This window comes from Syzygium oleosum, unplaced genomic scaffold (assembly GCF_021117445.2).
Source record: "Syzygium oleosum isolate NSW1041296 unplaced genomic scaffold, Sole_v2.1 Sole_v2.07, whole genome shotgun sequence".
Classification (NCBI taxonomy): Eukaryota; Viridiplantae; Streptophyta; class Magnoliopsida; order Myrtales; family Myrtaceae; genus Syzygium; species Syzygium oleosum.
This window is the reverse complement of record NW_026607491.1, coordinates 6,437,401-6,552,577: the sequence shown is the minus strand read 5'-3', so window position 1 is coordinate 6,552,577 and position 115,177 is coordinate 6,437,401. Positions and strand designations below refer to the sequence as shown.

General features: G+C 40.7%; 12 protein-coding genes and 2 non-coding genes across 24 annotated transcripts in view; 9 read left to right on the top strand and 5 right to left on the bottom strand.

Annotated features, from left to right (window-relative positions):
• Positions 1–4,140: 4,140 nt before the first annotated feature.
• LOC115677925 (chaperonin-like RbcX protein 2, chloroplastic) lies at positions 4,141–7,317 on the top strand. The gene is made up of 5 exons (XM_030601171.2): positions 4,141–5,064; positions 5,924–6,015; positions 6,457–6,514; positions 6,804–6,869; positions 6,955–7,317. The coding sequence occupies exons 1-5, from the start codon at positions 4,780–4,782 to the stop codon at positions 7,072–7,074; spliced, it is 621 nt and encodes a 206-aa protein (XP_030457031.1). The 5' UTR covers positions 4,141–4,779; the 3' UTR covers positions 7,075–7,317.
• Positions 7,318–8,571: 1,254 nt separating this feature from the next.
• On the bottom strand, positions 8,572–15,780 carry LOC115678060 (uncharacterized). 3 transcript variants are annotated; one of them, XM_056313203.1, is made up of 9 exons: positions 15,289–15,771; positions 13,341–14,060; positions 12,484–12,579; positions 12,322–12,405; positions 11,289–11,523; positions 11,037–11,197; positions 9,491–9,766; positions 9,303–9,397; positions 8,572–9,029 (listed from the first exon to the last, which is right to left on the bottom strand). In XM_056313203.1, exons 1-8 carry the CDS (start codon positions 15,640–15,642, stop codon positions 9,353–9,355), a joined length of 1,971 nt encoding a protein of 656 aa, XP_056169178.1. In that variant the 5' UTR covers positions 15,643–15,771; the 3' UTR covers positions 8,572–9,029; positions 9,303–9,352. The 3 variants fall into 3 exon arrangements, with proteins under 3 accessions (XP_056169178.1, XP_056169177.1, XP_056169179.1); XM_056313202.1 differs by having other exon boundaries at positions 8,572–8,925; XM_056313204.1 differs by lacking the exons at positions 8,572–9,029; positions 9,303–9,397 and having other exon boundaries at positions 9,686–9,766; positions 11,045–11,197; positions 15,289–15,780.
• Positions 15,781–16,887: 1,107 nt separating this feature from the next.
• LOC115676928 (protein DETOXIFICATION 42) lies at positions 16,888–22,006 on the bottom strand. 6 transcript variants are annotated; one of them, XM_056313551.1, is made up of 14 exons: positions 21,686–21,994; positions 21,237–21,357; positions 20,800–20,921; positions 20,173–20,382; positions 19,853–20,046; positions 19,605–19,740; positions 19,376–19,472; positions 19,179–19,279; positions 18,614–18,777; positions 18,424–18,495; positions 18,227–18,343; positions 18,023–18,118; positions 17,485–17,606; positions 16,888–17,330 (listed from the first exon to the last, which is right to left on the bottom strand). In XM_056313551.1, exons 2-14 carry the CDS (start codon positions 21,347–21,349, stop codon positions 17,288–17,290), a joined length of 1,587 nt encoding a protein of 528 aa, XP_056169526.1. In that variant the 5' UTR covers positions 21,350–21,357; positions 21,686–21,994; the 3' UTR covers positions 16,888–17,287. The 6 variants fall into 6 exon arrangements, 5 of the variants coding, with proteins under 5 accessions (XP_056169526.1, XP_056169525.1, XP_030455848.1 ...); XM_056313550.1 differs by having other exon boundaries at positions 19,853–20,382; positions 21,683–22,006; XM_030599988.2 differs by having other exon boundaries at positions 19,853–20,382; positions 21,237–21,351; positions 21,686–22,006.
• Positions 22,007–24,388: 2,382 nt separating this feature from the next.
• LOC115675631 (dicarboxylate transporter 1, chloroplastic) lies at positions 24,389–29,399 on the bottom strand. Its single transcript, XM_030598362.2, has 3 exons — positions 28,161–29,399; positions 26,025–26,246; positions 24,389–25,027 (listed from the first exon to the last, which is right to left on the bottom strand). Exons 1-3 carry the CDS (start codon positions 29,292–29,294, stop codon positions 24,665–24,667), a joined length of 1,719 nt encoding a protein of 572 aa, XP_030454222.2. The 5' UTR covers positions 29,295–29,399; the 3' UTR covers positions 24,389–24,664.
• A 2,068-nt stretch (positions 29,400–31,467) lies between these two features.
• On the top strand, positions 31,468–31,549 carry TRNAS-GCU (transfer RNA serine (anticodon GCU)). The gene has a single exon. It is a non-coding gene; the product is annotated as a tRNA-Ser (tRNA).
• A 1,465-nt stretch (positions 31,550–33,014) lies between these two features.
• LOC115675186 (uncharacterized) lies at positions 33,015–42,434 on the top strand. 2 transcript variants are annotated; one of them, XM_030597791.2, is made up of 12 exons: positions 33,015–33,420; positions 33,740–33,810; positions 34,726–34,809; positions 34,905–35,198; positions 36,792–36,931; positions 38,154–38,241; positions 38,650–38,832; positions 39,963–40,124; positions 40,837–41,030; positions 41,259–41,409; positions 41,696–41,855; positions 41,940–42,434. In XM_030597791.2, the coding sequence occupies exons 1-12, from the start codon at positions 33,084–33,086 to the stop codon at positions 42,005–42,007; spliced, it is 1,932 nt and encodes a 643-aa protein (XP_030453651.1). In that variant the 5' UTR covers positions 33,015–33,083; the 3' UTR covers positions 42,008–42,434. The 2 variants fall into 2 exon arrangements, with proteins under 2 accessions (XP_030453651.1, XP_056169421.1); XM_056313446.1 differs by having other exon boundaries at positions 34,714–34,809.
• Positions 42,435–43,363: 929 nt separating this feature from the next.
• On the bottom strand, positions 43,364–46,648 carry LOC115675206 (AP-1 complex subunit sigma-2). The gene is made up of 7 exons (XM_030597811.2): positions 46,508–46,648; positions 45,832–45,918; positions 44,409–44,500; positions 44,193–44,301; positions 44,044–44,079; positions 43,760–43,846; positions 43,364–43,692 (listed from the first exon to the last, which is right to left on the bottom strand). The coding sequence occupies exons 1-7, from the start codon at positions 46,508–46,510 to the stop codon at positions 43,621–43,623; spliced, it is 486 nt and encodes a 161-aa protein (XP_030453671.1). The 5' UTR covers positions 46,511–46,648; the 3' UTR covers positions 43,364–43,620.
• A 3,508-nt stretch (positions 46,649–50,156) lies between these two features.
• LOC115675196 (aldehyde dehydrogenase family 3 member F1-like) lies at positions 50,157–53,869 on the top strand. Of its 3 annotated transcripts, none has more exons than XM_030597801.2 (10): positions 50,157–50,542; positions 51,289–51,357; positions 51,538–51,634; positions 51,763–51,969; positions 52,074–52,198; positions 52,274–52,378; positions 52,485–52,657; positions 52,825–52,915; positions 53,057–53,206; positions 53,415–53,869. In XM_030597801.2, exons 1-10 carry the CDS (start codon positions 50,237–50,239, stop codon positions 53,673–53,675), a joined length of 1,584 nt encoding a protein of 527 aa, XP_030453661.1. In that variant the 5' UTR covers positions 50,157–50,236; the 3' UTR covers positions 53,676–53,869. The 3 variants fall into 3 exon arrangements, with proteins under 3 accessions (XP_030453661.1, XP_056168851.1, XP_056168850.1); XM_056312876.1 differs by having other exon boundaries at positions 50,509–50,564; XM_056312875.1 differs by lacking the exon at positions 50,157–50,542 and adding an exon at positions 50,548–50,603.
• Positions 53,870–60,981: 7,112 nt separating this feature from the next.
• LOC115675130 (origin of replication complex subunit 1B-like) lies at positions 60,982–69,899 on the top strand. Its single transcript, XM_030597744.2, has 16 exons — positions 60,982–61,949; positions 62,028–62,163; positions 63,429–63,581; positions 63,674–63,814; positions 63,901–64,052; positions 64,129–64,228; positions 64,320–64,442; positions 64,521–64,682; positions 64,842–64,899; positions 64,989–65,167; positions 65,336–65,444; positions 66,088–66,158; positions 66,694–66,789; positions 67,173–67,249; positions 68,156–68,239; positions 69,588–69,899. Exons 1-16 carry the CDS (start codon positions 61,051–61,053, stop codon positions 69,649–69,651), a joined length of 2,604 nt encoding a protein of 867 aa, XP_030453604.1. The 5' UTR covers positions 60,982–61,050; the 3' UTR covers positions 69,652–69,899.
• Positions 63,489–63,565, top strand: LOC115678589 (small nucleolar RNA snoR28). The gene has a single exon (XR_004005398.1). It is a non-coding gene; the product is annotated as a small nucleolar RNA snoR28 (small nucleolar RNA).
• A 597-nt stretch (positions 69,900–70,496) lies between the features above and the next one.
• Positions 70,497–75,038, bottom strand: LOC115675140 (polyadenylate-binding protein RBP47B'). Its single transcript, XM_030597753.2, has 8 exons — positions 74,837–75,038; positions 73,933–74,416; positions 73,434–73,510; positions 73,233–73,363; positions 72,939–73,035; positions 72,061–72,219; positions 71,169–71,257; positions 70,497–71,080 (listed from the first exon to the last, which is right to left on the bottom strand). Exons 1-8 carry the CDS (start codon positions 74,975–74,977, stop codon positions 70,993–70,995), a joined length of 1,266 nt encoding a protein of 421 aa, XP_030453613.1. The 5' UTR covers positions 74,978–75,038; the 3' UTR covers positions 70,497–70,992.
• A 1,396-nt stretch (positions 75,039–76,434) lies between these two features.
• LOC115675148 (1-acyl-sn-glycerol-3-phosphate acyltransferase 2) lies at positions 76,435–81,003 on the top strand. The gene is made up of 11 exons (XM_030597759.2): positions 76,435–76,766; positions 77,397–77,519; positions 77,940–77,979; positions 78,113–78,186; positions 78,942–79,001; positions 79,114–79,191; positions 79,276–79,434; positions 79,698–79,823; positions 80,050–80,142; positions 80,406–80,492; positions 80,595–81,003. The coding sequence occupies exons 1-11, from the start codon at positions 76,686–76,688 to the stop codon at positions 80,814–80,816; spliced, it is 1,143 nt and encodes a 380-aa protein (XP_030453619.1). The 5' UTR covers positions 76,435–76,685; the 3' UTR covers positions 80,817–81,003.
• Positions 81,004–95,491: 14,488 nt separating this feature from the next.
• LOC115678044 (xanthine dehydrogenase 1-like) lies at positions 95,492–107,844 on the top strand. The gene is made up of 12 exons (XM_056312929.1): positions 95,492–95,595; positions 99,983–101,494; positions 102,377–102,616; positions 102,817–103,131; positions 103,559–103,798; positions 104,100–104,384; positions 104,479–104,700; positions 104,981–105,142; positions 105,851–105,985; positions 106,637–106,873; positions 107,216–107,389; positions 107,545–107,844. The coding sequence occupies exons 1-12, from the start codon at positions 95,536–95,538 to the stop codon at positions 107,785–107,787; spliced, it is 3,825 nt and encodes a 1,274-aa protein (XP_056168904.1). The 5' UTR covers positions 95,492–95,535; the 3' UTR covers positions 107,788–107,844.
• Positions 107,845–111,582: 3,738 nt separating this feature from the next.
• The window catches only part of LOC115673847 (xanthine dehydrogenase 1-like), an 11,994-nt gene continuing 8,399 nt past the window's right edge, over positions 111,583–115,177 (top strand). The window contains exons 1-4 of the mRNA XM_030596099.2: positions 111,583–111,876; positions 112,543–112,642; positions 112,726–112,834; positions 113,712–115,177. The exon at positions 113,712–115,177 is cut by the window's right edge and continues 46 nt beyond it. Of these exons, the coding sequence (XP_030451959.1) occupies positions 111,738–111,876; positions 112,543–112,642; positions 112,726–112,834; positions 113,712–115,177 (1,814 nt within the window). The 5' untranslated portion in view covers positions 111,583–111,737. The remainder of the gene's footprint in view (positions 111,877–112,542; positions 112,643–112,725; positions 112,835–113,711) is intronic.

The following is a 115,177-nucleotide window of genomic DNA, read 5'->3' as shown; positions in this document are numbered from 1 at the left end:
AAGCTTTTGATCCGAGCTTGTGGTGGAGGAAGTGAAACTGAGAGGCGTGTGGTTTTGCGTTTCTTGGCCGTTCACTTGCACGACCTTCTCCTGATTGTGATGGGCTTTTCTCGGTTTTCTCATCGTGCTCCTCCTTTTCACTCTCCTCCTGCTGTTAGGCGCCATAGTGGAATGAGAGAAGCCAAACCCAACAGTGAAACTCTCTGGTGTGAATGGAAGAACAGTTTCCAACTAAAAACAGAAGAAAGAAGAAGACCCAGAAAGCGTTTATGGATTGATGAGAATATGTACTTCAAAGGGAAGGGAAGAAGTGGACGGATCTCAGAGAAACACAGAGAGAGAGAGGGTAGTAACTGCTTGTGCAACAAACCCTAATGGATTCTACGTACAGAGAAAAGATGCTGAGATTTGACTGAAGATGATGAGCAAAAGTGGGAACTTTCTCTGGGAGACAAACCAGAGACACAGGCACCCTTTTGAATGAAAAGAAATTCTAGCAGAGATTTAAGAAATCAACCCAACAGATAAAAGCATATTGATTGAATCTGTAAAAAATTGGATCTTCAATATGCTAGAGAGAGAGAGAGAGAGAGAGAGAGAGAGAGAGAGTTCAAATTCTGTGCTGTGCTCTCCAAATTATATTAGGAAGGAAGGATATATCTTGGGTAAGATAGGCGGCAATCTTACAAAAATTCTAGTAAACCAGTGAGTATTGACCTTTAGATTATGTGGGTTCTATATTATACTGATCTGATTTAAGAAATTTAGCATATGTATGAAGTGTTATCTTGCAGATTACGCCAAAATATCAAGTATCTTTTTTATTAAGATACACATTTCTTAAGATAGATTAATTCGATTTTCATAAATTATGTTTTCAGATGGGTTTCATTTATCTTTCAAATTTAGTAAGTAGAAATGCCATTGTGGGAATAAAATTCGATCTCATCTCTTTTCTTCCCCTTCCCTCCAATTTTTGAACCCTCTACCGCAACCGTACTGCCTCCAAAACTTACTATTGATGACCTCAACATTATTGCATATTAGAAAATGAAAAAAAAAAAGATAGCATGATAAACTTTCCTATGAAGAAAAAAATTGGTACTATTCCACGGGTGCTTATTTTAATTTAGGGTAACCAAGTCCTGTGTCCGGAGTCCCTGGTTCGTGGAGGTAAAGTGATTTCCCGCGCTTTACCGAGTCCTAATTGAATTATACTAATGACTCAAAGACAATGAACGAATTAACGAGAGAAACCAAGTTGTGATCGATTGGGTTCGGAAGAGTAAGTCGTGAACCGAAGCGTACGAGTCCCCTCGCGCAAAGGATTACTTGTGCTCGCCCAACAATACGTCAGCACTCTCGAGCAGGTTGCAACGTGCAGAAAATCAAGCCCCCAAACACCATTAGATGGAGGCAAATTTTGGGGTTTGGACCTCACAAAAATGATGCTTCGGATGGAATTTCATGACTTTCTGTGCACGATGCGCTTAGGTAGGATCACAATCTCTTAAAGGAGTGTCTGCTGAGTGCCAACGCAGGGACGTTTGACAGTTAAAAAAAAGAATTCATCCCTGTCTGTCAAGTGAATTTTTTTACTATGTTTCTGCTCCATTTCACCCCTCTCAGTTAATCGACACCATTGTCCATGTGGGAGACATCATGAAACCTATGCCGGGAGACGACAGAAGAGTTGGGAATTGCACTCTTTTTGTCATCATTGCTTAACCTGATCAATAACATTTTCTTATCTTTTCTTATTTACAATATGAGTCCCACATGGTCATCATCTATTTTTTTTCTTTAATTTTTTAAGAGTAAATGGCACGAATGATCCCTTCACTTTAGCCCAATAAAATTTTAAATTGAAATTTATTCGATTTGAATTCTAAATTTTAACCTAACGTGCAATGTCGTCCATGGATTATTAATATATTCAATGTGGGCCCTTGACCTTTTATACGTGTTCAATTTAATCCTTAGACTGTATAAAAAATGTTCAATATTGCCCATGAACTTGATTTAATGAAATGACTACAGTGAATATTTTCATACGGTTTATGAATTAAATTGAATATTGACTAAAAGTATAATTAAGATTTCATTGACAATATTGCACATTAAGTTAAAGTTCGGAGATCATGTTGAATAAATTTAAAGTCTAAGATCCACATTGTATATTTGGCCAAAATTTATAAGCCATTTGAGTGATTATTCAATTTTTAAGTTACCTACTTAATCTCTTCTGGAGCATCATGGCACTTGGTTCGAGAAAATCTAAATTGAGATAAGTCACCCAAGAACATGAATCTACGTGCCCAGAGCGTGTTGATTTCTGAAGCCACTGATACGAGGGACAAAGAAATACTGTTTGAATCCCACACGTGGGTCGCTTTGGGATCAATGGCAGATATCACTTTTGGAGTTTTTTGGATAAATTATGTTAACAAATGCTCGGACACATTTCTCAAGCACATTCGTATAGAAACATATCGATTTTCAAGATAATGATTATACGTAAGGCGAGGAAAATAATGCATTGAAAGTTGTTGGATTCCCTTAATTGCTTGTTAAACAAGTGCTCCCGAAGTACTGGTTAGCGAGATTCTTTTCCTTATTAACGTTATTAGGTGTTCGAATTTTTAAAGTTGAAGACAGATCTCATCAAGTTGTAACAATCACCAATCTCAAAGCAATTGAGTAATTGGGTCATTTACATGCTATGTTGGCTAATCACATAGATTTGCTGGTAGTAGAAGCATCGCACCCTCTTGATAGAAAGACTTGTAGGGTGGGCGAAACTTTTATACGACAGACGAAGCACCGCTCAATTCACCAAAAAAGATTCAAAATCAACAATTCGAACGCAATCAGCTTGTAACCGACACGTTTCGACTCGTAAAAGAATAATTTATCCTTGTATAAAACTCAATTTATCACAGAGGACAAACTAAATTTATAATGTTGTCTACATTCATTAATCAGTTGATGAGGACTTATGTGAGTATTATTCCAACAATTTCGCCGGTCAAGTTTCGGGAAATTGAAAAATAAGTTAATACCAGAGAGGAAGCCCAGAAGTTGTTGAGCCCAACGCATCAAGACTGGTCGTGAAATCAAATGTTTTCTTCGGAATCGATTGATACGAGATTGTTTGGTACTGATCTCCATCACTGAACAGTGAAGCTGCAACACAGTTTTCAGAGAGCCGAATGAGTTCTTCTCGACTGAAAACTTCAACAATAGAGATTGTCAAAGGGCAACAATTTTTGGAAAGAGATAAAGGTGCTAAAATGTTCCTTAGCCTTCTTTCTTCTTAAATTGTATGGATGTCTGTTCAACTTCGTCCTCCAATCAAAAACGTTAGTGACAAGATGTCATGTCACCGTCCAAGTTAGTCACCAAGAGGACGTGAAATTATGAAAAGAAGAGAAAAGTATAAAAAATCACGTACTCTCTCGTCCAAGATGTTTTGTTTTTGGTAAAATTATCATAAATGTATCGGTACAATGTTTTTCATGGTAATAACCCCAATTTCTTTCCTTATCAATTTTATGGTAATTATTCTTTACTTGTATATCAGGTAGTTAATAATATTATTACAAAGAAATTTAAAGTTTTAAACAAATTCAGGCTTTAGAAAATTGCACAAAAAACATTTCAGAAACGACATTGAATAATTGAAAAAAAAAATTTAAGGACCCGCCAGTCCATTATCTCTCTGAAAATTATACCCAATACATTGAAGAAATAACACCTAGCATGCTCCGGGGTTAGTGGCAATAAGACAATAACATTCAAGTGGGCAAACATCTTCTCTCCTTCAATTTCACAAAGTTGTCTTCAATCTTTCTCGTGCGTACGAAAACTCTCGATAAAGTTTTTCGACTTAATGACGTAACGACACACCATTGCGCTTCTCAACATGACACGACACCTTATCAGGGGCAGCACATCATATTTACTTCATCAAGTCAAAATGATTTCAAGCGGAGTATCACTCTTTTCAGTTTTAATTAAACCTAAGTTTCCAACGTGATTCATGTTGTCGGCATTCCATATGCTATTGATCAGATGAACTAGTGGCATCCCACATAGATAGGAGGACCCCCCCCAAAAGATCCTGCATGCGACACATTTTCATCCTAAAGTGCCAACAAATTGAACGTGATTAGTCTGAAGCCGGTGCCGCCGCCCATGTGGTTGGTAACTTGGTGTGAATCCGTATGCAAATTCATGCAAAAAAATATTTCAATCTCTCGAGCTGACTGGTTCGACTCCACACAGAGCGAGCCACCATTGGATTTGGAAAGAACCGTCCGATCCAAGAACAAACAGTCCGTGGAAGCATGAGGAAGCACCCCCTCGGTCCAGGTCGGACCCCCCCTTCTTCTTGCAGAGAGATCTGGACCTCATAATTTTGTCTGGTCGATGTTCGTGCACTCCAAAGCAAGAATAAAGAAAAAGAAAGAGAGAGATAGAGAGAGGGAGAAATAAGAAAAAAGGAGAAAACAAATGGGAAAGGAATGACGTGTGTTGTTCCAGGACAGCTTTCGAGTTACTCGTTCTTTTCATCCTCTCAAACTCCATTTGAATCTTTTAACTGCTCCTGTCGAATTTCCAGTCTTTTCCTTGCATACCCACTAGCAGATCCTCAAGATTCTGTTAGTGGGTATCTCTCGTTTTCTCCGGAAACTTCACGCATTTTTTTTGCGTTTTGCTGCTGCAAGAGAACCCAAAGAACCGAAAGTCTTGATTTTTTGTTTTGTTGACGTTGGCATGGCTTTGTCTGCGGTGGGTTCGTCGGTGGTTGAGTCCCACACGTCGCCATGCCTCTGCTTGGTGGATTCAAATTCGATGGCGAGGAAGCAGTTTTCTCGGGTGAGTTCGCTGGGGAGCTCGTTTCTTGATTCGTGGCATGATTGGCGAGTCGAGGCCAAAGCACTCTCGACAAGTGCTCTGACACGGAGTTCGAGGAAGCGACAGCACAAGGAAGGAGGAGGGCTTGTCGTCGTCAGCGAGCTGGGTGGTCAGTACGAAGACACTTTCGAGGATGTTAAAACCGTAAGCATTTCAGAGTTTCGTCTTTTCCATTTTTGAGATATCAGTGCGCTGCATGATGTGGCGAGAGTTTGGGACCACTTCCAGATGAGGCTTGTGATTTTAGTGAATTCTTTAAATCACGTTATCCATGGAGATTTCTGAACATTCAGAACATGTTTCTTGATTCCTTTCATGTTTGGTATTTGGTCCTCAATCATGTTTTTTGGGGGGAAACAGAGAAAATCAATCTATGTCTAGGTGAGAATTGTTAAATGCTGAAAATTTTCGCTTGTACTGTTTACTTTATAATGTCGCAAATTATGCCATCAGGCCTTCGACCTAGTGATGCAGGGTTTCAGTGCGTTAGGTATATGTCCGAAAATTGAATCCTAGGGAGAGCGAAAGGAACCGGTATCTACCATATCTTTTGGTTGTTTTGATTGTATCCAAATGTCTTGTCTGTGGATTTCATGTGTTAGAAAGATCATACCTTTTATTCGGCAGCTCTTCAAAATTATATTTGTGCAGCATTGAGGTATCCTGGGACTATGGAAATCCAACAATTTCCGCTTGGATTTATTGGCCGATTGGTTCCATTCTTGCTAGGGCAGCAAAATGCAATGTACATGCACTATCTTGGACTTTGTGCGTGTATTTTTCAAACTAAAACCGTCGGTGTCTATGTTCGAAGTGGGTCGATCGGAGTTTATGAAGAATAAACTTCTTTTGAATGTTCTTTTAGCGTGTCTATTTGGGTAATCGATATGCCCTGTTAAGTGAATATCCATAGTCCAAGAACCATAATAACTGCTGTTTACCAGTTTTGTGTGCCTTGGTTTTAAGAGGTGAGTTAGCTGGAATTTGTGTTTCCTATCTGCAGCAAATGCTCAACTATTTCACATATAAAGCTGTGAGGACGGTTCTTAACCAGCTCTACGAGATGAACCCGACACAGTATAGGTGGTTCTACAAGTAAGTTAGCTCTCCATCCTGTTTTTTTAATCTATCGGCATCAATACCTAACAATTAGATTGCTGTGTCCTAACGGAAGGATGACGATAACTCTCTTTTCGGTGAGATGTGATACAGTTAACATGAGCTTGCCTTAAGTGAGAATAAAAATCTGCAAATTCAACAAACTTGTTTGTACTTATCAGTTGCCAAAAAATGACAGGGAAGTCTTTGACAAACAGGACTAGGAGATACAGCAGCCAACTAATGCCCTATTCACCACAATCATGCTAGAGATACTAGATCTTGACACTACAAGCCGCTTGCTAAATGACATGGCACCATCTACTTTCCTCAGTTTCATCTAATGCTCTGAAGTTATGCTTATTGTTGACATTATTATTTTTCATTTGTGGCGTGTATTTCTTTTTTCTGATGTTGCTTTAACTTTCCAATGGCAAGTTTCGTCGCGGAAAACAAGCCTGGAGATGGAAAGCGTTTCATACGAAACCTCGGGAAGGTAGTCTTTGAATCTTAGAAAGTATATCGAATGATAAATGGATATCATACATGGAATTAACTTGCCTCATTTTGTTGCCAATGGCAATGGTTTGATGTGCATTATGCAATTGGCTGGGCCGAGTTGCAGAGAGAGAGAGAGAGAGAGAGAGAGTTAATGGCATCGTTGAATGACATGTATTATCTATAAAATTGAGAAGTTAATGTTCTTTCGGTTATCAAAAACTGTCAAATGCTTAAAACAATATGTGAAGTATGTATGACATAGGGCTTCTTTCTTCGATTTACAGGAGAGACGCGACCTTGCCGAAAGAGTGATGGTAACTCGTCTTCACCTATATGGAAAATGGATCAAGGTACCAAAGATTTGCCTCAGCTATTTCATAGGGATGCAATTAGGGTGGGATTAGTGCTCATGTTCATAGTTGATTGTGTGCGCAGAAATGTGACCATGCCAAAATATACCAAGAAATCTCCGACGAGAACTTGGAGTTGATGCGCGAACGGCTCATTGAGACCGTGATATGGCCTGCAGATGATACCAATACCGAGAAGATTTGATGATCGGTTGCTCTGTTCGGATCTAAATCCGCGACTGTTTGATCCCTGTTTCATCGCTACCTTTCCCGGTTCAGGTTTCTCCATGCCTCAAGACAAACGCGATTTCGTTCTCCATCTATTTATATCCAATTTGTTGCCTGCAAAGTTGTATATATTGGAACCAGCAACAATTTAGCTTAGTGAAGGAATGTGGCTTCTCTATTCCTTTTGCCGATATAATCCAATTTTTCTTTCCTGCGTTCATATAGACCAGTCGATATCGAGGCCTGCTCGAGTGTGTGAGTTACATTGATGCGCTCGGTCCCCTAAATTGTTAAAGGGGTCGATTGGTAGCTACCCGGACATTGCACTTCGACACTAGATTGGACCACGCAACTTTTTCGAGCAGTTAGCATTCGCCTTGGAAATCATTTGCATACTTCAGCTGCGACACGTATGTTGTCGAATCTAATCAGTTCACATAAGCCGATGGATAAGCTCGCAACCTTTATTGTTTTAGTAACCTCTCTCTTCTACTCTGAATCAACACCGGCGATTACTAACAAAGGGCCGCCGGCTAGTTTCGCGCTTTTTCGGTTAAGCTTAGGAGACTTCGTTTTCTCGAAGAACATTTAGACATCTCGACAGATCTCAGAAACTGAAGTTTCTATGTGTTCGCAAACTCATGCTACTATGGATGGGAAAATTACCAAAAAAGTCTTAAACCTTTTGCAATTGTGTCAATTCAGTCCATCCAGCCACTTTTGGCCGGCCGGCGCTGACGTGGACGCCGGCCGACTGACGTTGCAATATTTTAATAATTTTTTTTTAAAATTTTGGAATTTTTTTAAATTTTTTTCTCTTTCTTTTTTTTTCCCTATCTTCTTCCCCGGTCGCCGGTCTGGCAAGAGGTTGAGGCTGGCGAGTTCCACTTCGCCAGCACTGGCGAGGGCAACCTCCGGGCGAGGTCGAGCTCGCCCGGCAACGGCAAGGTCTAGCTAGATCTAGGCAACCTCACCGTCGCCGGGCAAGCTCGAGCCTCGCCATGGCCGGGCGAGGTCGAGCTCGCCCAACGACGACGAGGTCTCGCCAGATCTGGGCAAGGCCTCGCCCAGCGACAACGAGGCTCGCCCTCGCCGGCCCCAACCGCTCGCCGGTCGCCGACGACAGGAGAAGAAGATAGGGGGAAAAAAAAGAAAGAAATTTTAAAAAAAAAATTTCAAAAAATAATAAAAAATATTATTAAAATATTGTCATATCAGCCGGCCGGCGTCCACGTCAGCGTTGACCAGCCAAAAGTGACCGGATAGACTGAATTGACACAATTGCAAAAGATTTAGGATTTTTTTGGTAATTTTCCCACTGTGGAGCGATAGCTTAATTCACCTAAATCATAAAATGGTCAACATAACTTATTAAAGGAGGCAAATCAAGATAACGGGGTAAGGCCTTTCCTGGAATTTTACTTCAGGTTCCAGAAAAAAATAGAGAAAGGTCTCCGATCAATTCTCAAGTGACTGTTGCCAAAGAAAGTATCTCAAGTCATTGAGCTCTAGAAGGATCATTTCCAACTTGCCAATACAATAGCAGCCCGAAGACAATATCCAAGCACGGTTTGTTGCATCTCAAAATTTTTAAATTTACAGAAGTAATCCGCATATATATATATGTAATGCAGCACCTGCAAACACTCTAGGGACCAAATGATACACTCGACAGCGTCGGTTTACAACTGTGGTCAGTAAAAAATCGAGACTCAAAATACTAGATTTGGAACAGTGAACTTCCAAAGGCAACCCAGGTAATTGGCGGGGCACCATAAAAGCTCCCCGTGCTGCTTTGAAGAAAAACTATAATTGCAATCTGCTAAACCTGCAAAATGTTGAATGCTTGATCAACATGATGACAGGCAGAAGCATGATCAACTGTGTACCCTCTATAGCTTTAAGCGGACAACTAGTGATGGCTCTGTTAGACTTTTTTCAGAGAAATGCCGATTCAGACAATGATTTACAATTGTAATAGGGCAACAGCATCAAGCAAAAGCAAAACCGCACGATTTAGTTCAAAGAGACAATAAGGTGGTATCATTGGATTTAAATGCAAACAAAAATGGAGGACCACTCTTAGGCATGAATATTAAGTGATATTCCAGTTCGATTTACCAATGCTGGACTGGTAAAAAAACAGAAGGGAAACAAACAGAACATCTAAAGCAAGATCTAGATGAAAAAGTCATGGAAGAATACCTTTTTTCTCAGTAATTTACGGGCCAACAATGGAGAACTAGATCGTGCTGTCACCATAATTCATGCATTTGACTTAGTGTCGTTCTTACTCGAAGCTGCACCAAGTAAAAGACACAGGAATGGTCAGCAAACTACCGAAAGCAAGTGCCCATTTAATGCACATTAAGGTGATAGATCTTTTGTACGACCTTTACATCCAGGCAGGGATCATTGGCCATGCTTTTCAATTGCGAAACTATCCCAGCATTCCTTAATTTTAGAACCCGACCAGCGGCACCAGGACAGAATGTAGTGAGATTTAATAGGACCCAGACAGATGCTGTTCGTAACTGGTTCTCGTTGCTGTGCAAAAATCTCACGATAAATGGTTGTGTGTTCATTCCTCCGTGTTGAAACAGTTGCTCCATGACTGCATCCTTATGAACTTTGCTGCCACTTGCAACGTTGCTTAGTGCATACATTCCCTGTAAAAGAGGCATGTTGGGATTCAACCATATGCAGAAGTGGTGTCATTATAACTCCTCGTGGTCACTTGTACACCAAGAAATTCTCATACTGAATCTTCAATTTTGGTGAAACAAAAAAAACGTGGCATTGAGACAACCCGTATTAAAGAGCGGTTTCCAAAATGGAATGTAAAATCCACCAAGCTACTATTTTTCATATAGAAGACTAGTTATACAGGAAAGGAGCTCTCAGAAATAGAATTTAAATAAATGAACAAAGAAAAGAAAAGAACTAGAATGGTTTTCTCACTTAAAGACAGTTTTTAAGCAGATAAGGGTTTCTTTGATGAAAGAGAAATTAAATGCTAAGCTTAGGACAGCAACTACATACGTGGTTGCCAGACCAGTGCAACATAACACTGCTACAGACTGCAGTGCACAGCCCGACAACAATGAAGGGGCTCGTGCCATGCCAGGCATGTTGTTCCAACCTACCAAACACGGTGTCCTTGGATGCTGATAACAAAAGAACCAATAGAACACTCTACTTCCCAAGAGACAATGGAAATATTTCAGTCAATCTTAAAATTATGGTCTTTTGAAGAGTCCAGAATAAAAGTTTTTGAGCCAACCTATCAAATGCTAGTAACATTCACCTAGAAGGATAAAAATGCCCGAGACACACATATCAAACAATCTGAACTTGATTTCAGTATATCCACTTAAATCATCAATCCATCAAGTGTCGGGGTGTGGTTCATACTCTCCATCGACAGAAAGGGAGTCCTGCTCTTATCGGTAGTTTGGGCCCGTATTTTAATGGTAGTTTAGACTTGGGCCCATGAATGTCCACTGAGCATATATAATCTCTTTCTCTTGTAATTAAGAATTGTAATAGAGAGGTGGGAGGTGCTAATTATAGTGGAATCCTCTACTGGATGTAACTCTAGTTTAAGGGTGAACCAGGATAAAATCTTGTGTCTCGATTTTTCTTCCTTGCCTTTACTCTCTATTTCATTTCGTTGTGTTCGTACGACTAATCCTAACATCAAGTTAATTCTCTCGATTCAGTTTAATGTCTTGTTCTCATCTCATTCCACTTGATTTCAAGTCTAAGACAAAATCTATGTCAACTTGTCTGGAACTAGGGTCATTGGCCTCGACGTACTTCTCCACTGGTCACTTTAGGTGGTTGGTTCTGCAAGTAGCTTGATGATCACATTCTGTTTACACTTTTGAATCATTTGATACTAGAATATGAAGAATTATGCAAAAAAATAGTTCTGACCTGGATACCTATTTCAGCTTTTGCAGCATATTGCAGCTGCCTTCCCATAGCATCCAATATAATACCGTTTTCAGCAAATACATATTCAATAGACTGTAAACATCCATCAACAAGATTGCGAACAAGAGCCAGAGCTTGCTCCTGGACAGCCGATTCTGGATCTGCAGATAAGTGCAGGCAGGATTTGACTTGTGCCAATGATGTATTGTCATGCTAGAATTAGAATTTATTCAATCAGGTTCCAGGTATTACCACGGATAAGGCTTGCTAGTGAGGATGCTGTGAGTTCTGACAGAACTACTTCCTTATATTTGCTGTCAGCAAGGAATGTCAAGTTCTTCAAAGCCCATAAAGAGTGTGACCTCACTACTGGATCCATTGCCATTGACAACTCAACAAGCTGCTTAACTCCTCCACAATGTATAAAATTGGACTTATGTTTTGTGAAGTCAACCACAATATTGCTGATTGCACCAAGGGCTGCCCGCTGAAACCCAAAAGAGAAAGCGATATACACCAGCATACCAGAAACTTCGATGCAAAATGTAAGCACAACAAAGTTGCCATATTAAGAGCAAAAAGAAGAAGAAGAAGAAGAAGACGACGACATTCCATTGCATATTCCTTATTCAAGAGACACCAAATTGATTTGACATTGACAACGACAGTTGAAAAACGACAATGGAAAATATTAAACTGCTGCATGTTGGCTTAGAGGTCTTAGGGGAGTTGAGACAAGGCATTGTCCGAGGTCCAAAAACCATGCCACCAAATATCTTCAAGCCAAAATAATTAAAAAAAAAACCATTAGGAAACACAATCTGATAAGTCTTGCTGTTAGAATAAAAGTGAACGGTACGCTAGAATAATACATAAACTAGAGAAGGCAACTTTGACTTCCCACGCCTCTATGGTATACGACATCCCACCCTCCACCCAAATCAACTGTTAACTCCAGAAAATTACCATGAAGACCTTATACCACAAATTAATCAAGATGGCAAGAATATGAACTTCTAGGGCCAATTCTTTAAGCTGGCAATTTTAAGATCTAAAGAGATTCCAGATGTAAAAAGAGTCAATACTGCATTTCCTGTAACTAACTGCTGAATTTCTAATCGAGCAAAACTAAAAGCCAAACCCTTTCCTTGTAGTGTTATAACATGGTGTCGACTGCCGGTTCATGAACATGGAAGAGCATTTAAAGCTAATTGAAAGTGCACGTTAGCCCCAGTAAACAATCAGCAAGGTGACAAAAAATCTGGAAATGCTAGATAATTCATACCTGAGCAGAAATGGAAGGATCATGCAAAAGCTGCAGTAATGGAATTATAACTGTCTCGTTCATAAAATAACCTGCACTCAGATTCTGAAAGATGCTTATGAGCATATATTAACCATTACTAACTCAAGTATAAATTCAAAGTTTAGAACTCATAATGCAAACCTTGACTGACCGAGAGAGACTTCTCAAACAAATGCAAGCAGCAACTCGTACATTAGTGCAGTCATGTCTTAGCGCATCACTTACCAAGTTGAATGCCTGCACTATTGAGAAACAGTAAATCTTACAAACCAGTAATATACTAACATATCACACTAACCCTCAAAGTGAAAAGGTAACATCTAAACCTACTGATGTAGTGCAACAGATCTCATTTGGCCCCCAATCAATGCGCAAATAGTGTCGCATTGAACTCAATAATAAAGCATCTTTTAATAACAAATTAAATGGAGTTTGGTTGCTGCATCCACACTTATCAAACCTTTGGCAAATGCTTGCCATCCATTACATTAGGCACCATCATAGAGTAGAAACAACAAGATATACAAAGTACAAAAATAGTGCATGGGCATGTAATTATCACGTTATGCAAGACTACGCCCTGTACCCTGATTAATAATCAATAGTATGTCAAAATATGACCAGTATATTAAATTCTAAACTTAAATATCATAATGATGCCCTAGATCCTTTTACATGCATTACCCTATGGCAAATGTTTGCTCGCTACTGTGCATGCAAAAATTGGCCTAAACTGGATGTGCCCATTGAGTCCAGCCTTATGGATATCAAGTCTGAAGCCTTTCTTTGCCAGTGAATTTCCATGATGGATACAAGTTATGTCTTTGCATCAGATCAAATTATTCAAGGAGGACATACGACTAGTGTCTAGGAAAAAATCGATTCATCACTTAAATGGTCACACGAGCTACCCAAAATGCATGGAAAAAAGAAATCAAGATGTAACATCAACTAATCAACAGATGAGCAAGTCTGTGCACCAACACCAAATAATATACCTGCAAAGCCAGTAATTTTGACCGGCAGATCTCCAATTTTGAGCATATATTAGCCAATGCCAGCAATATTCCTTGGAGACGCTTTGGACATGACAGTCCATTTTGCAAATGGATGCAAAGTTTATTGATAGCATTAGCCTCGAGTGCTAGCTTCTGTAGATCTTCCTTTTCCTCAATCAAACTCGACAAGGCAAAAGAAGCTTCATCTCCAACTTGCCCAGGATCTTCCAGAAGCTCAAGTAAATGATGAATTAATTTAATTTCAAGCCCCATGTCTTCCACATAGCGAGAAGATGTCTTACTTACAGCAATCAAACATGCACAGGCAAGTAACCTTGTGCGTGGAGACTTATCAATAGTGAATTTATTTATGAGATTCAGTGCCCTTCCATTTTCAAATTCCACAATCTTAGAAGTGACTTCGTGGTTATTCTTGATTATTGCCGTCAAAGACTCCAAGCTAGGATCTCTTTGACTTACTGAACCTGCTATGAACTCTACAAGCTTCTGAACAACCCCGGCTTCATGAAGTGCCCTCTGTTCTGTACTTGTCTGACAGGAATGTGTGATGATACTGGCTCCAAGTCCAGTAACGTTTTCATTCTTGCTATTCAGCAGTGAAAGAAGAAATTCCAAATTATGATGGTCAAGGAAATCATATTTGGGAGCCAATCTTGACTGGTAAATCATTTTCAGTGATCTAGCACCAGAATCCACAACCTGGAGCACCATAGAACAGTCAGATACACACTAACCAAGAACATGATGTACTTCAGAACAACTGGATAAATATTTTGATTCATGGAGGAAAGAAGATCCAGGAACTGGTTATTATAAGTGTGCAAAAAGGATGAAAACTGGTCAAAAGTTTGAAAATACATATAAAGTTTGGAGGAGATCCTATAAGTTCTGATACCCCCAAAAAACAATTGACCTTTCAAAGCAATACAAGTAAACAGGATACTGGGGCAAAGGAAGGTAAAGGCCTGGTGGCAATATCTTATCCGACAATAGAACGCACCAGTGGTTTGTCCTATACTGTGTATCCAGAAATAGAAAATCTCGGCTTTGCACATTGTATGTAGAACTCTCACCCATTACAATTTCCGATTTTCTACACAAAAGTATGATTACTAAAGTAAATCATTTTAACTATGGCCATAACCCCAGTCAAACATGGAATATGAAGCCTCGGGGTAGAAATGTCTGGTACATGTGAAAGAATTTTTAAGTGTATTGCAAATGGGCATTTACCTGATCCCTGGCTAAAAGTTTTGCTAGAGAATCAGGTCAGATACCTAACACGCAGCTCTAACTAACTTATACCGGGCCATCTAACATCCAAACCGGTCGATGTATTACAGTATGCCCGAGAAACAAGTGAATATAGGCTAAGTGGTGGAAAGGACAAGGATTGTGACATCAAAATCAAGAGGTTGGTACCATACTTTCACCTCAAGAATGTGTAAGAACTGAGGCTTCTAAAGTCAGCAACGACCTCGATAAGAGAACGCTTAAAGTACAAGTGCACAATATTTCATTTAGAATCCAAAGTGACATATCATTGTCCAACAGGGTCACGTTTACCTTCTAGAAAATGAGCAATTTTCCACAAAGGATGATTTGTCAAATAAACATAGGACAAAATATTCACAAGAGACTCGAAACTATGCGAGAATATCAAGCGAGACGAGCATACATTATCGAATTCCATCGAATGAATCAACAGATTCACATAAAAAAAAAAAAGCAAACAAGAACTCAATTCCGGCAGACATCGTTAGTACGAATTACTTAAATCGAGCGATTTCCGCGTTAAATTAAGAAACAAACTCAAGTTTCGTCCTCCGTCCATCATCTCCTCAGCTACCAGACGCAAATGAAAATGAACACAACGAAGTTTCATTCCGGGAACTAGAATCACGAAGAAACCAAGATCCGCAGCTACCTTCTCATCCGGGCTGGAGAGGAGCCGGCGAAGCCGCGGCAGCGCGCCGGCGTCCACCACGGCCTGGACGCCCGCGTCGACGCCGCACGCGAAGCTGCCGAGGGCGGCGGCCGACTGGACGAGGAGGTCGCAGGCCTCGCCGGGGCCGGGGCCGTCGGAGGCGCCGGCGAGCGCGGCGGCGACGGCGGGGACGGCGCCGAGCTTGATGTAGGCGAGCTTCTTGGTGCGGTTGCCGATGATCTGGTTCTTGACCTCCCTCAGGGCCCGGAGGCGGACGTCCCGGTCGGAGGAGGCGAGGCGGGAGACGAGGTCCGCGGGGCGGCCGGACGAGGCGGACGGGGATGCGGAGGGCATTGCCAGCGCCGGCGAGATTTCATGCGATCGCAGCCGGGAGGGATTTGCGGGGAAATTCTGTGCCTGCTACAAATTTTGAAAGCAGAGAGAGAGAGAGAAACAGGAGAGAGAGAGAGAAGAGAGAGAGAAAGAGTTTTTTGGGCGTTGATGATTGATTTTGCTGTGGGGTGGTGGGGGGGGGGATACATGAGGGGCGAGCGAGATTGTATACATATATATATATATATATATTATGTGCGGAGGCCCACAGAAACGGCGGCGTTTTTTGGGTTTGGACCACGGCGAAGCGATGCGTCCACGGTAATTAAAAAAAAAAGGAAGGAATTCCGCGGCGCCGGACCACCGTATGAACAGAGGTACGCCGCCGCCCGCCCCCCGAGCGATTGATACCAGCAAAAGGAGTCGCCCGGAAAAAGGAAAGGGAGAAAAGTTCCACGAGATTACCAGTTTCGGTCCGCGCCTTGAATGAATCTGTAGATGGCTCGCGCAACGTGTTTCTGAGTTCCCGACTATTGGTATTTTGATCGGGACATGGCGGTGGCGGTGCGAAATAGTCGCGGCTCGATCCCAAATGATCCGTAACGGGACGTGAGGGCCGTCGGGAGGGTCGTCAGCACCGGTCCCTCTTCCCTGCCTCTTTTTTTTCTTTTTTCAGCCGATGAAATGACGGCACACACAGAGGTACTGCCCATCATTTCCGTTCCGCAGAGGTTCCGGCTTGTAGAACACCATTTCGCACTATTAAAAGGTCCAAGCTTTTTTTGGGTTGGACTTTCTAACCTGATATCATAGCTATTGTTATTTCTTTAGCGAATGTGCGGCCATCCCGCTAGTCAAATTCTGTACGCCACTCATAATTCGGCTTGCACGTAAGAGGAGTGTTAAAGTATCGTTCCAGGTCGCTTGACAACGGATCTTAAATGCTTTTTATATTCGTATAATCTATTTTCACCTAATAACTTCTAACGCGCACGAGGATCGACTTGGGCTCTCGGGTTGGTTTTTGACACCTAGGTACCGATGACTTGTTCTTGCTGCGGTTGGAACTCCTGGTTTGCAAGTGAAGTGAAACGGGGTCTTATCTTGACGTGGAAGACAGTCATGGGAGGGAGAAGCAACCGAAGCCACAGCATCGTCACACATGAGTAGTACCCCAACAGAGAAACCAAGACTTGCATCTTCAATCTCTCTAAAGATTTTTTTCTTCCTCCTTTGAAAGTTACGTACAGATTTGACAGAAGGTAGTTTGAGCAGAAGAATCATGGGCAAAACCTAATAGCCTTTGAAGCTGGAGCTATTTCACACCCAATGCAGAGATTGGACATGCTGTCATTTGGGTTCTTACCAAATCTCACACGCACATGATGCTCCCTCCAGAAATAAGGCTAATAACTAACAGCGCTGCGCACATAAATCTATACACATAACTTCGCTTTCAGATTATTGTTTTCGATAGGCTCTCCGTCTTCCTCACTAGCCAATGTGAGATGAAGCCGACCCTTTTCGTCTCTCTCCTTTCTATTTCTATTTAGTTGTACAGATAGGGACTGTCACAATGCGGCGACATGAATTTTCAGCGAAGCCACCAGTGGATTTCGGATCGATTTGTCCGCCGGACTTTCCTGAGTGTGTAATGCGTACTTGTTCAGCTCCAGAGAAAATTCCAGGGACCTTTCCCAGTCCCGATCCTGGAGAAGGCGAAGCACAACAAAAGCACCTTTAGAACATTGTCTAGTGAAATCATGCCTCCATTCCCCGACTTGGAAACAATCACATGTCGAGGACGACAACATCAGGACTCGAATAAAAAGAAGCATTCGGGGTTAGCTTCGGGTGATTTACCTCCAAAATCCGGCGAATGCCCGGAGGCTCATATAAATGGTTAGAGCAATCCAGATTCCAATGAACCCGTGACTGGACGAAAGTATAGACAAGCAGAGAATGCTGACTGCCGCGACCGCAACCTGAAAAACAGAAGGATTCAACACTTACAAAGTTCATCTTTGGTTTAGAAAGAGCAAGGATATTGGTTCATTTTAACAATTGAACAGGTAGCTTTTTCTGCAAACACACACTCTAGCGATCTGGTTCGGTTGGCTCACACAGATTGAATCTATTCAAGCATCAATTTCGCTTGTATTTCTAAAGGGTGTGAATATTCAACTGGACTGTTGTACTCCTATTTTTTTTCCAAAATGAATGCAATCTTCAAAATGATGAATGAAATTCAGCCACGAGTGTTCAAGAATGGTATGCTTCTACATCAATTCGGTTGCTTTGGCACTCGCAATTATTCATTGTGTAGAAAGTTAGAGACGATGTCTGGCAAAGTAAATGGATGGTGCTCCCTTCGATAATTAAGGGGAAAGAATAATCTCACCATGGAGTAGGCAGAGTATGCAAAATCAGACGCTCCAAAGTTGATGCCGTCGAAAACAAAGGCCAAGGCATTTATGGGTTGAGTAGCGGCAACAAACTGATGTTGATCAAAGACTATAATTTTATTAGCATCGGCGATAACTAACAGTATAAACAGCTTCAGCTTTATAAGATAGATTTCAAGTTCTTAAAACAAGCAACATACGGGTATTCCGATACTGATTACGTGGAGGACGCTAACATCCCTTGTAAATAATCTCGCTCCGAAATGCATTCCGACTCCGAGAAGGACCGCTAGCGCCAGTCCCAGAAGCAGTCCCAACTGCAGGATGAATCTGTAAGACTACTGCCGATGTGACAACCGTAATAGAATGCTCGATTGTTCTGGAAGAAATCGGGAACCTGCAGTACTCGGGACGCAGTTTCTGTGGCCTTGTTGTAATCCTTCTTTGCAAATGCACTTGCCAGGATTGCCTATGTTGTCACAAAAAAAAACTAGATTGATTATTGAATGCTTACATCGTTACACCAGAGAAGTTGAACAGTTAAGTGTGGCAGTAGCAGCTGCGGTCAAAAGAGGAAGAACTCTCACCTGTCCAGCGACAGCAAGCCCATCAGCGAGGAGCGACGTAGTCAACCACACTTGCAAGCAGACTTGAAATGCAGCCATCGATGTCGGCCCCAAGCGAGCCGCCATTGATGCGGCAAGAGTCACACAGAACGTCACGGCAACAACCCTCATTAATAGCAGAAAACCTGGTGCAACCACAATAGATGGAACGAAGTGAGGTCAATTGCTAAGCATTTTTCGTTCATAACCTGAAAATATCCTAACGGTTTCTGTTCATTGACTTGGCGAGCGAAGGACCCGCACGGTCAAGTTTTTAACAAAATTTACAAAGTGTTTCCTGCAATATGCTTCTACCAGATCGAGTAGTCCACTATATAATTTGAGGTACCAATTATCAGCCAAGATAGAACAGTTCTGAAGACCAGACTGTTCAGTGCCCAAGGCTAAACGGGCAACTGTCAACAGTACACACATAACATATGCACGTAACGACTAGTCAAGAAAATAGAGGCCACTAGCAGTTGAAATTTCAATAAATGACTAGTCTATGAGAGCAAAATTTGCTAAAGCACAATCAAGGGCTTACCATTCTTTAGAAAACGGCCAAACTGCAAATGTTTGATACTCGGAGGTAAGAGATGAATTTGCTGCATCAGTCTCCACAACAGAATAAGAGAAATCACGTACCTGCAAGGACATTGTGGGGATATTATATGATGAGAGTGGCTTAATCAGACTTTTAACAAAGTTCAGAAGAGTCTCGATAGTATCCACACAACTTACTGAGATATAACATGAGCAATAGCCGCACCGCTGACGCCCATATGGAAAACAAACATGAATACGGGGTCTAAGATTATGTTCGTTACATCTCCCACCACTGATACGATAAAAAAGGAAAAGGAAAAAAACAAGAATGAGCTCGTACTAATATTATTGGAACAAATGAAATTTAGTATGTTTGTTCATTCGAAAGCATGATACCATCAGAGGAAATTGAAGAGGGACCTACCAGTTGCATACAAAGGCGTTTTCGTATCTTTAAATCCGCGGAAGACCCCCTGCATGGCGAGTGAGAGGAGGACTGCTGGTGCACCAAGTGACCTCAATGTCAAGTACTGTTGTGCAGGAGTTAGCATCGGGGAATCCTGTTGAGGGGTGAAAAGAAACTGTCAAGCGGCAGTTTAGAGAGGCGGCGAAGAAATAAGCATTCAATATTAAGAGATGACGAAGATTTTATAAAGCTAGGACATTACTTACAGATCTCACTCCCATGAAATTCAGCAACGGTTTTGCTCCGGATATGAGAAAAATGGTTTGAAGAAGACCGAGAATGCTGCCAATTACCAACGCAGATGAAGCAGATGGGATGTGTCTTCTTCTGGGCATCTGTTTGAACTTCGATATGTCGAAGCTACTGATCTGTGTCGACCCGGACAGATGATCACCCGATTCTGTATATGATACCACCGTAGAATATAGATTGCAAAACAATTGTTCAGAATCTAACAGTTGCGAATGTATTTTTTTATCAGATTTCAAGTGTAAAAGTTGACAATTGGGGACAACTGATGCATTACCATTTTGGGGTATCAACTCCTTATTTTCGGCATTTTCCATAGAGCCTGCCTCCAAGTATTCGCTCTCCTGCACTTCGGAGCCAACACTTCCGATAGCCTCTTCCTCGGCAACAAAGGATGTGGTGACACTGACGAGTGGGAATATAGCGATCCGCGACACTTGATTGAACAGCGCAATCGATACACCCACAGCTGCTAGTTCCACAGGACCTGTAGAGACGAAGAAAAGTGAGCAGCACCAGATTTTACAGAATAGACCAATCTGTACAAACCCACATTTGAATTAAGAAACAATAGCACTTCAAGGATTAGGATATAAAATGGAAGGGTGTCATTTCATCTCTGCCTCTTGAAAATTCACTTCAACATTGTCTAAAACTTGTACGTATGTGCTTTCAAATATAAAGTTGGATTGTTCATCTAAGGTCATATCAGTTTACGCTCAATCAAGTTCAAAATGTGCCCCTTCAAAGTCAGACTAAAGAGAATTGAAGTATGAACAGTCTGCATTTGCCTAAAGAGACAGTAACAGATATGGAGAGCATATCTTACTGAACAAGATGCTGATTTACATAATATTAGAGTACCATATGCAAACTTAAAAAGCGCAGAGCAAGAAGGAAGTACCGATTTGACCGATGAAAGCTGTGTCAACAAGAGACGCAATAGGGTCGGCAGTCAAAGCAAGGGCAGCAGGCAATGCTATTTGAGCTATCTCTCGACCAAGTTCATCAAATTTCAAAATGCGTCTGCTCGAGTAGAAAAGGGAGATAGGCTTAGTCCGGCTCGTCATTGAGAAACCGGCACAAAGAGAGAGAGAATGGTTATGGTTTTTCGTGTGAAGCGAAACAAAAACAATCAAGAAATTGGGCACAAACATCATGGCCATTTTCCCCAACAATTGATAATTTGAAGGAACTCGTGAGAGGTAGGCTCATGCAAAGAACTAAAACAAGAACACTAAGAGAAGCAAAACATTTATTCATCAAAACAGTGCGCGGGTGAAACATTTTCTTCCAGGCAACGACAAAGAATTTAGAATCTGAATGACTTAAAACGATCACCTCGCATTACGAAAGAAAATGCATATTGGGATTCTCCTCTCTATTCCTGATGGAAAAGGATCATCTTCCTCAGAGGAGGTAGCTCCCAAGGAAGAACCCTCCAGAGGCTCCATTTCTGTAGCTGCAGAAGATCGCATGGTTCACATCAATCGTCCAAAGTTGAAGAAAATTAGGCTTCGAAAAAAGAGACAAATAAAGCAAACCCCATAATCGAAGGATCTGCCTTGAGCAGGAACATGTGCACGTGATGCCAAACCAAGAGGGTCCAACACAACCATAAAAAGAAGGATAAGCACATGATTACAGGAGCCACCAAAGTAATGCATGAGCTCAAACAATTAGTATCCTTCAACATCTCGACATTTCCGAGTTATGTATCAGCTTTACAATAACGCAATGCAAAGAAACACGCTTGAGAATCAAACGGATACAGCAAAGACACAAACCACCTCTGTCACTATCACAAGAAGTCCCAGGAAGGAAGTCTCTTGAATATTACTGCTTCGTATATGATCCCCTCTGAAACTCAACAACGAACCCAGCAACAAAAGAAAGAAAGATTGAATACAAATGAAGATGAAAGTATTTATCTGAGTTGCCTTTCAAGAAAGGCCGAGGAAGTTGGGCAGCACGCTTTTCAGTTGAAGCGAATTTTTTTATTCGAGGCACTGAAGCATCTGCGCGAATATAAAGCGAGATGTCTGATAACTAAGGAGGGAAAGACTCGTGTCAAGACTGTCCCTGTCCCTCACCTACGTAGCTTGCGGCAGGAAACCATACAGTGATCGACACGCGTTCACTGCGGAGGAAGCTGCAGCGGCGAATGCACCAACCTCCTTCATGGTGCATGAGCAGTCGGCAGCCGTGTTACGGGCCATACACGTGTGAGTGATTGGGTGGTGGGAACATTAAGTCCCAGGAAAAGAGCTTCCTTATGATTTGACCTGACCAGGTACGGCATGTTTCAAACCTCTCCCAGTAAAAAGAGCAAAAGGACAATGACAGATAACATGATTAAGGGCTTGGTTCGAACCGGCAAATTTCTATGGAGCAATAGGAGCTCAAATTTGGAGTATAATCTGAGTCCATAAACTGTTAAATTCAAGTACGACTCAACTCGTATACTCGTTGTTCAAAACTTGATTGAGTATTAATTTTCTTGCTTGAACTTGACTCGATGACCATCAGTTTATTGCAGAGCTTGAGTTTTATAAACTTGAATATTAATAATAAAAGCTTTTTACATGTATTTTATAATTATTAATAATAAAAGCTCGATTAGACTTGACTAGGCTCGAGAGCCTATCGAGTTAAGTATCGACAAACTCGTACTCAACTTGATAAGATACAAAATAGTTTAAATTCGAGCTCAACTCGAAATTAGACAATCAATCTCGAATAGTCATCAAATTGAGCTTGCATTGGTCACTCAATAATAACGGTAGTAGCTGCCCTATTAAGTCCCTACCGAAAATGGTGGGACAGGAGATGAGCATGCCTGGCGAAGAAGGTGGCTAAATACAATTGGTTACAGGGCTATGTTAGGCCTAAGGAAGGAATGGGTATAATAATTGAGCTAGAATTGGCTAACCAAAATTGAACATTAGCCCCATTTTTGGTAGACGGGTTGAGACCAGCCTATCTTCCCAGCGAACAATGTTTTTGTCGGGTCATGAACTTGATGCAATTGTGAGAGTAGCTTGACTCGATTTTACTCACAGATCGAGTCACGGCATCAATCCAATGTCCTATAGTAGATACTTATGCGATGCACGCAAATAGGAATAAGGATTAGTGCTCCCGCTGTATGATTAGCTAATTGTTCGGAGGATTGTTGTTGAACGAATATGCTTTCTGCCTTGCCTTTTCTTTTTTCGAAAGATAATGACCACAACAAAGATTCACAAAAAACCCGAACAAAGTGGTGGCTTAAAGCATCGAAGTGGTGGAAATCGATACCATGAACCATCGTGATCACTGACATGACCAAACGTTTATAAAGTTATCAATATGTTCATACGAAAGTCGATATCCTTACATACCAAAGTTTCATTGTGATAGAAGTTGCTGTACTCAACCCACCTTTTCTTGTTTGTTGGGTTGTACTCGTCTATCCTGCACTTTGATCTGCCCCAAAGAAGCATTGCATGGTCTATAAATCGTGTGGATCAATACCATCTCGACCATTAATTACGTCGGTCCTATCGTGGGGTCATATGATCAATGATTGAAATAGGTTTCATCAACATGATCTATAGACCATATAATATTTTGTCATGTCTTACATTTGTTAAAAAGAGAGAAAAAAAAGAAAGAAAATATAAAATGAAAAAAAAAATTCGAAACAGCTAGTATCCACATTAACAATATCCACCAAAAATTAGTCTGAATTGGCTCTAAGTCAAAAGATTAATGACTAAATTTGTACAGATACAATAAATTTAGGACTTTTCCAACACATTTCCCATTAAAATCATGATAAGAAAAGAGATACCAAACAACCCAAAAAATTACCCTACATCTTGTAATATTTCATCATCGCATCACATGTAAGAGCGTGCTGCTGCTCTATCTCGATGATAGCTGAGGCTATGATTGAAATGAGCGATCATGCCATCATGGGTCCATCCGCGCCTTTTTATTTCTTTCGCTTGTTATCTTGGGTCCATGTCAGATTCGTCAAGTGTGGCTGGCAGTAGCGCTCGAGTCCCCCTGTCCCACACGAGTCAATGCTCTGTCCATGGGAAGGGGTCCCAAATCGCACTCCCTAGTTTGTTTCTTTCTCAACTTTTTAGCCAAAAAGGAAGAGAAATTATTTTCAGGTAAGTCCAATTCATAACTCTTTGTCACTCCGGTTCATATTCTACCAAAAGTCGCCATCCGCTTCTCCATCAACACAAGGATCTAAAGAAATCTGTTGCCACTGCTTCTAACCGAGACTCAACCCTTTTCACTGGAACAAGGAGGCAAATTCATATCAGTCTACTCTCAAGTCTCAAATGAGGAGGTTCCGACACCTAAAAAACTTCACGAAATATAGAGATCCGATCAAGCGAGATATAAGAACTAGGCGGGAGAGAGAATTGTGTAAATCAATAGATAGTGAAATCAAAGAGAGACATCCAAGTATTATCATCTGGGCAGCTGTCATGTCCTGGGGAAAAAATATTCTCCTTTCAATATGTCAAAAATTCTCACTTACAAGCTCTAATCTCTGCCTTCAAGTAGACCTAACTCATGCACCATCCTCCCCACCAAAGGGTCTACCGAGACCATCGAAATATGGGAGTAATAATTTATGGAAAAAGGGAAGCAAAATCAACAAGCCTGTCTCCGAGGCAGCAAAGGAAAAATCGCAGCTTGAGGCGAAACAGAATCAGGAATCTCTAACCGTTTTTGAAGCAGAGGGCCTTCTCATTGTTATTTCCTCACCACAATCCAATGGCCTTCCACCAAATGCCTCCGACTCCGAGCCAAATGATAATGTTGATGACAGAAATAATGAATCCGTAGCCCCACCATTTGGCCAAGGGCACATAGTTAGCACCGTAAAAGACGGGCGCCGACCCAATGCCATAGTGGGTAAGGCCGCCCATGAGGTTAGAGAGGAAGGCTAGCACCATGGCTCCAAAGTAGGGTGGAGTGCCCAGAGCGCTTGCAACAGACAAGAAGGCGGTGAACATGGCACCAATGTGAGCGGCTCCACTGGCAAAGAAGTAATGCGAGTAGAAATAGAGAAGAACCAAGATGCCAAATGATGCCTGCCATGAAAGACCCAGCCCACCAACAAACTGCAAAAGCACAGCAACTCTTTATTAGCAAGCCCTACGCCACATATGCTTGAAAATATTATCATCTTGCATTCAGAATCAGAGGATAGGCTACATTTGTCAACACAGCCATTATGACTACAGGAAAATTACTAGCTCGTGCTGCCTTAAGCTGCTCAACTTGGGCCTTCTTGTCAGACCAATAAATTCGCTCCAAAGAAAAAGCTTAGAATTTATCACCAAGGGTATGATTAACAAGGATGAAGCCAACCAGAGAGAATCTAAACTTATTTCAATGCTCTGAGCATTATCTTGAATTATCCTTTCTGCTAAATTTTTCATTTTCTTTGACCAAGTGCATGTGCACCTCAATATGCCATTAAATGAAACATCTCAGATATATATCTAGGGTAAGCTCTCTCATAAGAAAGAAAAAGAGACACCGGATCGTATAACAACATATGCTTGTTAGGTTTTTTCTTGTCGAGTTGATACAACTATTAATATGTAGGCACCACTAGCCAAGAAGGTACCAACTCAAACAAAATGCTTGCAATGTCAATTCTAGGCAACATCCCTTACATAACTTGCAAGTCAGCGCTATAGCTAAGGTCACTAATAATGCACTATTCACCTCTCAAATAAAGTTAAAGTAGAAAAGGAACGGAAGGAATGATGATGCATGCAGATTATTACACAGCCAGACAAAATCACATGTAAACCCACTGTAGTATGTAAGCATCCCAACAGAAAACTATAAAGGATGAGACCAGAGGAGAATTCATATAGATTAGCAAATGCATATGCGCATTTGCACTCATGAACAGCCATGAATGAACTTCCAGAATAATTTGGGGTTGGTGGTGTACTACATTTGACTCTTTAATCTCTTCTTTTTTGCATTGATGATAGCACTATAAGAAGAGTGATATCCTAGAATTTTTAAAATGCATAACATAGATATATTGATGATAAATCAGGAAAATTACGATGCTCTGAAGGGAAAGTAAGAACCAACCTTAACTACTGTTTGGCTGAACCAAGAAATGAGGCCATATTTGTTGAGATACCCAGCCATAGCTATTAGGGCAGCAAACCATGTAAGGGTATCCCAGGCAACCGCTTCAGCTAAACACTCCTTCCAAGTGACAACACCTGTAATCAGGAGAACAGACAATCCAAGAATGGCAGCAGTGACTGCATCAACATTCAGCATCCCTCCAAAGATCCAAAGCCCAACCTATGACAAATAGACAAGTAGACAGGAAAGACAAATTATAAGAACAATCCACTATTGAAAGTAATGTCAGTCCCAAGAACTCATTCAATAACCATGCACATATGAGCAAATAAACAAGCAATCCGGACAAATAGAAACAAGTTTTAGAGCAAAGTGATATGTAGGCTCATCATCCAGAGAAGATTTAAAAAGAAAACTACAAGAACCGTCCATAAGAGTAGCAACTGTTATCTTCAAGTAGTGAATCTCCTAATGACTATATGTATGGGGAGACTTGACCAGCAAATTTCAGGTCAATGCCCCATTATGGCGTCAATCATCAACACAAACAGAAAAGATGACCCGTATGAGGCTTAAGGGCTATGAGTCTGCAATTCATTGGAACAACTTCTCTCAATCACATTACCAGTATGTCCACAAAGCGCATTGCAATACATGTCTAAGCAATAACAAACATGAAATACTAATGCACAGCGGAAAAATCAAAAGAGAGCCAGAGACAAGAGGGAAAACAAAAGCATCAAAGACTGAATAGTGATCCTAGTGCATTCTACAGCAGCAATCAACACAGTACATGATTTACTGAAAGTGCATGTCCAGAAAACTTGAATTATGGAAAAGGTATCCTAGAGTAGATTTGTTGCTAAAAGAATTTAAATGACCATTTGACATATGCTATTACAAGAAAGCTCAACATATCATTACATAGATATTCCTGATTGCATTATGATTGACAATCCAAAATACCATCAATATGCACACGTAGTAAATCTCCAGAGCAGGCAATGTTAAAAACCTCATATGTGCCACACAGAAAAATTGTGATTTTTCAAGCTTTAAAGCACACAAATGCGAAGCAACACGTAGGATGAGAAAAAAACATCATGTTTGAAGTGATAGCCAGAGTCTGCTGTAAGGCTTCGATCAACTGGCACCTCAGTTGTACAACCTAACAAACGGGCTCAAGCTATAATTAGAAAGATGGATAGTCGGGCCAATTACCTCTGAATCTCGTACTTTTCTTGTTAAAGAGAAAGAAAACAATTTCCCTTCTAGCAATACTAGGTGGAAGTGAAGATTTGAAAATCTGTGGCCAAAAGACAACTGAGAATTTGAACCTTCATGCATGAGGAAATCATCAATATTTGTGAAGCTTATGCATGCCATGACAATGGTAAATTGTAATTCCTCTGGAATATTACAATGATAAAAGAGTCCCTTCCCCGAGTTCATTCTAGTCTTTAACAGTGAACACCAGTGTTGACTGTGGATATCATGACCATCACAAAGAAAAACTCATAGTTTAGAGTCCTCCATCTTATCAAAAAAATGCAGTTGACAGAACCATACTAATTCTGCTTACCCAGAATTACCGTAATTCTCACGTCCAATACCAAATAGCATATTTTGAAGCTAATGCAAAACTTTTATAGTATTGGGTGATAAAGATACTCTGAATGCCGACAATCGCACTTTATGGAAGACTGCAAAATGCCATTTTCCATCTGTCCGATTTTAGCAAACAGATAGACTTATTGCACTTGACCTGATGAAAGTTCCTAAGAGTAATAGTCTGCAAATGATTAACCTTTACTATGGTGTGAGCATAAATAAGGATTTCACTGGTTGTGGAAAGCTGCAATACTAAAAATTAAAAAAATTGTTATCGATCTCCAGTAAAAGAGAACATCCACTGTCTGATCAATATGAAAAATAGTGATGCTAATTTCTTTTCTCGATTGTTATCAAATTCAAACAATTGGCTAGTATTAGTATTCGCAGAAAAAGGCAACCGTTCCCTAAAGCTAGCACATGAGAGCTCATCAGACTTTTGGTCACTTTAGCAATGATTAACTAATGAACTGAGTAGCTAAATATATAAATAAATACGTGGTAAAAGTCCCACAATCATACCGTCAGAAGAAGAGTCCCTGCCATGATCTTCTCATTTGTACTCATTGGCCCCATCTTCTCTAACCTCTCCTTCGCAAGTTTTGGCGCATCTGGACTGCTCTTCACCGTGGGTGGGTAAATCACGTATAGAAGCATAGGCACTACAATCAACGACACCAGACCAGGCACGATCGCGGCTTTCGCCCAGTCAGTCCACCCAATTGTCTGCTTAATGGTGTTGAACGTCAAGGTCGCGCTCAAGGGATTCGCCGCCATTGCCGTCAAGAACATCGCCGAGGAAATCACCGAAGTCTGGAAGCACGTCAACATCAACCACGACCCGAGCTTGTGCTCAGTCCCGTCCCCGACGTTCGAGCCACATGCGACGCAGAGCGATTTAACCAGAGGAAGGAATATCCCTCCCGCTCTGGCAGAGACCGAGGGAATGGCGGGCGCCAGGAGCGCTTCACTGAAGACTAAGCTGTAGCCTAATCCTAGAGAAGAGCTGCCGAAGAGCTTAACGAACTGGTACGCGATTCTGTTTCCCAGGCCGGTCTTGATGAATCCACGAGCGAAGAAGAAAGCGAGAGCGATCAGCCACGGGATTGGATCCCCGAAAGCGGAGAAGGCGGCAGAGAACGTCAGGGTCTTGGTGAGGACGGACGCGCCGAGCCCCATCAGCGCGACGGCCCCCAGCGGCAGCGGCTGGGTGATGATCCCGACGATCGTCGCCAGGAATATCGCGAGCAGCTGCCAGGCGTTCCTCGAGACGCCGGCCGGGACGGGGACGAACCAGAGGATGACCCCGGTGGCGATGGAGGCGAGGAGGGGCGCCATGGCCGCGCCCTGCCACGGCGTCGGCGGCGGCGGGGAGACGGCCGCCCCGGGGGCGGACGCGGACGCGGCCGCCCTGACGGCCAGGCGAGCTCCAGCTCCGGATTCGGGGGTCAAATTCAGGAGAGGGGAGAGGAGGCGGGTGGCGCCGGCACCGGCGCCGCAGGATTTGAGCCGGAACGCGCGGTTCTCGGCGGATCTGGAGAGGAGGGAGGAGCTCGACGGCGCGGCGGCGGCCGGCCTGAGGGGGCGCGATCTCAGCGACGGGCGGTGAGCGCCGAACCCGAGCGAGCAAGAGGATGTGAGAGCTATGGACGCCATTCCTCGCCGCAGAATCGCTGCGCACCGTTTTTGTGGCTCAGAGCATCGGAGAAGAAAAGGAAGCTGTTGAGAGGAGGAGTCTGGTGAGATGGGGGGGAGTTGAGTTGATGGGGTGAGATGGACGGACGGATCGCGGTCCTACGTTTCGGATCCGACGGCGAAGATGGTTTGACGAATATACCTTTTTCGAATTTTCCTTTTCCTTTTTGGCGTTGTGCCGGGGGTCGTGGCTTTGGGAATGCCGTCCGGTGGGCGTTGAAATGTCCGTAGCCGCAAACGGGATCAGAATTGGCGTTATTCGAGCTCCCGTGCGGGGGGTACAACGGTCTTTTGCCACGACGCGTGCGCCAAGTGACGATACTTCGGCTCTTTTGATTTTAAATTTCACAGTATTTTAAATTTTAACCGCATTTGCCCTTTGGAATAAATGAATCAATGAATTTTGCTTTCATTATTAATATACTCAACTTAAATAAAAGAATATTTTCGTAATATTTATTTGTTAACTCATTTTTCTAAACGATATTAACCGTAAAAGTTAAGAAAATGTTCTCGAATTATTTATCTTTTGTGTAAGAAATGGAGAGGAATAAGTCGATTTTATGCAAGAGTTTTTAAAAGAGAAAACGACACGTATAGTCTTTGAACTTTTGTCCAATATACAATGTACTCCTTCAACATTTAATTCGTTCAATGTCATTCATTAACTTTTGGTATATATTTGATTTAATTCGTGAACTATATGAAAATGTTCAATATAGTCATTCCATTAATCCAAGTTCAGGGACGACATTGAATATGTACCAAAAGTTCATGGATCACATTAAATAAATTAAAAGTTCATGGACCACATTGATCATTAGACTAAAATTCAAAGACTACATTGAACAAATTAAAAATTCATAAACTAAATTATATATTGCATCAAAGTTCAAAATTATTTGTGTTATTATCTCTTTTTAAAATAATGAGTCGAATTATGTTTTCTCCACTGGCCTAGGAAACTGCTAACGTACGCAGCGGGAAAAGGACGGACTGTCCACGTGGCGAGTTCGTAGTGGGGAGGGACGTGGAGCTCATGTTAGCCTTTTGAGCTGACGTAGGATAAAGAAAGACGAGGGAGGTCCAATCAGAGAGCGCCGACTTGTCGACGTGGCGCTCCCGTGAGTGCTGACGCAATCCCGAGCGAGTGTCAGAGCGCCGGGAGATTCAGGACCAGGACGGGAGATTCTCTGGGCTGGAGGCGAAATGACAGAAATGGGCATGGGGTTTGATATGAGTGCCACCGAAAGTTGAAATCTTGTTGGGCCGTCGCGGGCCCACGGAGAGAGAAACACTACGTGCTGAATTACAGCTCTTAGTGGGGATGATGATGCTGTGAGTGTCCGTTCGTGGAGTTGTAGGGTGACGTGTCTCGAAAGTCCCAACAACCTTCGTAAGAAGCTAAAAAGTTCACTAATTTTTTGTCACGAAATAGAAAGGGAATTGGGTTTCAATTGAGCGAAAGGGAAATGAGTTGGAATCAACTCATTTGCCGTCCATTGATTGGTTGAAAAGTAAGCAAGCGAATATTCCAACAAACCACCGACGGATGTGTAGGATGTGTATGCCGGATTGAGCCGACTCGATAAGATCGACTGAAGCCTAGCAATAAGATGGCACTTTTTGATATGATTCGATGATGATCGATATGTAATTTTAGAATTTACTTAATGCATTGGTTAAAGGTCATATTGTGTGAAAAAAGAACAATGTTTTGAAAAAGCTTTTGCTTAAACTTGGTCCCAAAGCCTGTTTCACCTTCAACTGACCCAGTTGGTTTGATTTTTGTGGGTAGAACCGGATGGCGTATGGGAACTAAAGCCTACCCATTAGTCGTTAAGAATTAAGCACGGCACTACGGATGAAATTGACTAGGATGGTTCTTACTTGTTCTCGGGTTGAATTAAGACCTAGTGCTTCTTGCACACTATCTTTACTTTGCTTTTCGATCACCGATTGCATTGCATTACTATGCCTTCTCGCTTGCAAAAACCATTACTTTCGATTTCGTAAAATCTGAACATATCATTCAGGTTTTGAGGAAATCGTGAAATTTATGTTCGAAACTCGTAGGACGCATTGAAAGGATTTTAATGCTACATAATTTGAAAAGATCCTAAATAACCGAAGTGTCGCTTTGGCCGAGTGGTTAAGGCGTGTGCCTGCTAAGTACATGGGGTTTCCCCGCGAGAGTTCGAATCTCTCAGGCGACGCTATACACCTTTTCCATTACCTTTTTGCCGCTGCTTCTTCTTTCTTCTTAATTCGAGATTTACCTTCTGACTCATCACTACTACACCATCGCTTCTTTCGATTTCTCTCCTCTTTGTCCATTTCCTTTCCAACCCCACCTCCAGAACCCGGTCTTGCGAATCCCTCGCTTCGTCGCAACCGGATGCTCCACCACCGCCCGTCTTTCTCACGACCGCTGCACCCTTCGCCCACGCCCTCATAAGGCCTGGTCTTGGTCCTGTCACGTCTCGGACGTCTTCGTGCATAACTCGCTCCTTCCATTTCTACCTCGTCCGGGGCGACGTGGCCCAGGCCCAGGCCCGGCGGGGGCCTTCGAGGTGATCTCTTGACCTGTCGCCGTTTCTTGGACTCCCGTGGACTCGGGCCTGGGCAAGTGCGGATTCGAGGAGGAAGCGGGCGTTATGTTCCGCATCGATGGGGCGATGTGAGGCTGGAATGCGAATGGCCTTGTCAGCATCGCGTCCCGCTTGCTAGCCGTGGTTTATAATCTATCTACGAATCACTCCCTAAATACCGTCTTCAAACATAGACCAATCACAAACGCATCAAAAAAAATTTCGGAAAAAACCCTTTTTTAGATGGGAATATCTAGCGGGAAAAAGGATTTGACAGATTTATTGTTTTTTTCCCTTTTTATCCTTCTAATAAGTCTATAAATGTGTGTTTGGACTTTTTTTTTTTTTAGTCTGTCCTACTCTAATTTTCAAACATCCCCACTCGATCCAATTTCTTTATCATTGGGCATGTAGCCCCGTGGATTAAATGTTTGTTTGGACTTTTGAAAAATCGAAAAACGTAACTTTTATAATTTTGTAAAAATGTAAAGCATCAGTTAAATTTTAAAAATTAAAGAAATAATTAGGGATAAGTGCATTGAAAGCTCGAAAACTTGTTACGAAAGTGCAATCGAGTCCTGAAACTTTAAAAAAAGTGCAACCAAGTTCTTTTATTGATTACACGTTTTGAAAATTTCAGAACTCAATTGCACTTTCGTGATAAGTATTATGACTTGATTGCACTTTTTGAAATTTTTAGGATTCGATTGCACTTTTGTAACAAATTTTAGGACGTGATTTCACTTTTTGAAAGTTTTATAACTCAATTGCACTTTCATAATAAGTTTTATGAGTTCCAGTGTATTTATTCCTTCGACCAAAAAAGAGAAAAGTGTATTTATCCCAAATAATTATATATAAATTCTTAGACAAATATTTTCATATTGTATAAATTTCAAATGCTTAATAATAAAAAAATAAATAGAAATAAAACATGTGCACAGCAAAATTTGATATAAAAAGGTAAAAATTCATTTTGAGAGTAAAATAGAAAAAAAAAGAGTGAAAAAAACCAAAAGTTTATCAGAAAAATAAAAAAAAAGCGACAAACAAAAAGAAAAAAGAAGAAAAAAAAGTGGATAAACCCCCCCGGTCTCATCATCTCGCCTCGCGAAGCAACGGCCAAAACCCCCGCCCCCGCGCGCTCGCTCGCTCAGCAATGTCAGCTCTGGAGCTCTTCGCCTTCAGCGCCTGCTCTCTCCTCCCCAAGACCTCCATCTCTCGGCCTCCCGCTCTCCCCCTTCCCGCTTCTCTGTCCTCGCGTCTCGCCGTCGCCGTCGCCAATCCACGCGGAAGCGCCCCGATTCGCTCCGCCCCGCCGCGCTCGCCCCCCCGCTGCGCCGGCGACGAGTTCTCCGGCGTCGAGATCGGAGGCGATGGGGACGAAGAGGACGGTGGCGGAGAGGCTGCTCCGGTCGATGTGGAGGCTCTCGAGCGAGAAGCCAGAGACGCGGTTGTGGAGTACTCGCGCTCGCTGTCGCGCGAGCTGAGAAGCGGTGCGTCTTTGCTTGCTTTTGGTTATGGTTATTTCCTTCGCTTTTTCTTTTTTTTTTTTGTTTTCTCGTTCGTTCTTCGTAGATATCTTCCGGCTCCGTGCGTGATGTCTTGAGGTGAGGCTCTAGTTTCCTTTTGAGTTTGTGCTGAGCTTGACAATTTCGAGATTTTGACTTGCTTAATGAGCGTGTCGAGTGGCATTGAGAAACAAGGTGAGGGTGTCTGGACGTACTCCGCAACTTGAGATGAAGTTATGTATTGTGCTTAACAAGTGCCTTGCGACGTCGCCTAATTTTGGAAAAAATTGTTTCTCAATAACAGAAGAGGAGGGGAATGAGCAAAAGGAAGCTACTGGAAAGCAGAAAAGGGGTAAACGGGCTATAAGAAATGTTGTAAGACTCTCTCTATCTCTCCCTCTCTGGGTAACCTACTATTTGATCGAACCTGATACTGAGCACATACGTTTGAACATTGGCGGGAGTTATTTGCTCTGGTATTTGATAAGTTGCTGCATCAGTATGAGCCATGACTTCATTTTTGTTTTTATTTTTTTGCAATATTTCAGCGAAGTTACTTATGCTAATTGTGGATGATGAAGCTGAAGTTCAGGAGATACCAACATTTGTCCATTGCAGGAAATAGATAAGAACATTTAGTGCAAACCGTTTCATTTGTGAACAAAGATTCTGTAGTTAAGAGTGATAAAACTTAAATGAGCAATGATGGACTTCCTAAGATTATCTTACAATATCGGTTTACTAAGTGATGCAGGAGATTGTGAGTGGCCCTTTAAACAAATAGGCTATATTGAAGAACCTGCGATAGCTTGACACGATACATGGTAAACCAATTTTGTAAACCAGTTTTAATAAGTCTAGCATTCTCCAACTTCAATTTATGCTGCAATTCCCCTTCTAATCCCTTTTGTGAATCATCTGGAATATGCTTTATCCCTTTATGAATGTGCCGATCGCATGACCTTGTGGTCGAATAAAGAAATATCATTTATGATGAGAAAATACTGGATACTGCTGATAGGCATTAAACTCTTTCTCGTGTGTGTTATTTTTAAGGGGAGGAAATGTTGTTCTTTGTAGGTAGAATAAAAATCGATTGTAATATGTCTGTGCTGTTTCCATTGTTTGAGGCTCGCAAGACATGTTCTCATATATCAATCAACCAGGTCCATATCATTAGGCTTGAGGTTGATTCTTATTCAGCTTTGCAGACATGTTTTAGTACGTGCATTTGTGAGTTTGCATGCAGTTGAAATTCTAAATTCTCTAATTTGCAAGTTCAAACTGCAGATCCCTGATCATCTTCTCCCGAGGGTGGCAATTGTTGGAAGGCCTAATGTGGGTAAATCAGCACTCTTCAATCGCCTTGTTGGGGTAAGCTGGGATTGCTTCAAGCTTTTGACTTTCTGATTACATTTCTTTATTTTTCGTGCTTTGACTAGTACAGTTGTCAATTATTTTTGTGACAGGGGAATAAGGCAATTGTGGTGGATGAACCTGGGGTCACTAGAGATCGCTTGTATGGAAGATCCTTTTGGGGAGACTTTGAATTTATGGTTGTGGATACTGGCGGAGTTCTGTCAATATCAAAATCACAGGCTGATGTTATGGAAGACTTAGCGATTACCACCACCATAGGCATGGATGGGATACCACTTGCCTCAAGGGAGGCTGCTGTTGCCAGGATGCCTACCATGATTGAGAAACAAGCTATTGCCGCTGTGGAGGAGTCAAGTGTCATCATATTCCTTGTTGATGGCCAGGTGCTGCTTGAGTTTTTCAGCTCCTTTAGATGCTATTAATTTCTTGTCTCCTTTCTTTACCAATTTGAGGGCACTTTTTGGAAGGTCCTTTTCTAATATAATCTACCATCTATCACTCTGATCTTTTCATCTTACAACTTAAAAAACCTATTTTTGTTCTCTTCATGCAAAATATCTTATGTGGATAGTTTATCTGGGGGGACTTTATTACCTGAGAGGGCCATCTAGAACAATTTTGATTAAGTTTGCTCTAGAAATTTGCAAAAGAGGTCTCAGGCACTACAAATTTGATAGCCTTCTTCCAGTCACCAAGTTGTCCTTCTCCCCAGTGGAAAACTAGCTAGTTCCTGTGTTCATGAATTTGTTATCATTTGATGAAGTTTGAACTGACCATAAGAATGGGATTCTATGTATGTTATGACTTTATTGGTCTCATCAAGGGCTGTGGTTTCTAGAATGAGAGCCAATACATGCGGCCAACAATGAATAAATAAAATTAGACTTAGTTCACTCCAATTTAATCAAAATTCAAATTCAAACCTGAACTACCAACGCAGGCTGATTTGTTCATAAAATTCGATTACCCAATCTGAATAGGATTGTAGTATCGTAAGAGAAGATAATCAAGGAAATTTTTCTTTATATATTGGACATATTCACTCGCTTTATTTTGAACTACTTATGGTATACTCTTTATTATGCTACTTTCTACTGTTTCTTCCTTTTGTTCATTCTCCAGTGAACTCTATTTAAAATATACTAACAGATTCCTTAATCTCATTATATATCATATAAAGAGTATACCATAAGTAATTCTAATAATATACTAACAGATTCCTTAATTTCATTATGTATCATAGAAATACATTCTCTAAGCAGTCAACTGACCTATTCTTAAATTTTTTGCCATATCCATAAATAGGGGAAAAGACAATATTTCTAAGATGATAGGCATTGTTTCGCTTCCACATCAAAGTGTAATATAGTGCTTCAAGTTTTTTTCTTTCGTTTTATTCCTATTGGTGTTCCAAACATACCCCAGATCTGTGATATCCTCATCTTCAGCAAATGACAACTAGAATTAAAAAGTTTGAAATTCAAGTTTGTTAATAAGTGCATGCAGCTCTGTTGGTGGTTGTGAATATTATGGCACCTTACTCGATCATCCAGTCCTTGGTCTGAAGCCAGACAAAGCAAATATATACACTCATCATCATAAAAACCAGATTAATTTTTTAATTGAGGTTATTAAGATGCTACGCGGTGAAAAACAGCAGTAAATGAAGAGTGAATTTAGCTTTTTGGCATTCCCATTAAGGAGATTACGGTGTAATAAGAATAGATGCAGAAGCGTCCTTTGATGTCCGATCAGTTGGCTTGTGATTTCTCAAGATCCGACTGATGACTTATATCATCAGCATGAGGTTCAATGTCCTAGCTCATAAACTCAATTTTTTTCGTCAAACTTAGTACATTTCTTCTCTACAAATAATTAGTGAGAGAATTCCTAATTTTTGATATTTTATCCTCCTTGTTCCACATGTGAGTTAAAAATGCTGTGGATGCGTTTCTGATATCTTAAAAGCTTAACAGGCAGGTCTAACAGCAGCCGATGTGGAGATAGCTGACTGGCTGAGAAAGAACTACTCTGATAAGTATATCATACTTGCTGTAAACAAGTGTGAATCACCTCGTAGAGGAATATTGCAGGCAACTGAATTTTGGTCATTGGGGTGAGTTTATGTTCTCTCAAACTAAAATTCTTGGCCTCCATGTAGCAAATATTTGTATTTAGGTGATACTTGCATGCTGGATTTTGCATTGTTGAGTAAAGGAAAATGTTATATTTTGGCCAAGCCTGTCTATCTCATCATCTTTCTCAATTTTCATTCACTGATGTCTCTTCCAGTTCCAGCACCATACAAACATCTTACCAGAATAAAGTGGTTACAGTACTGAGTTTGGTTACACAGAAAGGGATGTTCAGTTTCAGATTTTTTTCTATGTAGTAAACTCTTATTTTTCGTGTGGACGTTTTTGTCCGGGGGAAAAACTTTCTTGATGCCTCGTATGTCGACTTTATTTAAGAGGGGCGCGGGTTCCAGATCCGTTTGAGGCGTTAATCATTTATAGATCTATTGGATATTGACACGTGTTGGGAGGCTCATTCCTTCAACTAGTCCCATGTTGACTCACAATATATCAAGAAGATATACGTGCAGTTGTGTACAAACTCCTGAAGAGGGAAGGAGGGGGCGGAGGAGTATCATTTTTAGAGAAATTAAACTTTAATTGGAGACCACGAATCAAACTTAAAGCTGCTGAAAAGCTAATAATTGTAAGAACGCCAATGAAGTTGCACCAGAATCTCCGTTTACTGATAACCACTGAATTGCTAGCTGTAATGCTTGAAAAGCGTGCAAACGACACAAAGCTCTAGCAGATGCATCCCAGGCGGAGGCAACAACCAAGTGGTTGAGGAAACTAAACAAATGCCATTTGCAATAGACTGTTGTTGCTGTCAGTACAGTCTTCAGTTTGCAGCAAAGCTTCTTCATTTAAGTAGCTGGTGATTTGTCTGGAATTAAGTAAACGAATAGATGTCGGACGGATCACTGAGTACCAAAATACCTTTTGCTTAAGTTTGTATAATTATCTCTCTTTATCGTTATTATTGTCTCTTTATCCTGAAGTCGTACATCGAGTACGTGTTATAAGAAGTGTTTTCTTCTCGACTAAAACAACAAGATCAACGCGTTTCATTTAGGTTGGTGATTGGTAATACGAGTTATGCACTAGAGGATGCTCTAGATTTATTCCTGCCAAAACTGGAAGCTTGTCCGCCATCTTCCATTTGTCCGTCTCTGGGATGTTGAATCCTCTTATTGATATAATAGTAATGTGTCCTCTTTTTCTTTGGGCAGTTTGACAATGAACTTTTGTTTCCTCTCTCAGGTTGTCGCCACTTCCTATTTCTGCTATATCTGGGAGTGGAACAGGCGAGCTTCTTGATCTTATTTGCTCAGGACTGAAAAAGATCGAGGTTTGTATCCTATAGGCGGTCCATTCATACTGTTTTGTTCAATAAAGTATTGTGATCGGCATTTCAGATCTGTCAAACTTTGACAGTGAATTCCTTCCTTTCGAACAATCAATGGAGTTTTGCTGAGGCCAGATTTATTTCTTTTAAATCTCTATACTTTGTCAATGATTGAAAAATTAAGAGCGATACCTTAGGTCGTCATCAATATCTTACGCTTGGATGAGAGGAGTTTATGGAAAGCTATGCTCATGCTACTAAAGACTTTCAAAACTGTGTTGTTTCATATTCCTAATTGACTTATTAGTTCATCAGGTAATGAATGTCAGGAGATCTACAGAGACTAAAGATCTGTGCACTGAGATGTAATTTGTTCTGACATCATTTTGGAATTTACGTCTAAATAAATAGGGCCAGGAGAATTTTGAAGAAGGAGAAAGTTATGTTCCTGCAATTGCTATTGTCGGCCGTCCTAATGTGGGTAAAAGTAGCATTTTGAATGCACTGGTTGGAGAGGATAGAACAATTGTTAGCCCAATCAGTGGAACCACCCGCGATGCTATTGATACTGAATTTATGGGAGCAGATGGCCAGGTATGATCTCTGTATGTTACACATCTTTATGTCAAGCATTGTAATTGCTTGATAATTTTAGTCTGTTGCTAAGTAACTTTGTGCATCCTTATGGGCGATAAAATTGAATAAGTTGTTTCAGCAATCATCAAACGTTTAGTTCCTTGATCATTTGAATGGATGTCAGACAGAGCATTCATGGACTTATGCTATATATTTGGAAATGAGGGGAAAGGGGTGGAATGAAAGTTTGGGTGGAAAATGGGGAAAATTTAGAAATTTTTTTGAGGAGAAGAGGGGATGTTTCAAATTTTTGTATTTTCTATTCTAATTTATTTCTCCCCTCCTCGCAAACATATACGATGGGGAAGTTTACCTTGAGTAGAAGTCTGCTTTTGACTTATTAAGGTTTTTCTTTCCATCTAGAGTGTGAGTTTGTTTCTCGCTACTTCGCGTCTGCTCATTTTGAATGTCTGATTTTTCCCTGAGGATCACATTGAGATATTTCTACCCCCGAGTATGTCATTGTAAGAGTTTAGCTACTTCCATGACTTCACATGATCTCAAATTGTTCATTTTATTTTTGTCTACCTTTTCAAGATAACCAAGCAATTCATTGATTGAAATTCCAAGGGACTAATTCCTGCTACTACTACCACAATTTACTAGCAAAGCAACTTAATAATCTAATTACACAATGCTTATAATTACCATCACTAGCTCCGACTCAGACATCATTGAGGACATTATGAACCTTGTCACAGCTTTATACTGTGTTGATGAATAAACATGCCACATATTTTCTGTTTGTGCCTTTCATGGATGACTGCTATAGCTTAGGTCTCCGATTCAAGCCTCCATGAGATGATCAAGAGAGGCCTTCCTCTCAGATTATCTATAGATCACGTTAGTTCCACATGCCAGCTGCCAAAGCCCTTCCCAGAGCCGAACAAATCCCCAAATTCTTCTCCAAATTTAAGTTAAGAATGGAGAGTTATGGGAAAGAATATTTTACTCCTCCATTCATAACTCGAGCCAAAGTGTTGCTAAGCAATGGCAATGTTAATAAATACAGGGGTGAAATCATGAAACTCTCACTTTAGGGTAGCAATCGAGAATATTAGTTGATCAGTCAGCTCTATCATTTTCAGAAGTTCCGGCTTATTGATACAGCTGGAATCAGAAGAAGAGCAGCTGTTGCTTCATCAGGCAGTACAACAGAGGCATTATCAGTCAACCGAGCATTTCGCGCCATCCGACGTTCTGATGTAGTCGCTCTTGTCATTGAGGCAATGGCTTGCATCACTGAGCAGGTACTTACATGAAGATCTATATGAACTATTAACTCCATTAATTTCTTCTTCATGATCTGCAAATTTCTAGCTTGATATATGCAAGGAAATGTAGTGCAACAGATTCTTGGCTAATCAAAAGTCGCTAGTCTTTTCTAGCTTCTTTATGGAATCTAGAATCTTTATGATTTAAAATCTGTTCATTCTCTTCTCTTAATTTCATATATAACTTCATGGAATAAAGGAGCTGAAATCTTCTATAACGTGACTGTTGAGTGTGATGAGATTTCTTGATGAGGATAATTGTAAGAATTAGTTTGGTGGATGAGTTAATTGGTTCATTCAACTGTCCACCGGGCTAGCTGAGACATCCTCAGTCCAATCTTTATTGGACATGTCTGCATATGACTCTAAGGCTTTGCTTTGCCCAGAAAGCACTTCCTGGATACATAGCATGATGTGGACCAACATGGGCATGTCCTTACCAAATAATCTGCTAAACTTGACTTGCAATAGGTATAGGAAAGGTTGAGTTCTTAACATCAGTGTAGTTTCTAATGCAGTGAGCAGTTTTTGAAAAATTCTGTTGTGATTATGAATTGTTTGGCTGATTATTCTCAGTATTTAAATTGATTTAGGTTTGTTAATCTGCATAAATTTTTAGTTTTTGTTTTAACTGTAGGTTGAATTCATCAGAATGACCATTTTGTGGTTTTTTTGTCAACTATTGTAGGATTTCCGGATTGCTGAGAGGATAGAAAAGGAAGGAAAAGGTTGCCTTATCGTTGTGAATAAGTGGGATACGATACCCAATAAAAACCAGCAAAGTGCGACATACTATGAGCAAGATGTTAGGGAGAAGCTTCGCAGTCTTGATTGGGCACCGATTGTTTATTCAACTGCAATAGCTGGTAACAGCGTTGAAAAGTAGGTGCCGATCCCATGTTGTTTTGATCTAATCAGATGTTCTTTGTCTGTTTGCAACTTTATTGTAAATATGCAATATGAAGGTTTATTGCAGAATTAGAAAGTATCCCCATTTGGCAAAAGAAACAATCAGTAATAAAGAGAAATTTGGAGTTTATCCTGCTCAATTTTGGTGGCAAAAAATTAATCCTGCTCATTGAATGATATAAAACCAAATTTCTGTTGTAGGATCATTGTTGCTGCGGGCACAGTGGAAAAGGAGAGGTCAAGAAGGCTTAGCACTGCTATACTAAATCAAGTGGTGCAGGAGGCAGTGGCTTTTAAAGCACCTCCACAGACTCGTGGTGGAAAGAGAGGGCGGGTTTATTACTGCACTCAGGTTCGTTCTATGGTAGCGCAGCTGAATTATCTTGTGTTTATCATCTAGACAACCTTGATATATATTTTAGTGCCGTCAGCGTGTTTATTACTATAGCAACTAGCAATTTGTCATGCCTCGTCTAATGTTTTAGCTAATGGTCATCAAACTGATGCTGCTACTTTAGCAAATCATGAGGTACATAGTAATAAATGCTGAAGCTCATTAACAGAATTTTAGTCTCATCTTAGAACCAAGGTTGTTTCAGTTTTAATAAATTTTGATGGGATAAATTTTGTGTTGGCAGGCTGCTATCAGGCCACCCACATTTGTTTTCTTTGTAAATGATGCCAAACTTTTCTCTGAGACATATCGGAGGTATATGGAGAAGCAACTGCGATCAAACGCAGGGTTTTCAGGTACCCCTATTCGGCTTCTATGGCGCAGCAGAAAGAAAATGGAGAAAGGTTAGTACATTTAGAAGAATATTTGATGATCGTAGGAAAATTAAAGCATGAATTAATTTGGATGGGTGCTGATGGATTTTTCAGGGAGGGCTTCAACAAATGCACAGGGTGTCAGTGCCGCTCCAGATAGAAATTTGGCCGTTGCTACGTGAACAGATTCATCTTCAGAAGTACTTCCAAAGCTTAATCAACAGCTAGATGCATTGTTGAACCCGGAGAAGCTACATACTAAGTCACAGCTGTTGACGACATTGCTCATCCTTCCTCGCGGACAGATTCGTGCTTGTGGTTGTTCTCCTGACAGCAGTGAAGGTTGTGCCCAGGAAGGATTAGAACAAGGCAGCCATATACATGGGGCGTACGCATCGCATACTTGTCATGTACTTGTTTGCTTCGTACTCACTGCATGTGCCCGTCTAAGTGTTATTATGTGGTGGTGAAAAGTTGTGAATTGGTTCTTTGTGTTCTGGACCAATACTATTTATAAACACGAACGCTTTTACGAAGCACTTTTTTTTTTCGGTCGAATAGGAAGAAGCAATTGAAATGCTGCTTTTTGGAAACTTCTTCAGTTATTAATCTCCAATGTCATTTTATCGAGTTATCTGCTTTGGCAATAGATTTGTTCATTTTGGTTTTCCGAGCGGACGTGATCTTTTGATATTCGTTGAATATCTATTGCAGACGAGACACAAAAGTGTCACACAAAAGTGTTGTACTGGCAGCGAGGTCTCGTCTAGTTTAGGACACATTGTGTGAATTGACAACTTCCTCTTTTCAACAATCTGGATGATTGTTGGCCAAAAAGAGGTTGTTTCTTTTGGGCCAGAAATTTACTTCCCTTTTTTTCTGAAAGAAAATCGAATTGTTTGAGTGTTGTGTGGTTCAACAGGAAAAAGAAGGATGTCCATTTGATTTTGATTCCCACAGCTTTGCGTGGAGTCACTAGTCTCTAGCAGTCTTTGTAGCATTCTTCCATCAAAACTTTTTCTCTTTTCTCTGGTTTTGTGTTTCTTCGATAGATTTTTACTTCTTTTTCTTGACAAGTCAGACAATTTTTACTTCCTCACTCAGGGGAGCTGTCCGACGAAACTGAACCTCGACCAATAAATTGTAAATTCTGATAATTTCGAGAAAATTTGTCCCGATTTAGATTGCAGAGTCTTCCAGGACTGAAATGCCTACAATCAGAAATCTGTGACCTTGAATTGTAGTTCTCAGAGTCGACGAATTTTAAACTTAAAGATCAGCTGGGGAAATAGATGAAGTTAAGCTTTAAAGGAGTTGTTGTATTCAGGGTTCATTCGGAAGGAACAGAAAGTTTTGTTCATATGTCCGATGACACGACCTTAATTTTTTGCGTGCGTGATTAATCTCTCCCCCTTCCTTAATACCAATATGTTACTACCGCCTGTCAAAGACAATGAGCTAAATCATCGAGTTAAATCAGTAGTAATGCTACATACTCTTAAGGCAGGTTTACGAAATTAGTTTACGACACTATGGCAAGCTGCAAGTGAGCATTTCTTGCTTCATATTGAATACACAATAAGAGTCGCATCGTTTTGTAAACTAATTATGTGAAGAAGTCTCAACATATGTAACACACCACATGAAAATGAAATTTAACAACAATGAATGGTGACAAAATATGTGGAAACAAATGACAAATTTGCAATTGATGCTGGGGGACCTTTCCGAGCTTTCTCTCGGCCGCCAGATCAGTCGGAGATTCGGAAGTCGAGCGAGAGAGGGAGTGGTGCCCTCATTTGCTGGCCTGAGCAATTATGTTGCTGATGGAGTTAGCCTCCTCTTTGGCAGTCTCCACCAAAGCGTCCTGCGATTAAGAATAAGTCAGGGGTGGACAGAACCTCCAACTCCGAGTAAAAGGACAGGAAATGCACCTGTCCAGCGATAAGACGGGCAACAGTTTTCTTGCTCGACTCCTGAAGTTCACCAGCCAGCAGTAGCTCGTCCAGAATGTAATAAGCCTAGTAGTTTGAGGTTCAATGTCAGAATCACATTAACATCAGAGAGAAGGAAAGGTAGCTAAATTGGCTGTGGGGCAGTTATAGCATGCACTAAGAACATGTAAGGCCAGCGAGAGCAGAAACTATCCATCTTTTGCGTGGTTATGACAACAAAATGTGAAAAGAGGATCCCACCAAGGGAGATTTAGAGTCCGTACCTTGTGGAAGTTGAAGATCAAGTCCAGCTCGCACACCTATTAGGGAAACAGAAGGGGGCACCGGAAAAAAGTAAAAATCTGTCAAACCACCTTCAACTCATAAAAAACTCAGCATCTCGCTCTTCATTCTTCAAGATAAAAAAGCTTACGCTTCCAAAGTAGCGATCTAAAGTTTCCACATAGTGATGGATTATTTCAAGAACCTCCAGTTCATTGTCGTCTTGGTCGATGCACATACAGAAGTAAAGGCTGGCATACCTAACCAGATTAACAAACGATATAACAGTCTGCATATACTCAGTGCCAACTACTGAATTATAGAAGGTACAGACAGCTAAAAGACTTTGCAAAAACTGTAGGCATACCTTCTATAAACAACTTTTAATCCTCTCCACTCGACAAAGTTGCAAAGTTTGGGCCCTCTTGTAAGTACTTCACCACTAATCTCTCGAATAACCTAACAGCATGAGCATACAAGAAATAATAGTATTTTAGCATGGGAATACATTCCCAGCAGCATGATGGAGACAACAAATAACCAGATGAAGCAGGATTTGTTATGAACTAAGCACAGTTCAGAAGTTCAAGTAACATTTTGTAGGTCTATTGACGATTTGAATGCAAGAGAAATAGCCCATATTACATATCAACAAATTCTATCCCTACGAAGACTAACATTAGCAACTAGGAATCGTCACCTAATAGCAAATAAAAAGGCTAATGGAGGTGGCATTAATATAGCATGGTTCATGGTTCCGCTGGTAATCGATGGTGCAAGGTCATCTGGTGAAGGGAATATCTATGACTTTTCACTAGAGGGTGCTGTCCACCAATTATCCAATGAGGGAGACAAGCTTGGTGGTTTCCCTACTTATTTTTTATCGACAAGTCTAGAATCCCTACTGATAACTCTCAAATAACTAGATTATCACGAATGACCAATCTTAAAGGAAGCACTAGAAGAGAAAATAGAGTAAGATAGTGAAGCTACTCTCATTTTCAATTCTCGCACCAACAAGTATCAAGAGAGCAAGTTCACTCTGATGAACCTTAAAAGTTAACTTAATTTTGCATTTGAGGCCATAAACATAAAATTTCCACGTTCTTATGGTGTTTTTTTTTGCTCAGCCGCGGAAGTATCCCTTTAGACATGGTTGCTTAGCCTCCTTTTAAACGAAATCCTAGTCATGTTTCTATTAGATAACACCCTAAACCGAAAACAACAAACCAATTGCATGCTTAAATTTTATCAAGCTTTCTCAAAAACCCCTTTGACACAATGAAACTTGAACGGTATTACCTAAGATGCTTCTAAGAGGGAAAAAAACTGAAAAAAAATATTTCATGGGATAAGATTGCCAGTTTCATAGACTTTTTAGACTTTGCTAAAATGCGAGATTGATAAACTTATCATTGGTGCTACTATGAGTGTGCTTTCTTTCCATCTCTCCATAAATCAGCCAATTAAGAAAATTCATGCGCTCCTTCAAGAGAATAACTTTTACTATTTATATCCGTGATGCAACTGTTGTAAGTCTTGTTTGAGTCCATCACTTCATGTAAAAAGGAAAAGCAAACACATGAGGTGATGAGAGAATGCATGCCACATACTCAGAAGCTAGTACAAGCAAAGGATTTTACTGGAACACCACCCTTCCTCAGATTATATTTTCCACATACTTTTCTAAATGTAGCTCGAGTATTTCTTTTGAGGTCACGTTTTCAACTTGTCCATATTTAAGTAAACAACAGGGAACATGATCTACAGACTGTAAGAAATGAAATTACCTTAGTTCTCTCCTTCTGGGGATAAGGTGAATACCACTTTGTCAGCCTCACTTTACCCTGCCTACTTAGGAGAAGCACGAACTGAATCTGAAAATTGAGGACAAAGCAAAGTAATTATGCTCACAGCACAATGTGCAACGACAAATGCTTACACCTCCTAAAATCAGTCAACAACAAATCCATTCCACGCCAAAACAGACACCAATGGAGCAATGCCCTCAAAGATGCAATTTTTGAAGGTCCTACGCAAAATCGCGACTAACCCACGAAGACAGATGCTCCAATCTGTACCAGATCTAATGCAATTCAACAACGGATGAGAATAAGCTATCGGCTCTTGCTGGAGGATGACAAGATCTCATCAAAAGAATCAGCAGTTTCACAAAGACTACACAACAATCATCAGATCAACATTCGTCCCTTCTTCCACACTCGTTCGAGATATCACATTTCCGCGATCGCTCGGCTCAATCTCTTGCGACAGCTAACGAAGTTCAACTCAAAATTCGAGTCCATCAGCATCAGGAGCAGAATGCAGCTTCCGGGATGCGGGATTCAAGAAGCAGCTTTCCGCGAACAAAAGCAAGAAAGTCGCGGACCCAAGACGCCAGCAGCTCAGATTCGAGCTGCGGAACTGGCAAGTAGAATGCAGGGAAGAGGAAGGAAGCAAAGATACCATTTTTCAGCGCAGAGATGCCAGAGCGAGTTCGTTAGGTGACGCGTTCTTTGCTCATGTCCCGTTTAGAGAGAGAGAGAGAGAGAGAGAGAGAGAGAGGGGATGGAAAATTCTAATTGACGTCCTCAAACTAACGCGAACTTCTAATGAGTTAAGGTTATTAACTTGTTTGTTAGGGGCGCACACGGCAACTATTCTGTCTCTGAAAATTAATTCTGCTCAGAAATAATTTTTTTTTATTTCGTACCAGGAAACAATTTCTAAGCATTTAAAAGCGTTTGGTAACTACACAAAATTGTTTTTTATTAATAATTATTTTAATAATATTTTTGAATTTTTTAATATTTCTTTCTTTTTTTTCTTTATTTCCCTTCCCTTCCTTGGCCATGGCCAGTCGCCGGCGAGGGCGTCGCGACCCTCGCCGCCGGCCTTGCTGGTCGCAATGGCAAGGTCGGCCTCGCCATGGCTGGGCGAGGCCTCACCGTCCGCGAGACGCCCTCGCCGGCCTTGGCCTGTGGCCGGTGGCCGGTCGGGAAGAAGAAGAACAACAAACCAAGAAGGAAGAAGAAAACAAAGAAGAATCAAAAATGAAAAAATTGTTCTCAAAATTAAGAAGCTACTTTTTTTTGCTTCCTGATTCTGTTCCAAAACTAATTCTAGGAATAATTTTTTGCAAATTTGTTCCCTGGCACAAAAAATTTAACAAACGGATTTGTTCCTAAACTTATTCTGGGAACAAAGGAACAAAAATTTTCTCTATTTGGCAATTTGCCAAACGGGGCCCTAAGAACGAGAAAATGGTTGAAAGAAGCCCTAAATCTATCATACGATGTTTAATGCAATCCTAAATTTGTCAATTGTGTCAATTCAATCATCAACATTTTGATGATTTGCCAATTTAATTCTAAATTTTTTAATAATTTGCTAATTTAGTCGTTCCGGCTAATTTGGCCAGAAATCGATGACGTAGTAGTCTAGTCAATGCCAACTGTCTTACGTAACACGACCAGTACTAATGTAAATAGTTCTTGTAATTTTGTAATTCTTGTTTTTTTCTTCTTCTTTTTTTCCAACTTTGGGCCTGCGAGGTCGCCAACCGACCCTCACCCTCGCCTAGAGGGTTCAGGGGTGAGGGTCCAACGCCATTGCTTGTGGTCAACGAGGGCCGTGATGCCCCCGCCCATACTAGGTGAGGGTCACTAGACTAAAGTTGGAAAAAAACGAAAGTAAAAAAATTGAAAAGAAGAAAAGGAAGGGAAAAGGAAAAATAAAACAAAACAAAACAAAAAAGAAAAATTCAGAAAAATTATAAAATTTGTCAATGTTAGTGCCCGCCGTATTACATAGGACAGTTGGCACTAGCTAGACCGCCACGTCAGCTATTTCCGGCCAATTTTGACTGGAAAGATTAAATTGGCAAATCGTCAAAAGGTTTAAGGCTAAATTGACAAATTATCAAAAAGTTTAGGACTAGACTAACGCAATTGAAAGATTTAGTGTTGAGTTGGCTATTGTAGAGTAGACTTGAGACTTTTAGGCAATATTATTTGAGTTCACTTACTAGTATTTACCGTTTCAAAATTATTAACTCTTTCAATAATTTATCAATATTTACTTGTTAAAGTTATCAATGTGTTGCTTTGTAGCAACTTTTCATGTATTAAGTTACCAAATAGCGAGTTACAAAAATTGTTTTGAAGATACCAACCGTTTTTCAATAATTTACCAACATTTGTCTGCGGAGCTTACCAATGTGTTAAAATTACTAACGAAACTACCAACTTTTGAGGTCACTTATCCACGCTCATTTGATTGCTTGAAATTACCAACCGCTCCAAAAATTTACTACATTTATTTGCAAAACTTAAGTTACTAACACTAATTATAAAGGGATAATTGTATAAAAAGTCATAAACTTATTAATTTTAGTCATCAGCCTTTTGATCGTGCCAATTGAATCCTAAACCTTTTCAAGTTTTGCCAATTGAGTCCATCCGGTCAATTTTGGCTTGAAATTTCTGATGTGGACGCTGGCTGTTCTACGTGGCACGATCGGCGCTAAAGTAAATAATTTTTAGTAATGTTTTCGAATTTTTATTAATTTTTTCCTTTCTTGTCTTTGTTTTTTTTTCCCTCGCCCAGTCCAAGCAAGGGCCGCGAGGCCCTCGCCTGTGGCCAGCGAGGGTGCCACGGCCCCATCCTCTTCTTCTTCTTCTCCGAGCGATCGCAAGCGATGAACTGCGACTTCAGCGAGAGAAAGCTTTTGAGAAACATGCTGGTTCGCAAGTTTGATCCCATTATGGGCCTGGCCCAATGGGCTTCAAGTTCAGCCTAGCTTCTACACGGTATGTTTGGATCCGCAATGCCTTTATTTTGCACGTCTTTGCAAAGATTTCGCCGGATCATTTCTTCCCTAATGATGAGAAAGCTCGTCCAAAATACAATTATAGAGAACCTCCCGCCCATGAAATACCCGACTAACCCGTGAATGAGGTGACCTGCGAGCGAGCCTAATAGTGGCTCGCGCCGCGACACCGATCAGGTTGACATACCTAATTTTTCATGCAATAAAAGAGTTACCCACTTTGAGGATGCACATAAGCATATACCGTAAAAAACGAAACTCGAAAAAGAAGTAAAGTAAAAACAAGTTCTCGAATAGACCCTGAAAACTGAAATGGAAAAACAGGATAGGTTCCAGACGAACATGATAGGTTCCAGGTTTAAAAAATCGGGAATGAGTTTTAGGTTCCAGGTCCAATCACCCCTATCGACACGCATCTATCGACACGCATTAAGTACACCACGTGGTCTGAAAAAATTTGATAATTCATTATTCATGACGCGGGCCTCATAATAAATGAATCCGTAGTCTGAGTTGAAAAACAAACGACGAGCAATAACAGCCATTTAATCCCAATGGACACCTAAATTACGGTTTTGGGTCCGCAACATTCCAAAATGAACGGCGGCTCTTGTCCAATCCGTTCCACCGTGTCCCCATCCACACCTCATCAGACATTTGAGTTGTTGGTATGTTACATCTGTAGAGTGAAGAGGTTGTCTAGGACCCTTTAAGGTAAACTAAAATCAGATGGAGTTCCTCGTTCAATGTTAGTACAACAGTTCCTGTTCAAAACAATAGTTGAAAAACAGTAGGGTTTTGGATCGGTATATCCATGTCAAGATTCCTCGTGTGTAAAAAGAACCTACCCCGATTGATCCGATCGCCACGCGCACTGGTCCCGCTCGTTTAAACATTTTAACGTAGTATTGCCAAACTGCTTCGTTAACCTTTCGTAGAGTCAAAAGCTTGAGCACGACCAAATGATGCTCAATAACCTTTTTACTTGGTACAAATTCACTTGTTCTTCACAGCGCAGCTCACTTTCACGTGTACTTTTTATCTCTGCCAATACAAGACGGACCAAACGCTATGAATGCCAGGGCCACGCCAGTGCAGCTCTCACCGGTGGCCGTCCTTTTCATGAATTTACTTGACCACCTTCGGTGCCGTTTCCTCTCATTTCTTCGCCTACACGTACAAATGCACGTGAAGCGCGAAGATGGCGCTAGATCATTTACTCTGAAAATGAAAACCTGAATCGACACGGCGTTGGACGTTCCTTTCAATTGTCAGAGGACTTCTCTGAAGACCTTTATGAAACCAGGCTTTCTTTCTTTTCTTTTCTTGTCTTTTCTGTTCCCTTTTGGATTAGAGAATTGAAGATGGTAGGTTGGAAGCAAGTACTTCTATATATGAACATACCCTCCAAGAGGTCAAAGAGAACACAAACGTGTCTCAGTCAGTTCTTTGAGAGAGACATGGAATTGGAAAATGAGGTCGTGGAAGAGATGGAGAGAGAGCTTGAGGAGATGAGGGAGTGTTACAGGAGTGGGAGGACAAGAGAAGCCTCTTGGAGGAAGTCACAGCTCAACGGATTGCTTCAACTCCTCAGGGAAAGAGAGGAGGAGATCTTTAGAGCGCTCCATCAAGACTTGGGCAAGCATCCCGTTGAGGCCTATAGGGATGAGGTGAACTTGGATTCAATTGGTGGCACTTCCTTCTTAATGAGGATTTCATTTATGCACTGAGGTGACTTAAACCTGAATTGACCTGCATGATTACGATCGTCTTTTTTTGTACGTCACTGGGTGTATTCGGTGCTAGTTAGCCAGTTGAGTGGGACGGTCTCCTTGTCCCACACATATAAGATAATCACCGAAGCATACCGGTCCGTCCTTTGAAGTGACGGCACTGAGAGAGCATGCAAATGCAGTAGCTAATTTGAACCCAAGATTTGAGCGAAGACGCCGAACACGTTAGCGTTTGAGCAATGTAAAAGTTTGGGATAAGTTTAGTGGTAATCACATATTGGTCACTTAATATGGAAAGGTGTGACAAAGTGGATACCTAATGTAGCCTAAACTGAAATATTCTCAACTTTATAAATCAAGAAAAATTACCGAATGAGAAACAGGAAGGCAACAGTGACAGGTTTTTTAGTGTATCATCTGTAATTCTGTATCATCCCGGTATATGGAACATCACTTGGAAAAGGGAACTTAGCGGGCCTAATGTAATATCACTGCATCTAACAGCTCGAGTTTTTTGGTGGAGATTATGTATGTCGTTTGCAAACAATTGTTTACACCCCCTCGACGTTCTGTTTTAAAGATTTCTCTTCATGGCTTTGCATTTGTATAGTTCCTCCTTAAAGGCATCGTTATGTTCACCGACATTTTGAGGAAAGACCATTCATTTATGGTTACATCTGCAGATAGGAAGCTTGATAAAGTCTGTGAACTATGCATTGGACGGTTTATTACGATGGATGTCAGGCAATAAGGTGAGTGTTAATACTCACGGGACGAAACATGTTGCTAGTTTTATATGGTGATAAATGACAGTCTCGATCACGAGGTTCCTCTCGAATTACATCGACAATATCAAACCAATATGCCTAATATTATACTGCAGATCATACAAAATGATAACATTGTCTTATGATTTTGTATATGATTGATAGGCTAAACTGCCGAGAATCGCATTACTCTCGACTGCGGAGATTGTTCCTGAGCCTCTTGGTCTAGTCCTAATAATCTCATCCTGGAACTTTCCAATTGGTGAGGATAGTAGTTTCCGGAAGGTTAACTTTACAAAGGCTGATAGATTTTCGGATGGGGCTGATACGTCTTGGTTATTAATTAGTCTCTGTTCCTGATAATATTTGGCCATGTGCTTACGCTTATAGGACTATCCTTGGAACCGCTGATAGGAGCGCTAGCTGCGGGCAATGCCGTGGTTTTGAAACCTTCAGAGTTGGCTCCGGAATGCTCTTCTCTTCTAGCCAATGCTATTCCTCGTTATTTAGACTACAAAGCTGTGAAGGTCATTCAAGGCGGTCCTGGCACCGGTGAACGACTTTTGCATTGGAAATGGGACAAAATATTCTTCACAGGTTCAAAACTCCATTATTTGAAAAATCTCTCCTCCAATATTCATGTTTCACTGAAAGCCGTCCAACGATTGGTTTGGCATTTTTTCGGTTTCTGAAATTCATAGGGAGTGCCCGAATAGGACGAAGAGTCTTAGCGGCAGCAGCGGAGCATCTGACGCCCGTAACTCTGGAGCTTGGTGGAAAATGCCCTGCTGTGATAGACACTCTCTCCAGCTCTTTCGACAGAAAGGTAATTTTGCTTTTCTCGATTCCACAGTGACCATGCAAGTTATCTCTCAGTTCCTTTTGTCCTACTAATTACCAGGTGGCTGTGCAACGAGTTCTTGGGGCAAAATTTACATTCTCGGCAGGACAAGTATGCATTGGAGTGGACTATGTCCTAGTGGAGAAGAAATTCAGTTCCACTTTGGTATGACGCTGATGATGATCTGTTATTTCCTTCTTGGGTGTTCGATGTTTTATTTGCTTGTCGATACTGATGTTATGTTCCTCCAATTCTTTCCTGTTCTATTCAGGTCGAATTGATGAAGGTCGAGATGAAGAAGATGTTAGGAGAAAACCCGAGGGAGTCGCGTACTGTTTCGAGAATCGTGAATAAGCATCATTTCTTAAGATTGCAGAGCCTTTTACTTGATCCTTTGGTCAAATCTTCTATTGTCCACGGGGGATTGATGGATGAAGAGAACCTGTAAGCCGTGCTCTTTCATGTCGCCTTTTCTGCTCCATCTCTAACTCACTCTCAGTTAGGCTTTGTATGAAGAAATTGTGTGATGAATGATGCTATTAAGTACAGGGATAAATTTGTCTACAGATGATCAATTTCAAGAGCAGTGATATTTTTAAGAACGTATGCAGGTTCATTGAGCCGACGATCTTGATGGATCCTCCACTTCAAGCAGCAATCATGAAGGATGAAATTTTTGGCCCGTTACTTCCCATTGTAACTGTAAGATGCGTAAACCCGAAAACTACATTCATTAATTTGTTATATGCCATTTCTTCAAAAATCTAGTGGTCGTCGAACAATCGATGGCCAGCTGAATACCGATGCGGGTGCAATCTGGTATGACCGTACTTGTTTTGACAGCTAAACAAGATAGAAGACAGCATCGAGTTCATAAACTCGAGGCCTAAGCCATTAGCCATCTATGTCTTCACCAAAGATGAGTCGCTGGGGAGGAGCATGGTATCGAAGACATCGTCTGGGAGTGTCGTATTCAATGATACAATCATTCAGGTATACCTCCAATCCTATAATAAATCTTCAAATAGCTAAACTATTGATGCACTTTTATCAGTCTTTGAAGAGCAAATCGAGCATTTTAGTGTGAATATGCTCTACTATCTTTTGCTGGGGCTTGTAGATGTCTACGTTAATGTTTTCTCAGTAAGGTCTTCGAAGTGTTAACGAAAAGACTTTCTTGTTCGATTTGCGTATATGTCAGTATCTAGCTGATGCTCTCCCGTTCGGCGGGATTGGCGAGAGCGGGATGGGCAAATATCACGGGAAGTTCTCCTTCGACACCTTCAGCCACAATAAAGCAGTGCTGAGAAGAAGCTTCCTCGTCGACTTCTGGTTCAGATTCCCGCCTTGGAATGATGACAAGCTGCAGCTCTTCCGGTCGTCGTATTGCTACGACTACCTCGGGATCGTTTTGACCGTGCTGGGCCTGAAGAGGACGAACGGAGTCTCGAAACGCGACTAGACATCTATCTGCGCATGCCCGCCCACCATGTCCTTTGTGTTGTATTTATGGTGGGTTAATGGATCAACGGATGTGAGCAAAACGAGATACGTCTCTTCCGTTCACGTATCTCATTAAATTCATATATCTCTCGAGTTCATGTATTTCTTGGATTCGTGTATCTACTTAATTCACGTATCTATTTAATTCATGTATCTCCTGAATTCTTGTACCTGTTTAATTTTTAGTTCATGTATCGTTTCTGTTCATGAATTCTAAAACTCTATAAATAGAGTTGAAATTCTTCATTCCAAGAAATGTTCAAAAAACATCTACATCTCCTCTCTTCAATTTTCTTTAAGTGTGCTAGTTTCAAGAAGTGTTCGAGAGAGTCATGTTTGCATAGTGCTAATTCAAACAGGTTCGAGGTATTGTATCTTAGGAGGCATAGTTCGTGAAGCTGCTTAGCACCGTTGGCAGGAACTAATCGCCTTAAGGAGATTCGGTTAGCCATACCTCACATTCTGGTTATATTTTGTTATCACTTTCTCGGATTTTTTTTTTCCGATTACAACAAACAGTGTTACGTATTCTTCTTCCCTCAATATGTAAATTCTTCTTCTCATTGTTCATCTAATTTTTCAACAATCTTAAGGCGATTATTTCTTACTGTTTGTTGATTTTATCAAAAAATCGAGATAGCTGATAACAATCAAGTACCCAATGATGTCCGGAATATTTTTGGAGACGTTTCTATGGTCATTTCAACTGGTGAGGTTCAGACCTCGTGGCCTGGTATTGTGGCAGCAAATGCTGCAAGTCTTTGGGTTGAAACCATCTATGGTGGTACGGGTGCAAGTCGTTTGACTGATATACCCGGGACTGTTTTTCTAAACAGTGCAGGCCAAATGGCTTATGGTTTAATTTATGGAGGAATGGTTCAACAGGCTTTGCCTAGTTTGATGGTACCATCTCCAGTAACACCGAATGAGAAGCCGGAGAAATTCACCGGTGTGGGCTTTAAGCAGTGATAACAGGAAGATAATGAGAAACTGACTACTGTGGTGGTATCTGAGGTATCTTTGGTATCAAACAATACTGATTGTTGGTTGGACACATGTGTCACAAATCACATTTGTGTGAATACACACATGTTCTTGTCTTACGAGAAAGCTGATGAAGATGAGATGATTTATATGGCTAATACTACATCAGCAAAAGTTGCCGGGAGAGAAAAAGTGATCCTGAAGTTCACCTCCGGCAAGGAGATCATCCTGCAAAATGTGCTTCATGTACCAGAAATTTGAAAGAATCTCATTTCTGGCCCCATACTTGTCAAGAAGGGTTTCAAAATTGTATTTGAATCTGACAAGTTTGTACTTTCCAAAGGAGGGATGTATGTGGGGAAATAGTACTTGTATAATGACATGTTCAGAGCCAATATGGCTGTCATTGATGTAAACTCTAAATTCTTGTACCCAAAGACTATTAATAAAGAAAAGTCTTCAGTTTACACTGTTGCGTCTCCTTATCTATGGCATGGTAGATTAGGGCATGTAAACTATGGTATAATGAAGAAATTAGCAAACTTGGGGCTAATTCCAAGGTTTGAGTTGGATGCCCGCTACAAATGTGAGACTTATGTTAAGATTAAGTTTGCTAAGAAATCTTTCAAATTGATTAAAAGAACGAGTGAACCTCTACAACTAATCCATAGTGATCTATGTGATTTAAAGTTTGTAGAAAGTAGAGGTGGAAAGAAGTACTTCATCACTTTTATAGGTGACTGTACTTGATTTTGCTATGTTTATTTATTAACTAGCAAAGATTGGGCTATGAGCATGTTTATTAAGTATAAAAATGAGGTTGAGAACCAACTTGATAGACTAATTAAAGTGCTTAGGTTTGACAGATGAGGAGAATACAATTCTTTCAATTTAAAAAAGTTGTGTGCTAGTTTGGGGATAATTCTCCAAACAACTGCACCTTATATTCCGCAGCAAAATGGAGTTGCTGAATGGAAGAATAGAAGGAGATGGCTAACGCCATGCTCTTAAGTTCGGCTTTACCTCAAAACTTGTAAGGGGAGGTAGTTTAACTATGAACTACATTTTAAATAAAGTGCCCCACAAGAAGACATATAAAACTCCATATGAATTATGGAATGGAAGGTTACTATCTCACAATTTTTTTGAAAGTGTGGGGGTGCCTAGCCAAGATGGCAATTCCTCCTCCTAAACAAACTCGGTTAGGACCTAACATGGTGGATTGCATATTTATCGGTTATGCTCAAAATAGCAGCGCATACAGATTTTTGGTTCATAAATCTGAAAATGTGGAAATCTATGCCAATACTATCCTAGAATCAAGGGATGCTGAATCCTTTGAGGATGTATATCCTGTGAAAAGAAATCAGGGTGAACCTTCTCAGAAGAGAATTAAAAATCTAGAATCTGAGAATGAGGAAGTTGAGGTTGAAGAAGCCGAACTTCGAAGAAGTAAGAGGTCGCAGATTGAAAAATCTTTTAGACCTGATTTTCTTACATACATGTTAGAAGGTGAGCCTCAAACATTTCAAGAGGTAATGTCAACTCCGGATGTTCCTTATTGGAAAGAAGCTGTTGACAATAAAATTGATTCTATCCTAAGTAATCACACTTGGGAATTGATTGATCTTTTATAAGAAAATAAATCAATTGGATGTAAATGGATCTTCAAAAAGAAGCGTAAAGCTGTTAGCTCCATAGATAAATATAAAGCAAGGCTTGTTGTCAAAGGGTTTAGACAAAGATAGGGTCTAGACTACTTTGATACTTATTCACCTGTAACGAGAATAACATGTGTTAGGATGTTGATTGCTATAGCTTTACTATACAATTTGCAGGTACATCAAATGGATGTGAAAACTGCATTCTTGAATGGCGATATCAACAAGGAGATTTATATGGAACAACCCAAAGGATTCAAGGTCAAAGGACAAGAACACTATGTGTGTAAACTTATCAAATCATTGTATGGACTTAAACAAGCTCCTAAACAATGACATGAGAAGTTTGACCGTGTGATGATAAAAAATGGATATAGAATCAATGAGTGTGACAAATGTGTATACACTAAATCCACATCCGTTGGATGTGTGCTTATTTGTCTATATGTCGATGACTTGTTGATATTTAGAGATAACGCTGAGGTTATTCAAATCACCAAGAATGTTCTCAAGAATAACTTTGAGATGAAAGACTTAGGTGTTGCGGATGTTATACTCGACATCAAAATTCTAAGGAATTCTGATAGTCTATGTTTAACACAATCTCATTACATTGAAAAGGTAATTGAGAGGTTTAAAGGGTTCGATATTAAAGATACGAATAATCATTTTCTTCCATACCTAACTTTAAGAAAGAATACTAGAAACAGTATCAGGTAGCTGGAGTACTCTTAAGTGATCGGCAGCATCATATACATCATAAACTGCATTAAACCCGATATTGTGCACTAAGTAGGAAAACTGAGCTGATAGACAAGTAATCTTGGTCATGAGCATTGGAATGCTCTTTTGAGAGTATTTGTTTATTTGCAAAGAACTAAAGACTATGTTCTGCAATATGGCAAATATCCAGCTGTTTTGGAAGGTTACTGTGATGCCAATTGGATTTCGAATTTCGATGAATCGAAATTGACTAGCGGATATAGGTTCACGCTAGGCGGTGCCGCAATATCATGGAAATCCTCAAAGCAAACTCTAATAGTGCGCTCCACAATGGAATCGGAGTTTGTTGCTTTGGATAAAACCGCTGAAGAAGCAGATTGACTTCGATAGTTTCTAGAGGATGTTCCGTTGTGGTCAAAACCTGTGCCTCTGATATGCATTCACTGTGACAATCAAGCAGTGATTGCAAGGGGGCACAAAATTTGATATACAACGGTAAGTCTAGACACATTCGTCGTAGACATAACACCGTAAGATAGTTGCTCTCGAATGGAATAATTTCTTTGAACTTTGTGAAGTCAAAGGAAAATATTGCGGATTCTCTGACAAAAGGTTTGTCGAGAGAGCAGGTAAACCGCGCATCAAGGGGAATGGGGTTAAAAGCCTTAACTCAATAAAGAGGTTCTAGGATGGAAACCTAATCTAGCGATTGGAGATCTCATGGACTAATTTTAATAGGACAATGCAAATTTTGAAAATTCTAGTGTGCGCACTATCTCCCAATCCTATGATGCAATGATGCTTCCTATAGTGTTTAATGATTCCTATAGCTAGGATTCAGCATCCTAGTAAGGTATGGCAGGATACCTTTAATAGGAATGCACCTATATGCGTGGAGCTGGCCGCCTTTATGAAAATCTTTAAAGGCTAGATTTTTTAAAGCACTCATGAATCATGAGAGGTTTAGGGCCAAAAGAATGAACTCAACTGAGAACCAATCTTGATTCAGAAATACTCTGTGTGAGGTCTATTGTCTGGGCTTACACCAACAACTGGCGGTTCAAGGTCTAGTCCACCGACTAGTTAAATATGTTCGATAGGCTTTCACTAAAAAAAGTTCAAAGCGGAAGTTACCTATCTTGATGTAGTGTATTTCCACATGCACACTTAGAATTCCTTGAGTCAAAATGTTTGTTGATCCATTAATGTGGGATATTGTTGTATTTATGGTGGGTTAATGGATCAACGAACGTGAGCAAAACGAGATACGTCTCTTCCGTTCACGTATCTCATTAATTCATATATCTCTTGAGTTCATATATTTCTTGGATTCGTGTATCTACTTAATTCACGTATCTATTTAGTTCATGTATTTTATGGATTCTTGTATCTATTTAATTTTTAGTTCAGGTATCGTACGTGAATTCTAAAACTCTATAAATAGAGTTGAAATTCTTCATTCCAAGAAATGTTCAAAAAACACCTATATCTCCTCTCTTCGATTTTCTCTAAGTGTGCTGGTTTCAAGAAATGTTTAAGAGAGTCCTGTTTGCATAGTGCTAATTCAAACGGGTTCGAGGTGTTGTATCTTAGGAGGCATAGTTCGTGAAGCTGCTTAGCACCATTGGCAGGAACTACTCACCTTAAGGAAATTCGGTTAGCCGTATCTCACCTCCTGGTTATATTTTGTTATCACTTTCTTGGATTTTTTTTTTCTGATTATAACAAAAAGTGTTACGTATTCTTCTTCCCCCAATACGTAAATTCTTCTGCTCCTGGTTCATCTAATTTTCCAACACTTTGAAGTATCCTTGCTAATCTAAAGAAGATAATTCCATACATGGCATCAGCTGGCTACGTGCAAAAGGTTCTGATGTCCGCCACTCGGTATCTTTCTCTGAATATGTATAGCGTGACCTTCTTCCACTCAAGTATTGCGAAGAGATTGCTTTATACATGTGCGAGGAAGAGGGTGCTTTGTCATAGATTTGAGCTTTCTTTAGAAGACCATTTCACATCCCAAACTCGTGCCGCTTCAAGATCACGAACAAGTCCCTCGAGTTCCGAGTGCATGCACTATTTCGCTTTGCGAAAGCCCAAGTTTATCGAGCTTAGCGATGCGTTAAACGCCTCTGATCTGGTTCGATGTTGGAACTGTGGGTAGAGATATGGAGAAGTCTCCATGTCATTCCTTGCGCTCGGAGTTCGATCTGACCCGCGCCTAGTAAATTTCAGTCGGAAGCAAAGACATTCATTTGAACTCAGAGCTAGGAATTCTTCTCATGAAAATCAGTAACGAGTGATATCTCCTTAGACCCTTCAAACGGTAAGTTGGGTCGAAAATGGTTTGACCCAAATTGATCAATAACTGCACAATATAAATCTAGTTACCCATACTCACCTCGACTCATATTGCTAAAACGCTTTCATATTTAACCCAATCTAGGAAAATTCATATCCAAATTTAGACGAGAGCACAGACTGAGCGAGCGAGAGAGAAAGCGAAAGAAGAGTCATAAAGGTGGATTGAGTCTAAATAAGTTGCGAATCTATTTAATACCATTAGTATTTTGGACTCTACCATTCTAAAACCATTTATAACCTATTTACTGAATATAATAACTCGTATAACGATTCATCCCATCAAATATGGGCTAAAAAACAGGTCTATAACTCACTTTGACAGGTCTATATCTCGTACGGCGACATAACAAAAAAAGTGAAGGCGAAAAGAAACGAAACTTGGAACTAGGCTTCCCCGATAGATTCAAACTCGAGAGTCAGGGGGAGTGGGGAGGCAATTCAGTCTGAATGTTGTTCACTAAAGGAGCAGGGAAGGGTTAATAAGATCAGATTAAGTACAAAATCCGATCCATAGTACGGCAATTGCCGGAACTCGTGGATCGAATCGGGTTTCGGCCTAAAAAATATTGCCTCGTCGATCAAATTGTGATTGAATAGCCGGTCATACCCTTGGTTAGTCTCCAAGCAAGTCCTATGTCGGGAACACAAGCAAATGGCGTTTAAGGAATGGAGGAGATCGGAATTTTGCTAATAGTAGAACTAGGATGGAACGTGGATCATCGTTTCGTATTTAAATAAATAAAACCCAATAAAAAAATGACGATATAGAATTAATCGCATAAATAAGTTTTATTGCCCGCTCGTAAAGCGCAAAATTGTGCCCCTCATCAATTAATTTTTTTTGTCGGTAAATCGGAAATTTTAATTTCGAAATTTCCTAATAGTAGCAGCATGATAACGTGAGAAATTTCCAAATAAGAACATGAACGGCCCTCATTTTCTCAAATAAGAGCCCGGAGTAGACATTGTTTTAAATAATTGCATGATTTTTTCAAATAAGAGTCTGAAGTGAATTTTGTTTCAGATAAGAGTCTGAAGTGGCTATGTCAGTTTCAAAGAAGGACTTGACTTTTCGAATGGTCAAGAGCATTTTCATCCTTTTTTATTTTATTTTATGAAATTTTCCCTTTTTTCTTTTTCTAGTTTGTTCTTTGCCGGTGGCCAGCTTTGCCTTGGGCGATGCCACCCTCAAAAGCCATAGGCGAGGCCAGCGAGACTCTCGCCTAGGCAAGGGCCGCCCTCGCCGACCTCGCCTGGGATTTCGAGCGTTGTCTCGCCCAGGGTGAGGGTCGCCTTGCTAGCCCTTTTCGAGCATCGCCGGTGGCCATCGGCAAAGAACAAACTAGAAAAAGAAAAAGAAAAAATAAAAGAGGAAAAAAGAAAAGAAAGGGAGAAAAAGAAAGAAAAAAGGAAAACAATTAAGAAAGTGGTCACGATGCGCGCAACGGTCGAGTGACGTTTCAAAGGTCCTCGCTTTTGCGAGGGAACTTTTCCCGCCATCTCTCCCTCTCTCTCTCTCTCTCTCTAGCGTCATCTCTCTCTCTCTCTCTCTCTCTATCAGACGCTCAAAACCCTAAATCCTCTTGGCGCTCCTGCAAATCCATGGCGGAAACCCCAAAGAGGATCCACACGCCTCGGAAGCAGAAGCAATCGACCTCGAACCTCCACCCCGAGCCCTCGGCCTCGCCGATCTCCTTCGCGCCCCGTACCCCGCGGTCCGCCGCCGCCACCCCCCTCCGCCGATCCGCGCGGCTGACGCCCCTCTCCCCGGACGATGGAGGAGGTCGCGATGCGGGGACGCCCTCGAAGTCTGCCGGCTCCACCGGCGGACCGGCCCCGGGTTCGGGTAAAAGGACCGGGAACGTGAGGAATGCTGGGCTGGCAACGCCCTCCAAGGAGGAAACTCGTGAAGAGGCGGAGAAGGCGGTCCGGTTCGATAGGTCGGGCAGGAAGTCGAGGCAGAGAGTCGAGAATGAAGGGAATGGGGTCTCATTTGCTCCGGTATCGCCGGGTCAATCTGAGATTAAGAAGAGGAGAACGAGCGGGAGTGACTCCAGAATGGTTGCCAGAGCTAGGACTTCGAGTGCCTCGGACGGCAAGAAGAAGAAGAAGGGTGACGCGGTGCCGAAGAAGAGGGTGTACTATAAGAAAGTGGTGTATGATGGAGGTGAGTTCGAGGTGGGGGACGACGTCTATGTGAAGAGGAGAGACGACACGAGCTGTGACGATGAAGACCCTGAGATCGAGGAGTGTAGGATTTGTTTCAAAGCAGGGAGGTCTGTCATGATTGAGTGCGACATTTGTTTAGGCGGATTTCACTTGAAATGTTTGGCCCCGCCGCTGAAGGAGGTTCCTGAAGGGGATTGGAATTGTGGCTTCTGTGAGGCGCGGAAACTGGGCAAGGAAGTTGAGTTGCCAAAGCCGCCCGAGGGGAAGAAAATGGCGAGAACCGCAAGGGAAAAGCTTCTTTCTAGTGATTTATGGGCTGCTCACATCGAAAGGTATGGTCATTCCGCTAATTTGAATACTATGGTAGCTTTCATGTTCTCTGAGTAGTTATGAAGTCCGCTGATGTATAGCTTATGGAAAGAAGTGGATGGAACTTACTGGTGTCGGGTGAGATGGTACATAATTCCCGAGGAGACTGCTGCTGGGAGGCAGCCTCACAACCTCAGGAGGGAGATATATCGAACGAATGATTTTGCAGATATCGAGGTACGGTGTTACACTGCACTAGCTTAATTTTCTCTTTCAATTGATTTGCATGTGTTAGAAACAATGAGCATAAGGGCATTTACTTTGCCGAGTGGTAGTAATTGAGAAGTTAGCGAGATTAGCTGTTACATTAGCCTTTTCAAATTTCCCCAAGCTATTTGTCTGCTTAAAATTCACAGCCAGCACATTTCTCCAGTTATGTGGCACTTACACAAGCTTGTGGAGAATCTTTGTCTGAACTGTTTCATTGGACAGTTTATCGGGAGTCTTTTTATTTACTTTTGCCAACCAAGACAGGACTCCACACGATCGACCATTACTTTGAGTGAAAATTATTGTAAAAGCTTCAACTGTTCTTAGTTGTGGCATTGTCTATATAGCAAAGCACCTGTTGATTCAACAAAAGAAGCAAAACCTAAAACTCCTGGCTATGAGCATACACAAGCATAGTAAATCTGGTACGTCTTAATTTGGGAAGACTACACTGATGCCCGTATCCATCAGCATAGATTCTTGTATAGAAAGCTCTGTACGGTGATGACAATGTTGATTATTTAGTATCTAACAAGGCAAGGGGGGAGTATCTCTTAATGAAAAAAATGGCGACCATCCTTCAGGTTGATCTGTTGTATGGAAATAAAAAGAAAAACGTTGATGCATTACTATATCTATCTTCTGGCTAATGCTGCAATCTGGCTAATGCTGCAAGAAGATGTTAAGGATAAAGTAATCCATTGCTTGAATGGGCAAAGGAGTGAGAAAATTAAGTGAGTTGCAAAAGTATCATGTAGAGACACAAGAGAGATGCGACTTCTTTAGTATCCTAATGTACTTATTTTGGAGCCAAAAGAGAAGTTTCATGACACAAGAGGTAAGAGGAGAGAATAGAATTGTCCCCATATTAGATTTGAATGAGGATTATGGTCCTATCGCATATTTCAGTGTCTAGAGAGGAGACACTCTGATTAGTGCCCTACTTGAGAATATTTGCAAAAGAGCAGTGGGTAATCATGTCCGGAAAAGAATCCGTGATCTTAGTATGTCAAATTTTGGTGCTTGATCTTTGCCACTTTAGTCTAAACTGACCAGGAGTTGGCTATAAGTTGTTTGGATTGGTTGATACAGTGATTGAATATTAACTAGTTATTACATATCGCTTGATGCTCATACGTGTTTCCTCAACTGTGGATGTGATTGGTCAAAGAATCACATACTTCTTGTTGTCAAAGATTCTCATCTTCCACTCTCCACTGCATGGCTTGTAGATGGAATCCATTCTCAGGCAGTGCTTTGTCAAGAACCCTAAGGAATATGCCAAAGCCAATGACCAGGGTGATGATGTTTATCTTTGTGAATATGAATATGACATCCATTGGCACAGTTTCAAGCGTCTTGCTGAGTTTGACAAGGAAGAAGAGGTTCGCAACTGAACATATGAGCTGCAGTGTTTGGCTTTTGTTCTTCAAACTTGAGCAGGAAAGAAATTTGAGTTCACAAATTTGTTGCACAGGATGGTGTGGAAGATGATAGTGATGAAGATTGGATTTCTCGCAATGAAGCAGACTCTGAAACTGATGAAGACATGGATTATGAAGCAGAGCGTGTGAAAAACCTGCAATTGAGATCTTCAATGGCTCATGAATGTGCTGCCGTACGAATGAAACCGTGTATTTCATTTTCTGTTCTTTTCCTTTTAAATGGCTTTTCTTCAAATCGGTCCTTGATTATTTTATACAGAACTCACGTAGGGGTCAGTTCTTTGGACTGCAAAAGATAGGGACAAAGATAATTCCAGAGCATGTCAGATGCCACAAGACAACTGATCTGGAAAGAGCCAAGGCAATGCTTTTATTGGCAACACTTCCTAAAAGCTTACCTTGCCGAAATAAGTAAGCATGACTACTTGTCTAAATGTTTTTATCATCTGGCTAGGTGTATGCTCCATGAGGCATTTTTTTATTGTAGAGAAGTGGAGGAAATAACGGCTTTTATAAAGGGGGCAATATGTGAAGACCAATGTCTCGGGCGTTGCTTATACATACATGGTGTTCCTGGAACCGGCAAGGTATACTTCATCACTGAATCAGATATAAAATGTTATCTCAGTTCCTTGGTAGCTGAATATCACTTGATACCTTATTAACTTTAAGCTTTAGACAATGACGGTACTTGCAGTATTGAGAAACATGAGGTCCGAAGTCGATGCTGGAAGGATCAGACCATATTGTTTTGTGGATATTAATGGCCTTAAGTTGGCGTCACCGGAGAACATCTACAAGGTAATTAAGATAATAGACTTGAACATTTGGTATTTATACTTCTTTTGTGCCCTTTGATGCGATGAAACATTCTTATAGGTGATTTATGAAGCATTGACTGGACATAGAGTTAGCTGGAAGAAGGCTCTCCGGCTGCTTAATGAACGATTTTCAGATGGAAAGAATAATGGCAGAGATGATGACCGACCTTGTATCCTACTCATTGATGAACTTGACCTTCTTTTAACCAGAAATCAATCGGTACTAGCTTTTTCTGCTATCCCAATTACGTAACAATGGCATTCCATCTGGCACAGCACCCAAAGCACATGCTTTCCCTTTTTCTTTCTCCTTTATTTTTTCAGTTTTGTTAAACTTCTTTATTAGGTCATCAATGTTGTCGGCCTTCCATTGTTGCAGGTTCTCTACAACATTCTTGATTGGCCTACAAAGGCACATTCCAAGTTGATTGTAATAGGTATGACTTGTCCTTTTCCAGGGGGGTTGTAAGGACTATTGAGGAGAGGAAGACACTAATGTATTATTCCTCTTTCTGTTAAAATTTAGGCATAGCAAATACAATGGATCTGCCAGAGAAGTTGCTCCCGCGTATCTCTAGTCGCATGGGTATTCAGAGACTTTGCTTTGGTCCTTACAATTATCAGCAGCTTCAGGAAATCATTTTAACGCGACTCAGAGGAATTGATGCATTCGAAAAGCAAGCCATAGAATTTGCTTCTCGAAAGGTCTCATCCTTGATTCTTTTGTTTTTTACTATATCGTGATATGGGCTTCGACGTTTACCTACCCAATTAAATTTTTTGAGGCCATTGGCATATTGCTTTTGAAGGTTTTCCTTACTATTCTCTCACGCTACCTTCAGTTTGACTTTAGATGATTTACATCTTTAACAGGTAGCAGCCATTTCAGGGGATGCACGGCGTGCACTAGAGATATGCAGACGTGCAGCAGAAATTGCTGATTTCCGTATAAAGAAAGCTTTCAAAACTGCTCCTGCAGCAGGTAATCTTTTTTCTTCTGACTGCATAACCTCAACGTAGAACTTCCAGTGAACAGTATACTTCTGGGTTCCCGATCCATAAATGTGTCCCTTACAAACATCTAGGTGTATACATGCTCAGAGGAGTTGGAGAGCAATCGTGGGAAGGTACGGACAGTTGAAGAAGATCTACTATCATTTATTATGAATCTGACTTGACCAAGAAGCTTTCCGCCAAACTAGATATCTTTAGTGTCATCCCAAGTCACTCGATATGAGGAAGGGTGTGTGTATATGATTCACGGCTTTGTTTATGTTTGATCAAAACAAAAAGGAATATAACCAGGGGCTGACGGGGTTATGCTATACATCAATGATGAGCAAATTCAATAGATGATTTCTCTGCATCACCATCACAAGCCCAGAGATAGGTTACATAATTCTAGAAGGTCATTGTTAAGCAGGACTTTGGGAGTGACAAAAAATCTGTTTGATTGTTTTGGTGGGCGATGTCATGGCTCTCTACACTTTTTCAACTGGCCTGTGGTCCTGAAGGCTCACTCTATTTGATATACACATATGTTTGTTTGTATTTGTAAATGTACAACTGTTAGCATAAACCTACACTTGCAAATAACCAAATGATGTAAGTTCTCCATTTTACAGGGAAAGCTCTTGTTGGGATGTCAGAGGTTGAAGCAGCCATCAAGGAAATGTTTCAGGCACCTCACATCCAGGTGAGTTGAAGCACATTTGTGACTTGTCATCAGTTACTGCTCACTGATACTATCGTGTTCTTTCAGCAACATATAACACCACATGCTTTGTATTCACGAATTTATTGGGACGTGTAGTGTGTTATAGATAGTAGGCAGGCACATTATATGAAAAAAGTGTATAGCACCCAAGATAGGGGAAGACTCACAAGCTATGTGAAGAGGAATGTCAATACTTAGAAGGATGGGGGTTAGCTTATGTTTCAGGTTGATGCAAAAGTTGTGGCCTCAGGAAAATAGGCTAAGGTTTTGCTGAAGAAAGAGCTATTTTATAGCTACAGTTATGCGGTATAGTGAAAAGATTTGACTGCATTGTTTATATCTTCTAGATGGTGCTTAGGTGTGATTCATTCTCGTAGGAAACTACTTTACTCGATAAAAGTGGATTTTTTTATTTATTGACATTTAACTTTGGCAGGATTTGCAGGAGGCTGCAATATGTTAAAACTTTTTTAAGACGCTTCTGATGTAGATTTTACTCATTTGACTTTACCAGGTCATAAAAAGTTCCTCCAAACTTGGAAAGATCTTCCTGACAGCCATGGTACATGAGCTATACAAAACAGGCCTGGGAGAAACCACTTTTGAGAAGGTCATCATTTAAGCTTTTCTTGTATGCTGCGTCACATAATGAGATTACTGAGAAATTGCCAGTAAAATTCTTGGACCATCTATAGGAGCTTGTACTGATTGACATATTCTGTCTAAGAAAAATGACCTATTGAAATTATGAAATGTGAAAACTACATGTAAAACCAAGGCAAAATAATAAAAGGAAAGAAATGGACCTTGTCATCTTGATGACTAATAGCATAGCTAAATGTTCAGAAGAGTTTTCACATTGGGAATTCCGATGTGTATTTGTAGGACATTATTATCAGGTTATTATCCCATGGTTATCCTTGATACCTTGCGCTAGTGTATTGTTCTATTTCTTCCTTTAGGCATTTAATGCTGCACTTCTCCATAATGCAGTTGGCAATGACCGTCTCATGTCTCTGTGCAAGCAATGGAGAAGCTTTTCCTGGATGGGACACACTCTTAAGAGTGGGGTAAGGTCTCCACCATTTTCTTCTCTTGTTATATAATGAACAGGGAAACCGTCGATGAAGCTTTACCATAGGACAATATATATTTATTTATTTATCGGCATATGCTTGGGGCTTAAAGGATCGGAAAAGTTTTCGAGCCAGTTCAGACCTATTTAAGGCTTGCAATTTCTGTGTCTGTCAATAACACGATGCTGCCTTGTGATTTGCATATGATTTTAGCGGCATTTATGTGAAGTATTTGCTATAAGCTTCTAGTTAAGGGATTTGTGTTATGGAAAATGGAGTTAATGAGATGGATACTTGTGTAACGGCATCTTTCATTAAGTGTGGACTACATTGCTTAGTTATTCCAGAAGTGCAGCCTAATATGCTTTTTTTCTTCTTTGGAAACTTAGCTTAATCATACATACTAGGACCACAATGTAAAATTCTTTTGGCATTGAGCTTGTTTTTCTGTCAATTTGCTAATACACTGAAAAAGAAAAAAAAGCTAATGGAATTGTATAAATGGTTGCAGCTGACAATTTGTGTTATTCTGTCATAATTATACTTAGTAATTCGTGTTAGCATTAACTATTATAGAATGTATTTTATAAGCCAAATAATTGACTGATAACAAGACGTGTTACTTTGTATCAATACATGGGATTAAGTATATCACATCTTGTCATACTTGAGTTTTCCTCGTGTTTAGTGTTTTGCCTCATATCTTGTAAATTTGCCGTGATCAATACTGTGAACTCTGAAATGGTTACCTATGTGCAAAGGGATATAATAGGCCACTTAATTAGGGCATGACAATGGATAAGGAAAGATGAACTGAGATTCTGCAATGACATTAAATTTATTTCCAAGTTAAAGGGACAGCTCAGCTTTGACATTCCTGTCATATTTTCTCCGTGGCAGCTGTATGTTGGGTGAATGCCGTATCATCTTATGTGAACCTGGTTCTAAGCACAGGCTACAGAAGTTGCAGCTCAATTTTCCAAGGTCAGTTCTCACTTATTGAATAGCAGTCAGCTATCTATAACCTTCATAAAGCATTCAATCTATGACATCCCTGTTCCTTGATATTTCCCTCTGACGATATGGATTGGTCCATGAACGTTTTATCTTTGATCTTAGCCCATACATGCTTGGACATGGTTTAGAATGAAATAATTGTTGTTTTATTCCACAAAAAAAGATTGTAACGACAACAATATTTCAACTTTAGGCTCTGTTTCACGGAAAATGAATGATTTGGAAAACATTTTCCTAAAAATAATCACTTGTATGGCTTGAAATAATTAGTTAATGAAAAATGTTTTCATTATGGACAACAATGTCTCAATATTTTCACAAACGCTAATTTTTTTTTCGTTCATTCATTTTATAAGCGATTCACCCGATTATTTTTAGTTAATGTTTTTCAAATCATTTTTTTTTCGTGAAACAAATGCACCATTAGATCCATCTAAATTCTATCTCGAAATTGTCTAAAAAAATCATTAACTTTCACTTTAGTCCAAGATCTATCTTTGTTAACTCTCTGTTCAAAAATCGCTATTGGTTTGTTCAGAATTATCAACATCAGGAGGTTGTTGTTTTCAAGGATGCCGATGAAGATGCAGGTTATGATAATGAACCTCTAAGTGGTCTTGATGTTGATAATTTTGAATTATCAATGGCAATTTTTAGATGGTGGGTTAACGGGATAAAGTTGGGACTAGTTTGAAAGTTGGTGATTTTTTTAGATAAAAAGAAGTTCAGAGTAGAAATGGACCTAAAGTTGAGTGTTGTTTAGGGAATTAGGCCTAGATTGTTTTCCAAACTTTTGACGGGAAAGTTGACCGTATAAGCAATAGAGTGATCCTCGTGAGAAACTTTTCATGGATCCGCCTTTTTCCAACCATAGACCTTCTACTGGTACAGGCTACACATGGTTTAGTCCAAGCCTCACTTCTAGTGTGAACTACAAAAGGTGTTCATTTGTATTACCAAACAAATCAGTCTGGGCAGTTAGTTTCGTACAAATGAAAATGGTTGAAGCTTTGAGACTCGACCCACCACCGTCCACTACACCAACAATGCGTGAAGCCATTTTATTGTCCACTAACATAGATGCCGTTTAGGTGGGTTGTTTTCCTATTGTATTCTACTGCGATAACAGGAAATGTGTAGATATACCGTTTGATCATGAGGATTCATCTCACTTCAGAGCCAGTATTGCTTTCGCAAGCATGTGATTGTTATCCATAATGCAGTTATTTAGATTTTATCACCCATCATAAGATGTCGACATAGAATTAAGAACTTTCACCAGTGATATAATACAGCCTGTATTGTATTGTGGCAGCGATGATGTGACATTTGCACTCAAAGACAGTGGCGAGCTACCTTGGTTAGCGAAGTATCTGTGATTCAAGAAAATTTTGGATTTTAATTCTTCTCCTGTATTTTTTCTTATTTAGATAACATTTTTCATCATCATCGTGAGAGATACATTTTGAAGTCTTGATTAATTAACATTTTGAGGGACCAAAATCAATTTGGTGGGATGATCAGGATTTGATGTTCTTGTTCTTGTTGTTTGAGGACAAACACATGCTATCGGTTCTTGTCAGATTTAGTTGAACTTTGGAAAGAGTTGCTCTTGAACTTCCTCTGATTGAATCCCTGCTTCAGATTTGATCATATTATATATCATTTTCTCATTAAGAAATAGCAGATCCTACAAGTACTCTGTGTGGTGCTTCTGCCCATAAGGTATAACAGTGTTAAGTGACAGCGCAATTGCAGGGACACAGCTAGGTTAACCAGTGTTGTCCCATTTGAGAACCACAATGACATCTTTATGGTGTTCTGGGGACCTCACCTTAACCAAAAGATAGTGTCCTTCTGTGCAGGATGTTGCAACCCTGGCAGACCCAAACTCTCAAGTACGTACAGAGGCACAAACTAGGCCTTAGGGCACCTTAAGAATATCTTTCCATTGGTCACCAATTCTCTTTTTATCCCTCTGTTTTGTTCCACAAGCGATATATTGACAAGAACATCTTACCATGGGTATTAGCTCGTCAAGCAAGCGGCCTAGTCTCACCACGAATTTCCGTCTAGATGCAATCACATTAACAAGATTCATGAAACCCATCATCACGAGCTGAGAAAGTCGCCTGTCTTTGAAACTAATTCAGAGTGAGCAATAGTGAAGCTCTGGTACTACTATACAGATGACCACAATCTCAAAAAAGAAAGACAAAGCATGGTTAACGTAGATGCTTAATTCAATTAGAGTAAGGATGCGCCTAGTTATGTCATACACAACCTCAGGCAGCTCCATTTCGTTTTCTTTTCTTACTTCCCCTAATGAAGTCTCTTAAACTCAGATTGAGAGACGGGGCCAGCAAAAATGGATTCGTTGAAGGTGATATTTCTTTTCCTTTTTTTCCATGACACAGGGTATCCGTCCAATGTCATCTCTCTCTCTCTCATACAATTTTATCTCTCCGATATTATAGAAGGTTTTCTTGAAAAAATTGAGTCCCAATGAAGCTTCTGGCTAGAAAAAAAAAAGTCCCAATGAAGCTAAGAGGTTCCATAATTGAGTCCTCCGATCATCCAGTTCCCCCAGTAGGACTGCCCAGATACAGCATATCACTGAAAGATCTTCCACAGCAGCAGACTTCTCATCATGAAGCCTAAGCATTACTTCTATCTTGAGCAGCTACCAAATGTGTAGGCAAGGAACCACTCTGAACTGCCTATGCTTGAGACAAGTATGAGTTTCTGTACCAAAGTGGCCTGCCCAAGATGGCACTCCCATGAACAGAAAGGTAAGAAGCATTTAACCTACATCGCCAAAGAGAGAGCTGTTATGAATGCAGAAATTAGTTCCTCCTAGCTAGTGCCATGTCTTGAAAAAAAGAAAGAGACTTACTTATCAACATCGGGAGGAGCCAGGGGATCAGTTGGCTCTACAGTAGGAACGGCACCTGTCATACCAGCCATTTCTTGAACACCTTCAACCTAAACTTCAATAACAGAATGCTAGTCACTAAAACTATAATTCACGAAACTCCAGGGAAAAGGAAGTGATATGCAATTTGATATTACGAGTAACTTTGAATATCTTCTCCCAACTATCAAAAGGAAAGGAAAGTTAGAGCATAATCATTCTCGCTGGGAAATCAGATCCCGTTGTAACCAGAAATATGAACTCAGATGATCAAGTGTCTTGTTGAACCAGAATGTTAAACATAAGCCTCTCAACTTGTTTCAGAATCAAAGTCCGAAGAGAAAAGCAGCAAAAGAAGGAGCAAACTTTCAAAGGTGCCACAGAACTTTCACTTCATGAACTTCAATCCCCTCAGGATCTGGACAGTCGTGGTAAAAATCTACCTAGCTCAAATGCGTAGGAGAACAAGTCCTAACCTCCTCCATATTCGAAAAAAGATAAGGGGTTGAATGCAAACTTCATTTTCCAGATATATTACAAATAGAACTAGACCATTTAAATCTTTGCAGAAACAAAATAACCCTCCTCCCCTGTTGCAAGTAGCCTCCATCCTTTAAATCACTGGAAATAGACTCCCAACCTTTCAAATGCTTTGCAACGATTATGAGAAAGTTTGCAAAAGATTTAAAAGAAGAGGGATATCTACTATCAAAACCCCAAGGTTTGGCTTGAAAAAAATACAAGATAGGCTTAAATTTAGTTAGAATTATCTTCAAAGAACCAGCAATACTTACGATGCTAGATCCTATATCATTAAAAAGATTTGAAGACAGGAGTATACAAAGTACGAAGCAGAACAGCGCGAATGTCTTGCCTGTTGAGGGTATTGCATGTAACCAGCATAAGCACCATATGCATACAAAGATGGATCATGGGAAGCACCATAAGAATACGCATCATAGCCTTGTGCATAGCCATAATAAGCATTCCATTGACTTGGATCTACTTGCTGGCCCCAGCTACCAGGCACGTCCTACAAGTTGATACCACATACTGTCAAATGCTAAGATGTAATGTATACAGATGAGAAAAGGAAGTGTACAAAACTATACAACTGTAGTAACACCAAATGACAAAGTAAACTTGCCAAGTACTATTACCCAAGGATAAGCAAGGAAATGCAACAGAGAAGAGCATGACATTTAGATTCCATTAGATGCCCCAGAAGTTAAATTCTCTACAAAGGTTCTTCAAGAATTTCAAGTCTTATGGCAGATACAAATGAAGGTTAAGACTGGAAAAATAGACAGCTAATAAGCCATTTTTCTACTTCAGTGATCGTGATTTGTGAACTAATTCTACACGTTCTCCAGTGAAAGGGTTAATTAAGGAAATGCAGTCCTTGAAGGTCGGATGTCTTTCCAGAATTAGCAACACCCCAAATAAGCTCCTTAATCACTATTCAAAAAGAGTACAAAAGTGCAGGACGGTGGCCTTTTGAATACCAATAGTGGGATATAATTTAACCATCATCATTTTCGTTCCCATCATTTTCCAACACCATATTAACAAATCCATGTCTTTGTTAGAAAAGAAAAAAAAGAAAAGCAAATCCATGTTTTTCGCAGTGGTCACTTTCTCCAGGTTCAAATTTTAGATGCTCTCAAGAGAAGAATTGCGTAACAGGTCTAGAGGGGGGCAACTACTATTAAAGCAAGATTTAATATAGGGATTATATGCATGATTCCAAACCTGTTTAGCAGTTGGGCTTCGCCCCCAAGAAATGCGAACAACTTGTTGACCAATTGTAGCTCCCTGCATCCTTTGAATGGCTTCTTCAGCAGATGCCCTATGCAACATAATTATGACAAAAATAAAGAGCAGAAACATGTGCCATCGTGTCTAGCGAAACAAAAAGATTTGGAGTGTAAATGCAAAACGAGTAGAGAAATTGATCCATGTCATGCAATAGTGAAGTTCAACTACTACTAAAAAGGGATGGTATGAGAAGATTCACAACAAGCGACAGCAATAACATATAGTAACCTTGCTCGAAATTCTACAAATCCACATCCCTTCCCAGCAGGAATTTTGACATTTAGAATCTCCCCAAGCTGTAAAAAGATTTGCCTCAGCTCCTCTTCTGAAACATTTGGATCCAAATTCCCCACAAAAATCTGCATAGTAGAACTAATTAGAAGGTTCTAAAAAATGAACTGCATGTAAAGGTGAGCATTTTCCACTTACCGTGGTGTTATTTACATCATTATCCACTGGTAGCACCGGTACTGGTGGAGCAGTGTATGCTGCAACTGGGTAAACCGCTGCGAAATGTTTCATAAGCAAACTTTATATCAGTAAACATATTGCAGCATTATGCATGTTTAGAGAGCTATTTATTATTTATATTATCAAAGTCCAACATACACGGAAAGACAGATCAAAAACAATTCAGCCTTTGATTGAGTACATTCATAGAAAATATCTATGCCATAAGGAAAGCTACTACATATGACAAATTTCTCATCACAAATTAAGCCTAATTTCTATGTCCTTAGGCGCTGGACCATAACAAACTACAATCCAATACTCGAGAATATACAAGAAAACCAGTGAGAAAGACTAAAGAAGCCTGTGGGGGAAGTTGATATGATAAGAGAGAGCGAATGAAGCACTGCAGGGGAAAAAATCACGGCCACCAAAAGATGATGCAGTTGCCTAAAGTAAATGTCCAATACAAAAATACCTTTCACAGCAGCATACTGCTGAGGCATTCCAGTCGTCTTCTTCGGTGTTGCCGCGCTAATACGCATCGGCCTAGTTGAACAGTAGACGCCGTTCATTTCTGACATGGCACGGTCCCTTTCTGTTTCATTCGCAAATTTAACGAATCCATAACCCTTTGAGCGCCCAGTGCTCGGATCAGTAACCACCTTCGCTCCTTTAACAGATGGATAATGAGCTCGGAAAGTTTCTTGCAACAGGTAGTCCGTGACATCGGGTGCCAAATCACCCACGAAAATAGAATGCTCAGGTCCAGCATCGGCGCGTCTCTCCCCCATACCGAATGATGCCCAATTCAACCTAAACGTTTGCTCTGTCCCGGGCATTTGGGTCCCATTATACGTCTGCAGAATCCTCTCAGCAGCCGCGTGAGACATGAACTCCACGAACCCGTAGCCCTCCGGCTGCCCCGTAAGCTTATTCCTTATGATCTTCACCGACACAACCTGCATAAATTAGGGTGCACATCACGGCTCCCGACACCTAAACAGCACAGGATTTTCTTTGCCAACATCCTAATTTCCTTTATCTTCTGCTAAACATTCCAAGACTTTGCTAAACAGAAGCAAATTCGACCCGCGGCATTTGCCCGGCAGCGAGCGAAAAAGGCGAAGCGGCACGGAGCGCCACGTGAACTCACGGGGAACTCGAAAGACTCAACACTCGACACCCCAACGTTCAAGAAGACAAGAGTTAAAACCTAAACCGCAACAAGATCAACTAATGACTCCATACCCACGTCCACGCCCGGACTGAAGCGTCCACCAAACCAAACGAACCCTATGGAAGATATATCAACCGCTGAATAATACAGGTAGAGAGAGAGAGAGAGAGAGGGGGGGAGAGATAGAGAGAGAGAGAGCGACCTCGCCGGTGTGAGCGAAGCAGCCGTAGAGATAAGACTCGTCGACCCAGTACTGCAGGTCGCCGATCCAGAGAGTCTTCACTTCCTCGGCGGACGCCGGCTGGTGCGGCTGCTGAACTTGGTACGCCGGTGCTGCTGCCATTTTCTCCGTTGGCTTTCAGCTTCAGCTTCCGGAAGGGAGACGCCTCTCCTCTTTTAGATGTCGCGCTTCTCTTTTTATTGGTTTCTCCTAATTTTTCTATTTTTCTGATTTTCTTCAATAAATATATATATTCTTATTTTTCCATGTTCGTAAATTCGTAAAAAATGTTCGTGTTAGACAAATTCCCACCGGAACAAAAAGTTGCTTGACCTGTCAGTAACTCGCCTCAGACGGTTTAAAATCGAATTGATATCGGTAAAAAGCCCAAACTGTTACGACTTTTATACTATTTAAATACAAAGTTTATAATTGAAGAAAAATTATTCAAAAAGACTTAAATTTATTGTACGGCGATCAATTCATCTTAAATTTTTCAATTTTATCAATTTAGTCCTAAAACTTTTAACGATTTTCCAATGTAGTCTTTCCGACAATTTTGGTGAGAAACTGTTGACGTGACGATTTAGTTAGGGCTGGTCGTCTATGTGGTATGACCACGCGTGCACTTGCCAGCCACCTCTCGCCCGAGGAGGGCGACCCTCGCCTGTGACCGGTGAGTGTGGTCGTTGCTGGCCCTCGCCTGTGGTTGGTCATTGGCCATCACCGAGACTAGCCACAGGCGAAAGCAAAAGAAAAGGAAAAACAAGAGAAATTTCAAAAAAAAATTAAAAATAAACTTGCGAAGCTCATCATTTTCAGCTCTAACCGTGTCATATCGTACGACTGGCGTCCACGTCAGTAATTTATGATCGGATGAATTATATTGTAAAATCATTAAAATGTTTAGCTCTAAATTGGTCAGAAAGTTTATGACCGAATTTGCCGCGTTTAAGACTTTTTGGAATCATCCCATCATTCTCTTTCATCTTTTTTGGAAAGCACTACATATAAATCAATAAGAAGGGTTGTTCCACACATGGATATCAACACTCAACTGTTGTATATACATACACATCCTATATATTTGAATAAATCTTTGTGTTTAGTCTGTGATTATAGGTTGTACTGTTTCCCCCTCTTAATACTCGTGATTTTCAATCAGTGGTGTCTTGCTTAATTCTATCTATGATTGAATTTCGGGTTCCTTTCCTTCTCTTCTGGATGAAAACTAGATAAAACTTTCAACTGCTGTTTTACAGCCGAACCCAAATTAATGTCCTTTCATTTAGCCCCATGAAGAACTTTAATCTAACTAAACGTGAAGTGATCGATGTAAAATGTTCACGTGATGGATCCCACGGGCACTGCCCTGTTTCCACGTGATCCAGTTCAGCCACCTTTCGGCCTAAGGCTTTCTTTCTTTTGGCTGCGTCTGTGTTGTGTTCTCTGTGCTCATGGTCTTCCTGTTCACGTTGACGACAACCCAAGTTGGTAAATTTAGAGAGAGAGAGAGAGAGAGAGAGAGAGAGAGAGAGAGAGAGAGAGGGGAAAATGGTTGGCTTTGGACAAAAGAAATGGTTTTGTTAAGAGGGTACGAAGCATTTGTAATCCGATTTTAACGCTTGATGCACATGCATGGTTGGAGTACATCAAGCGTTTGAATCGGATTACAAATACTCCGACCCTCTTACCATTATCATTTCCTTTCTCCAAGCCAACCATTTCCCTCTCTCTCTCTCTCTCTCTCTCTCTCTCTCTCTATATCAAAGCTTATTGTCTCAGAGTCAGAGGGTACGTGTGTGAGCAATTGAAGAGGTGGTCGTGAGCTATGGCGGTCCCGGCAGCAGTCACCGTCGTTCCCATCGGCATGCTCTTCATTCTCTCCGGCCTTGTCCTCAATCTTGTTCAGGTACTCATCAGTTGAATCTTCATTTTGACGTTCTTGAGAGTTTTCATTCAATGCTTGATTGGTTACTGTTCGATTGGCTCCTTTTAAAGCTATAAATGATCAATGTGGTCGCGGATCTCACATTGTTCAGAAGGTTTTCATTTTTGGTACAAAAAAATGAGTGAGATCAGATCAGATTTTTGGAATGGAGGTAATGGCTGAAGATGGGAATTTAAAATAGCTTCATATGTTGCTCTTATAAATTGGAATGAGATGCCACACCTCTATATATCCAAATCCGATGCTTTCGGGTCATTTGCCTAGATCTTAATCTGCAAGATTTAGGCTTTTACTGCTGAGTTATTCGCGAGACATTTCGGATCAGTTCGGTTGATTTCTTCCTAGACTTTGCAATGACATCGGAATGGAGAAACGTCGAATTGGGGAAAAGAGGGGATGAACAGAAACAGAGTTTCTGCTTGATTCTGCTTAACGATAAACGTGACCTCTCTACCATGATTCTTCAATGTTTTTTTCAAGGCTTAGAGTAAATTCCTCGAGTTCTCTTTGAAAAAAATATAATTTGATCGTTGCTTAATCTCATTGTACATATCTAACCTCAGTTTTTCGCTGGCTTTCATGTGCTTGCAGGCATTCTTCTATGTCCTCATTCGTCCGCTGTCTAAGAGTACGTATCGAAAGATCAACAAAGTAGTCGCGGAATTGCTCTCGCTGGAACTCATTTGGCTTTTTGATTGGTGGGCTGGTGTTAAGGTAGTTTAACTAGCCTGTTTGTATTTTCACATTCTTTCTCGTCATTGCATCTGTGCCCTGTCACTCCTCCTCTGCCTATTCGAGTCCACTGTAGCTAAAAATTCTAAGTATCTTTCGGCATCACATTCTCGGATTTTGGTTGCAATTGCAAATGCTTGGAGCAGTAATATTCAAATTCTCATCAAATCCTTTCTGAGGCAATTTCTTTTGTGTATCATTTTCTGGTAGAATTCTGTTAACACTTTGGTAATTGATTTCGGATATTTCGGCTTATTAGTACAATCGCGGTCCTGCCCTCTGGCACTCCAAAAGGATAGCATTCCTTAAGAGATTAAAACATGCACATGCACGTGCGTAGAACCTTCATATTCTCATCCTGTGTCCAGTTTCGTGTCCTAAGTAGCTTCCGTGCCCATGCAGGTAGAGCTCTACATGGATTCTCAGGCTTACGAAATGATGGGTAAGTCAATACATTCATTATCCTATGAAAGTTAAGTATTCTATTTTCTGCTCCGATAGCCCTGATATTCACATGGCTTTGAATTTCCCTAATATGAAATGTTGAAATTGGCTTGACTTGATGAAATTCCCAGGTAAAGAACACGCACTTCTCATTTGCAATCATAGAAGCGACATTGATTGGCTTGTTGGGTGGGTCATAGCTCAGGTGCTCATCAATCTGAATTGTTCCTTCCAGTGACTTAGTTTACATCATTCTGTATTTGTATCATCAACGCCACATTCTTCTTTCTTCTGTCTTCGAATTTTCTTTCATTACCTATACTCCAAACTGATAGTGGTATTTATGTAGATCGTCTTTTTTTATTTTCCGTAAGTTAGGCTCAAATACTTCAAAATATGAATTTCATCAGACTCCTGCCATCTCAATGTTAAAAGCAAAAGAAGTGAGTTATTGAAAAGGTGATTGGAACTGTTCCGCTTCAGAACTCATCCTTTGTGTCTTTTACTATCATTAACCAGTGATTTAAGGTTGAACTTTTGTGAAATTACAGACAGGTTACTTGACTAAATGCTTGAATCTGTATTGCACATAAACTTTCATTGTGCATTCATGGCCTCTGCCGTTTTAAAGCTGTCTTTTTTTCCCTTTCCATCTACTCGGGCATCATCCTTCTCTCTTGTTCGAACAGAAGGGCCATTGGATTTGCTGTGAAAGCTCTTCTCACTTCGGGGGTCACTCCCTGAACAGAGTGATGAAGAGAGATCCAAAATTCCACTCTATAATTAGATCTCTTCAATCATACCCACCATTCCTGGGGTTCTGTTGGTCCTATGGACCGTGAACAGATTCACCTAGTCTGCAGCGTCATCCACCGCCTCACATTTGTTGGGTTTCTTAGTTTCATTAATTACAAAAAAAAAATGTAAAAAATCTCTTCATTAATCCTCTTGTTCTTGCAGCGTGCAGGTTGTCTTGGCAGTGCACTTGCTATCATGAAGAAAGAGGCTAAATTTCTCCCTGTCAGCTTCTTTCCTGATAGTTTATTAGACTATATAGTGTCATTATACTCAGCTAAGTCTCTTTCTCCAATTACACTGATCAAAGAATAGCTTTCTTGCTGAACACATGCAGGTCATAGGTTGGTCGATGTGGTTTTCGGACTATGTATTTTTGGACAGAAGCTGGGCCAAAGATGAGAACACGCTAAAGGTGACTTATTTGCACGTCTCAAATATATTTGGTTTTGCCTGCATGCTAGATTTATATCGGGTCTGACTGAATTTTGCGCTCCAGTCAGGTTTCGAAAGGCTCCATGATTTCCCGATGCCATTCTGGTTGGCCCTTTTCGTGGAGGGAACTCGTTTCACGCAGGCAAAGCTCCAAGCAGCTCAAGAGTATGCCGCCTCTAGAGGGTTGCCTCTTCCTAGGAACGTCTTGATTCCTCGAACTAAGGTTACTCACTTTGACATTTTCAAACGAGCAGTGACTATGTCGCTTTGCTTGGGTCTTAAGCTACTTTGCGAATTGACTAAGGAGTTTTAATCTGGGTGACTTTCTATCTGTGAAGGTTGTAGGAACTGGTTTACTGCTAGATCGAGAATCATTCAGTAGGCAATGACAGTCGATTTTTGTCCTCTGGAGCTTGGCTAGGGCAGAGTACTGATTCTTTTTCTAACCCAGAATATTAATTAGAATAATGTTGCTTGTTGATTCAGGGCTTTGTTTCAGCTGTGACTCACATGCGCTCGTTTGTCCCCGCCATTTATGATTGCACGGTGGCTGTTCCAAGTAATCAGAAACCACCTACGTTGCTCAGACTTATTAGAGGACATCCGGCTATTGTAAGCTAACAAAACCATTGATAATAATAACTCAAAAGAGCAGCTTGAATTCACAGCTATCTGCCATTTTAGTCACTCAGCTTGAATTCACATCTATCTTTCGTGACTTTACATGCCACGTCTGCCGTTACCATATTTCGTTCATTTATTCCCTAGTGCTTGGTTTTCCTCTTTTACCTCTTTCTTTCAGAGGAAGGTTTCGGATCTAATTCATTTCTTTTAACAGGTGAAACTGCAAATCAAGAGACATTCGATGCAAGAATTGCCGGAAACACCTGACGGCATTGCGCAGTGGTGCAAAGACGTGTTTGTGACTAAGGTATCGTGTATCTGCACCAACTGGAATTTTGCTTTAATGAGAACTTTTTAAGAGTTGTGATTCAAAGCACCATTTCACTTATCATTCGGCCAAAATTTTTGATACACATGCAGCATCTGCATTTGCTTGAAATGAGTCCCCTTTAAAATTCCCAAATTGTGACATAGCATTTGCGACTCAACTCACGACGACTGAAAATCCAAATTATGATCCTATTCATGTGTGTACCCACATATCTAATCCCTCTTTCTTTTATCAACAAGGATGCTTTCCTGGAGAAATACCATGCCAAAGACCTGTTTGGTACCGAACAACGTCAAGATGTCGGGCGTCCTATAAAGTCTCTATTGGTAAGTGTGACCCCATGATTTTTCCCTACTAGTCCTTTCATTGCTCCTCACCTGTCACCTCTTCCTTCCCGCCCATTAATCACCTCTAAATACTGGCGACAGGTGGTCATTTTTTGGTCATGCCTACTGGTCTATGGAGTCGTTGAATTCTTCCTGTGGTCCTCATTGCTCACCTCGTGGGAAGGCATCGTGATCGTAGTAGCAGCTTTGGTGCTTGTAACTCTTGCAATGCAAATCCTCATTCAGTCTTCAGAGTCTAACCGCTCGACTCCCGTTGAGGCCCTTCAGCAAGATCCTGCAGGGGAGAGACTTCTCCAGAAATGAGCAGTGATCTATACGCCCAGACTTATAATCTTTTAAAAACATCACCTACGAAATTTTATAATCACGATCATGAAAATTCGTGCACATGTTATTGTAATTCGTATTTTGGGAACCTTTTCCTCGTTTATGGCTCTGCTTGTGTATCATACTTCGACATTGTTTTTCAACGCGATGTTGATTGATTTAATACTGGTAAAACTCGCACTAGCGTTCTAGAAAGAAATCACACTCAGCAATCACAAAAAGGATTTGGCGACTACTTTAGAATCTCAACTGGGAATAACTCCTCGGTATCTGATCTAAGTCAGTTATTCGGCTAACATCAGAGTCTTTCGACTCATTGATGACTGCCTAATTCCAGTGTGAGGTGGTTGCAGATTCTAGAATTCCTAGATCATGCTTCGTGAAGAGCAGAGTCTGCACACTGGCCTGATTTTGAGAAAAAGGTACAGCTAGTGAGCCGAAAAGTTAGGTCAGCAACATTAACTTGCCAAAACACGGATCATATTATTAACAGACTCGGAGTGTGCTAGTCATTAGTATTCTTCTATCTGCATCTGTTCCTAGCCAAGCAGTAACTACTCTACCATCATCATATTGAACCAAAAATCCTACCAAATTTGTTGGGATATCAAAAGCTTGAGTGGACAACAAGGAATGCTTCAAAAGTACAAGCCAGGATGCCGGTCGTGGGCCGGTCGTGGGCGAGTTGGGTCAGGGTCGGGTTAGCACTGCATTACCTAAATATTTGGATGCTTGGTCATCTGTCATCTGCTATGTTCTGATTGTTCTGATGAGAGAATGAAGTGGTTTTAGAGACAATTCACATAGACATGCATGTTGAGGCTTGAGCATGTGTTCTGGGGAACATTTCTAGAGTTTAGTTGCAGGATGCTTGAGCATGCGTTCGGTTTTGCGCTTGACTCATAGCACCATTTAACCAAATCCTACTTTTATTGATCTCTATTTACATTAAAATTACTTAGTTAATGTTGTCAGTATGATCATTTACTAACATTCTTTCTCTGCAACCTATACTAATGTCGATGGGTAAAATTTGTCCTAGGCCTCAGCAATTAGGCAACGAAAAGGCTCTTGAAACCAATGCCAGTGCCCACTAGTTTGAATGTGGTATAAGGTACATAAGCTAGCTTTGAGACAAGGTACTACGGGTCTAGAGCGGAATCAAGATATAGAACAACATCTCTTCGACGCAAACAAATAAGTCAATGAAGAAGATGCTACTGGAGAAGAAAAGGAAGAATAAGCAGCATAGGATGCTTTCGAGAACTAGCTAGGTTCCTCGGACATAGTGGGAATGCTATCTAAGATTATCCCTGGATCTAAATTTAGACTGTTAGTCACATTAGCTCCTTTAAGACTCCAAGCTCCTTAGGAAGCAAGCACAGGGAACTGAAGATGACGTGCTCATACTCCAAATAACTATACTGGTTGCAACATTTTGCTTAATGCAACCCAATCTTTGGTTTAATGGCATTATTTGCTTGGGGGGGGGGGGGTGTTTGAGGGACATTCAGCATCATTCTCTCAGCACGACGTGACTGCCCACTCCATCAATCAAAAGAACACGATTAAATTTAACATAATAATTAGTGTTAGATGATTGATTAGTGAACAGTCACGTGATACTTCAAGAGCACTCTAATATGTATATCCCGTGGGTTCATCCAAAAAGTCTATTACGAGTATGACCAACTTTGGAAACGAATACTTGCCAAAAGCCGAAAAGTATAAAAGCCGGAAAAAAAAGAATCCCAGCTCTTGAAAAATAGTTACGATTCAGTCAATACGCCTAAAAGTCGCAGAATAACTCCAATTAGCGTACAGATATTAGCCCCAGTGAGAATTGACTTAAGATCGATCTAATTTGATAGACAAACAGACCCGATGTTCCATCCTAAAATTGGATTACTATTTCTAGTCGTAATCTTCCTTTGCTACTTCACTAGATCTGAAATGATGATCGTATCATCAATTTCCATGTGGTTCAATACACTACTATGGTAGGTTAAGGCTAAAAACAGTATGGGCTCTGGAGTTTGGTTCTTGCTTCAACGAAACTGCCAGCCCCAGTTACGGTAAACCCTAGGAAAACTCGTCTCAGTTTCGCAGGTGATTAATGTGAAATGCTTCTAAAATCTGGTTTTGCTAATGCTGTCATGACAGCAAAGGGTTAGCGGCCCTAGAAATCTATGCCCGAAGCTTGAAATCAATCGTTCCCCTCACACATGGTTTTGTTAGTAACACGACCTCCCTTTTTGTCCCTGCAACTCAAACATCAAACCTCTAAAGATCTGTGAAATCACCCTCCACATTTGCTTCTCACTTGCAACATTGTTATTGTGTTGTGGCGATGGGGTTGAGAGCGATAGCGGTTTCGATACCCTTTGGCGTCGTCTTCATCTTCTCGGGCCTTCTCATCAAATCTCATACAAGTAAATTTGCTTTCTCTTGGTCAATCTTGTGTTCATCTTGTTTGACTTTATCATTGGATAAAAAAACCATGCAATGTTAGAAATTTCATATGATGGTGAATATGCTCGATGCTGATGTTTTTCCTGGCTCATTCATAATCTCGTAAAAGTCGTTACTACCTTTCTTGGTCAATCTTGGGTTAATCTATTCTTGCTTAAGTTAGCTTATGAGTGAGTTTTCTGTCTGATCACAATTAGTTTGACTTTTGAGTCAAACTAGCACTAAGTTTATTCTCTCCCTCTTTTTATATGTGTGAACAAAAGGGAAAGTACATTTCCATTTAAGTGGTTATTTGGTGACTTCTAGATTCAGCAAAAGCACTAGAGGAAGTATCTAAGGATTGTCAAAATTCCAATTTCAATAAGTATAATTTGAGAGATCAATGAGTACCACAATCTCAATGATGTTGCTTAATAAAATTACTTTTCAGGCGACATGTTTTGTGACAGTTTGGCCAGTGTCTAAGAGAACATTCAGAAAGATAAATGGGGCAGTATCGGAATTGCTGTGGTTGCAGCTTGTTTGCTTATGGAGTGTTGGGCAGGCCCTAAGGTACTTTAGTGCATTTAAACATTACCCAAATTAATTTTTATGTCAACATCTAGTGCACAATTTTTTTTCCAGTAAAATGACATTTTCTCATCCCACAATGTTTGGTATCCTTCTAACATAAAGTTTTTTTGAGACTTTCAATATGTCGTACATCAAAATGCTTCTTTTGACAATTTCCACTTTTGACTGTTACGTTGAACTTCATCTTGATTTGAACCAATATGATAAGTTTTAGAACTTGATTACACTTTTTACAATTTTCAGGACTCAATTGCACTTTCTTGATAAGTTTTAGGACTTTCAATGCATTTATCCCTATTTATATAAAGTCACTTAGGTTATATTAGGTGTCTTAAACTTTAGTCTTCTATTTATTAAAAAGAAGACACAAAAATAATTAATCTTCTGCATGGTCAAATGATAGGTTTAATTCATAACTGATCCTATTTCATGTCATTAGAATTGCATATAGGTTGCACTAAATCTTAGTTATAACATACCGTATATGTCACTTAGATCTTATTCTAGTTTATCAATGCATGTGCTGAGAACTCATGTAGTCATGTCATTTAAATTAATTCGCGTCTATTTTAAATAAAAAGAAACTCAAAAAGAATTTATTATCATTGCATTTATAAATCATGTCTAGGTTAGGCATATACAGAACATCATAATTTGATCTATAGTTAACGTTCTGCAGAACACCTGATGTGTGAGATGATAATAAAGCTATGCTTTTGAGTTGCTTAGAGATTTTTCTATCTTCTTATGTAATTTATTTATTGTTTTGATTATTGAGTTAATTTTTACCTGCGCACCTGCATGATCACCCATTGTATGTTAGTGGCTTAGGATTAAAATCAACCAAGACTGCTTGCAAAACATTTTGGAAATAAAGAGAAAAGGTACCGGTGGGACGTTAGATCTATCCAGCGTAACCAAGCCCCCATATCCATGAATTCTCTAGTTCACAGAAGTAAAATATTCTCCGGCATTTTACTTGAGTTTCCTAATCAACCTGTAATAGATTGGTGGTGACTCCTAAATGAATTAAATTGCATGTTTAAATGATTAATTTGAAACCTCAAAGTTGAGTTGGTATGGGTTGGGAGAACTCGTGTTAAGTGTTTGACTTAATAATCCATTAGCTTTCTTTTGGTGGTTAATCTCTGTGAAGGTTGCAACAATTGCGTATATCGTTTGAAATAATTAATCAATGAAAGATGAAAAACGTTTTATTATCAACAACAATTTATGTCTATAATATTTTCGTGGATAATAAAAATATTTTCCGTTCATTCGTTTATGTAAGTGATACAAGTAATTATTTTTAGAAAAATGTTGTGCAGATCATTTATTTTTCACAAAACAAACATACCATAAAGTATTGTCAGGTTTTTAATGTTCATTCTTAATCTGTTGACAAGTCAAGTAACAACGTACACACCGAATAACCTCAAGTTTCATACCACTCCACCGGTAATGCTTACGAAGATTCTGGTACATTTTAGTTTTCTCTAGATGAATCAAATGAACACTCCGATGACAAAAACATAGGTGGGCTGGGCTCGCCATCAAGCCACCTATTTATTCTTTTATTTTTAAAATTTCAGCTAAAAGACATAAATAAAAATATAAAATAATTTGAGAGCTTCTTGTTATTTTATTTTTCTATCCATCATTCAAAATTTAGGCTTATTTCTATCCTATTAGTGTGTATATATTTTAAATGTCAAATAAAATTATTAATACAATGAGTTGTTTTTTAATAAATGGGAGAGTTGAGCCAGGCGGGGCCGGGAATTTTTGTCAAGGCTCGCCTAGCGGGCTTAAGAAATCCAGCCAAGGGCGTCCTTCACCTGTTGATCATGTCTAATGGTATTAAACTTAACGAAAGGACTGCATTGGACATATTTTTGAAAGTTCAGAGATTAAATTGAACAAAAAAACAAACTTTGGGGACCCACATTAAAACATTGAAGAAAAATTCAGAGACCACCCAAGTTTATTACAATATACCTCGCACAAATGACTAAGTTACTCTATATTGGCCTTATAAGGTCTTATTGATCATGGGGCCACCTCAAGCTCATTGATTTATGTGACTCTGATAATTATTTTGTGTGTATGAAATCGAATGAATATGGCACCCTATAAAGATTAAATGGGTGCTCTAGATATCGTCTAGAAAATCACCACATTTATGAGAAACCTCTAGTGCAGTAATAATCAATCGAACAGTAAAATAGGCAGAGCAAAAAAATAGATCAAACACTAGATTTATATGGTTCGGTCAGTGTGACTTCCACGGGGAGAGGAGCAAAGTATTCCACTATATATCAAGTAATACAATAGATATTACAATAACACTCGAGTCACTCAAACACTCTTAGTATTTCACAGCCCCTAATCACACCCAATAAATCATACAGTGTTTAGGCCCACAGTTCCTACGAAATAATATCTCTATCTCATGAAACAATTCACAAATCTTAATACAAGAATTCATGGCTTCAAATACCTGAGATGTAATTTACAAGCAAAAGTTCCTCTTTGATACTCTTCACAAAGAACATCAATTTCGTATATATAGGCAAGAATTGGATCCAAAATAGAAATTTTCATTTTTTAAGGAAACCTTTCTAAATAGGACACCTATTCAAAATCAAAAACCTACTTGAATTAGGAAAGTTTCATCTTCATGCTCAAACTCGAGATCAATTTTCAACAATCTCTACATTTGAGTCAAGTCACAATCACTTCGCGCGTCACTGAAACTTGAGCACTACTACTCTCCCATAGCCCTGGGCTCAACCACCATATACACTTCTCAAGTCCAAGCCTCGCTTGAACTTTGCAAAAATCATGGACCTCGTTAGAATACCAGCTTCACTTGTACCTTTAACTACTCCATAAGGATTTTCCGACACAACTTCCTTAACCACAGAGAATGCAAAACCATTGTTGTGTCCATCCGTATCTGTTAAGAGATTGAACAAGCACTTTGTCAAATTCAGTAGTTATAGTAACCGTTGGCTCTATAGACTTCACCTCGCTATAAGAAGCGCCATCTATGCCAATTATCGCCCTAATACTCGCTATCTTAGGAGTTTCTTATTGCAACTCCATCTTGAGCTGAACACCGTCCCACCTCTACCCAAAGTACTAAAGACTCGTCAAATGTAACTTCATTGCTAAAAACAGATGAATTTAATTCCGGGCACCACAATTGATAACCCTGTTTACCTTGTGCATAGCCTAGGATCATGCACTTTCTTGCCTTCCTATTGAGCTTACCATCCCTCACTCAAATATAACACAAGTAATCAAATATTCTTAGAATAAAATAATCGGCAACGTCACTTGACCACACTTCTTCAGGAGTGCAACATCCAATTACAGTTGATGGGATCTATTCACTAGATAGCTCGCTGTACTAAGCGCATTTGCTAGGATTCTCTTAGTCATAACAACATTAGAGAACATTTTATGATTCATCTCTAATAATTTTTTGCTCATCAACTCCGTAACCTGTTGTGGTTCACTAGTACTAATGTGGTGTTTCACTATGCCTTCCTTCATACATCATTCATTTAATAGCTCCGAACAAAACTCCATACTACCGCCAGTCCACGCATGTTTGATCATCTTACCAGTCTCCTATTTTATCAAAACTCTCAAATGCCTGATCCTAACAACAACATCAAATATGTACATCAGCAAAAACACCCAAGTATTCCTCAAGTAATCCACAACTGTTAGCATTAATCTAGCATTTTTTCTGAAGGAAATCATAACAGTCTTAAAAAATGCAAGTGAATTAACTGTGCGATATCCATAATTTCTCTGACAGCCGTATTGAACGGCCATTGATCTAAGCTGCATCACATGCATATACCCTAAACGCAAATGCCACAATTCATACTCTCGAACAAATACTTACGACGTCTCCGTGGCAAAATCCGTTATGGTCTCACCTTGAAGTTTCAGCAGGGTTGAATCCATGGCCCTTAAGGAAATTAGATTTATTCTCAACTCTATAAACATACCTCACTTCAGCCAATGTCCTCACGATACCATCAGACATTTTGATTCTAATATCACTGTTGGGTTTATTATTTATTATAATGTTAACAAGTTGGTTTATTTCTGTAATTGTGCTAGGCTAAGGTTAAGCCTATATATATACTTCTTGTGTTTTCTTTGTAACTTAACAAAAATAGAAGAGAGAAAAAGTCAACTTTTTCCACATGGTATCAGAGCATTGGCTCTCTTTTCTCTCTTTCTCTTCGTCTCCTCCAGCTCGTGCCCTACCCGTGCGAGCTCTCCTTCTCGCCTCCAGTTGGTGCGACTAAGCTGCTCCAACTGGTGCGACCTGTTCCAGCTCACTTGGCGGGAGAAGTGAGCCCGGTTGAAGTTTCGGGTCGCCCTCATTTCTCGCCTCCAGCTTGTGCAATTGAGCCGCCTCCCTCTCCTATTCGCCGCGTGCTCAAGGCCAATCGTGGTCCTCAACTTCGTGTGGAACCTGGTCTTCGCGGTGGTCGTGCTCCTGTTCGCCTTCAAGGAGAGGTCGTCCACTCCTCTAAGGCTGTGGCTCTGCGGATGATTAGTCAAAGATCACGTGGGTTCTGGCGTTGAAGGGATTTTCAAAGCTAACTGTGAAGCAGTTCTTCATGTGCGCTGAGTACCGGCGGAGGGACGGGGACGATGAGCTCGTGGGTGTGAGCGGACTGTCGCGGCTGCCGAGTCGCAGCAGGTGAGGCCTCGTTTCGTGTCTTCTGAGACGTTACATTGGTGTATTGCCCATGTTGTTGCTGTTCCGAGCTGAAAATTGAAGCTTTATGGGTTGTAAGGACTCGTTTAATTGTTATTGTGGTGTCATTTTGAATCGATCAGTGAGTTTTTTATGAGATGATCAATCTATGTTGGTGATAGTAGTAGTTGGCTAAGGGACGTGTGATCACTAGACATTGGTTCTTTATTTGGAAGTGATGTTGAAGACAGATTTTTGTTGGGGGTTTCCGATTAGTCAAATTTGTGGATATGTCTACGGATCCAGCAAACTCTCCGTCTAATGTTTCAGGGGTGATCCCTCATAATGCTACTTCTAGTTCAGGGTCTTTTGGTACCTATCAGAGTGGTACAAATGGTATGACAGGCTTACACACTACCTTGGTTAAGTTGGATGGTACCAATTATCCTACTTGGTCAATGGCTCTTTCTACTTTTATTTATGCTAATCGTCAGTCTAGATGGCTTGAAGAGGAACTACCTGCAGATCTAGCTAGTCAAGAAGAATGGAAGGTCACTGATGCTGCATTGCATACTCTTTTATGGGGGAGTATGGCTGAATCTGTCCGTCATCTTTTCATGGATTGTACGACAGGTCGTGAGGTATGGACAAAATGTGCTCTACTCTATTCTGGACAGAATAATATAAGTCGAGTTTGTGATATGTGGGAAGCTTTATTTGAAGCTAAAATTGGTGATGCCGGGTTGGGAGAGTATTATGCTCGTTTTTCATCTTTGTATCAACGTCTCAAATCCTACCTTCCACCGGCTACCACAGTTACTCAAATGCAACAACGAGAAGCAAATATGGTGATAGTCCTCTTCCTCCGAGGTCTTGGTCCAGGTCACAATGCCCTTCGGCAACAGATTACTTCTTTGGACTCTCTACCTTCCATAGAAGAAGTGTACTCTCGAGCTGCTCGTTATACTTCGAGTCCCCAAACTTTAGTTATATCACACAGTAGTGCTATGGTGGCTCGTGGTGGTCAAGGAGCTCATGGTCGTGGTGTTCAGGGCCGAGGTGCCCCTTGTGGTGGTGGTAGTGGCGGTTCTAAAGGAGCTAGTGGGGGTCGTTTTTGTACTCATTGTCGCCTTGGTCACCCCTCAGCAGACGTACTCCGACTTTTTCCTTTTATGTCTAGTTCTAGTCTTCAGTTTGATTGTGAAACATGTCAGATGGGGAAACATCATCGTTTGTCTTTTCCCCCTCGTGTTTTGAGTCGTGCGTCTCAGCCATTCGAGCTAGTCCACTCCGATGTTTGGGGTCCTAGTCGGGAGTCTTCTTTTGGTTTCCGCTATTTTGTAACCTTTATTGATGATTGTACTCGTACAACTTGGTTATATTTAATCAAAGATCGTACCGAAGTGTTTTCTTCTTTTCGCTATTTTTATAATGAAGTTCGTACTCAATATGGCTATCATGTTAAGTGCTTGGGCACTGACAATGCTCGTGAATATTTTTCTTCTTCTACCTTTATTCCATTTCTCGCGTCGCATGGTATTTTACATCAGAGTTCTTGTGCTCACACTCCACAACAAAATGGGGTTGCTGAACGAAAGAATCGTCATTTGTTGGATGTTGCTCGTTGTCTACTTCTCCATAACCATATGCCTAAGTCATTTTGGAGCTCTGCTCTTCTTACAGCATGTCATCTTATTAATTGTCTTCCGTCCTCTGTGTTGAAGGGAGCTATCCCTTATGCTCTTCGTCATCCCGATCGTCCTTTGTGGTCTGTTCATCCTCGTATTTTTGGGTGTGTCTGTTTCGTTCATTCTTTGTCTCCTGGATCGGATAAATTATCACCTCGTGCTGAAAAATGTATATTTGTCGGTTACTCCCGTACTCAAAAGGGATATGTCTGTTATAGTCCTACTCGCCGTCGGGAGTATGTTTCTGTTGATGTAACTTTCTTTGAGGATCAAGCATATTTTGGCAATGTTTCTCCTCAGGCGCCATTAACGATGGATCTTCTGCCACCTTCTGGACCTTATCAATCGTTGCCGTGTACTCCGACTGCTTCTCAGCCGAAACCACCGCTTGTTCCTTCTACTAATGCTCCGCCAGGATTACCTAGATCAACTCCACTTCAAGTCTACAGACGTGGTCCTCGCCCTATTTGGGATCGTGCCTCTCCACCAGCAAACGTCCCACCACCACCTCTGGCACCGGCTTCTGATCCTCTTCCACCAACTCCTGCCGATTCTCCTATTGCTCATCGTACTCGGTCTCGGTATCCTCTTTCTCATTATGTATCTTATCATAATTTAACCTCTCAGATGTCTCTCTTTGTGTCATCTCTTGCATCTGTATCTGTGCCCAGTAGTGTGCAGGGGGCTTTGGCCCATCCAGGTTGGGCTAGTGCTATGGAGGAGGAGTTGGCTGCATTGCATCATAATAAGACTTGGGAGTTGGTCTCTTTGCCTCCTGACAAACAATTGGTGGGTTGTCGTTGGGTCTTTGTCGTCAAACACCGTCCCGATGGTTCAATTGAGCGTTTGAAGGCGCGTATTGTTGCGAAGGGTTATACTCAAACTTATGGTATCCACTATGATGAGACCTTTTCTCCGGTGGCCAAAATTTCTTCCGTCCGTATCATTATTTCTTTGGCTGCCCGGTTTAAGTGGACTCTTTATCAGCTTGATGTCAAAAATGCATTCCTTCATGGTGATCTTCACGAGGAGGTTTATATGGAGCAACCACCCGGGTTCGTTGCTCAGGGGAGAAGGTGTGCCGGCTGCGAAAAGCCATGTATGGACTTAAGCAATCTCCTCGTGCTTGGTTTGGCCGCTTTAGTGATGCGGTTATTACTTTTGGCATGCATCAGTGCAGTGTGGATCACTCCGTGTTTAGTATGTCATCTTCAAAGGGGTGTGTTATTCTTCTTGTTTACGTTGATGATATTATTGTTACTGGGAATGACGTAGAAGGTATACAGTGCCTTAAGCAGTTTCTACAGAGAGTTTAATACTAAAGACTTGAGTCGTCTTCGATATTTTCTTGGCATAGAGGTTGGCTATACTAATGACAATATCGCTCTCTCTCAGCAAAAGTATACTCTTGACATTCTTAAGGAGGTGGGCTTGCATGACGCTAGGCCTAGTGACACACCTATGGACCCCGGGGTGAGGCTTGATAATGAACACGGAGAGCTTCTTCATGATCCCGAAAAGTATCGTCGGTTAGTAGGCAAGTTAAATTATCTCACCATTACTCGTCCAGATATTTCCTTTGCTGTTAGTGTGATGAGTCAATTCATGAGTTCTCCCCGTACTACTCACTGGCAAGCCATTCTACACATTGTTCGCTATTTGAAGGGAGCTCCAGGTCAAGGACTTGTGTTCCATAATCGGGGTCATCTTCATATAGCTGGTTATTCTGACCCTAAATCTTTGGAGGCGACAGCATACTCTGATGCAGACTGGGCCGGTTGCCCTATGGATCGTCGGTCTACTTCTGGATACTGTGTCTTTGTTGGTGGCAATCTTGTGTCATGGAAACGTAAGAAACAATCTGTTGTTTCTCGATCTAGTGCAGAGGCCGAGTATCGTGCTATGGCTAATGTTACAAGTGAACTTCAATGGGTTCGTATGTTGTTGACTGAGATTGGACTACCTATGACTGGATCATCTACTCTTCATTGTGATAATCAATCTGCTGTTCACATTGCTAGCAATCCAGTGTTTCATGAACGAACAAAGCATATAGAGATTGATTGTCACTTTGTTCGGGAAAAGGTGAATTGTGGTGATATACGGTTGGTGCACACACGATCTGAGGAACAACTAGCCGACATTTTCACCAAACCTCTTCGACGTGGACGAGTTTCATACATTTGCCATAAGTTAGGCCTTTTTGATATGTACTCCCCAACTTGAGGGGGAGTGTTGGGTTTATTATTTATTATAATGTTAACAAGTTGGGTTATTTCTGTAATTGTGCTAGGCTTAAGGTTAAGCCTATATATATGCTTCTTGTGTTTTCTTTGTAACTTAACAAAAATAGAAGAGAGAGAAAGCCAACTTTTTCCACAATCACCAATACCCATAACATTGCACTCAGCGTTGTTCCCCAGCACTTTACTATTATCTATGCACTAATAAGTAGTAAACCAATTCCTATTTGGTGTACCGTGAAAGAAACAATTGAAATCAATAATCCATCTGTCAAACGACGAATCCTCAGTAACTTACAAGACATAATCAACACTCTACGAATTACTATTAACTACAGTAGCACCATCATCAAAAAACTCAACTATAATTCCCTTATCCTTCTCGTTTTTCAATTTAAGGCAATCCCTTCTAAGATGTCCCTTCTTGTCACAATTCTAACAGACTGCATCACTAATCCTAAACTGACTATGTTTGATTAGGTTTATACTACTTCTGCTAACACAAGTACAAGCTCTTCTTCTACTTTCACCTACTAAAGCAACATATATAGATTCACCAAATTCTCTTATACGGATATCCTCACTCGAATCAAATCTTGAACCCCATCAAATATTAAGCTTGTTGATGAATAGAAATTACTTACAACAGTAATTGTAGTATTCTAACTATCAGGCAATTATGATAATAGAATCAAAGCATGTACCTCATCTTCGAAATCAATCTCAACTGAACTCAATTGACTTACAACTACATTGAATTCATTGATATGACCAGCAACCGACGCACCTTTGCCCATCTATAAGATAGACATCGCATCAAGTAGACTTTTTGTAATCACAGAGGGCTTTTCGTACATGTCCGACAGTCTTCATCAAACCCCTAGTAATTTTCTCTTTTACGATGTTAAAGGCGACATTATGAGCTAACGTCAACTGAATAACACCTACCACTTATCTATCTAGCAATTCCTTTTCAGCTTGCTTCATCAACTCTGGTTTCTTTCCAGATTGGGGCAAATGCAAATTCGTATAATACAGATAACCCTTAATCTATATTTTCTAGAAATCAAAATCCTTCCCATCGTTCGTTTCGACTCAGCCAAACCTAGGTTTCATACCAATTATTGCGGAAACAAGCGATCGAACAATACAATAGGCAGAACAAGAAATAGATCAAACACCGGATTTGCATGATTCAATCGATGTGACGTGGTTTGATCGATATGACCTACGTCCATAGGGAGAGTAGCAAAAAAGTCCACTATAGATCAAGCGATACAACGAACATTACAGCCACACTCGAGCCACTCAAACACTTTCAGTGTTTCCTAACCTCTAATTACACACAATAACTCACACGGTGTTTAGCCCCACAATTCCTTATGAAGTGAAATAATATCTCAATCTCATGAAGGAATTCACAAAATCTTAATACAAAATTTTCATGACCTCAAACACTTGGGACGTAATTCACAAGCAAAAGCTCATCTTTGATGCTCTTCACAAAAAATATATATATCTTAAATATAACAAGAATTTGATCTAAAAAAGGAAACTTCTTTTTTTTAAAACCCTCTTCAACTAGGAAATCTATTCAAAATAGGAAACTTACTTGAATTAGGAAACTTTTCTCACCATGCTTGGACATAATTCAAAAACCTCTTGTAAAATACTCTTTATGACACGAAATCATAATTAGGAAATCTATTCAAAATAGGAAATTTACTTGAATTAGGAAAGTTCCTTTACCATGCTTAGACATATTTTCATAAACTCTTGTAAAATACCTCTTTAGGACACGAAATCATAATTATGTACAAAAAAAAGGGAAAGTGATTTAGTGATACTTATAATTTATCATTTCCTTTTATGGCAACATATAATAGTCCTTGGATTCTAGAGTTCCATTTTCAAAGTCATCAATCATCGTGGGTCTCCATTAAAATTATACCCAACCATTCGTCGCTCTGTCCAAGTCATTATTTTCGATCGGAGCGGAGCAATCGCGAGCTTCAGCGACGAGTGCTTAAGTTATGGGATCGTTGAAGAGCGAGGACGAATTGGAGCAGATTGAAGAGGAGGCCTCGAAGGAGGCGATTCTGTACGTGAATGGATCGCGGAAGGTTTTGCCGGATGGACTGGCTCACGTGACGCTCCTCGAGTATCTTCGACGTACGGTTAACGTCGGCCTCTTATATCGACGTCTCGTGTCTTCACATGAACTGATTGATGAAAGCTGAAAAATATACTGCTTTGCGGCAAGATCAGAGTGACAGTGACGATTGATATATGTGCTGCATGCAGACTTAAATCTGACGAGCGGACTGCTCTTCTATAATATGAATTCTATGTGAGCATGTCGGTTGGTGGATGAACATTTATGAACTTAGTTTGTGCTGAGAAATACATTGAAATTATAAGCTCGATTTCGTAGATGAAGTAACAGCTACGTGAAATATATCATTTGCAGATTGTCTCTTCATATAGATGTAAGAAATGCAGTGGGGACTGTTGGAATTGAGTGCTGGCCATTTTGAAAGAATCTAGAGGCTTCTGTGCTTTGACCGCTTGTTTATGAAATACTTATAGCAAAATATGTGCAGAAAATCGGCATCAAAGGCGGTTGCTTTATTCTCTAGTACTATTTGGGCTGTCACTGTGGTGTTGTTTACATTGTCCATTGCTTCTGAACTTTTGTTTAAAGTCGATTTTATTGAGATTTTTCCTTGTTATTATAGACATAGGTCTGACAGGGACGAAGCTCGGCTGTGGTGAAGGTGGTTGCGGGGCATGCACGGTGATGGTGTCTCATTACAATCATAGCATGAAGAAATGTAGGTGTGTGGCTCTCTCACCCTATCTCTCTCTCTCTCTCTCTGATGAGTTTAGAGTTCTGTCCGTACTCAAAATTACTGAGTCATTCGTCTACTTCTTACAGCCATTATGCCATCAATGCGTGCTTGGCTCCGTTATATGCTGTCGAGGGAATGCATGTGATCACAGTGGAGGGAATTGGAAATCGAGTGCATGGCCTGCACCCAGTTCAAGTAATTTATCCATCATTTTATTCTTTGTTTCGCACCAAGCATGCCGTTTTTCCTCTTTGCGCTATTGGTGTCTTGGTTGGTCTCATATGAAAGGAGATTCTATCCTAATATAGTCCTTTTCTGCTAGTATATGTCATTATTTTGGGGATCCACCGAGGATGAATAGACTAGTTTTGCTGCTCTCCTTATGATGAACTGTCCTTAAAAGTTATGAGAGGTCCAAATGCATTTCCAGGTGCTTCTCAATCTGTGGAATCTATTTTAAGGATCGGATATATCTTCTGAAGTGAGGGTTTGTCTCTGTGAGTCAACATAAAACCATTCATTGATAATTTCTTCAAAAAAATTACAGGAGAACTGATACAACATTTGTTGGCACTACTGTCGTCTTAAGTTACCAATCACTCAGTGGTGTTATGGCTAGATATGCAACCTAGAGGAGGGGTGAAACTAAGGCTCCGTTCGTTTGGTGGAAAATATTCTCCTTTTGGAAAATATTTTCCCAGAAGTCATTTTCCTGGAAAATGTTTTCCCGGAACATAATTTTCCGGTGTTCGGCGACCAATATGAAAAAGTTTCGGAAAATATTTTTCGCCGGCAACCGGCGGTGGCGGCCAGCGACCGACGGCGGCCAACGTCCGCATCCGGCGTCCGGCGGCGCGTCCGGCGGCGGCCCGGCGGCCGCAGCGGCGTCCGCGCGCGGCGTCCGGCGGCGGCCGGCGACCGCGGCGGCGCGCCTGGCGGCGGCCGGCGGCGGCGCCCGGCGGCGGCGGGCGCGACGGCGGCGGCGTCCGGCGCGGCGTCCGGCGGCGGCCGGCGACCGCGGCGGCGTCCGGCGGCGGCCGGCTACCGGGCGGCGGCCGGCGTCCGGCGGCGGCCGGCGACGGCGGCGGCCGGCGGCCGCGGCGGCCGGGCGACTGGCGGCGGCCGGGCGGTCCTGGCGGCGCGCCGGGCGACCGGCGGCGGCCGGCGTCTCGGCGGGCGCCGGCGAGCGGCGGCGGCCGGCGGCGGGCCGGGCGACAGGGCGGCGGCGTCCGGCGGCGGCCGGCGACCGGCGGCGGCGTCCGGGCGGCGGGCTGGCGACGGACGACCAACGTCCGGCGGCGGCGCGGCTGCGACCGGAACGGCGGCGGCCGGCGGCGACCTTAGTGAAGAAGAAGAAGAAGGGCCCGTTTGGCAACGTACCAAACAGTGAAAATTTCTGTTCTTTTGTTCCCAGAAATAGTTTGGGAACAGAAATGCGTTTGGTAAACTTTTTGTTCCCGGGCACATGTTTTCAAAAATTTGTGCCGAGGAACACTTTTGGAAGAGAAACAAGAAGTAAAAAAAAGTTGCTTCTTGTTTCTCGGCACAATTTTGAGAATCGATTTTTTTTCTTCTTTTTCTTTTTTTTCTTTTCTTATTTTTGTGTTGTTCTTCCCTGGGCTGGGCTGGCCGCTGGCAACCGGCCACAGTCCAGGGCCGGCGAGGGCGTCACGGCCCTCGCCGGCCGCCGGCGGAGGCGAGGGTCGCCCTCGCCGGTGAGGGCCGTGACGCCCTCGCCGGCCGCCGGCGGAGGTGAGGGTCGCCCTCGCCGGTGAGGGCCGTGACGCCCTCGCCGGCCCTGGGCTGTGGCCGGTCGCCGGCGACCGACCATGGCCAAAGAAGAAAATGGGTAGAAAGAAAAAAAAAATTAAACAATTCAAAATATTATTAAAATATTATTTGGGAACAGAAATTTTGTGTAGTTACCAAACGCATTTCTGTTTTTTTCTACTCTAGGAATAGAAATTTTGGTCAGTTTATCAAACGCCTTCAAATACTCAGAAATTATTTCCGGGCACAGAATAAAAAAAAAATCATTTCTGTTCAGAAATAGTTCCCGGGTACAGAATGGTATTCATGCGCACCCGAAGAAGCTCCGGAAAATGATTTCTGCTTTTGAAGAAGCGGAAGTCATTTTCCGTAGACTTAGGCTATTTTGTGAGGGGGGAAGGAAAATATTTTCCCACGGAAAACGTTTTCCGCCCCCCGAACACCGGAAAACCCGGAAAATATTTTCCGGGAGAATATTTTTCACCAAACGAACGGACCCTAAATTTGATAAATTTTTTCAGAATAAATAGAACCAAGGTGATATATGCAGGAACAGTTTGATATATACAAAGATAAGCTAATGACGTCAAGTGCAGTGCTTCTATCAAACAGTTAGAGAAAAATAAGTACAGAGATAAGAGATAGATGCATGCATCTATTATTGTGATTCCGCTTAGACCAAGATTTGCCCATACTTGATTTCCCCCGTAATTTGTTGCTTCCTTGAGATGATCATGATTTTCTTTCCATTTCTGTTGCATTTTTCCTCCTTTTGCTTTTCATTTCTTTCTTTTACTCCCCTTGTCACCATGACAGTTTTGCAAATAGCTTTCATCGAGTTCTAAAACTTTTCTCCATTTACCAACTTGTCCGTTGCTTCTATCACAGATTTCTGCCTCTATCACATCTCCTACCAGTGCATTTATCGCAACTTCCGCATATATTCAACAAACTTCCTTCGATTTGCATATCAAACTTGCCAATATTATAATTCGTACTCCATTGATTTAAATATGATCCTTCTCGGTCTTTGCTTGAGATTTTACTTAGATTACATCATGATCTACGTAGATTTACAATCATGTTTCCTTTGTACAATTGCCTGCACCAAACTCATTTCCATTTTGGTATCCATGCGTTTGTATCCTAACCTTTACGTTAGAAGCAAAATAAGGAATACTTCATAGAAGTCCAAGGATTCTTTCCCAACTCATCGTAATAGAGCAGTTAAAGATATGCATAACCAAATGAAATTCCCTTCTTAAAAAGTACTCTCACTTTGCAGCGCATGACAAAATTAGAGAGAATATAAGAACCTTGATTAACAGTCTAATCATATTTCTTTCCTAAACAAGATATCAATCATTCTCTTTAATTTAATTCCGCTTCATAGGGACCGACCAAGTCACCAAACTATATCAGACTTTTATTACTAAAAAGATATTACGGCATGACCAACCATGTGAAATTATAGAACACGTCATATAAAGTCTGAATTAAACAAAGCACAACATGGTGATATAAATTGTCAAGCACAATGAGAATTTGTATATAGTTAAAGTACACAATCAAAGCGAATTGAAAATTTAAAAACATACATTTCCTTACATAATTCTCTCTTTTTTTTATTTCCTACAAGAAGAGCAATCTCATCTTTTCTTTGGTCCATTTTCGTTAGAGGAAGCATCCAAACTCCAATTGATTATCTTGGATTTCTTCCAATCAAGTGGACATTCTTGCTCATAGTGATTAGATTCACCACAGTTCGAGCCAATCGATCTAACAAATTGCTTTATAAAATGAATTTTGTAAAACTGTTTTGAAGGTCTATGCCTTAATCTCTCCTTGACCTTCGGGAAATCATTTTTTTTATCTCACTTTTCTTTTCAAAACCAAGACCATATTTGTTATAATAAGGAATTTGGATGGAAAGAGCATGCTCTAGCGTTCTCGATCCAAAAGAGAATTTCTCGCAAACATTGAAAAATTCTTCCTTACAGGAATCATTTTCATTTTGCAAAACATCCTCATCTACCTTGATAACGGAAATTTCATTTTCCAACTCGTCAATCTTTTCTTCTTTCAAAATATTCCGCTGTTTTAATTTAGAAACCTCCTTTTTAAAATTTAATATTTTCTTAAGAATATTCATTTTCAACACACAATTCACTAAACACATCTTCACCATTGATAGAGCAGTGCACTCCGTCTTTAGACGATATTGTGAAGACATTATCTGCATATTGACTCGTGCATTTCTCACTTGGTTTACTCAGCCATTAAATGTATGAGTAGCCTTTGATTATTTTGTCAAATTTAAAACATCATGGAGGATTTTCCCAATAAGTTGCGGGTCTTTCATTTAGTGAAAGATATAGTAGGGCATTCTCCTGATGACTTTGTTGTGTGATTGAACAAGGATGCTGGTTCCTAAGTTCTCAATGAAAGTGAAACCTCCTTGAAAATGGGAAAAAATCTGGAAATGACAGAAGGTACTACACAAATTGTCATTCGTTGTTACTAGTCATGCTTGATGAACTAGTTGGTCATATACCACACACCGTTCCCAATGAGTCTGCACCTATCCTCCATTATTCATTTTATTAGGACATCGCAATTGGCAAAGCATCGGTTTTACTGTTAAGTAGGATATGGATTGTCATGTGAGTAGAATCCTTAATCATTCTTTGTACCTTGTGGACACTCAACCTTATTTGCATAGATCTTGTTTTAGCTTGTTTTCTCCAGCTATTTGCCTAAGGGAAGTCTGGCTATGGATGTTTGAAAAGCTGCTTTTCATACTGGTCCCCAGGAATCACTTGCACGTGCTCATGGTTCACAGTGTGGATTTTGCACGCCTGGGTTTGTCATGTCTATGTACGCTCTTCTGAGGTCAAGTCAAAGCCCACCCTCTGAGGATCAGATTGACGAATGCCTTTCAGGAAATTTGTGTCGATGTACAGGCTACAGACCGATTCTTGATGCTTTTCGTGTTTTCGCTAAAACAGATGATAGCTTATATGGTCCTCAGCCGTCTTCATCATCTGTTGAAGAAAGCAACTTTGTCTGCCCTTCAACTGGTAAACCTTGTTCATGCCGATCAGGAAGTCTAGTTGACTCAGAAACAACCAGAGAATGTATACCTCGTGGACAAAAATACGAAGCAATCTCCTACAGTGAGGTTGACGGTAATCTGTTTACAGACAGGGAGCTAATATTTCCTCCTGAGTTGTTATTGAGGAAGATATCTTATTTGAGTTTGAGTGGCTCTAATGGTCTCAAGTGGTACAGACCCTTGCGACTTAAACAGGTGTTGGAGTTAAAATCAAGATATCCAGATGCCAAGCTGCTAGTTGGTAATACTGAGGTTGGGATTGAGATGAGGCTGAAGAGAATGCATTACCCAGTTCTGATATCTACTGTGCATGTTCCTGAATTAAATGTGCTGAATGTGAAGGATGATGGAGTGGAGATCGGTACTGCAGTAAGATTGTCCGATCTTTTCACTGTTTTCAGAAAGGTTGTGACAGTAAGAGCTTATCATGAAACCTCAACATGTAAAGCTTTTATTGAACAGCTCAAATGGTTTGCTGGGACACAAATAAAAAATGTTGCTTCAGTTGGTGGAAACATATGTACTGCTAGTCCAATATCAGACTTGAACCCTCTATGGATGGCTTCTAGAGCGAAATTTCGAGTTATTGATGTCAAAGGAAGCATTAGAATTGTTTCAGCCGAGAATTTCTTTCTAGGTTATCGGAAGGTGGACCTTGCAAGTGGAGAGATTCTGCTCTCAGTGTTTTTGCCATGGAGCAGAAGGTTGGAGTATGTAAAAGAGTTTAAGCAAGCCCACAGGAGGGATGATGATATTGCTATTGTAAATGCTGGAATGCGTGTTTTTCTTGAGAAAAAAGATGATCATCTGGTTGTTGCAGATGCCTCAATTGTTTATGGTGGAGTGGCTCCCTTATCTATTGCTGCAAGGCAAACGAAGGAGTACTTGATTGGAAAGACTTGGAATCAGGAGCTTTTGCAAGGAGCTTTGAAAGTTTTGAGGAGTGACATAATTATCAAGGAAGATGCTCCTGGTGGGATGGTTGAGTTTCGAAGGTCTCTAACACTTAGTTTCTTTTTTAAGTTTTTCCTTGGGGTTTCTCAGGAGTTGGATGAGATGAGAATTATCAATGAAGAGATACCATTGTCGCAGTTATCGGCCATAAAGCCAATTGAAAGACCATCTGTTATTGGACGTCAGGATTACGAAATTGTAAAGCATGGGACTGCCGTGGGATCTCCTGAGGTCCACCTTTCCGCACGGCTACAGGTATCTGTACTACGTCTAGGAATCTAACGCAGTGAGACTCTTGCATCTTTTGCATGGGTGCCAATGCATATTTTCATTTACATCATGGAACTTAATGCTACTCTCCTCAAAATCAATTTTAGTTTTCATGATTTCCATCAAATCAAGCATTCGGTTGCACCTTTCTTTCATCCGATACTATGAATTTGTGGTCTACAAACATGTTTTAATAAAGATATGCACACGCAAGAATGCATGAAATGGCTGCATTTGTCTCACAAAATTGGGGTCATAAACTTTAGACATCTATTTGGCTTCGACAAATCTATATAAAGCCAGAAGGTTCATTTAGTCTTCTTCGCTTCCCATATTGATGTGACCAATTTTAAGCAGTAACAGATCACCTGACTACAATTCCTGATGCTTGTTCAACTCAAAATTCCAACTATTTTTTGTTTACTTCACATGAGTATATCACCAGATAATATTTAAGTCAGCTCATGAAGGATGGCCAAATTCTGATTTCAGGGGATACCTGTTTTGCATTCTTCTATGAATATCTGTAACTCTTCCTTATTTCCTTTTTCTATTTCCTTCTTTGCAATTATGTTTTGTTTTCGAGGCATGACATCTTTGTTTCTTGATTTTGTGAATTTATCCTGCTGCAAATTCTCTGATTTATTTAGTACGCTAATATTGCACAAAGTCCTGACTGATGTGCCTAAAAACTATTGTGTCAATTGGTTATTGAGCGGGCAGAGGTTTTTCATCTTACCTTTTATATTGATGTGCGGTGAAGATATCACTGTGATGTGATCTGTAAATTTTGATTTCCTATCAGTTGCTTTTTTCCATATGCTGAGAATAACTGTTTCACACTCTTATCTGTTATTATTTCTTCAGGTTACAGGTGAGGCACACTATGCTGATGACACACCCTTGCCACCTAACGGCCTGAATGCTGCATTAGTGCTAAGCAGAAAACCTCATGCCCGTATAATTTCAGTAGATGCTTCAGGAGCAAAATCTTCTCCTGGATTTGCTGGCATATTTCTTGCAAAAGACGTCCCAGGAAAAAACAAGATCGGTGTTATTTATGATGAGGAGCTATATGCTTCAGAATTTGTCACTTGCGTTGGCCAGGTATATCATAGCAGTTAGTCCTTGTATGTTTTACAAGTGCTTTGGACTCCTCTGAACAAATTGAACTTATAACTTAAACTGGGACCCTCATATTGAAAATCTAAGAGTCAACCACTAGACAAGGAAATGTTTTTACAGTTTTTTACTCTTCCTTACTCCTTTGCATGTTAAGTCTTCTTATTTCCATAAATTTGTCACAGGTTATTGGGGTAGTTGTTGCTGATACACAAGAGAATGCGAAACTAGCGGCAAGAAAGGTTCACGTTGAGTATGAAGAACTTCCAGCTATTTTTTCAATAGAAGATGCCATCAAAGCTAAGAGTTTTCATCCTAACACAGAGAAGTTATTGGGAAAAGGTGATGTGGATCTCTGCTTTCAGTCAGGCGAATGTTGCAAAGTTATAAAGGGGGAGGTTCAAGTGGGAGGTCAGGAACATTTTTACTTGGAGCCACAGAGCACCTTGATATGGACAGTGGATGGTGGAAATGAAGTCCATATGATTTCCTCCACTCAAGTGAGTGAGGCCTTTGACCAACATTCGTATCTACTCTTTATATTGAATTGTCTGCAGTCAGATTGAGTTGCCAAGTGTGAATAGCACAACTTGCTTGATAACTGAAGTCAGTTGTGGTGGGTTGCTGTGGGATTAGATTTAGCCAGATCCATAGTGTGGCAGTTTGTAATGAAACTAGAAAGAAGTATTTGGACGCTAGATTCTTTATTCGCTGAACTTGTATATATATCAGTCTATCTTGTGATATGATTAGGGTTTTGGACGGAATTGTTGCTTTGAACTCAGTTGCTAAGTTTGAGTATATTTCGTACCTGTTTTGAGAGATTTATATGTATGTCCTAATTACCCTTTGTTCTTTTGTAAACGGAAAATTGATTCCAAGACTTGACTTTGTAAATAGTACCATGATAGTATTCTTCCTCTGCAGCACCCTCAGAGGAACCAGATGTATGTTTCCGACGTGCTCGGTCTGCCAATGTCAAAAGTCGTCTGTAGAACTAAGCGACTTGGTGGTGGATTTGGAGGAAAAGAAACAAGGGCAGGGACCTTTTCTGCTGCAGCTTCTGTCCCATCATATCTCTTAAATAGACCAGTGAAACTCACATTAGATAGGGATGTAGACATGATGATAACCGGGCAGCGCCATAGCTTCCTCGGAAAATATAAGGTGACATGTTACTACTTAGCTTGTTTTTTGTTTCCATTTCTGCAAAATGTAGTTAGTTTCTTCCACTTGATTCAGTTGCTGTTGAATTCGACTATTAATAGCGGAACTCTATTTTCTTCCCTTTTTATGCTTCAAAGATCAGCATTAAATAGTATAGAAACCGTTCAACAGGTAAAGTTGTTTTTACATTCTGAATCTGGATATTAGTGCCGTGGCTTGTGGCATTACAGCATGTTGAGTGTGCTTAGGGAAAATATATCCCTGCGCCCAGCACGGTGACGAGTTAAATTACTTGATACAGGTAGGATTTACGAAGGAGGGAAAGATGCTGGCACTAGATCTCGAACTTTACAATAATGCTGGGAATTCTGTGGATCTGTCTCTCGCTGTCCTTGAGCATGCCATGATTCATTCGGATAATGTGTATGAGATACCAAATATAAGGATTAAGGGAAGGGTTTGCTTCACTAATCTGCCTAGTAACACAGCATTTCGAGGTTTCGGCGGTCCACAGGGTATGCTTATAGCTGAAAACTGGATCCAGAGGATAGCGGTGGAGCTTAAGAAGAGCCCTGAAGAGATGAGGGTAATTTATACCGTTGTTCCTCAATTTACTCATTTCCTGGTTATTTTCTCTAAGCTTTCTTTTTAATTACTCTCAAATTGAATTTCCCCTATAGGAAATTAACTTTCAAGGTGATGGATCGTTAACGCACTATGGACAACGACTTCAGCACTGTACGCTAGAACCTCTCTGGAATGCACTGAAAGAGTCTTGCAACTTTTCGAAAGCTCGTGAAGAAGCTGACCAATTCAATCGTCAAAATCGATGGAAGAAGCGTGGAGTTGCCATGATTCCAGGAAAATTTGGCATGCCTTTCACGTTAAAATTTCTGAATCAGGTATTCAAATATTGGATATCTCAATGTTTTCTTCTTTCTTTTGAGCAGGTTATGGCAACTATTAGTGGTCTCGCCAAGATTTTCTACTTTTTATTTTTTCTGTTTGTGCGGTATGGGATAGCATATGCTCCTCTAGAACAATTTCCAGGTCACTTTATCATTACCTTGCTCATTGTTGTCTCTATGTCTTTTTCCTTGGGCAGTAAAAGAATTTGTTTCCACTCTTGATCTTGTTCTTTCTTCCTGTTGACTTTTATCGCAATTTCTTTTGTTTCTTTAGGCAGCTGCACTTGTTCATATTTATACAGATGGGACTGTTTTGGTCACACATGGTGGTGTGGAGATGGGTCAAGGTTTGCATACAAAAGTTGCCCAAGTTGCTGCGTCTTCCTTCAACATTCCTCTCTCTTCCGTCTTCGTATCAGAAACCAGTACTGACAAGGTAGTAATGCAGCTTAAGAAATAAGCGAAAGAATATCATTATGATGTTCAGGAAGCCAAATGTCAATATTCTTGCTGGACCTTGTGTGAACCCTAGCCTTAGACACCATAAAGCTCTCTCTCTCTCTCTCTCTCTCTCTCTCTCCCTCTGAGGAAGAGGGGCGAGGTGTGTTGCGAAGTTAATCTTACTGTTAGACATGTCGCTCAAATCATTGCTCCAGTACTGGATGAAGCCTTCTCCACTGGGCAAGATCATGGTCGCATATTTGCCCTTCGAGTCCCCAACAATTATCTCAAAATAATAATGATAATGTTTATCAATTGAAGGTCCAACTGATCACCATGTCTGTATCGTAAATATGCAGGAACAACAAATACTCCAGCTAAAGTAACAAGAATTAGACCTAAGACAAATCCAAATAGAAAAACTTTTGACAGCCAATTTTCAGAAACAAATTCGAGGAAATATTCTATTATTCCTTTTGGAGTAAGGATATTTAATTCATTGATGCTTGCTTTTTAGGAGAATTTTGGACTTAAATTGTGCAGCTCATTACATAAGATACTTTGTCTAGTAGATATGAGTACAGGTCACTGTTAGTAAATTCATCCATGCCACTATTCCTAGATAATTTTTTCAACAATAGTCCTTCCAACAGTATATTCTGCAATGCCTTGTTGTAATCTAGTATTAATCTTTGTGATATAGGTTCCCAATGCATCACCGACAGCCGCATCTGCAAGTTCTGATCTGTATGGTGCTGCAGTTTTGAATGCATGTGAGCAGTTAAAGGCACGCATGGCGCCAATCGCTTCACAGAAGAATTTCAGTTCTTTTGCTGAGGTATATTCATTGTGCCGAGATTATCATGTGAAAATCATATTAACATGTACAAGTGCCGAACTTAATATGTAAGAACTCCTCTATATAAGTTTCTTAACCACTATAGTTTGACTCAATCTGCTATTTCACTTTATTATTTGGTCTGAATCACAAGTTTGAATAGACTTGATGCCGCTAAAAGCTGTTTGCTTATTAGATTCTGCATGTCTTTGTCCACTTAAGCTTTTCCAATATTTTACTGAGTAATTTGTTCAAAATTACGTAAAGCTACCCTGATCATAGCTCCTAAGTAATATTCTTTAAGAAATCGAGTCTTGTATTATATACAATGGAGGAAGCCGAATACTGCTGCACTTGAGATTTCATGCATTGGGCTTTTCATCCCAGCATCTGGTACTGCTAGTGAATGCCTGTCCAGCATAGCCTCTTGGGCCACTTCATCACCACCATGATGACATTTACCTGTGAACTTGGGACTGCATAAAGCAGAGTTCAAGTTATTGATGGACTTACTCTCTGAATCTTAATGAAGCTTAGGTACCACTAAGGGTTTTACCAAGAGCTTTTCACGCCTAATAATTCAGATGATGTTCATTATGAATGTTGAGGATCTTATATGCCTTATTAAACTTTTCTCTTTGTTTTTTCCAGCTGGCTGTTGCATGCTATCTAGAGAGGATAGATCTGTCTGCTCACGGATTTCACATCGTACCTGAGGTAGGATTTGACTGGAACACTGGAAAGGGAACTCTTTTTACTTACTACACGTACGGTGCTGCATTCGCTGAGGTAGAAATCGACACTTTGACTGGAGATTTTCAAACGAGAGATGCAAACATCTTCTTAGATCTCGGATATTCCCTGAACCCGGCCATTGATGTTGGACAGGTACTTGCATTTGGAGCTTTTACTTGCAATTGATAGAACTAAAACATACGATAGATATGCTGTAGGTAAGCCTTGGGAGGAGATTAAATCCAACTTTTTAGCATGAACTCCGTGTTGGTTACCATTTCCTATCGTTAGAGATGGATTCTAGACTTCAACAGAAACCTAGTCCATGCAAATTTTTTGCTACTCTCATGCTTTACTTTGCTTTAGTGAAGAGGAAGGGAGTGTGAGTTGAGGGAGAAGGTTTCCTTGTGGTTGGATTGATGAAGGAAACTATGCTGCTTAGGCCATAACACGTGCATTACTGCAGAAATGACCTCAAATCTCTCTTTTCTGCAGATTGAAGGAGCGTTTATGCAAGGTCTGGGTTGGGTAGCGCTAGAAGAAATAAAGAGGGGCGATGCCGCTCATAAGTGGATCCCGCCCGGATGCTTATACACGTGCGGACCTGGAAGCTATAAGCTTCCATCTGTAAATGATGTACCTCTGAAATTCAGTGTCTCGCTTCTGAAGGTATGACTTCGATACCGACACAAGTTATACTTCGATCTGCGTTAGGACACCAACTCGGCACTTACTCCGTCTGCTTTCTATTAGAGATATTATCCCATGCCTTGATGTGATCGCATATAGGTTGACTGGGAACATGAGTTTTCTGTTCTGAACAGGGTCATCCCAACGTGAAGGCCATTCATTCATCCAAAGCCGTCGGCGAGCCTCCATTTTTCCTAGCCTCATCCGTCTTCTTGGCCATCAAAGATGCCATCATTGCTGCAAGAGCCGATGCGGGGATCACCGATTGGTTTCCTCTGGACAACCCGGCAACGCCTGAACGTATCCGAATGGCGTGCTTGGACGAACTCACGGCACCACTCATCGGCTCTGATTTCCGTCCCAAGCTTAGCATCTGATGATGCTAATTGGCCTCTTTGTGGCTTACCGTACACATGGACCCAACAGCACATTCTTAAATCCCTGCATCATTCGCTATAATTTACCTGAGTGAAAGACTTTTTTATGTGAACATGGAATGCGCCGTATCTAAACTAAAGACTCTGTTTTTCTCGAATTACCCTATGTGGTATTCAAATTGACCATTTCAAGATGCATGGGCCTGGGTTTTCATCTAGAGGCTAGTGGGATCCCATCGCCCCATTGTTAGTACTTGGTAAGAAATGGGAGGTAATATTTTTAATGTCAAAGGCTAGTTGGCAGCTCAATGCCCGTTAAAGAACTATGCTCATTGCTTGAACCCAATCACTATATGAACTGATTGTTCGGGAAGCCAAACTTCCATATCTGCATCACAAGTGTCAGCTTAATGCAATAACTTTGAGCCTTTCTGATCACATTCATCTTGTTGTTCAGCTTCATAAGCCATTAAGGTTCCAATCAGTTCGTCCACTGACAAAGGCATCATCCTTAGAGTTTCTCGAATAAGTGATTTCATTCATTCGAAAGTGCTTTAGTATTTTGTTCACGTTTTCTTCGTTGGTAAATGTCTTTCCTTGATAGGCAAGACCATTACAATTTTGGTGTAACTCGTATTCATCTCCGTGACAGTTTCGGAAGACTTCATCTTGGAGGTTTCATACTTTCTCATAGGTGTGTTCATCTTCATCTCCTTGACTCTATCAGCTCCTTCGAAAGTCACTTGGAGTTTGTTCCAAATTTCTTTGGCCTGAAGTATATGTAGAAATACGATTACATTCGGAAGGTGATAAAGCAAAATAAAGAGAATATAAAACTTTGGCATCGTAAGCGTCTCTTCTGGCCAATTCTTCCGCAAATAAAAGGAAAGAAAATTATAGACTAGGGCTTCAGTGTTGGATTAGTGCAAGTAGGTTTAATTTAGTTTAAAGAGGTTTGGGTTTGGGTTTGGGTTTGATTTAGCTTAAATAGGTTTGGGCTTGACTCAATTTTAAAAGGCCTGGGCTGAGTTTGATATTTTAAGAGGGTTGGGTTTAGTAACTCAATGGAGAGGGCCTGATCCAAAGATACAGATAAAGGGTGAAAACGAGGGCCGAGATTCTTAAATAAATGTAACAATAATGCGCCGAGGTTGTGTTTAGAAGTGTACCGTTGAATTGAGTTCGTTCCTGTAGAATGGCCACCTTCGGCTGGGAAGCTTTCTTACTATCCGGGTGAATGCTGAAAGTTCAGTTTGATTAGAATGCGTGTGTGTGGATCGACAGTTAAAGTGATGACCCATCCTTTCCAGGAAGCCAAATCTTGAGATCGGATCGGTGCGGCAACTCTATTAATATAAGGAATAAGCAGAAGCAGTTTATCTGACTTTCTCAATCAGGACGCAAACAAAAATGGCTTTTGAACATAAATTCTCACTTTAAAGCGATCCACTCGCTGCCATTTGCAGACTAGCTTTCCTAGAAATTTGATAGTGCAGCAAGAATCTCAGTTAAATGTGATAGAAATGGGTTCCCCATGTGACCATACAATCACTTGAATTGAATCATGTTGCTTTGATGTCATTGCAAATCCATGTACAAAGGCCCCATTTGGCTCAGCTTTCCCAAGGGGCTTTTGCCCTCCAAAATCCCTTGGGAAAATGCCTAAGGAGGTTTTAAGTCAAAGTCAGCATTGGGAAAGCTGAAAGCTAAAAGCTACTAGCTTTGGGCTTTTAGCATTTGGCCAATTGTTGGAACTAATTTTTTTCTTCCAAAACTATCATCACTAATTATTTAAATTTTCAGTTTTGCCCCTCATTGTTACTATTCATCTTCTTTGCACAAAGATTGTCGGCCAAAGCCGACGAGGCCAAATCGGGACCATAAAAGGCCAGTGAGGGGCCGGCAATGTTGCATGACCCCAACAACGGTTATGAGGGCTATCTGGGGTCGCGCGACATCGGCAACGGCCGCCTAGAGTCGAGCGACCCGACGAGGGCCGCCTGGGGTTGCGTGACCCTCGTCGGGGGTCACACAACATCAGACAACGGCCACCGGCGTCAAATCTAGCTCGCCGGCTGCCGTAGCCCTTCGCTAGCTTTGGCGAAGGGTTTGCTTTTTTGAATGATAAAAATAAACCAAAAGGCATTTCACAAAAAAAAAAAATTTGCCAAACACTACTTGAGCCAAAATAGCTTTATAAATGATTTTTTTACCAAATGCAATTTGCATTTCCCCGATGGGCTTTAAGTTAAAGGCATTTGCAGATTACCAATGCTCATTTGCAAAGCCAAACCAAACGCACCCAAAGACTGTCATCACATGTTGCTATTTCCATTCTAGAATCAACAGTGACTTTAACATACTGCCAAATTTCTAATGTTATGCCTTAATCTGTCGAAAAGTCGAGCAACCAGCTATGTAACGAGCAATCTCAACTTTCATTTTATTCAAGCAGCAATGCTTACGAAGATTACAATACATTTTAGTGCTATCAGATGAATTGTAAGGGCACTCCAATAAACCTCATCAAAAATATGGGTTGGCCACCTTTTAATTTTTCAAAGTTTCAACGAAAAACGGAAGAAAAACGAAAAGCAAATGAAAAATAACTTCAGAGCGCGGTGCTTGTTTTTCTATCCTACGTTATAAATTTGGGTTTGTTTTTATTTTGTAAGTGTATATAAATTGTTATATGTCAAAGAAAATTATTAATATAACGAAATTATAAATCTTTTAATAAATACGTGGGTGGGCTGCCCACCGGAACTTTTTGCCAAGGCCTGACTAACGACGTAAGAAATCCAGCCATAGGCAGGTTTCACCCGTTGATTAGGTCCAGTGGCCTTATACTAAACGGAAGGACTTCACGAAACAAATTTCGAAAAGTCCAAACCTAGATCGACACAAAAAGAAAAAAGTTCCAAAATTACATTGACTATTACCGCTAAAAAAATAAAAATTTTAAGGACCACCCTTGTCCATTTCAATGTACTAGACAAGCGCAGCAAGTCAGTCGATGACATAGTCATCTAAGAACTGCCAAACATTCCCTTTCAATCGCGACCCTACATAAGCCTTTTAAGTCCTTATTGGTCATGAGGGAGCTCTCAAAGGCTCCAATAATTAGCCGGTGCGCACGGGACCTGGGGGTGACCATGACGCCCCCCCTCCCCAAATGCTTTAATCGATCATAATGATTATTCAAAGATGTTCATATAATCATATCCACTATTCAAAGTTCCTCGCGGATCACACTCAATCATGGACCTAAAAGGAAAAACGACGCAAATGATCTCTGAACTGTGGTCAAATGTGTAATTTGATCCATGAACTTTTTATTTATTCAATGTAGTCCATAAATTTTAACACAATGTGCAATGTGCAATGTGGTTCATGAACTTTCAATCTGGACTGCATTGAATATTTTCATATAGTTTAAGGATTAAATTGAACATGTACCAAAAGTTCATGGATGACATTGAATAAATTAAAAGTTCAGGGATCATATTGCACGTTGGATTAAAATTCAGAAACTACATTGAACAAATTAAAAGTTCATGGACTAAATTGTACATTTGACCAAAGTTCATGGACTATTTGTGTCATTATCCCGACCTAGAAAAATCGTCCTCGAATTTCACAATCTTTTCGGGGTAGTTTCGTGAGAAAAAAAAGAAGGAAAAAAATCAATGGTTTTTGGATTTTTGGAATTAAAAGTAATCCGAGCAATTTATATTTTTCCCTTTTTTTGGCCGACGGATATAAAACGGAAGTACGATTCTGGAATTTCCATTTTCCAACGTGATCGATCATCGCGGGGAAGCGCATGCTATATAAGGAGCGATTGCCGAGCTGAAGTCTTCTTCCAATCTTCTCCCACTCGGACGGCGATCCCGATCGGATCGGAGCGATCGCGAGCTCCGGCGGCGGCGGGGGGCGCCTCCTTCGCCATGGGATCGTTGAAGAGCGAGGAGGAGCTGGAGCAGATCGAGGAGGAGGCCTCCAAGGAGGCGATCCTGTACGTGAACGGGTCGCGGAAGGTTCTGCCGGACGGGCTGGCGCACGCGACGCTCCTCGAGTATCTCCGAGGTACGCGGTCTCGACGTCGGGGCATCTTGCGTGTATGGGAGTGGAGTTTGTTGTGGAGCTGCGATTATGTTGTCTGCCGCGGGGGAGGGAGTGCCTGTTTAGCAGGAGGAGTGCTTAGGAATTGGTCGACTTTTAGTAGTTCGGTCTCGTGTTCGGATTGAGTGTCTCGATCGAGCTGTCGTCAGTAGCAACGCATGAGCTGATTGATGAGAGCTGGAAAAGCATGCCTGCTTAGCGGCGAGAACAGAGCGAGAGTGACGATTGATATACGTGCTGCGTGCTGACTTAAATCTACTTGAACAAGCCGGTTTAGGAATCAAACGTTTATGAACTCGGTTGGTGCTGAGAAATACATTGAAATTGTCAGCTCGATTTCGTAGATGATGTAAGAGCTGCGGTGAAATATATCACTTGCAGATTGTCTCTTCTGATAGACTGGGGGACGCTGGAATTGAGTGCTGGCCATTTCGAAAGAATCTAGAGGGCTGTGGGCTTTAACTGCTTGTTTACGGAATACTTATAGGCCCCGAAAATCGGCATCATAGGCTGTTGCTTTACTCTCTAGCAGTATTTGGTCTGTTTCTATGGTTTCTTTTCATTGTCCATTGCTTTGGAATTCCTGTTTCAAGTCAATGTTATTGAGATTTTTCTTTTGTACTAATATAGGCATAGGTCTGACGGGGACGAAGCTCGGCTGTGGCGAAGGCGGTTGCGGGGCATGCACGGTGATGGTGTCTCATTATAATAAAAGTCTGAAGAAATGTGGGTGCGTCTCTTTCTCTCTCATGAGTTTAAATTTCTGTCCGTACTAAAAAATTACTGAATTTGTTTTTCGTTTACTTCTTACAGCCATTATGCCATCAATGCGTGCTTGGCTCCGCTATATTCTGTTGAAGGAATGCATGTGATCACGGTGGAGGGACTTGGAAATCGAGTGCATGGCCTGCACCCAGTTCAGGTAATTTATGCATAGTTTTTGTTTGTTTTGCACTGAGCATGCTGTCTTTCCTCTTCGCTCTATTAGTGTCTTTGGCTGGTCTTATATGAAAGGAGTTCTACCCTAATATTGTCTTTGTCTGCTAGCAATGTCATTACTTTGGGGATCTACCCAGGATGAACAGACTAGTTTTGTTGCTCTCCTTATGACCTGACCTCAATAGTAATGAGATGTCCAAATGCATTTCCAGTTCTTTCTTAATCTGTGGAATCTATTTTAAGTATTGGACATGTCATCTGAAGTGAGGATTTGTCTCTGTGGGTTAACATGGAACATTTCATTGATAATTTCTTATTTAAAAATTTAGAGGGAGACCTGGTACAAACTGTTTTGTCACTATTGTAATCTTAAGTTACCAATTACTCAGTTATCGGGTCTTTCTTTTAGTGAAAAACATAATAGGCCATTCTGCCAATGACTTTGTTGTGTGATTGAATGAGGATGCTGGTTCCTAAGTTCTTGATGAAAGTGAAACCTTTTTGAAAGTGGAAAAAATCTGGAAATGACAAAAGGTACTACATAAATTGTCATCAGTCGTTACTTGTCATGCTTGATGAGCTAGTTGGTCATCTACCACACACAGCTCCCATTGAGTCTCTGCACCTATCCTCCATTAGACATTTTTTATCAGGACATCACATTTCGCAAAGCATCAGTTTTACTGTTAAGTAAAGATATGGATTGTCATGTGAGTACAATTCTTTATCAATACTTTATACCTTGTGGAGACTTGACCTTATTTGCATAGATCTTGGTTTAGCTTGTATTCACCAGCTATTTGCTTAAGGGAAGTTTGGCTATGGATTTTTGAAAAGCTACTTTTCATATCGCTCCCCAGGAATCACTTGCACGTGCTCATGGTTCACAGTGTGGATTTTGCACGCCTGGTTTTATCATGTCTATGTACGCTCTTCTGAGGTCAAGTCAAAGCCCACCCTCTGAGGAACAGATTGATGAATGCCTTTCAGGAAATTTGTGTCGATGTACAGGTTACAGACCGATTCTTGATGCTTTTCGTGTTTTCACTAAAACAGATGATAGCTTATATGGTCCTCAGCCTTCTTCATCTTCTGTTGAAGAAAGCAACTTTGTCTGCCCTTCAACTGGTAAACCTTGTTCATGCCGATCAGGAAGTCTAGTTGACTCAGAAACAACCAGAGAATCTATATGTTTTGGACAAAAATATGAAGCAATCTCCTACAGTGAGGTTGACGGTAAACTGTTTACAAACAAGGAGCTTATATTCCCCCCTGAGTTGTTATTGAGGAAGATATCTTATTTGAGTTTGAGTGGCTTTAGTGGTCTCAAGTGGTACAGACCCTTGCGACTTAAACAGGTGTTAGAGTTAAAATCAAGATATCCAGATGCCAAATTGATAGTTGGCAATACTGAGGTTGGAATAGAGATGAGGCTCAAGAAAATGCATTATCCAGTATTGATATCAACTATGCATGTTCCTGAATTAAATGTGCTGAATGTGAAGGATGATGGAGTGGAGATTGGTGCTGCAGTAAGATTGTCCGATCTTTTGACTGCTTTCAGAAAGGTTGTGACAGAACGGGCTTATCATGAAACCTCGACATGTAAAGCTTTCATCGAACAGCTCAAATGGTTTGCTGGAACACAGATAAAAAATGTTGCTTCAGTTGGTGGAAACATATGTACTGCTAGTCCAATATCAGACTTGAACCCTCTATGGATGGCTTCTAGAGCGAAATTTCGAGTTATTGATGTCAAAGGAAGCATTAGAATTGTTTCAGCCGAGAATTTCTTTCTAGGTTATCGGAAGGTGGACCTTGCAAGTGGAGAGATTCTGCTCTCAGTGTTTTTGCCATGGAGCAGAAGGTTGGAGTATGTAAAAGAGTTTAAGCAAGCTCACAGGAGGGATGATGATATTGCTATTGTAAATGCTGGAATGCGTGTTTTTCTTGAGAAAAAAGATGACGATCTGGTTGTTGCAGATGCCTCAATTGTTTATGGTGGAGTGGCTCCTTTATCTATTGCTGCAAGGCAAACGAAAGAGTACTTGATTGGAAGGACTTGGAATCAGGAGCTTTTGCAAGGAGCTTTGAAAGTTTTGAGGAGTGACATAATTATCAAGGAAGATGCTCCTGGTGGGATGGTTGAGTTTCGAAGGTCTCTAACACTTAGTTTCTTTTTTAAGTTTTTCCTTTGGGTTTCTCATGAGATGGATGCGATGAGATCCATCAAGCAAGAGATACCATTGTCACAGTTATCTGCCATAAAACCATTCCAAAGACCATCTGTCATTGGATGTCAGGATTATGAAATTGTAAAACGTGG

What these genes read in the sequence shown, in the direction of transcription:
- LOC115675140 (XM_030597753.2), bottom strand. Translation starts at nt 74,977, where the DNA reads ATGGCAGCAGCACCGGCGTACCAAGTTCAGCAGCCGCACCAGCCGGCG. An exon ending in TTTGTAGAATTTCGAGCAAG is followed by an intron (nt 73,036 to 73,232) that starts GTTACTATATGT and finishes TATGTTGCATAG; the next exon opens with GGCATCTGCTGAAGAAGCCA. An exon ending in GCTCCTCCCGATGTTGATAA is followed by an intron (nt 71,081 to 71,168) that starts GTAAGTCTCTTT and finishes TTGGCGATGTAG; the next exon opens with GTTAAATGCTTCTTACCTTT.
- LOC115675196 (XM_030597801.2), top strand. Translation starts at nt 50,237, where the DNA reads ATGGTAGGTTGGAAGCAAGTACTTCTATATATGAACATACCCTCCAAG. An exon ending in TTGATGGATGAAGAGAACCT is followed by an intron (nt 52,658 to 52,824) that starts GTAAGCCGTGCT and finishes GAACGTATGCAG; the next exon opens with GTTCATTGAGCCGACGATCT. An exon ending in CGTTACTTCCCATTGTAACT is followed by an intron (nt 52,916 to 53,056) that starts GTAAGATGCGTA and finishes TTGTTTTGACAG; the next exon opens with CTAAACAAGATAGAAGACAG.
- LOC115675148 (XM_030597759.2), top strand. Translation starts at nt 76,686, where the DNA reads ATGGCGGTCCCGGCAGCAGTCACCGTCGTTCCCATCGGCATGCTCTTC. An exon ending in ATTGGTGGGCTGGTGTTAAG is followed by an intron (nt 77,520 to 77,939) that starts GTAGTTTAACTA and finishes GTGCCCATGCAG; the next exon opens with GTAGAGCTCTACATGGATTC. An exon ending in AAGAGGCTAAATTTCTCCCT is followed by an intron (nt 79,002 to 79,113) that starts GTCAGCTTCTTT and finishes GAACACATGCAG; the next exon opens with GTCATAGGTTGGTCGATGTG.
- LOC115675206 (XM_030597811.2), bottom strand. An exon ending in CCCAGAAGGAGAGAACTAAG is followed by an intron (nt 44,501 to 45,831) that starts GTAATTTCATTT and finishes TCATGCTGTTAG; the next exon opens with GTTATTCGAGAGATTAGTGG. An exon ending in TGATCTTCAACTTCCACAAG is followed by an intron (nt 43,847 to 44,043) that starts GTACGGACTCTA and finishes TCAAACTACTAG; the next exon opens with GCTTATTACATTCTGGACGA.
- LOC115675631 (XM_030598362.2), bottom strand. Translation starts at nt 29,294, where the DNA reads ATGGCGTCCATAGCTCTCACATCCTCTTGCTCGCTCGGGTTCGGCGCT. An exon ending in CAGGGACTCTTCTTCTGACG is followed by an intron (nt 26,247 to 28,160) that starts GTATGATTGTGG and finishes TATTTGTCATAG; the next exon opens with GTTGGGCTTTGGATCTTTGG. An exon ending in TCAGCCAAACAGTAGTTAAG is followed by an intron (nt 25,028 to 26,024) that starts GTTGGTTCTTAC and finishes GTGCTTTTGCAG; the next exon opens with TTTGTTGGTGGGCTGGGTCT.
- LOC115676928 (XM_056313550.1), bottom strand. Translation starts at nt 21,349, where the DNA reads ATGGAGCCTCTGGAGGGTTCTTCCTTGGGAGCTACCTCCTCTGAGGAA. An exon ending in ATTTTCTTTCGTAATGCGAG is followed by an intron (nt 20,922 to 21,236) that starts GTGATCGTTTTA and finishes CTACTCGAGCAG; the next exon opens with ACGCATTTTGAAATTTGATG. An exon ending in ATTGCTCATGTTATATCTCA is followed by an intron (nt 19,280 to 19,375) that starts GTAAGTTGTGTG and finishes ATGTCCTTGCAG; the next exon opens with GTACGTGATTTCTCTTATTC.
- LOC115678044 (XM_056312929.1), top strand. Translation starts at nt 95,536, where the DNA reads ATGCATGTGATCACAGTGGAGGGAATTGGAAATCGAGTGCATGGCCTG. An exon ending in ATTTCAGTTCTTTTGCTGAG is followed by an intron (nt 105,986 to 106,636) that starts GTATATTCATTG and finishes TGTTTTTTCCAG; the next exon opens with CTGGCTGTTGCATGCTATCT. An exon ending in CGGCCATTGATGTTGGACAG is followed by an intron (nt 106,874 to 107,215) that starts GTACTTGCATTT and finishes TCTTTTCTGCAG; the next exon opens with ATTGAAGGAGCGTTTATGCA.
- LOC115675186 (XM_056313446.1), top strand. Translation starts at nt 33,084, where the DNA reads ATGTCAGCTCTGGAGCTCTTCGCCTTCAGCGCCTGCTCTCTCCTCCCC. An exon ending in GTCGCGCGAGCTGAGAAGCG is followed by an intron (nt 33,421 to 33,739) that starts GTGCGTCTTTGC and finishes TCTCAATAACAG; the next exon opens with AAGAGGAGGGGAATGAGCAA. An exon ending in GGGTTTATTACTGCACTCAG is followed by an intron (nt 41,410 to 41,695) that starts GTTCGTTCTATG and finishes TTGTGTTGGCAG; the next exon opens with GCTGCTATCAGGCCACCCAC.
- LOC115677925 (XM_030601171.2), top strand. Translation starts at nt 4,780, where the DNA reads ATGGCTTTGTCTGCGGTGGGTTCGTCGGTGGTTGAGTCCCACACGTCG. An exon ending in CTTTCGAGGATGTTAAAACC is followed by an intron (nt 5,065 to 5,923) that starts GTAAGCATTTCA and finishes TCCTATCTGCAG; the next exon opens with CAAATGCTCAACTATTTCAC. An exon ending in TATATGGAAAATGGATCAAG is followed by an intron (nt 6,870 to 6,954) that starts GTACCAAAGATT and finishes TTGTGTGCGCAG; the next exon opens with AAATGTGACCATGCCAAAAT.
- LOC115678060 (XM_056313203.1), bottom strand. Translation starts at nt 15,642, where the DNA reads ATGCCCTCCGCATCCCCGTCCGCCTCGTCCGGCCGCCCCGCGGACCTC. An exon ending in GTCTCTCTCGGTCAGTCAAG is followed by an intron (nt 12,406 to 12,483) that starts GTTTGCATTATG and finishes AGCATCTTTCAG; the next exon opens with AATCTGAGTGCAGGTTATTT. An exon ending in ACTAGCAAGCCTTATCCGTG is followed by an intron (nt 11,198 to 11,288) that starts GTAATACCTGGA and finishes ACTTATCTGCAG; the next exon opens with ATCCAGAATCGGCTGTCCAG.
- LOC115675130 (XM_030597744.2), top strand. Translation starts at nt 61,051, where the DNA reads ATGGCGGAAACCCCAAAGAGGATCCACACGCCTCGGAAGCAGAAGCAA. An exon ending in AGCTTACCTTGCCGAAATAA is followed by an intron (nt 64,053 to 64,128) that starts GTAAGCATGACT and finishes TTTTTATTGTAG; the next exon opens with AGAAGTGGAGGAAATAACGG. An exon ending in CACCGGAGAACATCTACAAG is followed by an intron (nt 64,443 to 64,520) that starts GTAATTAAGATA and finishes ACATTCTTATAG; the next exon opens with GTGATTTATGAAGCATTGAC.